Source organism: Puma concolor, chromosome A1 (assembly GCF_028749965.1).
Source record: "Puma concolor isolate L17-30 chromosome A1, mPumCon1.1.hap2, whole genome shotgun sequence".
Classification (NCBI taxonomy): Eukaryota; Metazoa; Chordata; class Mammalia; order Carnivora; family Felidae; genus Puma; species Puma concolor.
Window position 1 is genome coordinate 74,408,565 of NC_141667.1, and position 144,179 is coordinate 74,552,743.

The 144,179-nt window shown below is 35.6% G+C and overlaps 1 pseudogene; it reads left to right on the forward strand.

Annotated features, from left to right (window-relative positions):
- The first annotated feature begins 1,693 nt into the window (after positions 1–1,693).
- LOC147584239 (protein BTG4-like) lies at positions 1,694–116,723 on the forward strand (annotated as a pseudogene).
- Positions 116,724–144,179: the final 27,456 nt, after the last annotated feature.

The window sequence follows — 144,179 nt, forward strand, 5'->3', positions numbered from 1 at the left end:
AGAAACTCTGTAATTTGGTTTAATATATTTCTTAATCCTCTAATTTGTTCCTCCGGGATTTTATTATTTTTTTCTTAATCCAACCTCATCCTTTTATCTCATTTTTTTAAAATTTTATCATCTTACTTTGACTTTTAGCTTTAGTGAACTTATTTCTTATTGTTTCTCTTCAGTGTTTCATCTGTGGAAATTTACTTTTTTCTTTTTTTTTCCTCCATCATTGTGTACAGTAAAACCTTGGTTTGAGAGCATAATTCATTCGGGAAACATGATTGTAATCCAAAGCACTTGCATATCAAAGCGAATTTCCCCATAAGTAATAATGGAAACTCAGATTCACAGCCTAAATATTTCCACAACCTGAAAATTCCACAACCTAAAAATATTCATATAAAAAAGTTATAATACTATAACAGAAAATAATAAAGAAAATACAAAATATAAAGAAAAGTAAACAAATTAACCTGCACTTACCTTTGAAATCCTTCGTGGCTAGTATGAGGGAGACAAGAGAGAGGAAGGTTATTGTGTAGGATTACTTTCACTATCACTAACAGAATCACTGCTATCTATTTGCTCAATGGAATCTTCTGCCTTGGGGGCCATTGTATATGTTTGCATGGATGTTGACTACAGTACAGTATTAATAAACTCTTGTCATATACTGTATTTAATATACGGGCGATAAAGTAGTAGAGGGAAGGATCTCTACCTGCAGGCAGCCTGACCTAGAATGAAGCATAGCATTCCTAAGCTTACGTTTATATGGAAAAGCAAAGGACTGTCTGTAGGTGCTTTGAAGTATACTAGTGCCAGTGGTGGACACCTTCCAGCATTCTTAAAAATCACTGATTTCTGCCAAACACCACGGCCTGATACCAAGCATCTGAGAATGGGAGATAATCACACACAAGCCCACAGTGAGAGAGAGGGAGAGAGAGAGAGAAGAACCCTTGGCTCAGTTGTGATCATATGATGTTTGGCATCACATACTACCTGTATTGTAAGATATTGCTCATTTATCAAGTTAAAATTTATTAGAAATGTTTGCTTGTCTTGCAGAACACTTGCAGGACAAGTTACTCCCAACCCAAGGCTTTACCGTATTTTCTTTTGCACTTGGTCTGTCTTCTAATTTTTAAAACAGAAATTACTTAATTTTAAAATTTTATTTTCCCTTTAAAAATATTAACTCTCATATTTCCATTATGCTACATATTTTCTTTTTAATATTTTCAAAATTAATATGGTAAGCTTTGTTCAGATATTCAAATTAGTCTGATGTAATATGTATATATCCCATGTGATACACTTCCCAGTATAATTGACAACTCCTTACTCTCTGAATAACAGTTTAGGTACTGGGTGCTGTGTTATGTATATTCTTCCACTGTGAAGAAGCAAGACTAAAAAGAGGGAAAAAGATTGGCAGGTGTTGTGTGCAGCTCTTTCTTGCAGAACTGAATAATGCTGTAGTGGGCTGAATTATTCCCTTTCAAAACGTTCGTGTTGAAGTCTGAACCCCGTTGCTCAGAATGAGCAAGATGTGGAGGTAGGGTCTTTAAAGAGGGAATTAGCTAAAAATGAAGTCACAGGGGTGTGTGCCCTAACCCAAAATGACTGTTGTCCTTATAAGAAGAGAAGATTATGACACAGGCACTCAGAGAGGAAAGACTATGTGAAGACAGGAAAGATGGCCATCTACAAGCCAAGGAGTGAGGTCTTGGAAGAAACCAACCCTGAGACACCTGGATTTCAGACTTCTAGCCTACAGAACTGTAAGGAAATTTTCCATTGTTGAAGTCACCAGTCTGCGGCACTTTGTTTTGCCAGCCCCAGCAAACAAATACAAATGGTTTCTGCATTCTCCTCTGAGGTTGTATATGTGAAATATCCTGTGCATTGTTCAGTCAGCCACACTGGGTATATTATCTTCCTGTAAATGTGTATATTCTTGTGCTTTAGAAATCGATTCGATTCACTATGGACAAATTAAAAAGTGATTTTTTTCTTGCCTCTGATAAAAGGCTCATATCTTGTCATAGGAACATCTGATACAAACAATTTTTTGAATCTTTCTTGGCCTGCCAACTCTTCCATTCTGCATGCTTATCATTAAATTCCACAGTATGTGTTTTAATTTTCAGAATTTTGTGAATTACATTCTGTCTGATGTAGCTCTTTCCAGAATTAAATGTGTAGCCAAGCTGGAATTCTCTGTTCTCTCTCACATACATATTCTCTCTCTCTTTTCCTTCTTAAATTTCAAATTTAAACCACATTTCATTATTCATTGATTGCTGCCTTTAAATCTCTCTTCAAGTTGCTGTAACAAAATACTATACACTAGATAGCTCATAAACAACAAAAGTTTATTTCTCACAGCCTGGAAGCTGGGAAGTCTAAAATTGAGGAGCCAATGCAGTCATGTTTTGGTGAGCATTCTCTTCCTTGTTCATAGCTGGCACCTTCTTGCTTTTGTACTCACATGGAGGAAGGGTCTAAGAAGCTCTGTGGAACTTCATTTTTTTTTTTATTTTTATTTTTTAGAGAGAGAGGGAGCAAGCACATGAATGGGGCAGGGGTGGAAGGAGAGGGAGAGGGAGGGAGCAAGAGAGAAAATATCTTTTTTGTTAATTTCATATTTTATGTTTTTAAATTTACATCCAAATTAGCATATAGTGAAACAATGATTTCATGAGTAGATTCCTTAATGCCCCTTACCCATTTAGCCCATCCCCTTTCCCACAACCCCTCCAGCAACCCTCAGTTTGTTCTCCATATTTATGAGTCTCTTCTGTTTTGTCCCCCTCCCTGTTTTTATATTATTTTTGTTTCCCTTCCCTTATGTTCATCTGTTTTGTCTCTTAAAGTCCTCATATGAGTGAAGTCATATGATTTTTGTCTTTCTCTGACTGAATAATTTCACTTAGTGTAATACCCTCCAGTTCCACTCACATAGTTGCAAATGGCAAGATTTAATTCTTTTTGATTGCCGAGTAATACTCCATTGTATATATACACCATTTCTTCTTTATCCATTCATCCATCAATGGACATTTGGGCTTTTTCCATACTTTGGCTATTGTTGATAGTACTGCTATAAACATGGGGATTCATGTGTCCCTTCGAAACAGCACACCTGTATCACATGGATAAATGCCTAGTAGTGCAATGGCTGGGTCATAGGGTAGTTCAATTTTTAGTTTTTTTGAGGAACCTCCATACTGTTTTCCAGGGTGGCTGCATCAGCTTGCATTCCCACCAACAATGCAAAAGAGATCCTCTTTCTCCACATCCTCACCAACATCTGTTGTTGCCTACATTGTTAATGTTAGCCATTCTGACAGGTGTAAGGTGGTATGTCATTGTGGTTTTGATTTGTATTCCCTGACAATGAGTGATATTGAGCATTTTTGCATGTATCGATTGGCCATCTGGATGTCTTCCTTGGAGAAGTGTCTATTCATGTGTTTTTCCATTTCTTCACTGGATTATTTGTTTTTTGGGTATTGAGTTTGATAAGTTCTTTATAGATTTTGGATACTAACCCTTTATCTGATATGTCATTTGCAAATATCTTCTCCCATTCTGTCAGTTGCCTTTTAATTTTGCTGATTGATTCCTTCGCTGTGCAGAGCTTTTTATTTTGATGAGGTCCCAGTAGTTCATTTTTGCTTTTGTTTCCCTTGCTTCTGGAGATGTGTTGAGTAAGAAGTTGCTGCAGGCAAGATCAAAGAGGTTTTTGCCTGCTTTCTCCTCGAGGATTTTGATAGCTTTCTGTCTTACATTGTGGTTGTTCATTCATTTTGAGTTTATTTCTGTGTATGGTGTAAGAAAGTGGTCCAGGGTCATTCTTCTGCATGTTGCTGTCCACTTTTCCCAGCACCACTTGCTGAAGAGACTTCTTTATTCTATTGGATATTCTTTCCTGCTTTGTCAAAGGTTAGTTGGCCATACATTTGTGGGTCAATTTCTGGGTTCTCTATTCTGTTCCACTGATCTGAGTGTTTGTTCTTGTGCCAGACCCATACTGTCTTGATGATTATAGCTTTGTAGTATAGCTTGAAGTCTGGGATTGTGATGCCTCCTGCTTTGGTTTTCTTTTTCAAGATTGCTTTTTCTATTCAGAATATTTTCTGTTTCCATACAAATTTAGGATTGTTTGTTCTAGCTCTGTGAAGAATTCTGATGTTGTTTTGATAGGTATTGAATTGAATATGTAGATTACTTTGGGTAGTATTGATATTTTAACATTTTTTTTTCTTTCTATCCAGGAGCATGGAATCTTTTTCCTTTTTTTGTGTCTTCTTCAATTTCTTTCATAAGCTTTCTATAGTTTTCAGTGTATAGATTTTTCAACTCTTTGGTTATGTTTATTCCTAGGTATTTTATGGTTTTGGTGCAATTGGAAATGGGATCGATTCCTTGATTTCTTTTTCTGCTGCTTCATTCTTGGTGTATAGAAATGCAACCAATTTCTGTGCATTGATTTTATATTCTGCAATTTGCTGAATTCATGGATCAGTTCTTGTAGTTTTTTGGTGGAATCTTTTGGGTTTTCCTTATAGAGTATCATGTCATCAGCAAACAGTAAAAGTTTGATCTCCTCCTGGCCAAAATGGATGCCTTTTATTTCTTTGTGTTGTCTGATATTGGAGGTTAAGATTTCCATTACTATGTTGAATAACATTGGCAGTGTGGACATGCCTGTCTTGTTCCTGACCTTAGGGAGAAATTTCTCAGTCTTTCCCCATTGACAAGGATATTAGCAGTGGATCTTTCATATATGGCTTTTATGATATCAAGGTATGATCCTTCTATCCCTACTTTTTTGAGGGTTCTTATCAAGAAAGGATGCTGTATTTTGTCAAATGCTTTCTCTGCATCTGTTGAGAGGATCATGTGGTTCTTGTCCTTTCTTTTATTGATGTGATGAAACACATTGATTATTTTGCAGTTATTGAACCGACCCTTAAGCCCAGTATAAATCCCACTTGGTCGTGGTGAATAATGTTTTTAATGTATTGTTGGAGCCAGTTGGCTAATATCTTGCTGAGGATTTTGCATTCATGTTCATCAGGGTAATTGGTCTATAGTTCTCCTTTTTAGTGGGGTATAACTGAGCTGCAATCATGGATGGATGCAGTGGCGGCAAGGATGGATGAAGCAGAACAGAGAATCAGGGATATAGAAGACAAACTTATAGAGAATAATGAAGCAGAAAAAAAAAAGAGGGAGATTAAGGTAAAAGAGCATGATGTAAGAATTAGAGAAATCAATAACTCATTAAAAAGGAAGAACATCAGAATCCAAGGGGTCCCAGAAGAGGAAAAGAGTGAAATAGGGGTAGAAAGGTTATGTGAGTAAATCATAGCAGGAAACTTTCCTAACCCGGGGACAGACACAGACATCAAAATCCAGGAAACACAGAGACCTCTCATTAGATTCAACAAAAACCGACCAACAAGGCATATCCTAGTCAAATTCACAAAATACTCAGGCAAGGAGAGAATCATGAAAACAGCAATGAAAAAAAAAGTCTCTAATCTACCAGGGAAGACAGATCAGGTTTGCAGCAGACCTATCCACAGAAACTTGGCAGGCCAGAAAGGAGTGGCAGGATATATTATATGTGCTGAATCAGAAAAATATGCAGCCAAGAATTCTTTATCTAGCAAGGCTGTCATTCAAAATAGAAGGAGAGATAAAAAGTTTTCCAGACAAACAAAACATAAAGGAGTTTCTGACCACTAAACCATCCCTGCAAGAAATTTTAAGGGGGACTCTCTGAGGAGAGAAAAGATGCAAATATACATACATACATACATACATACATACATACATACATAAATAAATACCAAAAACAAAAAAGACCAGAAAGGACCAGAGGACACCACCAGAAATTCCAACTCTACAAGCATCATAATGGCAATGAATTCATATCTTATAATACTCAATATAAACGTCAATGGACTCAATGCTCCAATCAAAAGACATAGAGTAACAGAATGGATAAGAAAACAAGATCCATCTATATGCTGTTTACAAGAGACCCACTTTAGACCTAAAGACACCTTCAGAATGAAAATAAATGGATGGGGAACCATCTATCATGCTAATGGTCAACCAAAGAAAGCCATAGTAGCCATACTTATGTCAGACAATCTAGAATTTAAAATAAAGACTGTATCAAGAGATGCAGAGGGGCATTATATCATAATCAAGGGGTCTGTCCACCAAGAAGACCTAACAATTGTAAACATTTATGTGCCAAATGTGGGAAAACCCAAATATATAAATCAATTAATCACAAAGAAACTTATCGATAGTAATACCACAATAGTAGGAGACTTCAACACCCTACTCAGAGCAATGGACAGATCATCTAATCAAAAACTCAACAAGGAAACAATGACTTTGAATGACACACTGGACCAGATAGACTTAACAGATACATTCAGAACATTTCATCCTAAAGCAGCAGAATATACATTCTTCTCCAGTGCACATGGAGCATTCTCCAGAATAGACCATATACTGGGACACGAATAGCTCTAAGTACAAAAAGATCGAGATGACACCATGCATATTTTCAGACCACAACTCTATGAAACTTAAAATCAACCACAAGGAAAAATTTGGAAGTAACAAATATTTGGAGACTGAAGAACATCCTACTAAAGAATGAATGGGCTGACCAAGCAGTTAAAGAGGAAATTTAAAAGTATATGGAAATCAATGAAAATGATAACACCACAACCCAAAACCTCTGGGATGCACGGTCCTAAGAGGAAACTATATAGCAATCCAGGCCTTTCTAAAGAAGGAAGAAAGACCTCAGATACACAACCCAACCTTACGCCTTAAGGAGCTGGAAAAAGAACAGCAAATAAAACCCCAAACCAGCAGAAGACAGGAAATAGTAAAGATTAGAAAAGAAATTAATGCTATCAAAACCAAAAAAAAAAAACCAGTAGAACAGATCAATGAAACCAGAAGCTGGTTCTTTGAAAGAATTAACAAAATTGATAAACCACTAGCCAGTTTGATCAAGAAGAAAAAGGAAAGGACCCAAAAAGAGAGAGAATATCTTAAGCAGGCTGCATGCTCAATGTGGAGTTGGATGTGGGGCTCAATCCCATGACCCTGGGATCATGACCTGAGCCAAAATCAAGAGTCAGGCACTCAACCTACTGAGTTACCCACATGCCCCTGGAACTTCTTTTATGGGGACTAAAACCAACCCATGAGGTCTCCACCCTAATGGCCTAAGGCTTACCAAAAGCTCCACCTCCTGATATCATCATTAGGGATTATTAGGATTTCAACACATGAATTTGGAGCGCGGTGGGGGGGGGGGGCACAGACATTCAGACCACAGTAGTTATTATGCTTATATTTCAGATGGTAGAAGCAAGGATCATATTGTGGAATTCAACCAGAAATAAGTTATACATCACATTTAAAATATAACTTTATTGCATCAAAATATTTACATAAAATTATTAGTTACATTTGTTGCAGTTAATATCAAGTATTAGTTGACTTTAATCTTGCCCTCCCAGAAATTTGATATGAATGGGATATGATGGAGTAGCTACTGTCTCTTGAGTGAACTGATACTTATTTTTTTCTTTCTTTCCAGAAAATAGACTGGTTCAAATTCATTTAGTAACTTTAGAATTACAATTAAACTAATGGATTTAATAAATATTTTTCTATTGTCACTACTGATGGCAGTGTTTCTCCCCGGTGGAAGTCATTTTTTACAGTAAGGGCTGACCCAGTATCCTTTTTTCTTTATCACTTTCCACCTCCATAGCTTATTCAAAGTTACAGGCACTACTTCTTAGTTTCAGGCCAAAGCAGCTCCACCAAAATAGAGTATAGCCTGTTAAATTACTCTTTCTCAGTCGTTGCTTCTGCAGGCTTCCTGCTCTCCAAGTGTTTGCAATTTCACTGAAATGACTAGAAAACCCAGCCATGTGATCAGCATGGAATCTTTATAAAAGGAGCTTCAAACACCTCTCACATGGTCATCTTAACCATTAACAGGCAATATCCTCACTACATATCTTGCCACAGGTGGTACTCAGATGTTGGTAAAACATCATCTGAAAGAGAGTTCTGGAGTTGTGATGAAAGCAGGAAGTTTTGACCCTGTTTGTGTGACCAGGTAATTTTCTTTTTATTATTACTTAGAGGTAGAGTATTTGGAAGTATTTCAGTCAATAGAGCAAGTCTAGAATACTTGGGAGAAATTGTTCACACTTTTCCACAGATTATGTAGGAAATGAATGCATGCACTCATACTTCACTCAGTTCACATGATTTTATACTGGTACTCAAAGCGTAGAAACAGCTGTCATCAAAATTAATGACCACATTTTGTTGGTAACTTTGAACGTTGCAAAATTTGAAATGGGAATATTGGTAGAAACAATGATCATGATTCTTGGCAGTAATTCTAATTGCTGAAATTTAAAATGGACAAGTATCTGAACAGTGAGAGATCTTCATTGTAAAATTTATAATAAAATTTTTCCTTCTTCATTGTAAAATTTATGATAAAAATTTTCCTTATTAAGTAAATACAGTAATAGTAATATGAAAAGAAAAATGGAAAAAGGGAAATGTTTTTACTATGTTGTTTACTATAGACACTATGTTTATAAGTGTCTATAAATTAAAAAAATAACTTAATTGACAAAATGTTTTGTAAATAAACTAGAAATTCTGGTTAAAATACTTTTACCATTAATGGGAAGCAAAATGGCCTTAAAGTCAAACTGGAAAGATCAAAATATCCACTGCTTTGAAATAAAATATAAAAGCTTCTATCTTCAGCTTTGTATGTGTAAGTACAATTAGAAGTTAGAGAATAATTATCTGAATGAGGGTGCATGTGAATTGGCTTTTTTATGGTCAAAGAGAGAAACTGAAACTCCTGGTTCTTCTACCTGATTTGCTTTTAATTAATCAGTTGTGTAGTTTGTGGCAAATCGCATTACTATCTTGGTCACAGGTTACTAATCTTTAAAATGAAATTTTTTACCGTCTTTCAGTAAGCTTTATTTCAATTCTGTCATGAATTTCATTTACTGTTCTCTTTGGTTTACTTGTCCCCTGTCTTTAGCTGCATCATTCATGTATTCTGTACAATTAAAGGAACTTAGATAATACCTTTCCATGAGGAAGGATACTGCCTCGGGTAATGTAAAGAACTGGAGGATTTAAATCTCAGAGATGGAGGGGGGAAGAAAGTAGAAATAACTGAGCTTTGGGGATGCTCTTAGGACGTAAGTGCCTTTTAGTAGGGGCCATCCTAGGTAAAATTTTTATTCTATTGTAAAATAAAAAGCCTTTAAATTTTAGTTCCTTTTATTTATTTATTTTTGAGAGAGGGAGAGAGAGACAGAGTGTTAGTGGGGGAGGAGCAGAGAGGGGGAGACACAGAATCTGAGGCAAGCTCCAGGCTCTGAGCTGACTCAAACCCATAAACTGCGAGATCATGACCTGAGTGGAAGTTGGATGCTTCCACCTGAGTGGAAGTGGATGTAACTGAGCTACACAGGCACCCCAATAAAAAGCCTTTTAAAATACCATCTTTGTGTTCCTGGTGAAAAACTAATACCTATTCATTATAAGTCATTAAGTGAGGAAAAACTGAATACATATACTTTTATGTCTACTGAAAAAATAAGGCAGTTACCATTTTTAGTCCTTTCTATGTGCCAAGAAATATATTGAATGTTTTCATATAAATAATACAATTAAGGAAAGAACATTTTCCTTCTTTTGGCCATTTTTTTCCCAATTGATGACTTAGAAAATATTCAAAGAAAATTTTAAAATTGTAATTGTTGTAAAATACACCATAACATAAAATTTACTATCTTAATTATGTTAAGTCTACAGTTCAGCAGTGCAAAGTATATTCACATTGTTGTGCAACCAATCTCCAGAACTCTTTTCATCTTGTAAAATTAAAGCTTTATACCCATTAAACAACACTTTTCCCATTTCCCCCTAGCTACTGGAAATCAAAATTCATCTTTCTGTGTCTATACATTTGACTGCCATAGGTAGCTACATCTAGGTATCAAGGATACCTAGACTGAGATATCAAGGGGAATCATACAGTATTTTTTTGTGGGGCAATGGGCTTATTTTCATTTAGCATAATGTCTTCAAGGTTCATCCCTGTTGTAACATGTGTCAGAAAACCTATGGAAAATTTGTTTTCTTTTCGAATCTGATTAACATTCAGTAGTATGTATTTACCACATTTTGTTTATCCATTAATTCATAAATGGATACTTCAGTAGCTTCCACATTTTGGTGATTGTAAATAATACTGCTATGAGTATGGGTGCACAAATACCTCTTCAAGACCTGCTTTCAATTCTTTTGGGTGTCTGTCCAGAAATGGAATTCCGGGACCATATGGTAATTCTCTTTTAAGTTTTGGACGGAAGCACCATACTGTTTTCCATAATAGCTGCACCTTTTTTACATTCCCACCAACAGTGCATGGAGTTCTAATTTTCCCACATCCTTATCAACCCTTGTGATTTTCTGGGTTTTGTTGTTTGTTTCTGATGTTTAGCATAGTAACTATCTTAATGGGATAAGGTCGCATCTCATTGTGGTTTTGATTTGCATTTTCCTAACGACTTCAGCATTTCCTAATGTGCTGAACAGCTTTCTGTGTGCTTGTTAGCCATTTTTATCTTCTTTGCAGAAAGGTCTATTCAAGTCTTTTACCCATGTTCAGTCAGGTTTTTTGCTTTTGTTCTTGAATTGTAGGGGTTCTTTATATATTCTTTATAGTAATCTTATCTGATTTTTGATTTGCAAATATTTTCTCCCATTCCATAGATAGCTTTTTCACTCTGTTGACTGTGTCCTTTGATGGAGAGAAATTTTCAGTTTTAATATAGCTTAATTTTATCTATTTTTACTAAGCTAAGTCACTTAGTTTGTTACTTATTTGAGTTGTGCTAGGAGCACTAGACTTAGTGTGTAGGATGCTTGGTAGCACTTTAAGAGCAAAGACTGATTCCATGAGATGTTTTGTGTTATAAATATAACAGCTAATTTAAACAAGATATATCTAACACAGAAGCTCAAAGAAAGCTGGGGCCATTCTTAGATACAAATCATGAGTTTGCTGAATAAATTATTGAATAGCAGAAGGGTAAGACTATAAATAGGCAAAGATTACTTTGCCTATTTATCTGGTTCACTCCTATGATATTTACTTGTCACTTAATAGCTTGTAAGCTGGATTTGATTTTCCCAGCTGTGCACCAGGGCAGCAGGAAATCAGATCATTCAAATTTTCTTTTTTAGAGTAAATCTAAGTTTACACATTTACTCATTGAATCATTTGACTATTAAGAAATTTTGCTAACTTTGATTAATAAAAATTTAGTTGCTAAAAAATGATTCACTAAATGCTAAATGATATAGTATCTTTTAAAATATCTTATTCACTACACATTTAAATAAATTATAATTGCTTAAAGAACACCGATACCTTGTCTTTGTCAGAGTGGCTAGTCAACAGAGAGATCCTTGGGTTAAATGAAGACTAATATTCACATAAATGAAGTATAATTGGCAACAATTTTTCATCCTGCTAATTCCTTCCATAGCAATTTCAGATACTGAAATGTGACACTTTGGCTTTACAATGTTCAAGTTTTCTTTTAATATCTGTGACAATCACTAGTCTGACTTGTAATGACATCCTACAGACCTTTTAGTATGAGCTGTAAGTCATTTTGTGAAGCTCATTTACTCAAATGACCTCCTTTATATAAGACTTGGATTTTGTTCTCTTCTAACTATAATAAAATGAAATTTTATACTAAATAATATTTTAATAGTTCAACAGCATTTTAATTCTTTTATAAATCCACCTAGGGGAAATGTGACAATGTTGGAGATTCAAAGCAAAATATCAACAAACTATTGTGATTTGCAGTTGAGGAGGGAGAAAATGATTGAAATGACAAGAGAACCATTAGTTAGATCTAGTGTTTTTTTCCCATTAGGCTAGTACTAACACTAAGTAAACTGCTGATGAAGTGTTATTGTTTAGAATATAATTAATAAAGAATAGTCCTGTTCTCTATATCAATAAATCATGTTAACTGGCATAGCTTTGGGAGATGGAAAACAAACAACTCTTAAAAACAAACATAGTTTTAATGAGCTGTGTTGAATAAGGGCAATCAAATTTTCTGTCACATCTAATCCAACTCTACCTGTGTGTAAGGGATCTGAGCATAATTGATGAAAACTTGTAGTAAATCTTAAGACACAATTTCTTACAAATATGGAGATTTTTTTCACTTACATATGCTTTATGTATATTACCAAATAGCTGAAAAATATTAAATGTGTTGGTCTGGGCCCTCTGAGGCCCTAAGATGAGAATTAATGTTCAAGAAATTAATTAGGAAAAATTCTTCTGAGAGAAAATGGAAGAAGCCAGCTGAGGCTGAGAGAGTTGTCAGATGCCAAGTATGACCTAAGGTGGAAGGAAGAGAAGGATAGGAAGATTATGTGGAACCATTGGAGACCCTAGTGCAAAGCTGAGAAATACTCAGCAAGACTGTCAAAGAGAACTCAAGCCAAAACTGCACATCAGAGGATTCCTATGTCCTTCAGAAATGGGCCTGAATTAGTATTCTTGCCACCCTCAGTTACTGTTTTGGAGCAGTCCACAGGAAGCATAATCTTGATAGAAATAAAGCAATGGATTTCTGAGTGCAGCAGCTGGGTCCTTGAGTTAATTATGTTTTCTGCAGCAGGAGATCTGAGAGGCATCTTCATAGTAAACATTTAAAAATGGGGTATTGAGGGCCTCCTGTGGGTGGCTCAGTTGGTTAAGCATCCTGATTTTGGCTCAGGTCATGACCCTAGGGTCATGGGATTGAGCCCCTCATTGAGCTTCACATTGAGCATGGAGCCTGCTTAGGATTTTGTCTCTCTCTCCCTCTGCGTCTCTCCACCACTTGCATATACTCCCTCTCTTTCTAAAATAAAATTAAATTAAAACATGTTTAAAATTTAAAAATAGGGTATTGATTATATATGATCAATATCCATATGATAGACCAATTAGTAATATAAAAACTGGGTGAGTCGACCTGTATTATGGATAAAAAAACAATGTTTTTATTGGTGAGAGGAACAGATTTGAGAACAAGTTTGGAATGTTACTTCCTTTGAATAAAAGGAACACTCCCTCAAAAATATCTGTGCTAGGGGCGCCTGGGTGGCGCAGTCGGTTAAGCGTCCGACTTCAGCCAGGTCACGATCTCACGGTGCATGAGTTCGAGCCCCGCGTCAGGCTCTGGGCTGATGGCTCAGAGCCTGGAGCCTGTTTCTGATTCTGTGTCTCCCTCTCTCTCTGCCCCTCCCCCGTTCATGCTCTCTCTCTGTCCCAAAAATAAACGTTGAAAAAAAAATTAAAAAACAAAAAAAAAAATATCTGTGCTTACACTTGTATATACATGAATGGTATCTGCAGGAACAAATATAAAGTCAAGTACATTAGTATTTCTAGGAGAATGGGGGTGAGAATTGGGACATTTACATACTTGTGAGAATGCATGTTTTTAGTCTAATCTGGCTTCTTGCTGTCTTTAAAGAAGGCATACTGCTCTTAGGATTTACAACAACTAAATATAATTGACTTTAATCTTGTGATGTTTCTTAGATTTATTACTTATATAATGCTATATCATCATTTCTTGTTGCTTTCTTTTGTTAGTGTGAACAAATGTCATTTTAGGACCTTAATCCTAAACTTTCCTAGGGTCACTTATTTTATTTATGCATTTAGTTAATGGTTTGTCTTCCTTTCTTCAGGACTCATGAGAAAAAAAATGTATAAAAATGATAAATATTTTATCTCAACTAAGTTGCTCTGGTCTACCTCTGTCTTTTATGTCTCTTAAATATGAGACACTTGGGTATTTAAAATCCTGGACAATTTTCTCTTCCACTATTAGCAAATGAAACGTTTGGAACTCTTTTCTTTTGCTTTTCCTTCATATATACATTTTCTTATGTTTTCTAATATAAATAAGTACTTTGCTTCCAACACATTATTAGAATTTTCCTTACATTATTACTTTCCTATTTCAAAAATCTTTATGAACTACTTAATATTATACATCCCCATACTATCTCATTATTTAACAGTATATAACATTTTATTGTATTATCAATTGTAAGACCCACCATTACTTTAAGTACTCATCATAAAATTACAACAAAATACTCCCATTCACTAGGTTTGTTTTAATTTTGTAAACACTGATAAAACATTTTATAACTATTTATATAAAGATATTTATCATCTATCATATATATATATATATATATATATATATATATATATATATGTCAGTTTTTGTAAATGTAGTTTAAGGTATAACTATAAATTCTTCATTTTCTAAGTCAATTGCTGTGAATACTTTTTTAAATGTGTATTTATTTGTTTTTGAGAGAGGGAGAGCAAGTGAGTGGGGAGGGGCAGCAGAGAGAGGGGGACAAAGGATCTGAAGCAGGCTCTGTGTTGACAGCAACAAATCCAAGGTGAGGTGGGGCTCAAACTCACAAACCGTGACATCATGACCTGAGCTGGAGTCGAATACTCAACTGACTGAGCCACCTAGCCACCCCTGCTGTGAATACTCTTACCACAGAGTCATGTACTGTTTAAGTTTTCCACACACTGTCGTCATCCCATGTGGAACTAAGAGTTCTATTGATGCAGATATCTCAGAGAGGGGCCCATTGTACTTTGTTTAATGGCACTTGACTGTCAGAGCAAAAGTCTGTTTCGCTTCAGCCCCTTCATATTTTTCTAGTTGGACATTTGAAAAGGATTCAGTCAATCTCTCTGATTATACTTCAGCTGAGGGTGTTCAGGAGCCTTCATGCATTGTTATTGCACCCTTTTCCCAGAGAGTCCATGAATCTCATTGGGCCAGATATGACCCAGGGTCCACCTTGTTCTGATTCTCAACACAGAATTGCCAGACGTGGGATCACAGACTCTCATGTAATGGAAGAAAAGAATACTGCATCAGCTTTCTTCTTCAGGTTTCCAGTAGAGTCTGAGTTTTCACTTATGTGTTAGACCCAGAAGCTGATTGGCTCTGAAAAGGTAACTCAGACTTTGGAAGTGAAAATGAACCAAATGTAATAAAGTTGTCATCCTCCTGGAATCCTTTTTTTTTTTTTTTTTTTTTTTTTGGTATATTTACATGTTTATATTTTATATTTTATTCAGTTTATACATTTTTAGTTTACTTATATACCTTCTTTTTGTTGGTTTTAATTCATTATTTCCTTCTCTAGCTTTTATTCTTCTCGTAAGCAAGATTATTTTCATATTTTTATGAAATATAATAGATCATAATAAAATCCTTTTCATTTATTCAACTTCAGTATGCCTTATAAATACTATAGAGATTCCACTGACATTTACTGTCATCAGTGAGCTACTTTGTATCCTGATTTTGATGAACCCATCATTTTACTGAAGAGAGCGAGCAGAACTCTGAATGGAACTCACCCAAACTCCACCACTTTGATTGTTGTCTATGCTCTTGACAACACAAATTTAAAAATCCTTTAGAATAAATCTTTTAAAATGATTCTTCACACTTCTTTTAAATTTTTTTTTTCCAACGTTTTATTTATTTTTAGGACAGAGAGAGACAGAGCATGAACGGGGGAGGGGCAGAGAGAGAGGGAGACACAGAATTGGAAACAGGCTCCAGGCTCTGAGCCATCAGCCCAAGGCCTGACGCGGGGCTCGAACTCCCGGACCGCGAGATCGTGACCTGGCTGAAGTCGGACGCTTAACCGACTGCGCCACCCAGGCGCCCCAGATACTTCACACTTCTATGTGTCTTTACCACCTACAAATCACAATAACGAAACACATGCTACTTTCCATCTCTTCTTTCATTCCTTCCCCAATCAAAAAACTCGAAACATTCATCCATGCTTGTCTAGCACACAATTGATATCCAGTTTAGAAAAACACTTTTATTTTTGCAAGTAATAGAAGTTCTCTCGGCCTATTTGGCAAGGTAACAATTGAGTCTGTTTTCTAAACTATACCTGCACATGACTAACTTCTTTGAAATAAACCTCTTAGTTTCAACTCACTGATATTTTCCTTGCAGTGTATACATTTCTATGTAATTTGCTTCTCTCATTTCCAACTGTGCTATTGTGCTCCTAATTACCAATGTCAAAGTAACGTGAAAGACTGATTGGTTGATTGATTGATTTATAAATTCCTGACATTGGTTGTCAGGACATTTTTTCCTTTTGATTTTCTGTTTTCTTTATTTATCAAGAAGATATTTTTTAATCATTTCATACAGAGATTTTCATACTTTCTCCTTTATTACTTTGGAACTTTAAACTATAAACACATTGTTATTTCAAACTTATTAGCTCTAAATTTCTATGAAGAAAATCCCCTCTGCTTTTCTTTTTACCATGTGCTTTATAATCTCCTCATTTCTGTCTGTTTCATTATAATTTAAGTAAATTCAACCTCTGCCAAGTAAGAATATCTATTATATCCCCATCATAAAGTAAGATCTTGGAATGAGAAGTTCAATAAGTTATTTTTTATGCCCCTGGAGTAATCCCATCTATTAAAAGAGGAGATACATAAAACATTATAAAACTATATGATGTTCTTTAACTGGTACACTTACCAAATTTAGGGAGAACACCAAAGAAGATACAATAAATCTTTCAGGAGTGGATGGGGGAAACATAGGGAAGGAATTAAGAATACTGCAAACTTTGATATAGGCTAACAAAACAAAACAAAGGAACTATCTTCAAGTGTACAGCTGTTTTAGAGGCCTAATGACCCTTAAAGCCTTTAACTAAAAGGGAAGAGAAGGGAAAATGATAATAATAAAAAAGTCCAGAATGCCCATTCATGGGGTACTTGCATTTCCTAGTCTCAGAGGAAACATTAGAGTGATAAAAACATAATAAACATACTAAGTGTTTTCCTTTGAAGAAGTAGGACACTATTTACTTTGCCCATTTATGTTATCAGTTTTCAAAATGTTTTCTAAAAATTTTTGCAAAATTGTTATCAGAACTAATTTATGGACTCAAGGAGGAAACTGTTATCAATACTTGGTCTTATCTTTACCTCAATAGGTATTGTTTAAGTTGATATATTTATTTACTAAATACTGTTCCAAATAAAATATAGATGTTTAAATAATTCATATCTAGAACAAAAAGATTTCTCTACTTAAAATAAGCCAAAATATTTTGAAAATTCTGAAGAAATTTTCCGAAGTGCAGTTTTAAAAAATGGGTAGACAAAGATTATCTGGTTTAAAATCATGTCAGACTGGCAGGATCTTGCACACATTTTGAAAGATTTTCTGTTTCTGGGGCACCTGGGTGGCTCAGTCAGCTGAGCATCCGACTTCGGCTCAGGTCATGATCTTGTAGTTGACGAATTCGAGCCCCGCATCGGGCTCTGTGCTGACAGCCCAGAGCCTGGAGCCTGCTTCTGATTCTGTGTCTCCCTCTCTCTCTGCCTCTCCCCAGCTCATGCTCTGTCTCTCTCTGTCTCAAAAATAAAGATAAACATTTAAAAATAAATACAATAAAATAAAAAGATTTGCTGCTTCCTAATATTATATACCCCATAATCTAGCATCTCTTTTTATTATTTTACAGCTCCTTTGCCATCACAATAGAAATAGAATTTGATTAAAGAACTATTGATTGGGGTGCCTGGATGGCTCTAACTCAGGTAAGCATCTGACTCATGAATTCAGCTTAGAGTATGACTCCGGGGTCATGGGATCAAGCCCCTCATTTATTCTCTCTCTCTCTCTCTCTCTCTCTCATTCTTTCTGTCTCCCCCTCTGCTCCTCTTCTCCACTCATGTTCTCTCTCTCTCTCTAAAATAAAAAAATAAATATAAAAAAAGAATTATTGATACATGTGGAATCTTCCCAAAATGTATGGTACTTAAATTCTAGTAGATAGAAGAATCAGTAGGAGAGATTTTATGTTAATTTCTTAAATGTATCTCTGTGTACTCTTTGACTTGTAACCATTTGAATATCCTTCTAATGTTATCCTAGAAATATGTTTTTATTTATAATAATAAATAACAATTTTGAGTGCTTTAAATTATAGAAACACACTAGAAATGAGTCTTTGCATTTCATTGATATTGATTGCCCTATACAGGTAAAACATCAGTCTGTTAGTAGCTTACTACCTTAAGTTGTTTGGTTGAGGTAACAGCATATTCTAAATTACACTCTTTCCAAAAACATGCATTTTACTGATGATTCAGATTACTTAAAACCACACAAATTTAATTTTCTTTTATAATTCTAAGAAAATTAATATATTTACTGAAGATAAAGTATCCTGTACATATATACCGTTTCTTGAGTAGCTAGCAAAGGTAGTGCTATTGTGTCTGTAATTTGAACAATTTGGCTCCTATATCTGCTGTAACTCTCTTCGAGGTATATGGTGATGTCAGGGTGTAAAAAAGTGAGTGCATCTTAATATCTCTTCATTTCTATATCCTCAACAAGCTACCTGCCACCCACACTCATGTCTGCCTTTGATCAGAAGAGGCTTTAACTTTCCCTCTTCTGGTTCCTGCCTTGACTATCATTTCGTACACATGAAGCATGCATGAAAACCTAAAAAAGCAGCTCTTTATATAAAGTGTTTGATAATTTTATCTACACCATATGGGAGAAGAAAAGTTGAAAGAAAGACACACTGACCTATTTATATACAGACTCACACAAAACCGCACACTCACACATCCAACAGACTTTATTTTTCCCAATTTAGCTAATTTAGTTCTTCAATGTCTTGTGAAAGTTTGAGACCTTTCTGGCCAAATTACCAAGGATTCCCATATGTTCTGTATATAAGATTGGTTCACACCAAGACCACTCCATCTGGCCCTGAATTACATGTCTTTATACTCTAAAGGGGAATCTAAATTTTTCCCTATTTTGGATTATATCCTTATCTTCTTCAATTAATATGATATCCAATAATATTAGTGCTAATCACTCCTTTCCCTTTCCTAACCACATACTCCCTAGGGTGAATGGGCAGAGGGTAGAGATGAGTAATGTCAGGGGTTAGTCCTTCCCCAAGAGATTTAGGCATCTGTTTCTTCTTAAAATACCAGTATGCTCTTTACTCTTTAGTAATGTAATGTAACAATAATGAATTAAATAATTTTGCAACATATTGTGGTTTTATTTTTTAATTCTACTCTTTCCCATATGGAAAAATGAAAATTATAAGGAAATGACCAGGTTTCTGACTGTTTTGTGTTGATTATTGTTTTTGCTTTCTGTTTCAACAGTAACCTCAATAACTACACTTAAATATGTTGCCTGATATTACAGTTCAGTTTTTCTTCTTGTCTACACTTGATGTTTGCAAGCTCTGAGAACTGCTTTTATTAGTGTCTTACACTCTTTCTTTTTGGGCCTCATTATAAACTGGAATGTGACTGTTCACATTAAGGACCTTTGCTTAATTCTACCACAGCAGTGTTTTTGTTTGTTTTTAAGCTGTGTCTCAACTTATTAATACATACTTTGATTAAGTAAAATTAGCAGCATGATCAGTTGGTTTGCAATTCTCATACTGTATTCAATTTATTAAAACTAATACAAAAGAAAGCAAAACAAAAACATTCCACCAGTTTGCCTAACCCCTACTGCCGGCCTCTGGTAACCACTGGTCCACCAGTCTGTTCTCTATGTTTATGAGCCTGGGATTTTTTTGCTTTTATTTTTGTTTTAGATTCCACATTTAAGACAGATCATATCTGTCTTTCTGTGACTTATATCTCTTAGCATAATTCACTCAGGGTCCGCCCAAATTGTCACAAATTACAAGTTTTCAGCTTTATTATGACCAAATAATATTCCAGCGTGTGTGTGTGTGTGTGTGTGTGTGTGTGTGTGTGTGTGTGTGTATCTCCTGTTTCCTTTATTCATTCACCAATCAGCAGACACTTATGTGGTTTCCATATCTTGGCTATTATAAATAATACTGAAATTAACATGGGGTGCACATATCTTTTCAAATTAGTGTTTTTGTTTGCATCTGATAAATACTCAGTAGTGGAATTGCTGTATTGTATGGTAGTTCCATTTTTAAAGTTTTAAGAATATTCCACTGTTTTCCATAGTGGCTGCACTAATTTACACTCCCACGAAAATGTAAAAGGATTATCTTTTCTCCACATCCTTGTTAGCATGTCTTTGTCTTTTTGATAATAGTTATTCTAATAGGTGTGAGGTGATACTTCACTGTGGTTTTGATTCTAATAGGTGTGAGGTGATACCTCACTGTGGTTTTGATTTGTATTTCCCAGACACACAATTATTTTTGAGAGAGACGGAGAGAGACAGAGCATGAGCAGGAGAGGGGCAGAGAGAGAGGGAGACACAGCATTCAAAGCAGGCCCCAGGCTCTGAGCTGTCAGCACAGAGCCCATCATGGGGCTCAAACCCATGAGCTGTGAGATCATGACCTGAACTGAAGTTGGACACTTAACCAACTGAGCCACTCAGGTGCCCCTCATCTGCCCATTTTTAAAATCATATTGTTTGTTTTGTTTACCATTGAGTTGTATGAGTTTTTTGTATATATTTGATATATATTAGCCCCCAAGATAAATGAATTGAAATTATTTTCTCCCATTCAGTAAGCTGCCTTTTCATTTTGTTGATGGTTTCCTTTGCTGTACAGAAGCTTTTTATTTTTATTTATTTTAATTTTTTAAGTATGTTTATTTATTTTGAGATAAAGCACACAAGTGGGGGGAAGGGCATAGAGAAGGAGAGACAATCCCAAGCAGGCTCCATGCCATCACCATCAGCATAGAGCCCGACGTGAGGCTTGACCCCATGAACTGTGAGATCATGACCTGATCTAAGACCAAAAGTCATTTGCTTAACCAATTAAACCACCCAAATGCCCCCAGAAGCTTTTTAGATTGATGTAGTACCATGTGGTTATTTTTGCTTTTGTTTCTTTTGCTTCTGGTGTCAGATTAAAAAAATCATTACCAAGACCAACATCAAGGAGATTACCACCTGTGTTTTCTTCTGGATGTTTTATGGCTAAGGTCTTAGGTTCAAATATTTAATACATTTGAGTTAATTTTTACTTGTGATGTAAGATAGTGGACCAGTGTTTGTTTGTTTGTTTTTTTGTTTATTGCATGTGGCACTCCAGTTTTCCCAATGCTATTTATTTAAAACACTGTCTTTTCCCCCATTGTATATTTTTCATGTCTTTGTCATAAATTAATTCATCATATATGTGTGGATTTACTGCTGGACTGTCTATTCTGTTACTTTGATCTATGTGTCTGTTTTTATGCCAATACCATACTGTTTTTACTACTACAATTTTAGAATATGTTTTGAAATTAGGGATTTTGATGCCTCCAGTTTTGCTCTTTCTCAAGATTGCTTTGACCATTGTGAGTCTTTGTATTTTGTGGATTCATACAAATTTTAAAATTATTTGTTCTATTTCTGTGAAAAATATCATTGAAATTTTGATAGGGATTGCATTGAATCTTTATATTGGTTTGGATAGTATGGACATTTTCACCATACTAATTTTTCCAGTCCATGAGCATGGAGTATATTTTTATTTATTTCTGTCTTCAATGTCTCTTACTAATTTTTTTCTTTAGTTTTCAATATACAGATCTTTCATCTCCTTGGTTAAATTTATTGTTAGGTATTTTATTTTCATAGATGCAATTATAAATGGGGTTGTTTCCTTAATTTATTTTTCTGATATTTTGTTATTACTGTAAAAATGCAACAGATTTTTATGTACTGATTTTGTGTCTTTCAACTTTACTGAAATTGTGTGTTGGTGCTAGAGGTGTTTTTTGATGGAATCTTTACAGGTTTCTGTATAATGTTATATTAACTGAAAATAAGGAAAGTTTTAGTTCTTCCCATTTGGACAACTTGTAATTCATTTTCTTGCTAGTTTCTCTGGCTAGACTTCCAGTACCATGTTGAATAAAAATGGTAAGAATGGATATTATTATCCTGTTCCTGATCTTAGAGGAAAAGCTTTACACTTTTCACCATTGAGTGTGATAACAGCTGTAGGCTTGTCATATATGGCCATTGTTATGTTAAGTTTCCACTACACCTTCTTTGTTGAGGGTGTTGATAATAAATGGATGTTGAATTTTTCTCAAATTCTTTTTCTACATCTGTTCAAATGACCATATGATCTTTCCCCTTCATTTTGTTAATGTGGTGTGTCACATTAATTTGCAGCTGCTGCATCCCTGGAATAAATACACTTGATCATGGTGTATGATCTTTGTAAAGTATTGTTGAATTTGGTTTGCTAATGCAGGACTTGTAAAATGTGCTTGAAAGAGTTTCTCTGTATTCTCTTTTTTGGAATGATTGATATTAATTCTTGGAATGTTTGGTAGAATTCACCAGGGAAGCCATTAGATCCTAGACTTTTATTTGGATGAAAAAAAATCTTTTTTAATCTTTATTTATTTTTGAGAGAGAGAGAGAGAAAAAAAGACAGAGAGAGAATGTGAGTTGTTTAGGGGCAGAGAGAGAGGGAGGCACAGAATCTGAAACAGGCTCCAAGCTCCACGCTGTCAGCACAGAGCCCAACACGGGGCTCAAACTCATGAGCTGTGACATCATGACCCGAGCCTAAGTCAGTCACTCAATGGAATGAGCCACCTAGGTGCCCCTGAATGGAAATTTTTTTTTTCAACGTTTTTTTATTTATTTTTGGGACAGAGAGAGACAGAGCATGAACAGGGGAGGGGCAGAGAGAGAGGGAGACACAGAATCGGAAACAGGCTCCAGGCTCCGAGCCATCAGCCCAGAGCCTGACGCGGGGCTCGAACTCACGGACCGCGAGATTGTGACCTGGCTGAAGTCGGACGCTTAACTGACTGTGCCACCCAGGCGCCCCTGAATGGAAAATTTTTGATTACTGATTTAATCTTCTTGATAGTAATCAATCTATTCAGATTTCATCATGATTTAGTCTTGATAGATTGTATATTTCTAGGAAGTTATCCATTTCTTCCAGTTGTCTAATTTATTGGCATATAATTGTTCATAGTAATATCTTACAATCCTTTTTATTTCTGTGGTATCATTTGTAACATTTCCTCTTCCATTTTTTTTTGTTTATTTATTTTTGAGAGAGAGAGTCAGAGTGTGAGGGGAGGGGCAGAGAGAGTGGGAAACACAGAATTCGAAGCAGGCTTCAGGCTCTGAGCTGTCAGCACAGAGCTCAACATGGGTCTCGAGCTCACAAACTGTGAGATCATAACCTGAGGTGAAGTTGGAGGCTTAACCAACTAAGTTAAGTGCCCCACTTAAGTGTCCCTGGTGCCCCACTCCTCTTCCATTTGTGATTCCATTTAGTTTTTTGTCCACAGTCTTTATTTTGGTGGAACTAGGTAAAGATTTGTCCATTTTGTTTGTCTTTTCAAAGAACCAGCTATTACTTTATTGGTCTTTTCTCTCGTCTTTTTAATTTCTACTTCATTTATTTCTGCTTTAATATTTATTTATTTATTTATTTATTTATTTACTTATTTACTTATTTTTAATTTTTACTAACTTTGGGCTTTGTTTGCTCTTCTTTTTCTTTTTTTTTTTTTTTTTTTATTTTTTTTTTTCAACATTTATTTATTTTTGGGACAGAGAGAGACAGAGCATGAACGGGGGAGGGGCAGAGAGAGAGGGAGACACAGAATCGGAAACAGGCTCCAGGCTCTGAGCCATCAGCCCAGAGCCTGACGCGGGGCTCGAACTCACGGACCGTAAGATCGTGACCTGGCTGAAGTCGGACGCTCAACCAACTGCGCCACCCAGGCGCCCCTGCTCTTCTTTTTCTAGTTCCTTGAGGTATAAAGTTAGGTCGTTTACTTGAGATTTCTCTTCTTTTGATATAGGCATCTATCATGATAAACTTTTCTCTTAGAACTACTTTTGCTGTATCCCATAAATTTTGGTATGTTACATTTCTGTTTTGCTTGTCTCAAGGTATTTTTTTATTTCTCTTTTGATTTCTATTTTGACCCATTGGTTATTCAGTATCATGTTATTTAATCTCCACATATTTTTTAATTATCCAGTTTTCTTTTTACAATTAATTTCTAGTTTCATTGTGCTTATAAAAGATGCTTGATATAATTTCAGTCCTCTTAAATTTATAGAACTTGCTTTCTGGCCTGATATATGTTGGAAATGTTTCATGTTTCATGTAGCCTTGAGAAGAATGTGTATTATGTGCTTTTGGAATAATATTCTATATATATTTGTTAAGCCCATATGTTGTAACATGTAATTTAAGGCTGATGTTTTCTTATTGAATTTCTGTCTGGATGATCTTATCCATTGATATGATTAGGTATTATAATCCCCTACTATTGTATTGCCATCCCTTTCTTTAATAGGTCTGTTAATATTTGTTTTATTTATTTAGGTGCTTATACATTTGGTAAATAAATGTATATAAATGTTATGTCCTCTTGTTGGATTGACCTTTTATTACTATATAATGCCCTTGTTAGTCTCTTATTGCAGTTTTCTTTTAAAGCTTGTTTTGTCTGATATAGGTATAAGCTACTCCAGGTTTCATTTTGTTTCTGTTTGTATGAAACATTTTTTTCTATCCCTTCACTTTTAGCCTGTGTACATTCTTGCATCTAAAGAGTGTGTTTTAAAGGCAGCATATAAATAAGTCTCATTTTTTTATCCATTCAACCATTCTATGTCTTTTCATCAGAGAACTTAGCCCATATACGTTTAAAGTGATTATTGATAGGTATGTGCTTATTGCCATTTTGCTAAATGTTTGCTAGCCGTTTTTGTAATTCATCTATGTTCCTTTCTTCTTTTATTCTTGTCCTTGGTGGTTTGATGACTTCCTTTAGTGTTAAGTTTATATTCCTTTCTTTTTATCTTTTGTATATTTACTATAGATTTTGGTTTGTGGTTACCATGAGGCTCACATATAACAACTTACAACAGTCAATTTTAAGTTGATACCAGCTGTATAAGTAATAAATCCACTACCTTTACTATATATTTGCTTTTCTCGTGAGATTTATGCTTTTATACATGTTCTTGTTACTAATTAGCACCCTTTCATTCCAGCTTAAAGAAGTCCCTTTAAGGGGCGCCTGGGTGGCTCAGTCGGTTAAGTGTCCGACTTCAGCTCAGGTCACGATCTCGCGGTATGTGAGTTCGAGCCCCGCGTCGGGCTCTGTGCTGTCTGCTCAGAGCCTGGAGCCTGTTTCAGATTCTGTGTCTCCCTCTCTCTCTGACCCTCCCCCTTTCATGCTCTGTCTCTCTCTGTCTCCGAAATAAATAAATGTTAAAAAATAAAAATTAAAAAAAAAAAAAAAGAAGTCCCTTTAATATTTCTTCTAAGGGCAGTTTCTTTAGCAGTGATGAACTCCTTTAGAATTTGTTTATCTAGAGAATTCTCTACATCTCCTTCTATCCTGAATGCTAAGAGTGCCAGGTAAGAGAATGCTAAGAGATTCATGGTTGGAAATTTTTTTCTTTCAGCCCTGCCTATACTGTGCCACTCCCTCTAGGCTACAAAATTTGTGCTGACAAACTTTACATAACAAGTTGGTTTTTATCTTGCTGCTTTTAATTTTTTCTCCTTGTCTTTAACTATTAACATTTTAATAATAATGTGTCTTGATGATGTCCGTCCCTTTGGACTCCTCTTCCTTTGAACTTTCTTTAACTTATGGATCTAGATATCTGTTTCCTTCCCCAAGTTATGGAAGTCTTCAGCCATTATTTCTTCAAATAAAATTTATGTCCCTTTCTCTCTGTCTTCTTCTGGGAGTCCTTTAATGTGAATGTTAGTCTGTTTGATGTCCTAAAAGCCCCTTAAGCTATCTTTATTATTTTTTTCTTTTTACTGACCTGATTGGATGAATTCTGTTGTCTTGTCTTTCAGCTGACTGATCCTTTTTTTCTACTTTATTGAATCTGCTTTTGAACCCTTCTAGTGTTTTTTGTTTTTTTTTTTTTTTTTTTTCCAGTTCGGGTATTGCATTCTATTCAGTACATTCTTATATTTTACATTTCTTATTGAAGTCCTCACTGTGCACATCCATTCTTCTCCCTTCCTTAAAAAAATTTTATGGTTTATTTATTTTTTGAGAGACAGAGACAGAGTGTGAGTGGGGGGGGAGGGGCAGAGAGAGAAAGGGAGACACAGAATCAGAAGCAGGCTCCAGGCTCTGAGCTGTCAGCACAGAGCGGGACGTGGGGCTCAAACCCACAAGCTGTGAGATCATGATCTGAGCCGAAGCCAGACTCTTAACTGACTGAGCCACCCAGGCGCCCCTCTTCTCCCTACTTTAGTGAGAGTCTCTATAACAATTACTTAGAACTCTTTATCAGGTAAGTTACTTATCTCTGTTTCATTAAGGGTCTTTTCTTGAGGTTTTATCTTATTCTTTCATTTTGAACATATTCCTCTGGTTTTACATTTTGCTTTACTCTCTGTGCTTGGTTTCTATTCTGAAGATAAATCAGCCACCACTCCCAGTCTCGAAGGAGATGAACCTTTTCATTCAGCCCTGCCCCAGTTCTTGGTTGTCTCTCAAACCTCTGTGCTTGTTCACCAGCCTATTATATTTTCAGTGGCTTCCAGTATTTGAGGATGTGCCAAGATTTGTCAGTGTTCCAGAGGAAAGGATCTCAGCATCTCAATTCAGGCTGACTAGAAGCCAGATATTCAGGCAACAATTTTTAAAAGTATGCTAATATATACAGTCCTGTCTGACCACCTACATAAACCCTATTGGCCACCAGAACCAGGTGATCTAGAGATGTTCCCTGGTTGGTAATTACAAAATCATGGCTCCAGACAAGTGTATAAGCTCCTTTCTCAGAGATAATGGCAAACCTGAACAAGGCAGAGCAAAGGAGCCAAGATGGTGTCCATTGCCTGTTTTTTGAGAGCAGTTCCATTCGACTAAATATGTGCCAAACCTGAAACCTCCCCATCAGCTCAATCTCTAGGACAATAAATTGACCTTCTTCACAGAAAGACTAAGGGGGTGTGCCTCAGTCTGCTGTCTGTGCAGCACCCAGGAGGTAATATCCTACCAAGAACTGTCCCTCCTTTTCCTCTAGTCCTGTAGGACCCAGAAACACAAGCCCCTCTGACAACCAGAGCCAAGAAATCAAGGGGCACCCTCTGGGTATCAGCTGCAAAAACCAGGTACCAGACACATGTAGTGCTTCCCTCAAGAAGCATGACAGAGGATAAGCACAAAGCTAGCACTCACTCTCTGAGGTCTCTAGAAACGATTCCAGTCATTCCCTAGATGTGTGTTTAATGAGAAGTCTGTTCCTCAGGCCATAGCTATGATGGTCTAGCTAATAGGCTTCCTTCACAGAGAAACTGAGTTCCTGGAACTATTGTCCCTCAGAGCACCTTGAGGATGCTAGCTCTGTAACTTTCTTTTTGCATTTGCCAGTTATTCTTCATGTTTTAGAAAGGCTGCCATAAAATAGTCTTTATAAATACAATTAATGTCTTTTGCATAACTCAATCCATTTTGCATATGAAATTCTTCCCATGGTCTGAGAGTAGTTTTATGCTTTCTATGATCAGTTTTGAAGGCCTTAAAATCCCTTTTGTCAGATTTCTTAAAGATTGTCCTTTGTTGTATGTTTGTTTGTTTGTTTTTTTAGTTAGCAAAATTGACCTATGCTTTCTTTTTCTGTAAATATATTAAGTTCTCGAGATGACTTCACTTTTATCCTATTGATAACTGTTAGCAAATCTGTATTTTAGAGAAACTTTATATATTTCTCTGCTTCTCTTTATTTCATGGAGAGAAAAATTCCCAAATATTAAAATTTTTGATTTTATCAACTGTTAGTTTTCATCTATATTTTTCTTAGTAATTTCTTTCAACACGATTAGTATAATATATACATATTTTTAAAATCCCATATTAACTTTAAAAAAGGATAAATCCTATACATTTTTCTTATAAATGTGTATATTAATTTGTAACATAAAAGTAGGACATTCCTGAGTAGTCTTCTTAAGATAATTAACACCACTGCTTCTATTTAATACAAGAAAATGATACACATAACAGGTAAGATTTTGTAACCTACAAAGAAGTAAAACAATCTTTTCTCTTTTCTTATTTTAAAATCATTTTATTTTTATTCATTTTTATTCATTTTATTTGACAAAGAGAGAATGAGCAGGGGAAGGAGGCAGAAGTGGGGAGAGAGAGAGAATCTTAAGCAGGCTCCACTCTCTCAGCATGCAGCTGGACGTGGGGCTTGAGCCCAAGACCCTGGGATCATGACCTGAGTGGAAATCAAGAATTGTATGCTCAACCAACTGTGTCACCCAGGCGCCCCTAAAATCATCTTAAGAGTAGAAAACCATCAAACATTGCAATAATAATTTGGGGTAAATCAGATACATTTACATTATTATGTAGAATTCACGGGGGATGTGATATGGTTTTGAGTAAAATGTTATAGGATTCTTTTTTCTGCATGATGCCAATTAAATGCATTTGAAAATCATCAAAAAAAAAGGCTTTGTAAAACAGATTTGTACAAAAGAATGAAATACACTGAAAATATATACACCAGAAAATTATTTTATTTCTAAAGAATGAGATAGGATGATTACAGGACACGTCAATTTTATTTATAAAGTTATAGTTAATGGATAATCAGTTATTAATTGTATAGTTTTTTGAAATTATATACTTGTTAAAACTGAAATACACTAATAAATTTCTAGCATTTGATATGCTGTTATTATATTCTTTTCTTTGCATTTTTTAAATATCAAAAATAAATAAAAATAGCATAAATATAATATTTAAAAATGCATAATCCTTTTTGATGTACATAATCAATTCAAGTATTAATCTATGTGTAAACAAAAACAAAATTAAAGCTTATATTCATTTTAAATTAAAATTTGAAGATCCATTGAAATGAACTTTAAAAGAAAATATGTAGGTGTATAAAGTTTAAATTTGAAAGTATAAATATATATATTGACATGAATTATCTTCTACATTGAATAACATAGGCTATGCTGCATGTAAGAGAACAGTTGATAGGAAAGTATGAGATGAGGTTTTATTTTTTTTTAAGGAAGCCATATCCTTAAAATACATTTTTAGAAACAAATGAACTCAAAAGAAATAAAAATAATCAAACAAAAAGGCGAATTATTGCAAATGAAACAACATCTTAGTGTATTCCTATGCAGTGTATGGGAGGAATGTTTATGCATATGTGTCTTTTATAATTCTGAAATTTAATCCTACTCTTTTTTTAAAATATGAAATTTATTGTGAAATTGGTTTCCATACAACACCCAGTGCTCATCCCAACAGGTGCCCTCCTCAAGGCCCACTTTCCCCTTCCTCCTACCCCCCCATCAACCTTCAGTTTATTCTCAGTCTTTAAGAGTCTCTTATGGTTTGGCTCCCTCCCTCTCTAACTTTTTTTTTTTCCTTCCCCTCCCCCATGGTCTTCTGTTAAGTTTCTCAGGATCCACATAAGAGTGAAAACATATGGTATCTGTCTTTCTCTGTATGGCTTATTTCACTTAGCATAACACTCTCCACTTCCATCCACGTTGCTACAAAAGGCCATATTTCATCCTTTCTCAATGCCAAATTGTATTCCATTGCATATATACACCACAACTTCTTTATCCATTCATCAGTTGATGGATATTTAGCCTCTTTTCCATAATTTGGCTATTGTTGAAGGTGCTGCTATAAACACTGGGATACAAGTGCCTCTATGCATCAGCTCTCCTGTATCCCTTGGGTAAATTCCTAGCAGTGCTACTGCTGGGTCATAGGGTAGGTCTATTTTTAATTTTTTGAGGAACCTCCACACTGTTTTCCAGAGCAGCTGCACCAGTTTGCATTCCCACCAAGAGTGCAAGAGGGTTCCCGTTTCTCCACATTCTCTCCAGCATCTATAGTCTCCTGATTTGTTCCTTTTAGTCACTCTGACTGGCGTGAGGTGGTATCTCGGTGTGGTTTTGATTTGTATTTCCTTGATGAGGAATGACGTTGAGCATCTTTTCATGTGCCTGTTGGCCATCTGGATGTCTTTTTTAGAGAAGTGTCTATTCATGTTTTCTGCCCATTTCTTCACTGGATTATTTGTTTTTCTAGTGTGGAGTTTGGTGAGCTCTTTATAGATTTTGGATACTAGCCCTTTGTCCGATATGTCATTTGCAAATATCTTTTCCCATTCCCTTGGTTGCCTTTTAGTTTTGTTGGTTGTTTCCTTTGCTGTGCAGAAGCTTTTTATCTTCATGAGGTCCCAATAGTTCATTTTTGCTTTTAATTCCCTTGCCGTTGGGGATGTGTCAACTACGAAATTGCTGCAGCTGAGGTCAGAGAGGTTTTTCCCTGCTTTCTCCTCTAGGGTTTTGATGGTTTCCTGTCTCACATTCAGGTCCTTTATCCATTTTGAGTTTATTTTTGTGAATGGTGTGAGCAAGTGGTCTAGTTTCAATCTTCTTCATGTTGCTGTCCAGTTCTCCCAGCACCATTTGTTAAAGAGACTGTCTTTTTTCCATTGGATATTCTTTTCTGCTTTGTCAAAGATTTGTTGGCCATACTTTTGTGGGTCCATTTCTGGAGTCTTTATTGTATTCCATTGGTCTATGTGTCTGTTTTTGTGCCAATACAAAGATAAGAACCATATGATCCTGTCAATCCTACTCTTACAAATTATCAATTTCCTTTTTTCATGTTGCTGTAAAATATTACTTAACTTTTATTAAAATACATGAAATTGTGAATAGCTATTTGGAAACTTATAATTGTAGACAATTCTCCCTTTATATTTACTGGTATAATTGGGTTCTGGTTCCAGCATTGCATTTGTATATGGAAAATGCTGAATTACTGCTGCCATATTATATTGAAGTCCACAAATATATATCTTCCTTTTGTAGAACCAGACAATAACATGTTAGAGAAAAAAATCAGTGAAATTATCAACTTCCTTTATAGGTAGAAGACCATTAGTGGCTTTCAGCAGATGGTATTTCAACTTCATATTTTTACCATGCCTGTGTCAAAAGGCTTTTAAGGAAGGTCTCACAATGAATAGTAAAAAGCCAAACAAACAGTCCCAAGAGAAAAAGTGCTCATGCATTATATGTTTCTAATTCATCAGTGAAACTAAATCTGAAAATTTCATTTATTTTTTCAAATTTCTTAGAAAACTGAATAAAGGAAATAAATAATGCAGCATCTAGAATTTTTCATAATTGTAAATATCATGACACAGGGACAAACCTGAAGACCACTGAAATAAAATTATCAAAATGTACACAAAAAAACTTTTCTTAAAGAATTAAATGGATATTCCATATCTTTGCCATTTTTCATGATGAGGCTAATGGCAGAGTATTCTAAGAGATATAATTTGCTTTAATTTTATATAAATCTTTATAAAATTGGAAATAAATGAAATCTTTTATTTTGACAATAAAATACTTTTCTGCTAATTAAAGAAACTAATGATTCAGCTGTGCAAATGCCTAACTTGTCAAAATGAGGAATGATTTGTTTTCAGAGTCATAAGCAATGCTAACGTTACCTTAGTGCATCTATAAGGTAAATAAATATACACTAAAAACATTCAGGAAACATTTAAAGGTCCCTACAGATATTAAAGCTATAAAGAAAATATAATATGTAAAGTACATAAATGTGTTTACCTTGATTTTCTTTCTAAACTCAATCTTAGCTTCTGCACCAAAAATTCTCCTCTTTAATATAACCTCAAGTAGGATTTAAGTTCTGTTCTTATGTCCTACCTGAGGAAGGATGCCACTCTAGGGAGTTCACAAGACTGGTTAGCATTTACCATACTGTTACTTTGAAATATTTTTTTTCTGTCTGGTTTCAGTTTAAAGAAAGAATTGAGATAAACTATATAATTATGGTTTATTACCATTTACTTCTATAATCGAAAAATATGCATATCATGAGCAGAGTGTTTTAAACATATGTTTTATTATATTCAAATATAATCTCCAAGCTTCCCCATTTTACACATGGGAAAACAGAAACAGATTTCAGTGATTGGTCTAAGGTTGTGCAATAAATTGACAACGGTGTGCAAGTGAAAAATTATCCTTATGGTTGTGTAAAATGAGATACATTAGTAATGGAAGCAAAGGACACAGAAACAACTAAACGAGTATTTAACAGTGATAGTTGGGAGCTTGGAGGTTCTTATAAACAAGAGGAATTTGAAACTTGTTTTAAATGTATTTAATGTTTAGTGTGAATGGCATCCCAGTAATAGAAACATTCCAGGAACTAATTAAAAAATAAGCATAGAGTTTTAGACCCTGACTAGAGAAAAATTGTGATTGGCATGGACTTTCCTGTCAAAAAGGAGGTATAGAGAAAACACTCTGAAGGATTAAAATGAACACAAGATCGCAAAAATGTCTCAGAAAACATAGTCTAAAAGTCTTCTTTGGAACATAATTTATCCTATTTGAAGATTTTTTTCTCAATATATGAAGTTTATTTTCAAATTGGTTTCCATACAACACCCAGTGCTCATCACAAAAGGTGTCCTCATCAATACCCATCACCCACCTTCCTCTCCCTACCACCCCCCTCAACCCTCAGTTTGTTCTCAGTTTTTAAGAGTCTCTTATGCTTTGGCTCTCTTCCACTCTAACCTCTTTTTTTTTTCCATCCCCTCCCCCATGGGTTTCTGTTAAGTTTCTCAGGATCCACATAGGAGTGAAACCATATGTTATCTGTCTTTTTCTGTATGGCTTACTTCACTGAGCATCACACTCTCCAGTTCCATCCATGTTGCTACAAAGGACCATGTTTCATTCTTTCTCATTGCCACGTAGTACTCCATTGTGTATATAAGCCACATTTTTTTTTATCCATTCATCAGTTGATGGACATTTAGGGTCTTTCCATAATTTGGCTATTATTGAGAGTGCTGCTATAACCATTGGGGTACAAGTGCCCCTATGCATCAGTACTCCTGTATCCCTTGGATAAATTCCTAGCAGTGCTACTGCTGGGTCATAGGGTAGGTCTATTTTGATTTTCTGAGGAACCTCCACACTGTTTTCCAGAGTGGCTGCACCAATTTGCATTCCCACCAACAGTGCAAGAGGGTTCCCGTTTCTCCACATCCTCTCCAGCATCTATAGTCTCCTGATTTGTTCATTTTAGCCAGTCTGACTGGTGTGAGGTGGTATCTGAGTGTGGTTTTGATTTGTATTTCCTTGAAGAGGAGCAACGTTGAGCATCTTTTCATGTGCCTGTTGGCCGTCTGGATGTCTTCTTTAGAGAAGTGTCTATTCATGTTTTCTGCCCATTTCTTCACTGGGTTATTTGTTTTTCTGGTGTGGAGTTTGGTGAGCTCTTTATAGATTTTGGATACTAGCCCTTTGTCCGATATGTCATTTGCAAATATCTTTTCCCATTCCCTTGGTTGCCTTTTAGTTTTGTTGGTTGTTTCCTTTGCTGTGCAGAAGCTTTTTATCTTCATAAGATCCCAGTAATTCACTTTTGCTTTTAATTCCCTTGCCTTTTGGGATGTGTCGAGTAAGAGATTGCTACGGCTGAGGTCAGAGAGGTCTTTTCCTGCTTTCTCCTCTAAGGTTTTGATGGTTTCCTGTCTCACATTCAGGTCCTTTATCCATTTTGAGTTTATTTTTGTGAATGGTGTGAGAACGTGGTCTAGTTTCAATCTTCTGCATGTTGCTGTCCAGTTCTCCCAGCACCATTGGTTAAAGAGACTGTCTTTTTTCCATTCGATGTTCTTTCCTGCTTTGTCAAAGATGAGTTGGCCATACGTTTGTGGGTCTAGTTCTGGGGTTTCTATTCTATTCCATTGGTCTATGTGTCTGTTTTTGTGTCAATACCATGCTGTCTTGATGATGACAGCTTTGTAGTAGAGGCTAAAGTCTGGGATTGTGATGTCTCCTGCTTTGGTCTTCTTCTTCACAATTACTTTGCCTATTAGGGGCCTTTTGTGGTTCCATATGAATTTTAGGATTGCTTGTTCTAATTTCGAGAAGAATGCTGGTGCAATTTTGATTGGGATTGCATTGAATGTGTAGATAGCTTTGGGTAGTATTGACATTTTGGCAATATTTATTCTTCCAATCCATGAGCATGGAATGTTTTTACATTCCTTTATATCTTCTTCAATTTCCTTCCTAAGTTTTCTATAGTTTTCAGCATACAGATCTTTTACATCTTTGGTTAGATTTATTCCTAGGTATTTCATGCTTCTTGGTGCAATTGTGAATGGGATCAGTTTATTTGTCTTTCTGTTACTTCATTATTAGTGTATGAGAATGCAACTGATTTCTGTACATTGATTTTGTATCCTGCAGCTTTGCTAAATTCATGTATCAATTCTAGCAGACTTCTGGTAGAGTCTATCGGATTTTCCATGTATAATATCATGTCATCTGTAAAAAGTGAAAGCTTACCTTCATCTTTGCCAATTTTGATGCCTTTGATTTCCTTTTGTTGTCTGATTGCTGATGCTAGCACTTCCAACACTATGTTAAACAACAGCGGTGAGAGTGGGCATCCCTGTTGTGTTCCTGATCTCAGGGAAAAAGCTCTCAGTTTTTCCCATTGAGGATGATGTTAGCTGTGGGCTTTTCATAAATGGCTTTTATGATGTTTAAGTATGTTCCTTCTATCCCGACTTTCTTGAAGGCTTTTATTAAGAAAGTTGCTGAATTTTGTCAAAGGCCTTTTCTGCATCGATTGACAGGATCATATGCTTCTTATCTTTTCTTTTATTAATGTGATGTATCACATTGATTGATTTGTGAATGTTGAACCAGCGCTGCATCCCAGGAATGAATCCCACTTGATCATGGTGAATAATTCTTTTTATATGCTGTTGAATTCGATTTGCTAGTATCTTATTGAGAATTTTTGCATCCATATTCATCAGGGATATTGGCCTGTTGTTCTCTTTTTTTACTGGGTCTCTGTCTGGTTTAGGAGTCAAAGTAATACTGGTTTCATGGAATGAGTCTGGAAGTTTTCCTTCCCTTTCTATTTTTTGGAATAGCTTGAGAACGATAGGTATTATCTCTGCTTTAAATGTCTGGTAGAACTCCTCTGGGAAGCCATCTGGTCGTGGACTCATTTGTTGGGAGATTTTTGATGACTGATTCAATTTCTTCACTGGTTATGGGTCTGTTCAAGCTTTCTGTTTGCTCCTGATTGAGTTTTGGAAGTGTGTGGGTGTTTAGGAATTTGTCCATTTCTTCCAGGTTGTCCAGTTTGTTGGCATATAATTTTTCATAGTATTCCCTGATAAGTGCTTGTATTTCTGAGGGATTGGTTGTAATCATTCCATTTTCATTCATGATTTTATCTATTTGGGTCCTCTCCCTTTTCTTTTTGAGAAGCCTGGCTAGCGGTCTATCAATTTTGTTTATTTTTTCAAAAAACCAACTCTTGGTTTCATTGATCTGCTCTACAGTTTTTTTAGATTCTATATTGTTTATTCCTGGTCTGATCTTTATTATTTCTCTTCTTCTTCTGGGTTTAGGGTGTCTTTGCTGCTCCGCTTCTATTTCCTTTAGGTGTGCTGTTAGATTTTGTTTTTGGGATTTTTCTTGTTTCTTGAGATAGGCCTGGACTGCCTTCGCTGCATCCCAAAGCATTTGGATTGTTGTATTTTCATTTTCATTTGTTTCCATATATTTTTTTAATTTCTTCTCGAATTGCCTGGTTGACCCATTCATTCTTTAGTAGGGTGTTCTTTAACGTCCATGCTTTTGGAGGTTTTCTAGACTTTTTCCTGTGATTTATTTCAAGCTTCATAGCATTGTGGTCTGAAAGTATGCACGGTATGATTTCAATTCTTGTATACTTATGAAGGGCTGTTTTGTGACCCAGTATGTGATCTGTCTTGGAGAATGTTCCATGTGCACTCGAGAAGAAAGTATATTCTGTTGCTTTGGGATGCAGAGTTCTAAATATATCTGTCAAGTCCATCTGATCCCATGTATCATTCAGGGCCCTTGTTTCTTTATTGACCGTGTGTCTAGATGATCTATCCATTTCTATAAGTGGAGTGTCAAAGTCCCCTGCAATTACCACATTCTTATCAATAAGGTTGCTTATGTTTGTGAGTAATTGTTTTTTATATTTGGGGACTCCTGTATTCAGCACATAGACATTTATAATTGTTAGCTCTTCCTGATGGATAGACCCCGTGATTATTATATAATGCCCTTCTTCATCCTTGTTACAGCCTTTAATGTAAAGTCTAGTTTGTCTGATTTAAGTATGGCTACCCCAGGTTTCTTCTGGCTTCCAGTAGCATGATAAATAGTTCTCCATCCCCTCACTCTCAATCTGAAGGTGTCCTCTGGTCTAAAATGAGTCTCTTGTAGACAGCAAATAGATGGGTCTTGTTTGTTTATCCATTGTGATACCCTATGTCTTTTGGTTGGTGCATTTAGTCCATTTACATTCGGTGTTATTATAGAAAGATATGGGTTTAGAGTCATTGTGATGTCTGTAGATTTCATGCTTGTAGCGATGTCTCTGGTACTTTGTCTCACAGGATCCTCCTTAGGATCTCTTGTAAGGCTGGTTTAGTGGTGATGAATTCCTTCGGTTTTTGTTTGTTTGGGAAGACTTTTTTCTCTCCTTCTATTCTAAATGACAGACTTGCTGGATAAAGGATTCTGGCTGCATATTTTTTTTTGTTCATCACATTGAAGATCTCCTGCTATTCCTTTCTGGCCTACCAAGTTTCAGTAGAGAGATCGGTCATGAGTCTTATAGTTCTCCCTTTATATTTTAGAGCACATTTGTCCCTAGCTGCTTTCAGAATTTTCTCTTTATCCTTGTATTTTGCCAGTTGCACTATGAGATGTCGTGCTGATCAATTCAAGTTACATCTGAAGGGAGTTCTCTGTGCCTCTTGGATTTCAGTGCCTTTTTCCTTCCCCAGATCCGGGAAGTTCTCAGCTATGATTTCTTCAAGTACACCTTCAGCACCTTTCCCTCTCTCTTCCTCCTCTGGAATACCAATTATGCGTAGATTATTTCTCTTTAGTGCATCACTTAGTTCTCTAATTTTCCCCTCATACTCCTGGATTTTTTTATCTCTCTTTTTGTCAGCTTCTTCTTTTTCCATAATTTTATCTTCTAGTTCACCTATTCTCTCCTCTGCCTCTTCAATCCGAGCCATAGTTGTCTCCATTTTATTTTGCAACTCGTTGATAGCATTTTTTTAGCTCCTCCTGGCTGTTCCTTAGTCTCTTGATCTCTGTAGCAAGAAATTCTCTGCTGTCCTTTATACTGTTTTCAATCACAGCGATTAATTTTATGACTATTATTCTAAATTCACTTTCTGTTATATTGTTTAAATCATTTTTGATCAGTTCGTTAGCTGTTGTTATTTCCTGGATGTTTTTGTGAAGGGAATTCTTCAGTTTCTTCATTTTGGATAGTCCCTGGAGTGGTGCGGGACTGCGGGGCACTTTACCTGTGCTGTCTTGAATAACTTGTGTTGGTGGGCAGGGCCGCAGTCAGACCTGATGTCTGCCCCCAGCCCACCACTGGGGCCACAGTCAGACTGGTGTGTGACTTCTCTTCCCCTCTCCTAGAGGTGGGATTCACTCTGGGGTGGCGTGGCCCGTCTGGGCTACTTCCACACTGCCAGGCTTGTGGCGCTGGGATCTGTCGTATTACCTGGCGTGGTACAGCAAGGTGGACAGCGGCGGGAGGGGCAGGCTCAGCTTGCTTTTCCTCTGGAGATCTGCTTCGGGAGGGGCCCTGTGGCACCAGGAGGGAGTCAGACCTGCTGGAGGGATGGATCTGCAGAAGCACAGCTTTGGGTGTTTGCGTGGTGCAAGCAAGTTCCCTGGCAGGAACTGGTTCCCTTTGGGATTTTGGCTGGGGGATGGGCGAGGGATATGGTGCTGGCGAACGTCTTTGTTCCCCACCAAGCTGAGCTCTGTCGTCCAGGGCTCAACAACTCTCCGTTCCGTTGTCCTCAAGCCCTCTCGTTCTCCGAGCAGAGCTGTTAGCTTATAACCTTCCAGATGTCAAGTCCCGCTTGCTGTCAGAACAGACTCCGTCAGGCCCCTCCACTTTTGCAAGCCAGACTTGGGGGTCTGCTTGGCCGGCGGGCTGCCCCTCCACCTGCCTCCCTCCCGCGAGTCCGTGGAGTGCGCACCGCCTCTCTGCCCTTCCTACTCTCTTCCGTGGGTCTCTCATCTGTGCTTGGCTCCAGAGACTCCGTTCTGCTAGTCGTCTAGCTGTTCTCTCCGTTATTTAGGCAGGTGTAGGTGGAATCTAAGTGATCAGCAGGACGCGCAGTGAGCCCAGTGTCCTCCAATGCCACCATCTTCCCGAAGATTATTTTTTAGAGCATTAGTTCATGAATAAGATTTTTGTGTCTAACCCAATAGTCAATTCTGAAACTGGAAACTTCTCAGAATACTTAATAATATATATTTTTTCTATAATGTATTTTATTTCATAGTAAAATATTTATGTGAAATAATACAGAGCTCTTATATTAGCAATTATCAGGAGGTAAATAAAAATTGACAGAAAAGTGATTCATAGTTTGGAACACACATTTTTGTCCAAAGAAAACCAAAAGTTTATTTGTGAATCTTTAATATTAAAATATATGGCTGCTATGCCATTGAAAAAAATGCAACCACTTTGCTTAATGAGTCAACCATTCAGCTTTCCCAATTACCATTAGAAGGAGAAAAATATATCCTGACATACCAAATCTTAAGTCCTTAAATATCTTTCTATACTTTCTTAAGAAGTATTCAGCAATAACTGTTTTTCCATAGAATGGCCATACTTCATTTGCAAGAATGAAAGACTAAAATGGAATTTTATTCCAACATAGGTAAATGAATATGTGACACATTCGAAGTACATGCATTAGCATGTGGGTTTTATTAATTCCTAAGACAATTTGTTCCTTCTTAAATTATACATTTTTAGGAAATTATCAATTTTGTCATGCTGAAATACTGTTTCCTAAGACTAATACATATTACATTCTAGGTGGAATATGTGCATATTTTGAAAATATTATTTCCAAAATTAACTTTTGTGGACTAATATTTTACCCCAAAATGCACGCTCTGTTTTTGCTCATAATGTGGCAAAATTCTAATTGCCAAAACCAATGGTTAATCTGGTAAAAGCACAAACTTTTTAGAGATTAAGTCTTTTTAATGTTGTATTAGCAATGAAAAATAACATGGAAAACAAAAATGAATGAAAAAATAAGTAAATTGCTCTAATGATGTAAATAACTTCTCAGGGGAACTTATTTTTAGTGTTTTATTGTTTGTTTTTCTGTTGTTTAATTCTAAGGATACCTATTGGTAAATGCTTAAGTCTTCCATAGTACCTTTTTACTACTTTGACCCATTCATTATATTTTTTGCAGAAAATTTCCTTTTGCTATTATATTTAAGCTCTCTGTATAGTTTCATATTGGAATGCAAAACACATGCCGTTAGTAGTTTGTGTAAGAGTTTTATGATTGGGTAATGGATATGCTGACAATAAATATATATGATCATAGAGAGTCTTACAGTGCTGAACCTTCAAATATGGGATATTTTGTCCCTAGAATTGGACAACCCTTTTGTGGCTTGACTCCTTCTTGGATTCCCTGAGGTCTCAGTTTAAATACTGTCTTCTTATTTAAGGACTTTCTCAACTCTTGAGAATAAAGCCAGTTCACCTGTTCTGTTACTATTTTACTCTGCTGTTATTTTCCTTCTTAGAACTTACAACATATATACTCACTGCATGCTGAATAGCTCCTTTAGTACCATTCACAAGATTGTTTTATCATTGGACACCCAATGCCGACTACAATTCTCAATATATATTTTAATGAAAAAATTGATACATGAGCTTAAATTCTTCCTGACATTTATAGAAATATAATACTGTGTTTGAAAGGGATTTGTGCCAAAATCTATCTAACTACCTATGTGATAGTTGACTCTGCTCTAATACATCTCTAACAAGTACGCAGTCACCTAATCTCTGTTTGAACATTGCCTGTGATTGGACATGTATTGACCCTGGCTGCAGCCCAGTCCATTATTACACAGATTTCATAGTGCAGTCTTCCCTATTTCAAGCTTAATCTGTCTCCATTTAATGTCCACACATTTGCCTCAACTTTGTGGTTTTAGCTATAAAGGAAAAAGCATTCTGTGTTCCACATGAAAACTTTCAAATATTTGAAGACTTCTATCATATTTTCCCTGAGTATTATCATATCTAGGCATAAAATTTGCACTTCCTTCAACCATTTCTTTTCAGAATTTGGTCCATGATCTTCCATATCCAGAACACTTTTTAAAAATGAGTTCTACTTTGACTGAATTCCTATTTATGCTGTGGCCTCTTAAGATGACAATCACGTGTTGACTTAATAGTTGTAGAGTGCAGTGAGAAAAAAATGTTGTAGACACTAGTGATGTGCCAGACATATCCCGTCATCCCACTTAATTTAGTGGACTGTGGTTGAAATTTAATTTAGAGCTCTGGTTGAAAATCTCTGGCATCCTTTTCAATATCCCACACTAAATTAATGTAGCAAAGTCTCTCTGCTCTGCTTTCTCAAAGGCTCAAGGCCACCAACCTGCATGCTAGTGCAACCCAGAAGTTCAGAGGAGACAACCAATGGGGAGTGTGAGTTGATGGATAAATGCCCCATTCTCCTCTTTCTCTGGTGGAAGAATTATAAAGGTCCTCTAGTTCTCCATTATTATAACAAGTTCATTTTCAGAATTTGGTTGGTGGGTTTCCTATATCTTGTTCTCAATTTCCCTATTTTCTTACCCCTGGCTTCTTGGATGACCTGACAAATAAACAAGGGTGTTCAAATCTTTAATTCATTGTCTGCTTTCAAAAGCATCTGTACTAAGAGCTATGAAATTCTGAATAATTGTACTTGTGCCATTACAGCTTGATATATTCTGATATTTTTTATGAAAGTAGAAAAATATTGAAATACCATTGACTTACTCTATCTAAAAATATTTATTTTACATGTGCTCTATTAAGTTCTCATCCACTAAGCTTTTTCTCTAAATTTACTTATTTTTTTGCTTGCAAGAACGAATTTTTACATTTCTCTATTTCAAATATATTTTTGTTGGTTGAAGCCAATGCCAATAACATGTCAAGATGTTTTAAGGCATCCTTCTGCTGGCAAATATATGATATATTGTTCTGCACTTGTGTGCACTTCAAGTGCTCTAAGCATTGCGACTGTGGATTTTACCAAGTGATTAAAGAAGACATTAAGTAAATAATGAAGAGCAGAAAATTGTTTTCATCCCTCAGTTATGAAGTTCTAAATTTAATCCACTCACCATGCTTCCAATGTCTTTCTGGAATAATTTTTGACATCTGTTTATTTTCTTTTCTGTCAAAAGTCAAATAAAAAGTAGGGTGCCTGGGTGGCTCAGTCGGATTAAGCTTTGGATTCTTGTTTTCAGCTCAGATAACAATCTTACAGTTTGTGAGATCAAGCCCCACATCTCTGTCTGACACGGTGGAGCCTGCTTGGGATTCTCTCTCTCTCTCTCTCTCTCTCTCTCTCTCTTTCCCTCTCTCTCTCTCTCCCTCTCTCCCTCTCTCTCTGTCCCCACGCCCCCTCATATCCATGTTCTCACTCAAAATAAACATTAAAAAAAAATAAAAAGTATTAACATTATTACCTGATCTTTTATTTAAAATCAATATCATGATATAAAATTGGAAATTTTGTTATAGATCTTCGTTATATTTAAACTTACTTAAATTTTGCTGTAATTATTTCATTTATTCCTTATCAAACCATATGATACTTCATATTAAGAGAGGATGATAATGATTCTTTGATGGTCTAACCTAGTTAAGTATATATCCAAACCTATATACTAATCTACAGTAGAATGAAAATTGTTTCAACTCTTTCAAACCCCAAAACAATACTTTTATAATATACTTTTATCAGCATTATAATTATGCTTAGAATGATATTTTTATATTCAATGAATTTATTTTTTAGCATTCTATATTTGATTTTTCACTCTGATGATTTAGGGAAACTATGGATTACCTATTAAAACATACAGTTTAAAGGGGAAGGTATCACCAGGTAATAGCTTCCAACTTGGGGATTGTATAATCAAGATCCTCTCTGTAAAAAATATATATATATAATTTTTCAGCCACATACACAGAAAAAAATTACTTTGGGAAACAAATTTTAAAAGGAACTATTGTTTAAAAATACAATCCTTCCACTATTTGCTTAGGTCTAATTAAAAGGTCATTTATTCTGTTCCATATTGTACCGATATAACAAGGGAAAAGAATGAATATATCTGCTAACCTCTTTTCTCAAATTATTCCTATCGCTGAGAGTTACACTAGGGACCCTTTAGTCCTCCAGCCTAATAGCATTATTTTAATAATATGTTATACATATAGTACAATTTTACCTTGAAATGTTTTAGAATTCTTAGGTAGCCCCTGGGATTTATTTAAAAATAGATTATCAGGGTTAGCATTTTAAAAATATTACAGTGTATGTACATAAGAGTGTGTGTGTTTGTGTGTTTGGCTTTTGGTTTACAGTTTATTATTGTTGCTGTTGTTGCTGTTACTTGTTGGACTTCTGTTTCAAAACAGTTTGAAAAGAAAAAGTAGCTTTCCTCAGTTCTTTATTACTATGTAATGATATATATAAACCATTGTGTGAGCTCAGTTTTTACCTTCTCCTTTTTATATTCTATCCTAGAGATACTTGATATATTATCTAATAGGTAATAGGTCAGTTACCTAATATATTATCTAATAGGTAATTATCTAGTAGGTCAAATCAACATCTCTCTTCAATTATAGACATAGAAAGAGACTGCTTTCTTAAAATCCTAAACGGTGGGATTTCTCCTCAACTACAGACTTTTCTGTTGATTTCCAACTCAAGCCCAGAGAAGCTCCTGCTGCCATTTGGTACATCCCATTACCACTCTTGTAAACAAACTATTTAGGTTTTGCTTCCTAATTTTTTTTTAGAAAGAAACAGAGAGTGTGAGTGGGGGAGGGGCAGAAGAAGAGGAGGAGAGAGAGAATCCCAAGCCGGCCCAGCACTTTCAGCACAGAGCCCCATGCAGGGCATGATCCCATGAAGCATGAAATCATGACCTGAGCAGAAATCAAGAGTGAGATGCTTAACCCACTGAACCACCCAGGTGCCCCTCCATTCCCATACTTTTGAAAGCCTCTCTTCATACCTTAAGTTTTTGTGTTTCCACTTGTTTTTAAGAGTTTTGTGGAAGACAGGGTTTGTATGTTTCTCATTCCCCTTGTTGTTTTCTATTGATTTCTGCAAGGGAATTATGTTCTGCTGCTGCTATGTTCAAACTGGCAGGAATGCTCTAGTGACTTATGCATGTAGTAGATAATCTTACATTTAATTTTAGTGGTGTTTGAAAATAAATAATGGGGGTGCCTGGGTGGCGCAGTCGGTTAAGCGTCCGACTTCAGCCAGGTCACGATCTCGCGGTCCGTGAGTTCGAGCCCCGCGTCAGGCTCTGGGCTGATGGCTCGGACCCTGGAGCCTGTTTCCGATTCTGTGTCTCCCTCTCTCTCTGCCCCTCCCCCGTTCATGCTCTGTGTCTCTCTCTGTCCCAAAAATAAATAAACGTTGAAAAAAAAAATTAAAAAAAAAAAAAAAAGAAAATAAATAATGGAATTTGCATTATCCTAATGATGGAAATCTATGAAAGAAACTTCAAGTGAAACGTATCATATCAATTTTCTAATTTCAGTCTCCATATTTTGTAAAATTCTTTGATTTTTAAATCTAGTTTATTATTTTTCTATTTAAAAAAATGTAATGTTTATTTATTTTTGAGAGACAGACAGAGAGTGTGAGCCGGGGAAGGGCAGAGAGAGAGGGAGACACAAAATCTGAAGCAAGCTGCAGGCTCCACCCTTTCAGCACAGAGCTCGATGTGGGGTTCAAACTCATCAACTGTGAGATCATGACCTGAGCAGAAGTCAGACTCTCAACCAACTGAGCCACCCAGGCGCCACTAGTTTACTATTTTTTTTTAATGATTTATCTACTATCGTAAAAGTTTATGTTGACATTTCCCTTATGTTCTGCAGCCATACTGACAACAGCATCAGTTAGGTTCTATAGGATCTTTTGTTCCATATCACTGAAGTTAAAAACCCACTGCATAGTAAAGCCAACATTGATATTTCTTTTTTCATAATATGTGAAAAGCCCTTTTTTGAATATTGAAGATTTTGTTTATTTTAGGGGAGTTTTCACTATTATTTAATCAGCGAATGTCATTGATAATCAGAAAATAAGGAGAAACCTAATAGCAGTAATAAAAACAACTAATCAATATTAAAATCCATAATCTGACATCTCACAAACAAAAATCTTTAAAGTTAAAATTTTGTAAAGTGAAAAAAGGGTTTTAAGATAATCAAAGGGATAAATTACCCATTAATTTCCAAAAGAAACTGAAGTTTCTCATATCCGAATTACCATTTTGACAAAATCGTCTCTGCCTCCTCTCATGTTCAGCATTGCCTTACTTCTGCCTAACATGGTTTTTGCTAACAAAATTGGCATTGTGAACTTTTCCAGAGTCCTCTACCTATAAATGTGCTGTTCTTATTCTAATTTTGTTGTTGTTGTTGTTGCACTCTGTGTCAAATAATAAGATGTTGTTCTTTTCTACTCTTGGTATTTGTTTGTTTTTAAGTGCTGTTGCATTATTCTTTAAAACCTAGCTTATACATCTCTTCTTAAGACTTCACTGATACCTGCCTTTATGCTATGCTTTTGTTATTTTCTTCCTCTCTTTGTGAAATCATCATACTGCAATATGATTTATTTTACTTGTGTATGATCTTAAAATGATGGCATGTTACATTTTTGCATTCACAGATCTGAGAACAGTTTAGAATATAGAAGTCAATCAGTTAACATTTGGAAAATTGATCATGGGCTGAAAATTCCACTAACTGCTTACTAGTATGCTGTCTAAAACTGGCTTATCATCTACGATAAGCTATCTGTTGAGTATTCTTTAAGATGTTTCTAAAATAATTAATGTGCATCTTCTTCTGATTTTTGGGACACACAACCATATAAATCAAACATTTATAGTTTATTTTGATCTCATCATTATTTCTCAATAACTGGAAATTTGAATATGATATATATTCTCCCCTTCCCAAATTTTGGCTGAAATAATGAAAACAGAATCTCCTTATGGTACTTTATACATAATATCATATTATACAAATATATTAAAAGTAAATTATAAGTCAAAGGGAATTAGTTGAGTACTCGAAGCACTGCCATACATGTATTTTATTTCACTTAATTCTGTCTTATCCTCATTTAATTTCTGTTATATTAAAATATTTAATCATAAAACCAACACATGATAATTCTAAAAGTATAAGACAGCTATGAAGTAGAAATGGAAAGTAAATACCACAATAAATAACACTGTCCATGAGCAGTTACTCTTTGTGATTAGTGGACTTTCTACCAACTTTTTTCCTTGTTATATAAACAACAATTTAATATTTATAAAAGTAGGATCATATGATACTTAAAATGTTATAATGATTTTCCCTGTAATGTTACATAGGATGTATTTTTCATGCATTATGGACTGAATGTTTAGGTACCCCCCCCCCCTCAAAATTCATCTACTGAAGCTATAACCCCCAGTGTGGCTCTACTTAGAGAAGAAATCTCTAAGTAATTTTGGTTAAATGAGATCATAAGGATGGGACTCTGATCCCATAGGAATAGTATCCTTAACAGAAGACATACCAGAGAGCTTTCTCTCTCTCTCTCTCTTTCTCTCTCTCTCCCTCTGTCTGTATGTATAAATATATATAGAGATATCTATCTATCTATCTATCTATCTATCTATCTATATTTGTATCTATATACAAATGAACAAAGAAGAGGTCATGTGAGCACAAAACAGGATTGTGAGTACCTCTACAATCCAAGAGAGGAGGCCTCAGCCAACCTGTCTTTCTAGCACCAGGATTTTGTATTTCTCAGACTTCAGAACTGTGAGAAATAAATTTCTGTTGTGGAAGCCACCCAGCCTCTCGTATTTTGTTATGGCAGCCTGAAGCAGACTAAGAATCAGTTTATACAATATACTGTTAAACATAAGTTAGTTTTATGCTATTGCATTTCATAGTGTATTATATTTTAAATTATTATTACCTAGTACTAGATTTGTAGAATATTTTTGAATTTTCAGCATTTGAAAATTTTTACAGTTATGCCCTATATATAGCTGTTTCACCTCATCTTAAGATAGATTCCTAGAGAGGTAAATACTTGGTCAAAAAATATAAACATCTTAAAGAATTTGATACATACTGTGTTGGATGAAGATTCAAATCAAATATGGTTTCAAATATGACTTAATATTTTACTAGTTTAATACTCTGAGAAAACCACTGGCTGCTGTTGTAAACACTGTACAAAACAGTCTTCTCCAAAACAGTTTTACATTTTGAGTTGGCCCAGGCATGGATACAGCCATACTGTGGTTTGGGGTTGTGGTTTTTCGCATTTAAACAGTGGTTGAGAATTTCTTCACTGTTCACTTTGGCTTTTAGTAATTTGCCAATTATTGTTTTCATCAAATACTTTCAGTGTAAAGATATCAAAAAAGAACCAAGAAAATGGTCAAGGAAATAATGCCCATGATTTTATCCAACTCTGTTAAATAATTATCTGTGCCTCAGTCTTTCTCTTGGTTTTCTCAATATCCTTTGAACACATTAAAATTGTTTAGATGTCTGAAAGAGGCATTTTTAGGTCAGATCATTTGCTTCTCTTGGAACCAAAATGTATTTGAATTAAATAACTTTATATGTGGTTATAGTTATGTGTAAATTATATATGTAATATATATATTCGTATATGTGTTTATATGTAACTTATATGTGACACATAAATGTAATGTATATATAAATTGTTACAGCTAACTATAATTATATATTTAGTTTCTAATTATATTTTTATTATATTGTGCTCAGCCCAGACTTGTATTAAGACACATAAAATATAAAATTTTGGTTAGTGACGTGTAGAGGGATATTTATTACTCAAGTTATTCTAAAAACTAAATTGTTTAGGCTTAGTTACATATCTAAAACCCTAAAATTCATATTTAAAATACATATAAGTAGGCCTGAGGGAAGATGGCGGCGTAGGAGGACTCTGGGCTCACCGCGCGTCCTGCTGATCACTTAGATTCCACCTACACCTGCCTAAATAACCCAGAAAACCACCAGAGGATTAGCAGAACGGAGTCGCCGGAGCCAAGCGCAGACGAGAGGCCCACGGAAGAGGGTAGGAAGGGCGGCGAGGCAGTGCGCGCTCCACGGACTGGCGGGAGGGAGCCGGGGCGGCGGGGCGGCTCGCCGGCCAAGCAGAGCCCCCGAGTCTGGCTTGCAAAAAGCGGAGGGGCCTGACGGACTGTGTTCCTACAGCAAGCGCGACTTAGCGTCTGGGAGGTCATAAGTTAACAGCTCTGCTCAGAAAGCGGGAAGGCTGGAGGACAAAGGGAAGGAGAGCTGCTGAGCCCCCGGACGACAGAGCTCAGTTTGGTGGGGAACAAAGGCGCTCGCCAGCGCCATCTCCCCCGCCCATCCCCCAGCCAAAATCCCAAAGAGCACCAGTTCCTGCCAGGGAACTTGCTCGCTCCGTGCAAACACCCAACTCTGCGCTTCTGCGGAGCCAAACCTACAAACCTCCGGCAGCGGATCTGACTCCCTCCTGCTGCCACAGGGCCCCTCCTGAAGTGGATCACCTAAGGAGAAGCAAGCTAAGCCTGCCCCTCCTGCCCCTGTGCACCTTGCCTACCCACCCCAGCTAAGACGCCAGATCCCCAGCATCACAAGCCTGGCAGTGTGCAAGTAGCCCAGACGGGCCACCCCACCCCACAGTGAATCCCGCCCCTAGGAGAGGGGAAGAGAAGGCACGCACCAGTCTGACAGTGGCCCCAGCGGTGGGCTGGGGGCAGACATCAGGTCTGACTGCAGCTCCGCCCACCAACTCCAGTTATACACCACAGCACAGGGGAAGTGCCCTGCAGGTCCTCACCACACCAGGGACTACCCAAAATGACCAAGCGGAAGAATTCCCCTCAGAAGAATCTCCAGGAAATAACAACAGCTAATGAGCTGATCAAAAAGGATTTAAATAATATAACAGAAAGTGAATTTAGAATAATAGTCATAAAATTAATCGCTGGGCTTGAAAACAGTATAGCTGACAGCAGAGAATCTCTTGCTACAGAGATCAAGGGACTAAGGAACAGTCACGAGGAGCTGAAAAACGCTTTAAACGAAATGCATAACAAAATGGAAACCACCACGGCTCGGATTGAAGAGGCAGAGGAGAGAATAGGTGAACTAGAAGATAAAGTTATGGAAAAAGAGGAAGCTGAGAAAAAGAGAGATAAAAAAATCCAGGAGTATGAGGGGAAAATTAGAGAACTAAGTGATACAGTAAAAAGAAATAATATACGCATAATTGGTATCCCAGAGGAGGAAGAGAGAGGGAAAGGTGCTGAAGGGGTACTTGAAGAAATAATAGCGGAGAACTTCCCTGAAGTGGGGAAGGAAAAAGGCATTGAAATCCAAGAGGCACAGAGAACTCCCTTCAGACGTAACTTGAATCGATCTTCTGCACGACATATCATAGTGAAACTGGCAAAATACAAGGATAAAGAGAAAATTCTGAAAGCATCAAGGGGTAAACGTGCCCTCACATATAAAGGGAGACCTATAAGACTCGTGACCGATCTCTCTTTTGAAACTTGGCAGGCCAGAAAGAATTGGCACGAGATTTTCAGTGTGCTAGACAGAAAAAATATGCAGCCAAGAATCCTTTATCCAGCAAGTCTGTCATTTAGAATAGAAGGAGAGATAAAGGTCTTCCCAAACAAACAAAAACTGAAGGAATTTGTCACCACTAAACCAGCCCTCCAAGAGATCCTAAGGGGGACCCTGTGAGACAAAGTACCAGAGACATCACTACAAGCATAAAACATACAGACATCACAATGACTCTAAACCCGTATCTTTCTATAATAACACTGAATGTAAATGGATAAATGCGCCAACCAAAAGACATAGGGTATCAGAATGGATAAAAAAACAAGACCCATCTATTTGCTGTCTACAAGAGACTCATTTTAGACCTGAGGACACCTTTAGATTGAGAGTGAGGGGATGGAGATCTATTTATCATGCTACTGGAAGCCAAAAGAAAGCTGGAGTAGCCATCCTTATATCAGACAAACTAGACTTTAAATTAAAGGCTGTAACAAGAGATGAAGAAGGACATTATATAATAGTGACAGGGTCTATCCATCAGGAAGAGCTAACAATTATAAATGTCTATGCGCCGAATACCAGAGCGCCCAAATATATAAAACAATTACTCATAAACATAAGCAACCTTATTGAGAAGAATGTGGTCATTGCAGGGGACTTTAACACCCCACTTACAGAAATGGATAGATCATCTAGACACACGGTCAATAAAGAAACAAGGGCCCTGAATGAGACATTGGATCAGATGGACTTGACAGATATATTTAGAACTCTGCATCCCAAAGCAACAGAATATACTTTCTTCTCGAGTGCACATGGAACATTCTCCAAGATAGATCATATACTGGGTCACAAAACAGCCCTTCATAAGTTTACAAGAATTGAAATCATACCATGCATACTTTCAGACCACAATGCTATGAAGCTTGAAATCAACCACAGAAAAAAGTCTGGAAAACCTCCAAAAGCATGGAGGTTAAAGAACACCCTACTAACGAATGAGTGGGTCAACCAGGCAATTAGAGAAGAAATTAAAAAATATATGGAAACAAACGAAAATGAAAATACAACAATCGAAACGCTTTGGGACGCAGCGAAGGCAGTCCTGAGAGGAAAATACATTGCAATCCAGGCCTATCTCAAGAAACAAGAAAAATCCCAAATACAAAATCTAACAGCACACCTAAAGGAAATAGAAGCAGAACAGCAAAGGCAGCCTAAACCCAGCAGAAGAAGAGAAATAATAAAGATCAGAGCAGAAATAAACAATATAGAATCTAAAAAAACTGTAGAGCAGATCAATGAAACCAAGAGTTGGTTTTTTGAAAAAATAAACAAAATTGACAAACCTCTAGCCAGGCTTCTCAAAAAGAAAAGGGAGAGGACCCAAATAGATAAAATCATGAATGAAAATGGAATGATTACAACCAATCCCTCAGAGATACAAACAATTATCAGGGAATACTATGAAAAATTATATGCCAACAAATTGGACAACCTGGAAGAAATGGACAAATTCCTGAACACCCACACTCTTCCAAAACTCAATCAGGAGGAAATAGAAAGCTTGAACAGATCCATCACCAGCGAAGAAATTGAATCGGTTATCAAAAATCTCCCAACAAATAAGAGTCCAGGACCAGATGGCTTCCCAGGGGAGTTCTACCAGACGTTTAAAGCAGAGATAATACCTATCCTTCTCAAGCTATTCCAAGAAATAGAAAGGGAAGGAAAACTTCCAGACTCATTCTATGAAGCCAGTATTACGTTGATTCCTAAACCAGACAGAGACCCAGTAAAAAAATAGAACGACAGGCCAATATCCCTGATGAATATGGATGCCGAAATTCTCAATAAGATACTAGCAAATCGAATTCAACGGCATATAAAAAGAATTATTCACCATGATCAAGTGGGATTCATTCCTGGGATGCAGGGCTGGTTCAACATTCGCAAATCAATCAACGTGATACATCACATTAACAAAAAAAAAGAGAAGAACCATATGATCCTGTCAATCGATGCAGAAAAGGCCTTTGACAAAATCCAGCACCCTTTCTTAATAAAAACTCTTGAGAAAGTCGGGATAGAAGGAACATACTTAAAGATCATAAAAGCCATTTATGAAAAGCCCACAGCTAACATCATCCTCAATGGGGAAAAACTGAGAGCTTTTTCCCTGAGATCAGGAACACGACAGGGATGCCCACTCTCACCGCTCTTGTTTAACATAGTGCTGGAAGTTCTAGCATCAGCAATCAGACAACAAAAGGAAATCAAAGGCGTCAAAATTGGCAAAGATGAAGTCAAGCTTTCGCTCTTTGCAGATGACATGATATTATACATGGAAAATCCGATAGACTCCACCAAAAGTCTGCTAGAACTGATACATGAATTCAGCAAAGTTGCAGGATACAAAATCAATGTATAGAAATCAGTTGCATTCTTATACACTAACAATGAAGCAACAGAAAGACAAATAAAGAAACTGATCCCATTCACAATTGCACCAAGAAGCATAAAATACCTAGGAATAAATCTAACCAAAGATGTAAAGGATCTGTATGCTGAAAACTATAGAAAGCTTACGAAGGTAATTGAAGAAGATTTAAAGAAATGGAAAAACATTCCCTGCTCATGGATTGGAAGAATAAATATTGTCAAAATGTCAATACTACCCAAAGCTATCTACACATTCAATGCAATCCCAATCAAAATTGCACCAGCATTCTTCTCGAAACTAGAACAAGCAATCCTAAAATTCATATGGAACCACCAAAGGCCCCGAATAGCCAAAGTAATTTTGAAGAAGAAGACCAAAGCAGGAGGCATCACAATCCCAGACTTTAGCCTCTACTACAAAGCTGTCATCATCAAGACAGCATGGTATTGGCACAAAAACAGACACATAGACCAATGGAATAGAATAGAAACCCCAGAACTAGACCCACAAACGTATGGCCAACTCATCTTTGACAAAGCGGGAAAGAACATCCAATGGAAAAAAGACAGTCTCTTTAACAAATGGTGCTGGGAGAACTGGACAGCAACATGCAGAAGGTTGAAACTAGACCACTTTCTCACACCATTCACAAAAATAAACTCAAAATGGATAAAGGACCTGAATGTGAGACAGGAAACCATCAAAACCTTAGAGGAGAAAGCAGGAAAAGACCTCTCTGACCTCAGCCGTAGCAATCTCTTCCTTGACACATCCCCAAAGGCAAGGGAATTAAAAGCAAAAGTGAATTACTGGGACCTTATGAAGATAAAAAGCTTCTGCACAGCAAAGGAAACAACCAACAAAACTAAAAGGCAACCAACGGAATGGGAAAAGATATTTGCAAATGACATATCGGACAAAGGGCTAGTATCCAAAATCTATAAAGAGCTCACCAAACTCCACACCCGAAAAGCAAATAACCCAGTGAAGAAATGGGCAGAAAACATGAATAGACACTTCTCTAAAGAAGACATCCGGAAGGCCAACAGGCACATGAAAAGACGTTCAGCGTCGCTCCTTATCAGGGAAATACAAATCAAAACCACACTCAGGTATCACCTCACGCCAGTCAGAGTGGCCAAAATGAACAAATCAGGAGACTATAGATGCTGGAGAGGATGTGGAGAAACGGGAACCCTCTTGCACTGTTGGTGGGAATGAAAATTGGTGCAGCCGCTCTGGAAAGCAGTGTGGAGGTTCCTCAGAAAATTAAAAACAGACCTACCCTATGACCCAGCAATAGCACTGCTAGGAATTTATCCAAGGGACACAGGAGTACTGATGCATAGGGGCACTTGTACCCCAATGTTCATAGCAGCACTCTCAACAATAGCCAAATTATGGAAAGAGCCTAAATGTCCATCAACTGATGAATCGATAAAGAAATTGTGGTTTATATACACAATGGAGTACTACGTGGCAATGAGAAAAAATGAAATATGGCCTTTGTAGCAACGTGGATGGAACTGGAGAGTGTGATGCTAAGTGAAATAAGCCATACAGAGAAAGACAGATACCATATGGTTTCACTCTTATGTGGATCCTGAGAAACTTAAGAGAAACCCATGGGGGAGGGGAACAAAAAAAAAAAAAAAGAGGTTAGAGTGGGAGAGAGCCAAAGCATAAGAGACTGTTGAGAACTGAGAACAAACTAAGGGTTGATGGGGGGTGGGAGGGAGGAGAGGGTGGGTGATGGGTACTGAGGAGGGCACCTTTTGGGATGAGCCCTGGGTGTTGTATGGAAACCTATTTGACAATAAATTTCATATATAAATAAAAAATAAAAAAAAATAAAATAAAATACATATAAGTATGCTTTACAAGTTTTAGATTAATTGATATTGTGTACTAGTCATTTTCTAGATCTAACTGGTGCTAAAAAAAGGTATGCATGTCAGTGATATTAGAATAATTAACTTTCTCCACAGCGGGTAGTCCCTTCTGTATGATGAGAATGTCATGCTATTATCGGTTTTCCTGCTTACACAGAGGAAGAAGCTTTTTAAATAATATATATCACAGAAAAAAATTCTCATGTTTGATAGTCTGGCATAAAAAATAATCAAGGTTTAAGATATTTTCTTAAATCTTTAAGTAAAATTGAGACCTAGGAAAAGCACTATATTTTCCCTACGCCTTCATTGTGCCTAAAATCTTAATGGTTCTTATCAGGGCAATGGGGATGGGGTGCTGTGGTTATGTATCTGAGTTGGAGAAGCAGAGCTGGATATAACACTGTCTCCTAGTTCACACTTGATTGAATATTTCCATTGTTATAATTTCTCACTAAATTGCAGTAACCATTGACATTGTTAGCTGGGCACTCTGCAATGTTTATAAATTACAACATTATTATGAATTAATTTTTTGTGGAAGTTTAATTTTATGTCACAAAAAATTTGGTTTAAATGAGACTTTTAACATGAAGTTATTTGTTTTATTTTATATTTTGTTTAAAGAAAGAGTAAAGTACTTTAAAAATTATGTGGTTTTGAATTTATATTTAGAGTTTGAGGAGCTTACACACCCTGAAGCTAGGAAGGTTGGTACTACAGACCCAGAACATTTTTCCAGCACATATACATTGAAGGATGAAGGCATGTGTGGGATACATTTCATTCATTACTTCAGATCACACCTCTTGCTTGCTTTCTGAGACTGCCATCACAACAACTTACATATGTTTCCATTGTGGTCATGAAGCCAGGTTACTATTGCTGGCTCTGCTACTGACACAGAGGTTACCTATGATGACAGTTCCTAGCCATTACCTCACTTGTAAGCTTATATTGATAGTGCCTTGTTTCAGTTCTGTGTTCAGGGCACTCTTCTTCTAATCTAAGGCTTCCTGTTTGCCATTATTTTCCTAAAACATATGAGATCTGCTCAGACCCCAAGTATGTACCACCAGGAGAGTGGAAGGATTTGAAGCTCTTGAGGCAAACTATGGCCAATGGAAAAGAAATTCTATCAATCAATAATTTTCCCTCTTGTCACTTCCTCTATGATTTTAGTATATTCCATAATAACTTCATAAACTCTCCATAAAAGTTTCCACTGACACCTTAAGAGTCAGCCTGCCATGATGCTCTAGCCAGCTTGGTAAAATATACTTCCTTATACTTGTTCTCCCTCCCTCCCCACTCACTTTTCTTTTCCTATACTCTGCTTCCCTGGAAATTTACTTCCTAATAAACTGTTATGACATAAGCATTTCCTCGGGCACTGCTTTTTACTTTCTAAGAAACTTAAGCTAAGATAGGGAGATGAGAGGCAGAATGAAAAAAAAATGTAGGTACGATTTCTGATCAAACATATTAAAGGACAAGTTGTAGACCCTAGTAGCTTTTATGTATAGAAAATATATGAGATATTGGTGAGATTTATACAGATAAAATAATTCTGCCAATTTTAAGAATGTGTTTCTTATTTGTAGGTGTTGAGGGAAGGGAGAGTAAGTAATAGACTTTGCTACCAAAGCTACCAGATGTACCCTTTCCTATGAAATGTTACATGGATAGGTATTGAAAATTTACATTAATAGGTTTATAAAATGTTCCAGTCATTCACCTCCAATTATGAATTAATTCATTCACTTAACAAATATTTAATGAGTACCTGAGGTGGGCCTCATATGTATTGTATGTGTTCTAGCATGTATTCTAACTGTAACAAGAGAAGTAACTCTGTTTTCATTCAGTAAGTATCATAACAAAAGAATAAAACAAAACACGGAATCTGTAGATGGTGATAACTGACAAGAATAAAAATAAAGCAGGATAAGGGTGTTGAGAAGAAAAGAGAAAAGGTAGGCAGGGCCTTTGTAGTGAGATAATATTTGAGCAGAGAGACCTCAGGATGTCTCTGAGAGAATCTGACTGTTGGTAGCCAATAGGTCTGTCATTAGTGAAGACAATGATACAGGTGGGTAAAGAAGTTATATAATTATAATAAGTTATAATAAAAAGGAGAGGAAACTAGATAGAGGAGAGACTCTTCTCTACCTCTGACTATAATACTAATGTAGTTGTTTGTAGTTAATATTATTCTTGATAACCTTGAATAAAGACAGAAAATGAAAATTTATTGAGTGCTTATAAAACATGCCAGGCCCTCTTCTAAGCATTTGACATGTTTGGTCATTTAATCTGCACTGGAGCACTGTGTGTGGTAGGTGCTATTTTATCACCATTGTGCAAGTGAGAAAAATGAGGTTTTGAAACCTTAAGAAACTATTCTAAAACCATAGAGATAGCTGTTACAAAACAGAGCCAGAATTCCTGTTATGAAATAATTAAGTCACAGGGGCAAAAAATACAGCATAGTGACTAGAGTCAATGCTATTGTAATAATGTATGGTGACAGATGGTAACGACACTTATCCTGGTAAGCCTTGCATAATATATAGAATTGTCAATTCACTATGTTGTACATCTGAAACTAATATAACACTGTATAACAGCTATCCTTCAAAAGAAAAAATTCTAAGCAGACAATCCCTGGGCACAGAGCCCAAAACGTAACCACTGTCTTATGTTGTGTGTGTGTGTGTGTGTGTGTGTGTGTGTGTGTATACATATATATATATATATATATATATATATATGTATATATATACACACATACACGTACATGTACATACATATATATGTATATATATACACACACACAACATATATATATGTATTTATACATATATATGTATATATATACACATATATATATATGTATTTGGGCAACCTCTGGTTGAAGTCCTGTTATGATTTCAAAGGCAAAGAAAATAAGTAGAGAAAGAAATAATTGTCTCAATTTTCTTCTCGGGCTTTTTCTCAAAAAAACAAAATACATTCATATGTTATAGATTCAATAATACCAACGTTGACTGATCACCTGAATCAAAACCAGTGAGTTTTAAAAGTGTTGTGTTGGCTGCTTCAGATACTATGTCTCCCTCTCTCTTTGATCCTCCCTCTCTTCCTCTCTCTCTCTCTCTCTCTCTCTCTCTCTCTCTCAAAAATATGAATAAACATTAATTTAAAAAAAAAAAAAGGGGACACCTGGGTGGCTCAGTTGGTTAAGCATTCAACTTCGGCTAAAGTCATGATGATGCAGTTTATGAATTCCAGCCCCTTGTTGGGCTCTGTGCTGACAGCTCAGAGCCTGGAGCTTGCTTCAGATTCTGGGTCTCCTTCTCTTTCTGCCCCTCCCCCACTCAAGGTCTGTCTTTCTGTGTCTCTCTCTCTCTCAAATAATGGGTAAACATTAAAAAAATGTTAAATGTTGTGTTGGGTATTTAAATTTTAATTAGTGTATATAGTCCCTTTGCATTTCTGTTTTTGCATTAGCAGTCATCTAAAGGTGAGAGATATCTGGAAATGTTTTTCAGCCATCATTAAATAAAGCAAAATTTCATGAAGCAAACATTATCCAAGAAGTTTGATTAATATTCATGTTTATTTTGTTTAATTACAGAATACAAATTTCACAGTTTAGAATAATAATAGTTTGACAGCTAATTGTTCTAAATAAAAAATTTACATGGTTTTTAAAACCTTAATTCTCAAAAACAAAAATTTTTATATTTCAAAACCTGCCAGAATTATATCTTGGTGAATGTTAAGGACAACCTGTTTTTAGGTTTACATGAAATTTTGTGAAGTGAGCACATTCTTAAATTTTCTGAAAACATAATTGATTTGAATACTTAAAAGAGAATACTTATTTTTGCCCATTGTTAAACTGAATTGAGGCAGATATGCCTTGATTAACCTTCATGTGGCAGTTTCTTTTAGTTAGCAGGTCAACTACTTTTCTCATTAATGACATTTTAATTCAAATGAAATTTGAATTGAAAGCACTATTGAACATATATTTTGCATTAGGGAGAGAAAAAAAGAGTCCTCTCTGATATTCTCTTAATAATATTTTCTCTAGGCAAAGGGAGAATTTTTTTAGTTACTATTCTCTCTCTCACTCTCTTCCTCCCTCACCTCCCACAATCATGCTTCCCAGAATTGCCTGAGATTTCTTTAAATGAAATTGCAAAAATTGTATCTTATGATTAGGTAAGACAGTGCTGATTTTTGTTAAATTTGTTAAGTCCATAGGGTATAGAGAAAGGCAATAAGAATGAACTGGCAGTATTTCAGTGTTTCTGTTTTTTTTTTTTTTGTTTTTTTTTTTTTTCCTAAAGACTTAAATATGTTACTCCCCAGAAATTTGAAGGAAGTTTATTTATTTGTTCTAAAAGTGAAGACTTTATCTAAATTGAAAGTCTTAATCAAGTGAGCCTACAAATTACTGTAACTGAAAATCTTTAAAAATCTCTCTATCCATCTGGTAAAGTAATATCCCCGTTATTCAAGGGGCAGATTCTCAGCAACTAAAATATTTTCAAATCTAATTTTTGTTCTATTTTAGGACAATAGCCAGAAATACACAAAAACTCCTAGTGAAGCAAATTTATCTTCAGGTTTCCTTAGGAACCCTATGTAAAATGGGGCAGCCATTTTACAGACATTTGACATTCTTCATCCATTGGTAAGTAAGTCCACGTCACTAAAGTGAACTTGGTGAAATGAAACACTGCCGTTTATAATCCTAAACTGTAGTCAACCATAGAAATTTAAATTATGTGTAGAATACTAAATATTAATGTTTAGAAATGTTTACCAAAAAGTCATTTAAAATACAAATGTCCGTGGTCTTGAAAAATCAGTATTTTTTTCAGATGATGTTAGAAAGGTAAATACGTCTACATATTAGATGCTATATTCTAGATGGAATACTTACTAATGTTTGTGAGTTCATGTAATTTATATGGAATTTAGTGATATGAGTTGACTTTTCAATGTTCCATGAGTTACATGAAGAACAACTCTAGTTGTTAGTTTTTAACCAAAGCCTTCTTAAACTTGGTGAACATGCATTAATTTTTAGAATTCCCCCTTAGATATTAGGATATCTTATTTGGCTGACTAGAATATTGTATCTCAATTCAATATGATAATATACCTGGCCTTATAATACTTTGTTTAATTAAAATATTACTCTGGGACTGTTGTGGTTTTACCATAAATGAAATTATGGAAATGTAGTAATATGCAAGATCGTGTGTTTTAAAGTTTAGTCATTTGTGATGTAGAGACACACAAGTTGTCAGTAAGTTTCATGTGTATTTTCCTTTCCCAGAATCATGTGTGATTTATAATTCATAAAAATTGTTTTAAGGGGGAATAAGAATGCCTACGATGTGATCTCCATGTCTCTCTGGGATAGTTATAGGAGTACTGTACATTTTATTTACTAGGGCTGTATAGTAAGAAGGTACTTAGAAATCTCATCTCTCCTTGAAGCTGAAGGAATAATGTATGTGCATAAAACAATATTTACTACAGTGCTAGGAGGTATATAAATATTACTGCTAGGGTGGCTGATTAGGTTGTCTCAGTGCACTTTCTCTACTTCTATGTATTTGTGTTTGTTGCTATTTTTTACTTGCTTTATTTTGGCTTTCAATTCCATCTACTTCACAGGCTTTCCAAAATATGAACACTGTGCACTCTAGGTTAACTTAGTGACATGAAAGAGTTAAGCTGTTTGCTTCCATGTTTAAATTACTTCCAGAAAATAACTTCAGCTTTGGAGAGACTAAACCCAAATTTGGAGATACCAGAACCCAGGGTTGAGTTTTGAAGTCTTAAAAAGTAATGGGCAATTGGATATGACCTTGATAAAAATGAACAAAGAAGATTTCCCATTTCCAGTTCCCCTCACACTGTACTATTACTCTAGTTTGAAATGATAACTATTATAGAACTCATTCACCATGAATGGAAGAATTATCCCCTATTAAAATGTAAATGCCCCGGAAAAGACAGTACAAGAATCAATCAATCATTTATGCCTTAATGAGAAGTAGTCACTCAAACTCTCCCAACATTATAGTTATCTGAAATTGAACATTGATAGGATGGAGATGAGACATAAGCACTTTGGGAACCAAAAGTAGGAAGGAAATAAAATAAAAGGAAAAGGAGAGAGTGTCCAGAATAACAGCACTATTTACAGGGTTATAAAAAGGTTGACTCACAGGTGACAAACAATTATTGGCGGTAGTGTGTTTAGCTCAAGAAAAGACTGCTATTGTAAAGCCTTCATGTGGCACACTGCCCATAAGGGGAAAAAAATAGTCTCTTTGCTCTCTTCCTTACCTGAAGACTACCATTCATGCTGAAGTGTGCTGACATATCACCCCAGTATGCATAGGGATTTGTATCTATTCAGTCAGGTTGAGTGTACTTGATTTAAGAATACAAAAATAAACACGTGTCCTGTATTTATCAGAGATGCACGGGAAAAAATTTATAAAAATGGTCTTCACTTTTTAAAATTGTCCTGTGCGTGATTTAAATAAAAATATTTTTTAGATCATGTAAAATGTCTGTGATTAACAACTATTTAGTTTAAATACAATTTTTTTTTGAAAAAAATGTCTATTTAGCAAGGCAACATACCTTCCAATTCTTTTGTACTGATACTCTCGGTGCAAATTGAATACAGTAGTATGTTTTGCACAGCAATTAAATAGTTCATTAACCTATCATTGCCATCTTCATCACCAGCTTTGTGTGTGTGTGTGTGTGTGTGTGTGTGTGTGTGTGTGTGTGTGTGTGTATTCGTTCAGAATTAAACATGAGAGAGTCACACATGAGCAAACAAGTGGTTGGCTTCAAGGACAATTCTTGAAGGCCCTTTAAGAATAATTCTCTCTCCTCTCTCATGATAATTTGTTGAAAGGCAGACAAAGATGTCTATATTTTGTTTATTAAGCAGATATATCATGCATATAATATACGATATATTGTATCATAAAATATATTATACACTGTATGTATTATGTTATTATATGTGAACTTATATATGTTATACAAGAACACTTATATTATTGAATTGACACTAGCCATAACAAATTATAATAAAATGAGTATGTGTTATATTAGAATAGTTTAATCAGTTGACAAATCTCTTTTAGGTCTGAAGGTTCAATAACATGAATTTGATGTTATAATAATAAAGTTCATAATAAAATTCATCTAATTTAATTAAAGACAATTCAGTTTGTTTGCTTTTACCCAAAAATACTTTAAAAAGTTTATAACTAGTATGACACACTGTACCATGATGTATAATATTTGGCTTGTGTACCTGAACAATCAGGAATAAGATCTTATCTCTGTTATTAAGGTATTTTTAAAATTAAATGAAATTAAATTTTATATAATTTAATTTCATTTAATTTTAATTTTTTTAATTTAATTTTTTAATATGAAATTTATTGTCAAATTGGTTTCCATACAACAGCCAGTGCTCATCCCAAAAGGTGCCCTCCTCAATACGTATCACCCACCCTCCCCTCACTCCCACCCCCCATCAACCCTCAGTTTGTTCTCAGTTTTTAAGAGTCTCTTACACTTTGGCTCTCTCCCACTCAAACCTCTTTTTTTTTTCCTTCCCCTCCCCCATGGGTTTCTGTTAAGTTTCTCAGGATCCACATAAGAGTGAAACCATATGGTATCTGTCTTTCTCTGTATGGCTTATTTCACTTAGCATCACACTCTCCAGTTCCATCCACGTTGCTACAAAAGGCCATAGGTATTTTATGCTTCCTGGTGCAATTGTGAATGGGATCAGTTTCTTTATTTGTCTTTCTGTTGCTTCATTTTTATTGTATAAGAATGCAACTGATTTCTGTACATTGATTTTCTATCCTGCGACTTTGCTGAATTCATGTATCAGTTCTAGCAGACTTCTGATGGAGTCTATTGGGTTTTCCATGTATAATATCATGTCATCTGCAAAAATGAAATCTTGACTTCATCTTTGCCAATTTTGATGCCTTTGATTTCCTTTTGTTGTCTGATTGCTGATGCTAGAACTTCCAACAATATGTTAAACAACAGCGGTGAGAGTGGACATCCCTATCGTGTTCCAGATCTCAGGGGGAATGCTCTCAGTTTTTCGCCATTGAGGATGATATTAGCTGTGGGCTTTTCATAAATGGCTTTTATGATGTTTAAGTATGTTCCTTCTATCCCGACTTTCTCGAGGGTTTTTATTAAGAAAGCATGCTGAATTTTGTCAAATGCTTCTTCTGCATCAATTGACAGGATCATATGGTTCTTATCTTTTCTTTTATTAATGTGATGTCTCACATTGATTGATTTGCGAATGTGGAACCAACCCTGTAGCCCAGGAATGAATCCCACTTGATCATGGTGAATAATTCTTTTTATATGCTGTTGAATTCGATTTGCTAGTATCTTATTGAGAATTTTTGCATCCATATTCATCAGGGATATTGGCCTGTCGTTCTCTTTTTTTACTGGGTCTCTGTCTGGTTTAGGAATCAAAGTAATGCTGGCTTTATAGAATGAGTCTGGAAGTTTTCCTTCCCTTTCTATTTTTTGGAATAGCTTAAGATGGATAGGTATTATCTCTGCTTTAAATGTCTGGTAAAATTCCCCTGGGAAGCCATCTGGTCCTGGACTCTTATTTGTTGGGAGATTTTTGATTACTGATTCAATTTCTTCGCTGGTTGTGGGTCTGTTCAAGCTTTCTATTTCTTCCTGTTTGAGTTTTGGAAGCGTGTGTGTGCTTAGGAATTTGTCCATTTCTTTCAGTTTGTCCAGTTTGTTGCCATATAATTTTTCATAGTATTCCCTGATAATTGCTTGTATCTCTGAGGGATTGGTTGTAATCATTCCATTTTCATTCATGATTTTATCTATTTGGGTCCTCTCCCTTTTCTTTTTGAGAAGCCTGGCTAGAGGTTTGTCAATTTTGTTTATGAAAAAAAAAAAATCTCTGGGTTTCCTTGATCTGTTCTACAGTTTTTTTAGAATCTATATTGTTTATTTCTGCTCTGATCTTTATTATTTCTCTTCTTCTGCTGGGTTTGGGGTGTCTTTGCTGTTCTGCTTCTATTTCCTTTAGGTGTGCTGTTAGATTTTGTATTTGGGATTTTTCTTGTTTCTTGAGATAGGCCTGGATTGCAATATATTTTCCTCTCAGGACTGCCTTCGCTGCATCCCAAAGAGTTTGAATTGTATTTTCATTTTCGTTTGTTTCCATATATTTTTTAATTTCTTCTCTAATTGCCTGGTTGACCCACTCATTCTTTAGTAGGGTGTTCTCTAACCTCCACGCTTTTGGAGGTTTTCCAGACTTTTTCCTGTGGTTGATTTCAAGCTTCATAGCATTGTGGTCTGAAACTATGCATGGTATGATTTCAATTCTTGTATTCTTATGAAGGGCTGTTTTGTGTCCCAGTATGTGATCTATCTTGGAGAATGTTTCATGTGCACTTGAGAAGAAAGTATATTCTGTTGCTTTGGGATGCAGAGTTCTAAATATATCTGTCAAGTCCATCTGATCCAGTGTATTTCAGGTCCATTGTTTCTTTATTGATCCTGTATCAAATGATCTATCCATTGTTGTAAGTGGAGTGTCAAAGTCCCCTGCAATTACCACATTTTATCAATAAGGTTGCTTATGTTTGTAATTGTTTTATATATTTGGGGGCTCCCATATTCAGTTCATAGACATTTATAATTGTTAGTTCTTCCTGATGGATGGACCCTGTAATTATTATATAATGCCCTTCTTCATCTCTTGTTACAGCCTTTAATTTAAAGTCTAGTTTGTCTGATATAAGTATGGCTACTCCAGCTTTCTTTTGACTTCCAGTAGCATGATAGATAGTTCTCCATCCCCTTTCTTTCAATCTGAAGGTGTCCTCAGGTCTAAAATGAGTCTCCTGTGGACAGCAAATAGATGGGTCTTGTTTTTTTATCCATTATTATGCCCTGTGTCTTTTGATTGGAGCATTTAGTCCATTTACATTCAGTGTTATTTTTGAAAAATATGGGTTTAGAATCATTGTGATGTCTATAGGTTTCATGTTTGTAGTGATGTCTCTGGTAGTTTGTCTCAAAGGATCCCCCTTAGGATCTCTTGTAGGGCTGGTTTAGTGCTGATGAATTGCTTCAGTTTTTGTTTGTTTGGGAAGACCTTTATCTCTCCTTCTATTCTGAATGACAGACTTGCTGGATAAAGGTTTCTGGCTGCATATTTTTTCTGTTCATCACATTGAAGATTTCCTGCCAATCCTTTCTGGCCTGCCAAGTTTCAGTAGATAGGTCTGCTAACACCCTTATGCGTCTATCTTTGTATGTTAAGACCTGTTTATCCCTAGCAGCTTTAATAATTCTTTCTTTATCCTTGTATTTACCAGTTTCACTATGATATGGTGTGCAGAAGATCAATTCAGGTTATGTCTGAAGGGAGTTCTCTGTGCCTCTTGGATTTCAATGCCTGTTTCCTTCCCCAGATCAGGGAAGTTATCAACTACGATTGTTCAAGTACACCTCAGCCCCTTTTTCTCTCTCTCTTCCTCCTCTGGAATCCCTGTTATATGGATATTATTGTGTTTCATCGCATCACTTAGTTCTCTAATTCTCCCCTCATACGCCTGGATTTTTTTATCTCTCTTTTTCTCAGCTTCCTCTTTTTCCATAATTTTATCTTCTAATTCACCTATTCTCTCCTCTGCCTCTTCAACCCGAGCTGTGGTCGCCTCCATTTTATTTTGCACCTCATTTATCGCATTTTTTAGCTCCTCCTGACTGTTTCTTAGTCCCTTGATCTCTGTAGCAATAGATTCTCTGCTGTCCTCTATACTTTTTTCAAGCCCAGAGATTAATTTTATGACTATTAATTTAAATTCATTTTCTGTTATATTGTTAAATCGTTTTTGATCAATATGTTAGCTGTCGCTATTTCCTGTAGTTTCTTTTGAGGAGAAATCTTCCGTTTCATCATTTTGGGTAGTCCCTGAGGTGACTGCAAACTGCAGGCACTTCCCCTGTGCTGTCTGGAGTAACTTGTGTTGGTGGGTGGGGCCGCAGTCAGACCTGATGTCTGCCCCAAGCCCACTGCTGGGGCCACAGTCAGACTGGTGTGTACCTTCTCTTCCCCTCTCCCAAGGGCAGGACTCACTGTGGAGTATTGTGGCCCCTGTCTGGGCTACTTGCACACTGCCAGGCTTGTGGTGATGCTTCTATGGGATCTGGTGTATTAGCTGGTGTGGATCCACAAGGTGCACAGGGAAAGAGGGGCAGGCTCAGCTAGCTATGCCTTGGGTGGTCCACTGCAGGAAGGGCCCTGTGGCTCTGGGAGGGAGGCAGACCCCTCGGAGGGATGGATCCACAGAAGCACAGCGTTGGGTGTTTGCGTGGTACAAGCAAATTCCCTGACAGGAACTGGTTTCCTTTGGTATTTTGGCTGGGGGATGGGCGAGGGAGATGGCGCTTCCCAGTGCCTTTGTTCCCCGCCTAGCTTAGTTCTGTCCTCTGGGGCTCAACAACTCTCCCTCCCGCTGCTCTCTGAGCATAGCTGTTGACTTATAATATTCCAGATGTTAAGTCCTGCAGGCTGTCAGAACACACTCTGTCTGGGCTCTCTGTTTTTGCAAGCCAGACTTGGGGGCTCTGCCTTCCTGGGCAGGCTGTCTCTCCACCGCCCTGGCTTCCTCCCGCCAGTCCATGTAGCTCGCACCACCTCTCTGCCCTTCCTACCATCATCTGTGGACCTCTCATCTATGCTTGGCTCTGGAGATTCCGTTCTGGTAGTCTTCTGGCATTTTTCTGGGTTATTTAGGCCGATGTGGGTAGAATCTAAGTGATCAGCAGGACGCAGTGAACCCAGTGTCCTCCTATGCCACCATCTTCCCTGCTCCACCTATTAAAGTATTTTCAAATACATTTTTTGATTAGATATACTCATTTAACTCTACTAAGCAATATTCTTAAAGATATTTTTATGTTATGATTTTCTGACTAGCTGTTTGTTTACATTTTACATTACATTTACATTACATTACATTACTTACATTTTGTTTTTGACCTTTTAATTTATTTTTATTTAGCTCTTTCTTGGGGTAAAATTATAAGAAAAAAATATAAAATAAAAAAAGTATAATAAGACTTGTGGGTAAGTTAATTATATTTATCTCTTGGTGAAAAGTCTCTTATATCCTCATGTTATATTTTCAATAAGCAAGACACTTAAAAAAATTATTGGTTAGTTCTGTAATGTCAGACGCAATTTAAACTGAGAACATAGAAAAAGTAATATGCTAATTGTAAGTTCATATTTTCCATTTCTATTTTAATATGCCATCTGTTGTTTTACTTGTTTACTCAAGAACACATAAACAATACCATGCATTTATACTTATTAAAGAGGATATTTTATTTAGCTGGATATCTGAAGGATTTCACTCTAAGAAGTTCTTACTGATATAGTTTGGAGCTTTAATCTTCAGTAAAAATTGTCATATTTTTCATTACTAAAAAGAAAAATCAAAAGAAAACCTAAAGACAAATCACAACTGTCTAAATTTTATAGTATTTTTCTCTTTTCAACAGTCAGCATCAAAATTGTGAAGTAAATTGCTTTTGAATACTTCTGTACCAGATGTCAGCCATCTTGCTTATCACTGAACAAGCCACATTTGAACTAAACAGCTCAGTATCGCATTGAGGGATGTGGTTGCTGATTGAACACAGGTGTAATGGTTGATACACTGTCACACAGTCTGACGTTAACCTAAGATCTCTGTTGAAATAGTTATTACTGATGGCACGAAATGTAATTGCTAATTTTCTGCCTGAGTGGTTACATATTTTCTCTAAATCTTAAGAGTTATTCATCCTTTTCCCACTGCCCATTCCTCAGAGTTTAAGGCAGATGTGTCAGTGGTCCATGGACCAGTAATTGAACCTGTCACTTGCAATCTACTGATTTCATTCTTCAGAAATGTGACTACTGCTTTATTCACTCTCCTGCTTATTTTTCTCTAGGTATCAAATGTCTTACTTGAACCTAAGCTAACCAATATTCATTGTTTACCTTTAAGAGCCTCTTTGGTCACTGAGCAAAGGAATTGTGGGTGACTCAAATCTGATTACTTTTTAGTATTTCTGGTTTTAGATTCTTGGCTTTCAAATGAATTGGTTCTTTATAAGCCTAATTATAATAAATCAATCAACTGTACTGTGAGCATAAAAAGTGTAGAGGTATAGTGGAGAAAGGAGTGGGAGACTGGGATAGATTAGCTAATCCTATCTGAATGAATAGCTTCTTAGAATGACTTAGCATAACTTAAGCTGCTGTGTGCTAGAATTTTCCAGAACTTTACTGAGTGCTAATGCTTAGTGCCTGATGATCAGCCAGTGCTTAGTGGTTTTAACAATAAATATTCTGTCATAAATTCAGTTCCAATAAATTTTCTACTTTCATTTTGGTTTCTACTAAAACAATTCAGTTACATCATGGTCCATAGTAAAAGAAAAGGAGAGACAGTATATGTTGAATTTGTGCTTAGAGAATTTTCCATAAAGATTATTTGATGCCACAACTAAAGGAGAAATGGCATATTTTAAGTTATATTCCATTTTAGCTTTTCAAAATTGCATATTTATAAGATTTCTAAGTCAAAAACCATAATTAATTTGTGTGACTTAAGTTTTCTTTATATGTGACTTCTGAGGCATTTTAACCTGGCCTCCAAATATCCATTTTCAGGTAATAATAAAACAAAGCATGTACAATGAATGGGTAAACTTTGAAAAAGGATGGGCATTATGAAATTGAGTCTGAGGAATGGAATTTGGTTACAATGGAAATTAAGAAGTAGAAGTCATGAAGAGCTGGAAAAGATAAGTCACAGAGCAGGCAGGGATGAAATATAGTTTGGGGGAAAATGTTGTCTTGACCCGGTTTTTTGACCCTGGCTAGAGGCTAGTCAGTTCCCATTCTTGAGTAAGTAAGTCCTCACCCCAGCCCCTTTCCTTATCAGACACATACTCCGTGTTAATCATAATTGCCCTTAAGACCAAGTATCAGACAAAGAGGTAAAGCACCTTCTTAAACCCCAGACATTTAAACTAGCCATTCCACAGGAAACCTCCCCAAACCCATTAATCCCACCTGATTTGCCCCCAACAGCTCTAGCTTCCTTTTACTCTGTCCTCAAGTACAACCCTCTGTGTGATCCTGCCTGGCACCATCTCTGTTTTGGAGTTTTACCTTTCATCTATCTGAATGTCATTGTGATGTGCCCTGTCATCAAAAGAATCTTTAAATCTTATAAACTAAGGGATGTCTAGGAATAATATGAGAGATAATAGATATTAAAGGTCAAGATGTCAAGAATCCATCAGTTAGAAAAAGAGCAAAGGAAAATAGTTTGCAAAGTTTGATTTCAAGTGGAAGGTTATGGTCTTACTTAGGTAGGCCATGCCACAAGATGTTATTTCTATGCCTAGTAAAGTACCTTGTGATTCTCATTGTCAAACATTTTTCTGTCTCAATTTAGAAGCTGCCAACATAATCTACTCATTTGCTGAAGGCCAAATATAGGTATTGTTTCTTTTTCTTAAGAGCATACTTAATATACAATAAAGTCAGCATGTACAAAGTGTATCATTTGACTAGTTTTCACATTTGAATATATCTTCAAAAGCATCACCACAAACAAGATAATAAACACATACATCACTCAAAAGACTCCTCACTGCCCTTCATAATCTCTCTTTCTCATCCCTTCCCAACCATCTCTCCCAGCTCTCATCCCTGTCTCAAGGCAACTGATCTGCATCTGTCACTACAAACTGCTTTGCATTTTCTAGAATTTTATGTAAACGGAATCATACAGTATAAGCTCCTTTATGTCAGACTTCTCTCACACAACATTATTATTTCATAATTCACCCACATTGCACACATCAATGATTTGTATATTGCTTTAATGAGTCTTATCACACTATGTGAACATAGCACAATTTGTTTATCCATTCATCTGTTGGTGAATATTTGAGTTATTTAACGTTTTGGATTATTACCAAAAAAAAGCTGCTGTGAACACCTGTGTATCCAGTTTTGTATGAACATAAATTTTCATTTTTTCATTTTCTTGGGTAAATAGCTGAGAGTGAGAAAGTTAGATCATATGGAAGCTGCATGTTTTTCAATGTTTATTTATTTTTGAGAGACAGAGAGACAGAACATGGCGGGGAGCGGCGGAAGGGGCAGAGAAAAAGGGAGACACAGAATCTGAAGCAGGCTCCAGGCTCTGAGCTGTCAGCACAGAGCCCGACGTGGGGCTCAAACTCATGAGTCGTGAGACCTTGACCTGAGATGAAGTCAGACGCTTAACCGACTGAGCTGCCCAGGCACCCCTGAAAGCACCCCTGAATTTTTTTTTTTTGTATTTTTAAGAAGCTATCGAACTGTTTTCCAGAGTGGCTCTAATATTTTGCATTCCTACCATGAGTCTTATGAAAGGTCCTTTTCCTCCACATCCTTGCAAGCACTTGATATGGTCAGACTTTTTAATATAAGCCAATTTTATAGGTGATTGGTGGTATCTCATCATAGTTTTATTCTGCATTTTTCTAATGGCTAATGATGTTTAGATTTTTCATGTCCAGATTTGTGATCCATAAATATTCTTTGAAGTTATTAAATTATTTAACAACTGAATTAAATTATGCCCAATTTTGGTTGTTGAGTTGTTTGTTTTGTTATTATTGAATTTTGATTGTGTTGTATTTCAATATAAGTTCCTTATCAAGTATATCATTTTCAAGTAGTTTGTCCTTTCATTTTCTCAATAATGTCTACTGAAGAGCAGCAATTTTAAATATTAATAAAGTCTATGGCAATGTTCTTGATTCCCCTAATATTTCTACTTACAAGTTTATTTCAAAAATATTTACTTTTTACATTGGATAACCACTATCCCTCTCCTAGAAGCTCTCATCTCTTTTCTTTACAATCACAATAATCTCTTAAATCTATGCTTTCAAGTTTTACCCACCACCCTATCCACAGTACTTTATCTGGCACCTTTAAAAATACCTGATTAAAACGTTTCTGTAGTTTCCCACTGGGTTTGTTAAAGCAACAAGTCTTTTACATAGTCTGTAATGAATGTCCTTCATGGTCTGGCCCCTGTGTGATTCTCATACCTCACTTTATATATCACATTCTCTCCTGATCATTATAGTTCATCAATATCATCTTCCTTTCTATTCATCTTACAGGTCATTTTCTACATTAGGGCCTATGCCCATGCATTTTTTCTCTGCCTGGTTGTTTGTTTGACTATTTGACTTGTCTGCTATCCCTGACTATAGAATGGAACCTTCCAGGTGGCTTATGTTTAAATCCTATATCTTGTTATTCCTCCCTTCCTAATTTCAGGAATAGGGTAAAGCAAACATACCTAAACAGTTGCTGAATAAATATATAAATGAGTAAATACATTTTAATAATTCTATACATTCATTAATCCTGACTTGAATATAATATAATTTAATTTTCTGTTTATTATCAGTAATCACCTAGGATGAGGTTATCATTACCACCAATAATGGGTACTTATGGAATAGATGAGACAGTGAGAATTATCACAGTTTAAACTAGCAAAGATTGATGTAGAATATAGATGTCTAGACACATAAAGACTAGCGATAATGCAACTAAAATATGAATCAGATTCTGTTCCAAATTCTGTCTTCACTCTAGGCTATTTAGAGATTTCCTAAGACTTAACACTGATTTAAGCAAAAGGTGAATAGCCTAGTCAGTGTTCCTAGAGCAAACAGAAACACAAAAGCATCAAAAGAAAACTCTAAAATGGTTGTTGAAGGAATGCCATAACATGTAGTTTATGCCTGAATGCTGTAATGTGGTTAGATACATGTGCAGCAGCTTGTAGCCTTGTGTCTAAATTTTCTGATAGGTATTTGTCAATTCTTACCCTTGATTATCGAGTTGAAAATTTCTACGATAAGCTATGGAAAAACCAAGTTTTAAGATCTGAAAGACTCCTTTATACCCTTTTACTATGCTTTGTTCATTCTTTACTTTTAATGAGATATGCCACTAGCTGAAGGCAAAGAAACACCCTGTTTCTATGTAATAGAGGTTCTCAATATATTGTTTTCCTGCTAAATCATTTTTTTCAGAATGTTAATTAAGCTACAGGGTAAATTTTCCTCTAAAAGTGTATTTTTGCTAACTTTGCAACACACACTCTTATATTCATTAGTGTGATTATCCAGCATCCTCAGGGGTCCAGGTGATGCTATTCTATGACAAAGCATGGAGCTGATTAGGCATCAAGACATCCTTTTCTTCCCCCTACTCTCCTAAAATATCTCAATGATAGTAATGATCTGCTTACATTATTTTGGAATCCTGCTTTGAATTTACTACTCTGACTAAAGTAACAGTAAATATTCTAATGATATTAAAATTGTCTTATTAAAATGATAGGAGTTGCTAGGATATTTAGAGGCTCCTTCTATTCTACAAGGTACCTTGTTTCTTATGAGCAACCCTGAATATTTCTTGTTGTAGCAAGAATCCATATTTTATATAGATTTCAAAGCTTATATGAAAGGAAAAAGACAAGTATCAGTAATTGTTTATTTTATTTTGTCATTGTAAATTATTATTTTCCTGTTCACAGTGATGATGGGAAATGAACAACTATCCTTGGATATCACTTTCTATCCTATACTTTGAGTCCAAATATTAATAGGTCTTAAATGTACATGTGTGCATGCATAAAAGCATAAATTTCTCAATGTTAATTCAAAATTCATCCTTAATCGTAGTTGCTTCAACCAATATTGTGGTCTTTTTCATTGTAATTTAATAAACACACTATCAGATATTACAAAATGCTTGGGTGCTTTTCTTGAATTATCATTATATTAGTTTTAATTTATATGATAATTTTTGTATGTTCAAAACTTATACAATAATATATGCTGTTTACAACAATTCCAAACAGTGCAATGTGTATGAAGAAAAATATTCTTCCCTCCTTCATTAATTTTTCCAGCCATAGTGTTTAAATAATGCTATAAAGAATATGAGTTTTCATTCTTTTCCTAATGTTGTATAAATGTACAAGCCGTTAATTTAGCTTTCTATCTTCCTCTCTTTTAATTTTTAATAAACATCGAGATTACTTGCTACTTATTTTTCAATACTTCGTCTTGGATAATTTTTCAGCCAGTACATATAAATCTCACTTTTCTTTATTTCGCATAGTTTAGGAATCATGATTTAGTGAATCATTTCTTCACTTGTGGACTTTCAGGATGTTGTTAGTATTTTAATTTTGCAAATAGTGCTGCAATAAACTGACTTGTGAATGAAATTACCTAGTTAAAATGTTACAAAAATGTGAATTACACTTTTGCTATTGTCCTGAGACAAATAGGTTTTCTGAAGTCTAATGTAAAAACAAACGCAACTCTAGCACTGATTAGTCTTTCAAAATAAATCATAATTACACATAACTAAACTAACTTCATCAGGAATACATACCACTTTTTAGACAGTCATCTTTTTTTGCATGGCTTTTGTTGAGAGAAAATGAAAGCCAGGGGAAAAAAGTTTTTAAGACACAGATATTAGAAATATAAAATATCCCATCAATTAGTTGGCAGTTCTCTTCTAAAATAGAAATAAATCCTGTGGAAGTAAGTCGGTTTTATCCACGACAACTTTAAATATCTCCGAAAAATTAAATTCCTGTAGAAAATTGTTTTATAGTTGAATTGTTCATTTTATTATTTCTCATGTATCAGTCATCAGAGCTTACTTTGGATTAGTTTTGATTTAAGACTTTAGTTAATTTAATAATAATTCTATACAGAAACAATGTTTATTAACTAGGTAGTAGAGATGGTAAGTTCTCATTTTACCAGATGAGGGAAATTGAGGCTGTACATGATGAAATGAGTGTGCACGTATCAAGATTAGTTAGTCATAGAGCTCTGCCTTTAAAACAGGATTTTGGATTCCTTGCTCTTCTTTCCACTAAGTCATTTGGCTTTCAATGTTCTTTATCATAAGCAATGGTTGCTTAAATAACATTTTCTTTCATATGTGACATGCACATGGAAAACAAATCATCTAACCAACTAATGCCATCTTCCAATAAATACAGAAGCTATCCAAATGAGAGAGGTCAATATATTGTTTGAAACCAGAAGTTCATACAAGCTTATTTCTACCAAAAAACATACACCAAGATTACCTATTTAACCATCCACCATACTGAGTTCAGATTTTGGGGCCTTCACACTTCTGCATAATATTGACTCACTAAATAAATTAGGCAGTTCAGTGAAATGGATTATGCAACATATTCTCCATTTGTACTTCCTTCCTAATCTCCAATCCCCATTCTTGACAATATTCTGTTCTCTCAACTTGCATTAATTGGATTTCCTTGATCTTGGGCATTATGGTTTTCAGGAAAATAGGAATTGGAAAGAAAGTTGTTTGGATTCTTGTTTCTCCCTTTAGCTCCATCTCTCCATGTTTCCTCCCCAAATGCCTCACGACTAAAATTAGTAAAGGTTTGCTATTCCTAGCTCCATACCTTATTGGTTTCTCTTAATCCTGACTAGAACTCTAAATAGTCCCTTCATTAAACTCTCTCAGATTCTCCTTTTGAATGTATCATCTATTTTCTTTCAAACCTTGGCTGACATAAGATTATTAAGTTACTAGAAATACAGTGATTCTTCATTTTAGTTCCATGTATGTAAAAAGCTAATTTTTAGACCACTCAATCAATACAAATCAGGGATTGAAAGAGCTATGCTAAATATTTCCATAGTTTTTAAAAGCATCCTTATATTTCTTTTACCACTTTTGCTTTATATATTATTCCAAATATATGACAGGAACTATAGACTACAAGGAAATAGTGAAACACATTTCACTAGTTACCTACTTTAGAAGGTGGGTCTGTATGTATGCTGTTTAAACTAAACTCATGATTTATACAAGATTAAATTACTCAGAATACTACTGAAGTTTCTGTGTGCTTGTTAGGAGTTATTGCTGACATAATGATGACTGAAGAAGACATAAAAGTATCCTACTAACTATCTAGGACATATTTTTATCCAAGATGAGAAAACTAAAATCGAAACGAAGGTGAAGAAAAAGATTATAGAATCTGTGAGAAATGTTCTAACCTGGCATATCTAAGCTTTCACGTCTACCACTTCATATATCTTTAGAACATCCTTTTCATAATAACTCGGAAAGAGTAAAGGTAACACATCCAAATGGAACAATCTACATTAAAAGATGATTAATAGGCAAAAGTGATCCAAACAAGATGCACAGAGATTATAAATCCCCTTCCACACACAAATACACAGAAAATAACAAAGTATGGGGAAGGATCAAAAGAAAATACATAATATATACAACCATGACCAAAGATATTTCAAAATATATCTGTGTTCTAAACACATTAAACACAAATGGACTCTAAAAAAGTCAGTAATTCACAAGAAATCAAGAATTGAAGAATGGTAAGGTAAAGAGTTTAAAAGTTAAATTGAATATTATAATAAGCCCTTTTGTTTGGAAGCACGGGTATGTAAAATAAATCCTGTTGAAAATGAAATTAGTGACAAGCAGGCAGCTTGAGAAAAAAAATCAAGCAAATCAAGTATGAAGAAGCAAAGACAAGTAATTCTTTTTTTTAATCTTTATTTATTTTTGAGGGAGAGGGAGAGAGAGAGACAGAGTGTGAGCAGGGGAGGGACAGAGAGAGAGGGAGACAGAGAATCTGAAGCAGGCTCCAGGCTCTGAGCTGTCAGCACAGAGCCTGACGCAGGACTCGAACTCACAAAGGGTGATATCATACTTTTTAACTGTATAAAACTCTGAGTGGTTTAAATATTTTAAAATAATTATATGTAACTGTCATTAATTTGAAAATTGGGTCTCTGCCTGTGACCATGTTAAAGCAAATGATATCATATTTGTCCTCCCATTGGAAACAACTGTAAAAAATGGACAGAATATATAAGGGACCTTTATCTTTGGCACCATTCAAGTCCTCTGTCACCTGTAACAAAAAGCATCTTTCCTCCAGTTTTAATCACATTGTTCGTCATCTGCCTTAGACCTCACCAGCAACACTTTTAATATTTATATTTCTAGCAATCTTATATTCATTATGATGTATCTGTTAGGAGCGTCCTCTTTTTTTCTTTCTGAGACTTCACTATTAACATCTTATTAACATCCATATTTCTATAAACAGTCTTTTCAAGGCAATGTAGGCCTTTTCTATAATGCGCCTCAAAACTCTTCCAGTCACCACCATTACCTAAATCCAATACCACTTCCCATTTCTAGGTATTTGTTGTAATACCCTACTTCCCACTACCAAAACCTGTATTACTTTCTTAGGGATGCCATAACAAAGTACCATAAACAGAGTGGCCTAATAAAACAGGAGTATATTCTCTAACCCAATTCTAGAAACTAGAAGATATCAAGGAATTGTCAGGGCCATGCTCTCTTGAAGTCTCTCAGAAAAAATATGTTACATATCTTTCTCGTAGCTTCTGCTGTTGCCAGAAATCCTTGACATTTCTTGGCTTGTAACTGCCTAACTTCAGTCTGTGCCTCTGTTGTCACATGGCATTCTCTCTCTATGACTTCACATTGTCTGCTATAAAGGCCATCAATGATATTGGGCTAAGGGTCCACCCTACTCCAGTATAACCTTATTTTAACTGAATACATGTGCAATGACCCTATTTCAAATAAAGCCACTTCCTGATATACTAGACATGAAGATTTCAACATATCTTGTTTGAGAATACAACGAAAGCCTTAAAAAGTATTGATACACGTGACAACATGGATGAATTCCAAAACATGATATTAAGTGAAGAAAACCAGAATAAAAGTCATACGTATTTTATATTGTTAAATATCCAAAACAGATAAGTCTGTAGAGATAGCAGACTGGTGATTGGCACAGACTGGGAATAGCGAGTAATGGCTTAATGGGTATCAGTGCTTTTTTTAGGGTGTTGTAAATATTTTGGAACTTATATTAGTCTGCTCAGGATGCTTTAAAAGATGCCATAAACTGGGTGACTTAAACAACAGGACTGTATTTCTCACAATTCTGGAGACTACACATCAAAGATCAATTTGTCCACAGAGTTGGTCTAGTAAGAACATTCTCTTTGGCTTGCAGATGACGGCCTTATAGGTGTGCCCTCATATGACCTTTCTTTCTGTGCAAGCACACACCTGGTGTCTCTTCCTTTTCTTATAAGGACACCAGTCCTACTGGATTACTAAGCTATACCCTTATGACCACATTTAACCTTGATTACTTCCTTAAGCACTCTATCTCCAAATGTAGTTACAATGATATTAGAGCTCGAACATTTGAATTTGGGGAGCAATTCAGTCCATGACAAAAGTAGATAGAGGTGGTGGTTGCACACGTTGTGAATATATTATATGCCATTTTGTTGTTCACTGTAACATGCTCCATTTTAAAAATTAAAAAGCACATTTAAAACAAGTCCTCTTCCATGAAGAGTGAATATCTATAACTGTATTCACAAATGATGTTCCAAGTATAACAAGGATTTTCTTGTATACCTTCAACTTCATTAAAGTTAAATATAATGAATTTTATTCCTTAAAGTATTTAATAATAGCATGTAAATTGAATTTTATGTATCATACGAAGTTTCATTTTATTTTTTAAGTATTTTTAAAGTTTATTTGTTGTATGAGAGAGAGAGAATTAGTGGGGAGGGAGAGAGAGAATCCCAAGTAGGCTGTGCACTGTCAGCACAGAGACCAATGTGCAGCTTGAACTCATGAACTGGGAGATCATGACCTGAGGCAAAACCAAAAGTTGGACTTAACTGAGACACCAGGCGCCTCAGTGAAATTTTGTTTTAGAGACAATAAGAAAGCTTAACCTCAAATTAAAATATTGATATATAATTGGTAAATCTAATGTTTTCTTGTTTCAAAAACCATTTGAATTATTTGAATGTAATTAGATCCTAATTATATAGGTAGCAAACTACCATTACCACCTTGATTTCATCAATTATTTATATTTAAATATGCATCAATTGTTTATGTTACAGTAGGGTAAATTATAAAATTTCACACAACCCAAGTTGCTAGTTGTCTCTTAATATTTGGTGAAGTTTATGATCACTATTGGAAAATGAATCCAATTTTAAATAGCAATCATTTTTTTTTTAATTTTTTTTTTTTTCCAAACGTTTTTTATTTATTTTTGGGACAGAGAGAGACAGAGCATGAACGGGGGAGGGGCAGAGAGAGAGGGAGACACAGAATCGGAAACAGGCTCCAGGCTCTGAGCCATCAGCCCAGAGCCCGACGCGGGGCTCGAACTCACGGACCGCGAGATCGTGACCTGGCTGAAGTCGGACGCTTAACCGACTGCGCCACCCAGGCGCCCCAATAGCAATCATTTTTTACTCAGCCTTTAACTATTATTAAGTAGGGAGTGACAAATATAATTGATATCATGTAGGTAATTAACCATCTCTATCATTCAGGTGTGTTCCCTCTACCCTCTCTTATTTTCTATAAGAGTGGATCATGCATAGTTATTGTTCATAACTATTCTTATATTTGAATACTTATAAAACTCAAATACTATATAACTCAAAGGTAAAATAGGGCTAATATTCTTTCTGTTTAAATGAATTTTTTTTCCTAAATATAATTTATAGTCTAATGGTGATGAACATAATAAACTCTTTCCAAAATTGACAATCAAGCAAAATTGTTGAATTTATTAACAGCACTACTTAAAAAACTGTTATTGTTCCATTCCTAGAAATATTGAGGGCATGGCAAATTTCAGCCTCCTTTCTTTGCCCAGAACATTAATTCAAACTTATGAGAAGATGTGTAATTAACTGATTAACATTATAGAAAGCATCAAGTTTCTGGGTCATTGATGGGCACTGGACATTCCCATGGGAATTTTCAGTCTTCAAAAACAATTCTGGTTCGTTCATAACAACCAAAGATAAAATCAAGAGACACAGTCCCTGGATTCTAACCAGAGGCCTTTCTGTATGTGCTAAATCCCAGATGAGATGTGCAGCAGTTGGTCTGCCTTGAATGTGCCATTTCTAATACTTCCTTAAATGCCTGCAAGGTACAATCTCACTGTCAGTGCCCCAAACCAGTTCTGGCATACAGAAAACATCTAGTCTTAACGTGTGTAAAGGAATAAAAGACAGGAAAGAAGGAGGGGAAAGAAGGAGGGAAACAAGGGGGAAGCAAAAAGGGAAGAAGGAGGGAGAGGACAAGAAAAACAAAGGCAGGAAAGGTGACAACTGTCAGACCAGTCTGTTAGATTTACTCCTGGAGTTTCTGACTGGTCCTTTGTTATCTTTTAGTCTGTTTTCTCCCATACCTCAGCTGCTGAACTATGAAAACTGTTTCCATAATTAGGGTGGTACTTGCAGCAACAGAGAACAAATTAATCCTGCAACACTTATCTGATGTTTAAGGAAGTTTAGTTGGGGTAAGAAAAGAGGATAATAACTAAATCACTTTGACTCACATCACTACATATTTTGATTTAAAAAGTGGTAATTATCTGTTCAGTTCTTTTGCATGCATACACTCATTTTTTTTCACATTTCTTTATAATCTTAGCTAGGACATTTGTTTTAGTTTGTATTTTTGAGATTCTCAAAGTCCCACACTGGATCACAAACAAGATGAAGATCCAACCTCCATATGTGAGACCTCTAGACTCAACCTTAAGTAATACACACAGGTGTGGGTACCTGAGTCCATTTTCATAATTTTCCACTGAAGCAAGGAGCAAAGTACTTATCTGAAACAAGCAGAACTTCGTCAACAAAAAAGGCAGAGCAGTGTTGGGCAGCTACTCTGGGATTCACCCTGGACAGCATGTTTTATCTTGGCTTCCTTGCTTAATTTCATCCTTTTTGAATTTTCTCATAAAAAAAATATTTCACTGTACTTACAAAGAGAAGATCTGTGGTCACAGATCTTCCATGCTTTAAGAAATCATGGGGATTATCTGCTCCATAGTTTCACAAATCAAGTACTATGAAATTGTATTATTTGATATTGTTAAATTATATGAATCACAAACACAACTGTCAGACAATATCATAAGTGAGTATGTCTGGAGAAATACCATATAATCAAGATTACTGAGAAGTCTGGGGGACATGAAAGTTTATTCTCCTTATTCTCTGTATTCTCTTTCTAAAACAAGTGGCTAGTATTCAACCCTATGTGATTGTTGTCATGATGGATTTGTACTGAATATTGCCAGTCAACATTTTTTAAGAAAAAATGAATATTTTAAAAGTTTGTGGAATTTCATAATTCTCAAATATTAGCAAATCATTAGAAAGCACATCTCTGAGGCAGATCCCACCAATTGATTATCACGTTGTGATCTCTATTTATTAAATGCCCAAACAAAAAAATGATCCCACGATCAAATATACTCTGGAAATTTTAACATAGATAATATAAAAATGATTTCTTTGTTCTAAGACTTCTGAGTCTATAATATTTAAATGGAATTGTGAATGCTATAGAAGAATAAGATTTGTGGAAGAATTCAGGAGGCTAACATTTGTGAGCTTAGTTTAGAACCACCAAGTTTGTTCAACATTTACTGTTTGGCTACTATATTAAAACCATTCCTATTTTTCAATTTGACAGACATATTTTTAAAAGTTCCTGAGGAGCCTGCAGTCAAATAGAGGGAACATATTGTCTAATGGGAGACTTTTAATATAATGTAACAAATGTTACAGAAGAGGTATGTACCTTTCTAGGAAAATAGCGTATTATTTTTTTGAGTTTATTTTTTTATTTTGAGAGAGAGAGAGAGAGACAGAGGGAGAGAGAAAATCCTAAACAGGCTCTGCACCATGAGTGCATAGCCTGACATGGGGCTTGATCTCGTGAACTGTAAATTAATGACTTGAGCAGAAATAAAAAGGTGGATGCTTAACCAGCTGAGCCACTCAGGCAATCCATAAAATAACATATTATTTTCTGTAGCTGGCTACCTTCTTGTAAGTATTAATCTATAAGTACCTAATGGCCTAATCCTATTGAACATTCAACTTATATAAAGAATTCTCCATATTTTGTTTTCAAGCTCATCAAGTATTATTTTCATGAAGTTTCTTTTCCAAGAGAGATAACCAGATTAACCAGTTTACTTAGCAGTTATAAATTATAAATTAATAAGTGGATAAACTGATTTCAAACATTAGTTTTTTGTGACTGTGGTAGCATATGTTAGCATAGCTAATTCTAATCAAATCTGTAATAATGACAAAATTAAATTTATGGGGAAATTCTGGGAACCAAAGCCTAAATTTAACACTGATAATTGATCACAGTAAATACCACTTTATAGGAAGGTACCTGTCTACCTTGACACGCAACAATACCCAGATTTTTATGAGCTACTTGTATGAGTCACTTTTGAAATACATTTTACAACAATGTACTAGGAAAAAAGTACATGAATTCATAATAGTTATTTATCATCAGCATATAGGAAAATGTATAAATTCTTGTAAGATTTGTAGTGATACCACATGTTGGAACTTACAAATAATAAATTGAAAATGATTGGAAAGTGAAAAAAACACATAACACATTTTGTTATATTTTTAAAGTTTATTTATTTACTTTAAAAGAGAGAGAGAGCAAGAGAGAGCAAGGGAGAGGCAGAGAGAAGGAGATGGAAATCCCAAGCAGGCTACACATTATCAGCCTCAGCAAAACCCCAGCAGGGCTCAAATCACAAACCATGAGATCATGACCTATGCTGATATCAAGAGTTGGATTTTTTTTATTTTATTTATTTTTTTATTTTATTTTATTTATTTATTTTTCAATATATGAAATTTATTGTCAAATTGGTTTCCATACAACACCCAGTGCTCATCCCAAAAGGTGCCCACCTCAATACCCATCACCCACCCTCCCTTCCCTCCTACCCCCCATCAACCGTCAGGTTGTTCTCAGTTTTTAAGAGTCTCTTATGCTTTGGCTCTCTCCCACTCTAACCTCTTTTTTTTTTTTCCTCCCCTCCCCCATGGGTTTCTGTTAAGTTTCTCAGGATCCACATAAAAGTGAAACCATATGGTATCTGTCTTTCTCTGTATGACTTATTTCACTTAGCATAACACTCTCCACTTCCATCCACGTTGCTACAAAGGGCAATATTTCATTCTTTCTCATTGCCACGTAGTACTCCATTGTGTATATAAACCACAATTTCTTTATCCATTCATCAGTTGATGGAAATTTAGGCTCTTTCCATAATTTGGCTATTATTGAGAGTGCTGCTATAACCATTGGGGTACAAGTGCCCCTATGCATCAGTACTCCTGTATCCCTTGGGTAAATTCCTAGCAGTGCTACTGCTGGGTCATAGGGTAGGTCTATTTTTAATTTTTTGAGGAACCTCCACACTGTTTTCCAGAGTGGCTGCACCAATTTGCATTCCCACCAACAGTGCAAGAGGGTTCCCATTTCTCCACATCCTCTCCAGCATCTATAGTCTCCTGATTTGTTCATTTTGGCCACTCTGACTGGCATGAGGTGATATCTGAGTGTGGTTTTGATTTGTATTTCCATGATAAGGAGCGACGTTGAGCATCTTTTCATGTGCCTGTTGGCCATCTGGATGTCTTCTTTAGAGAAGTGTCTATTCATGTTTTCTGCCCATTTCTTCACTGGGTTATTTGTTTTTCTAGTGTGGAGTTTGGTGAGCTCTTTATAGATTTTGGATACTAGCCTTTTGTCCAATATGTCACTTGCAAATATCTTTTCCTATTCTGTTGGTTGCTTTTTAGTTTTGTTGGTTGTTTCCTTTGCTGTGAAGAAGCTTTTTCTCTTCATGAGGTCCCAGTAGTTCATTTTTGCTTTTAATTCCCTTGCCTTTGGGGATGTGTCAAGTAAGAAATTGCTATGGCTGAGGTCAGACAGGTCTTTTCCTGCTTTCTCCTCTAGGGTTTTGATGGTTTCCTGTCTCACATTCAGGTCCTTTATCCATTTTGAGTTTGTTTTTGTGAATGGTGTGAGAAAGTGGTCTAGTTTCAACCTTCTGCATGTTGCTGTCCAGTTCTCCCAGCACCATTTGTTAAAGAGACTGTCTTTTTTCCATTGGATGTTCTTTCCTGCTTTGTCAAAGATGAGTTGGCCATATGTTTGTGGGTCTAGTTCTGGGGTTTCTATTCTATTCCATTGTTCTATGTGTCTGTTTTTGTGCCAATACCATGCTGTCTTGATGATGACAGCTTTGTAGTAGAGGCTAAAATCTGGGATTGTGATGCCTCCTGCTTTGGTCTTCTTCAAAATTACTTTGGCTATTCGGGGCCTTTTGTGGTTCCATAGGAATTTTAGGATTGCTGGTTCTAGTTTCGAGAAGAATGCTGGTGCAATTTTGATTGGGATTGCATTGAATGTGTAGATAGCTTTGAGTAGTATTGACATTTTGATAATATTTATTCTTCCAACCCATGAGCATGGAATGTTTTTACATTTCTTTATATCTTCTTCTATTTCCTTCCTAAGCTTTCTATAGTTTTCAGCATACAGATCCTTTACATCTTTGGTTAGATTTATTCCTAGGTATTTTATGCTTCCTGGTGCAATTGTGAATGGGATCAGTTTCTTTACTTGTCTTTCTGTTGCTTCATTGTTAGTGTATAAGAATGCAACTGATTTCTGTACATTGATTTTGTATCCTGCAGCTTTGCTGAAATCATGTATCAGTTCTAGCAGACTTTTGGTGGAGTCTATGGGATTTTCCATGTATAGTATCATGTCATCTGCAAAAAGTGAAAGCTTAACTTCATCTTTGCCAATTTTGATGCCTTTGATTTCCTTTTGTTGTCTGATTGCTGATGCTAGCACTTCCAACTCTATGTTAAACAACAGCGGTGAGAGTGGACATCCCTGTCATGTTCCTGATCTTAGGGGGATAGCTCTCAGTTTTTCCCCATTGAGTATGATGTTAGCTGTGGGCTTTTCATAAATGGCTTTTATGATGTTTAAGTATGTTCCTTCTATCCTGACTTTCTCGAGGGCTTTTATTAAGAATGGATGCTGAATTTTGTTAAATGCTTTTTCTGCATCGATTGGCAGGATCATATGGTTCTTATCTTTTCTTTTCTTAATGTGATATATCACGTTGATTGATTTGCGAATGTGGAACCAGCCCTGTAGCCCAGGAATGAATCCCACTTGATCATGGTGAATAATTCTTTTTATATGCTGTTGAATTTGATTTGCTAATATCTTATTGAGAATTTTTGCATCCATATTCATCAGGCATATTGGTCTGTAAGTCTCTTTTTTGGCTGGGCCTCTGTCTGGTTTAGGAATCAAAGTAATGCTGGCTTCATAGAATGAGTCTGGAAGTTTTCCTTCCCTTTCTATTTTTGGGAACAGCTTGAGAAGGATAGGTATTATCTCTGCTTTAAATGTCTCGTAGAATTCCCCAGGGAAGCCATCTGGTCCTGGACTCTTATTTGTTGGGAGATTTTTGATGACTGATTCAATTTCTTTGCTGGTTATGGGTCTGTTCAAGCTTTCTATTTCTTCCTGTTTGAGTTTTGGAAGCGTGTGTGTGCTTAGGATTTGTCCATTTCTTCCAGGTTGTCCAGTTTGTTGGCATATAATTTTTCATAGTATTCCCTGATAATTGTTTGTATCTCTGAGGGATTGGTTGTAATCATTCCATTTTCATTCATGATTTTATCAATTTGGGTCATCTCCCTTGTCTTTTTGAGAAGCCTGGCTAGAGGTTTGTCAATTTTGTTTATTTTTTCAAAAAACCAACTCTTGGTTTCATTGATCTGCTCTACAGTTTTTTTAGATTCTATATTGTTTATTTCTGCTCTGATCTTTATTATTTCTCTTCTTCTGCTGGGTTTAGGCTGCCTTTGCTGTTCTGCTTCTATTTCCTTTAGGTGTGCTGTTAGATTTTGTATTTGGGATTTTTCTTGTTTCTTGAGATAGGCCTGGATTGCAATGTATTTTCCTCTCAGGACTGCCTTCACTGCATCCCAAAGCATTTGGATTGTTGTATTTTCATTTTCATTTGTTTCCATATATTTTTTTAATTTCTTCTCGAATTGCCTGGTTGACCCACTCATTCTTTAGTAGGGTGTTCTTTAACGTCCATGCTTTTGGAGGTTTTCCGGATTTTTTCCTGTGGTTGATTTCAAGCTTCATAGCATTGTGGTCTGAAAGTATGCATGGTATGATTTCAATTCTTGTATACTTATGAAGGGCTGTTTTGTGACCCAGTGTGTGATCTATCTTGGAGAATGTTCCATGTGCACTTGAGAAGAAAGTATATTCTGTTGCTTTGGGATGCAGAGTTCTAAATATGTCTGTGAAGTCCATCTGGTCCAATGTATCATTCAGGGCTCTTGTTTCTTTATTGACCATGTGTCTATATGATGTATCCATTTCTGTAAGTGGAGTGTTAAAGTCCCCTGCAATTACCACATTCTTATCAATAGGTTTGCTTATGTTTCTGACTAATTGTTTTATATATTTGGGGGCTCCCGTATTCAGTTCATAGACATTTATAATTGTTAGCTCTTCCTGATGGATAGACCCTGTGATTATTATATAATGCCCTTCTTCAACTCTTGTTACAGCCTTTATTTTAAAGTCTAGTTTGTCTAATATAAGTGTGGCTACTCCAGCTTTCTTTTGAATTCCAGTGCCATGATAAATAGTTCTCCATGCCCTCACTCTCAATCTGAAGGTGTCCTCAGGTCTAAAATGAGTCTCTTGTAGACAGCAAATAGATGGGTCTTGTTTTTTTATCCATTTTGATACCCTATGTCTTTTGGTTGGCATATTTAGTCCATTTACATTCAGTGTTATTATAGAAAGATATGGGTTTAGAATCATTGTGATGTCTGTAGGTTCATACTTGTAGCGATGTCTCTGGTAGTTTGTCTCACAGGATCCCCCTTAGGATCTCTTGTAGGGCTGGTTTAGTGGTGACAAATTCCTTCAGTTTTTGTTTGTTTGGGAAGACCTTTATCTCTCCTTCTATTCTAAATGACAGACTTACTGTATAAAGGATTCTCAGCTGCATATTTTTTTTCTGTTCCTCACATTGAAGATCTCCTGCCATTCCTTTTTGGCCTGCCAAGTTTCAGTAGAGAGATTAGTCACTAATCTTATCAGTCTCCCTTTATATATTAGAGCACGTTTATCTCTAGCTGCTTTCAGAATTTTCTCTTTATCCTTGTATTTTGCCAGTTTCACTATGATATGTCGTGCAGAAGATCAATTCAATTTACATCTGACGGGAGTTCTCTATGCCTCTCGGATTTCAATGCCTTTTTTCTTCCCCAGATCTGGGAAGTTCTCAGCTATGATTTCTTCAAGTACACCTTCAGCACCTTTCCCTCTCTCTTCCTCCTCTGGAATACCAATTATGCATAGATTATTTCTCTTTAGTGCATCATTTAGTTCTCTAATTTTCCCCTCATACTCCTGGATTTTTTTTTATCTCTCTTTTTGTCAGCTTCTTCTTTTTCCATAATTTTATCTTCTACTTCACCTATTCTCTCCTCTGCCTCTTCAATCCAAGCTGTGATTGTCTCCATTTTTTTTGCAGCTCATTGATAGCATTTTTTAGCTCCTCCTGGCTGTTCCTTAGTCCCTTGATCTCTGTAGCAAGAGATTCTCTGCTGTCCTTTATACTGTTTTCAAGCCCAGTGATTAATTTTATGACTATTATTCTAAATTCACTTTCTGTTATATTGTTTAAACCATTTTTTGTTTAAACCGTTATTTCCTGGACATTTTTTTGAAGGAAATTCTTCCGTTTCATCATTTTGGATAGTCCCTGGAGTGGTGCAGGACTGCGGGGCACTTCCCCTGTGCTGTCTCGAATAACTTGTGTTGGTGGGCAGGGCCGCAGTCAGACCTGATGTCTGCCCCCAGCCCACTACTGGGGCCACAGTCAGACTGATGTGTGCCTTCTCTTCCCCTCTCCTAGGGGCAGGATTCACTGTGGGGTGATGTGGCCCGTCTGGGCTACTTCCACACTGTCAGGCTTGTGGTGCTGGGGATCTGGCCTATTACCTGGGGTGGATCGGCCAGGTGCACAGGGGCCGGAAGGGCAGCTCAGCTCGCTTTTCCTTCAGTGATCCGCTTCGGGAGGGGCCCTGCAGCACGGAGAAGGAGTCAGACCCCAACACGCGCGCCCCCCGCCCAGGGATGGATACACAGAAGCACAGCGTTTGGTGTTTGCACAGTGCAAGCCAGTTCCCTGGCAGGAACAGGTTCCCTTTGGGATTTTGGCTGGGGGATGAGCGGGGGAGACAGCGCTGGTGAGTGCCTTTGTTCCCCGCCAAGCTGTGCTCTGTCGTCTGGGGCTCAACAACTCTCCCTGCTGTTGTCCTCCAGCCCTTCTGGCTCTCTGAGCAGAGCTGTTAATTCATAACCTTACAGATGTTATGTCCCGGTTGCTGTCTGAACACACTCCGACTGGCCCCTCCACTTTTGCCAGCCAGACTTGGGGGCTCTGCTTTGCTGTGGGCCGCCACTCCGCCCTGGCTCCCTCCCCCCAGCCTATGTAGGGGGCACTGCCTCTCAGCCCTTCCTACCCTCTTCCATGTGCCTCTCACCTGCACTTGGCTCCAGAGAATCTGCTCTGCTAGTCTTCTGGCGATTTTCTCAAGAGGTGGATTTTTAACCAACTGAGCACCCAGGTGCCCCCCCCCATTTTTTTAAGTTTATTTAACACATTTTATTTTATTGATCATTTAAGTAACTGTTTTTACACAAGACTAAGATGTTCTCAACAAAAATAAAAAAGAAAAATGTTTAACAGAAAATGCTTTATTGGTTTTCCAGGTTGGCTGTATGAAAGTGGAAATAATTTTATTTAAATATAAATATATTATATTACATAAATGTATTACAAATTATGTATATAATATACATATAATTTATATATAATTTATATATTAAATGTATAATATAGATATATATATGCCAAATTTCTTTTAACTATATTTTCCCAGGAAAAATTTCAGAAGTATTTAAGATGGGGGGTGCCTGAGTGGCTCAATCACTGTTGATTTCAGCTCAGTTCACGATCACAGTTTGTGGGCTTGAGCCCCACATCGGGCTCCATGCTGACAGTGCAGAGCCTGCTTGGGATTCTGTCTCTTCCTCTCTCTGCCCCTCCTCTGTGGGCTTGCTCTCTCTCTCTCTCTTTCTCTCTGTCTCTCCACCTCAAAAATAAATAAATAAAGCTTTAAAAAAGAAATATTGCAAATGGTTTTAAATATTATGACTGAATTAACAATGACTTTAAATGTTATGACTGAACATATTTTTGCATAAAGAGGTGTAGTGTGATTGATATAGAGAAATGAAAAATTACATATGTGTCTCCTGCAAGTCCACCTTTCAGTGTCATCCTTAATGAATTGCAAGTATTGCAGCTTAATCTTAATGTGTTTTGTGTGAGGTTATTAGATTTTATGGACTTCTAAATTTTCATTAATTTGATCAAATATATAACTAAAATATATTCATTTGCAAATAACTTGTTAAAATGGGTATTATATGGCAAGGTGGATATTAGAAATTAAGAAAGCAAAACAAAAAAATAAATTTAAGAGTAACAAATAAAGAAAAAAATAATAAAAATTAAAAAAAATAAAACTGATGCTTCTTCAATGAAGACACACAGAAATTCGATGAATAGTCTGTGGACCAGAAATTTTTCCACTATTATTCTAGAGTATATTAAAATATAAAAGTGGCAACAGGTTAGGTCTAAGGGAAGCAGTGACTCCTAGTTAAGGATCTTGTGAACCATGTTCAATGTTTGAGCAAATTGGGAGCTCTGGAAGTCTTTTAAGCAGGAAGAACTAAGAAGATCCCTACTTTCAGTGCATTGAATGAAATTGAAGATGCCAACTTGAGCCACATTGATCATATATTCAATTAGTTCACTAATTCAGTTCTGAAGCTCAGGAATTTTGTGAAGTACAATGTTATATTGCACTGGTGTGCAAACTACTACCTGTAAGGAAAATTTGGTCTGGCAATTGTTTTGTAAATAAACTTTCATTTGAACACAGCTCAGCCATTTGTTTATGTATTGTCCATGGCTGCTTTCATACTACAAGAGTAAAGCTGAGTAAGTGAGACAGAGATCAGATGGCTCACAAATGTAAAATATTTACTATCTGGCTCTTTATATAAGATGTTTGTTGACTCTTGCTATGGTTGATAACTACAGCCATATATATATAATTGATGAGGTTAATAGGGAGAATGTGTGAGATCTAAAAAGCACTTAGAATTGGTCTACAAAATGTTTCTAATTCAGTAGCAAAGAAAAAGGAAACTAGAAGATAGAATGAAAAAGGGGTCAGATATCTAGTAAGAAAATTAGGAGCATGTGGTATTATAGAAGGCAAGGTTCTATAGTGACTTATGGAAGAAGATTGGTCAATGATGCCAAACTCTGACAGAATTCAAATAAGGCATAAACTGAGAACTAGTATAAAGTGCCTGGTGTCTTGGATAAGAGTAATTTCTATGGACTAAGAACCTAAGAAGAGAGTAGTGTATGAAGAATAAAAGAAGGGTTGGAAAACAAAAGATAAAGCCTGTAAAAATATCTTTATTTGAGGACTATGTAGGATGAGAGAAAGTTTTTGTAGAATTTCTTTTTATGCCAGAAACTAATGACAAAAAAAAATACTATGAAAGAGAAGAGAGAGAGGAATTGAAGATTTAATAAAGTTTGATAAAGCCTTTCAAATATGTGAAGGAATAGTATCCAGACAAAATAAAGAAACACTACTTCTATTGTAACAGAAAGGAAAGAAATATTGGGTGGAAATGTAGGCTATGGTTTGTGCAAGGCATTTGATAGTATCTTCTCTGACACTTTTTTTCTCAGTATTAGAAGGAAGTGTTAAGAAGGAAATTTATCATTAAGATTGAGGAATGAGGTGGAAGGATTGAAATCTACAAGTGTGAGAAAATGTTTTCATATACTGATGCATAGAATGTGAACAAGAACAAACCATGAAAATAAAGACAAATTAATTAGCAGCCCTGAATACTCATTTAGAGTTGAAGATCCTGGATTCATAAAGACTTTGGTATACTTGCTTCTACAATTCCTTCATTAGCTTTCCACAACCTGGTTATAGGCATGGTTATGGCAGAGTTGGATTAATCTATTGTCATTTAGCCATGACTCAGATTAAATCTCCAATGTCACATGGTCTGGTTTGAAATAGATATAATTGGGGAAAATCTCAAACTTTTAAGTTAAAAGTCAAAAAGAAAGAAACAAGGCATATTTCTCCTGATCAACCCATCAACCAAAATGTTCTGGGACTAGTAACCAGACAGACTGAGCAGGAGTCACTCCCAAGTTTTCTCTCGTAATGATTTTACCACAAGCAGTCCTGACTATAACATTTGTTGGGGCTTGACCAAGAGTACTAATGGAGGCCTATATATATGTCAGATATTTAAAACTTTTAACTCAATCTAATAATTTTTTTAGTGAAATACATGCTATTCTATTACTGTGGCAAAATACTTTTTTAATAGCAAATTGAAAATTATGTGCAAAATATTGTATGTATGACTCAAGTCCCCAGGATGTCAAAGCTGTCTGATAAAGTCAATGAATATGAAAAAAATATATATTTTCTGATAAAATCCACATCTCAAGAGGGTCAAGATAAATCCTGTTTTCATCAGTAATTTTTCCTGATCTTAAATGATTTTTAAACATATTAACAAATTTTATTAGGGAAATCTTTCAAAGACTCTTGAGATTATTTCCAGTTTTTAAAAATGAAATCATACTATCTCCATGAAGAGTTATCTCTATTTTCTTCAGTTTTTATCTAGAATTCCATGGCTGCATATTTAATTTCTATTTATTTCTATATTCCATTTCTATATATTTATTTCTGTCATTTCAATGTGTAATTGTTTTCAATTATCATAAGGATTAGAAAATAAAATGTAACCAAATTAAATGTGCACAACCTTTGACTATATTTTTGATAATGCAAATTATGTAAATGTAAAAATTAAAAAAATAAAATTACTTTCACATATTTTCATGTAGTTCTTTTTTTCTAAATTATTCAAAATTATTTTGCTAAAAAGTGAGGCAGTTTTTTTAACAAATATAAAAAAAATTCAAATAAAGATGATTAGATATAGTTGAACTATTTAATTTTTGAAAATTGAATTACATTTTATTTCATATTTTTATTAAAATATAGCTGTTCACAATATACAATTTCTTATTCTTCTTGTTGATAATATAAAGAATCAGTATCATGCTTCATACATGTTTGACTAGACCTACACATAAACAAATCTTAGAAAAATATGAATTGCTTAACATTGCAAAATATTTATCACCTGTCATGTACAAGTGTTGCATATACTATCCAATTCATAAGTAACTGGAATCAAGAGAAGCAAGCAAATGAATATTCAACTGCAAAATAGTATTTCACTATACAAGAATCTATTGTTCTCAGGCTATCTGAAAGGAGGATTTGACAATGTAATTGACATATCTTTTATCTCAACTAAGCAATTCTGCTTCTCAAATATTCTCTATACTCTGGAAGAATACCCTGAATCAGCCTCCAACATTAGCATCACAATCACATTTAGACACTGTCTCCTTTTGTTCTGAAGATATAAAAAAGGAAATGAGAGAGATGTTTCCCTGGGCCTTGATGGTGAAAGAAGGTGTCATTTCTGTTCTGGGCTAAACACTGGAACCAGGATCCAAAGTGGAAGAGACACAAGTATGTTCTTTAATAAGCTCAGTGTGTGTGCACCTGCGTGCCGTGCTTATAAGCAGAAGAAAGAGAGGAGGCAGACAATTGAAGGCTATGCTTAAACCATGAAGATAACCTTGGGTTTATGGGCCAGGCAGTAGATGACAGAAAATTAGCCGCTCAGCACTTAGGATCTTGAGCCCAGTGAGAAGTTCTAGTTACTTCCTCTTGATGGCACAGCAGAAGGCAGCAGTTATGCTGTGGCCAACAGAGCCAACTGGCTTGCTCTCGGTGAATAAGTGCTGCAGGATGTGAGCCAGGTGAGCCAGGGTTCAGGACAACTAGAAATCAAGAGGGCACAGAACCCACACTGTTGATAGACTCGAGCTTGGCGGGTCTGGCATAGGCCTTAAGGCGCAAGTCCTATGCCCAGCACTGATTGCTCTTGCCCACATGCACAAAGTCCACGGCCTTCCACCTCCACAGGGGTGAAAGAGGTTGAGAGAGGAGCTGGAAGTCTTGGGAGCCACTCCGACGCCATTATATTCTGCCTGCAGTTGATGAGAAAATCAGTGAAGAAATGAAAATGATGATGAAAAAAGCAGAGACAGAAACTGTGGACTTTGACCTTCATGTCGGGAGAAGGAGAATCCCCAGCAAAAGCCATCTCCTTGTCTAAGTATTAAAAAGCAAGTTTCCTGGTCACTTTCAGACAGTCTTGCTCTTCCCACAACAGCCAAGTAGGACTTTATCCTGTAAGGGGCACAAGAAGAAACAAGAAGAGAACACATGTTAAAAGGCAAAGGAGACAAGAAGTTGAGTGTGATAGTGAGAGATTCAAAGAACTGTGGAGGGAGCTGATGGTAGGGTGAGTGGAGGCAGACCCAAAGCTTCAATAAAGTAGGTGGAGAAATGCATTTGGGGTTCCTGTGAGAGAGTTGAAGGACTAATGAACATGCAGGGTGAGAAATCTTGAGTATGTCAGCCGAAGAGCATGCTCTTTGTTTCTGTCAGTCCCTTTCTATCTTGAGTTCTTTCTTGACTCAAGTTATGGATAAGGCTAAGAGTTGGAGAGAGAAATGGATCAGGAGGCTGAAGATGTAGAGCAGTAACTTGTAACCGAATGGAAATGAATCTAGAGTAGGAGAGTGAGGCTAGAGGGTCTACATCCTGGGTAGTGACCAAGGATAGCAAGCTTATGATCTATGCTGACTTTAACTGACTACAAGTCTTTGGTAGTTTATGCTCAGTAGAACTTACATCTCAAAGACCAAAGGCAGAGGACTCAGGGCAATATAAACTGGGAGATACACAGGTTACATTGGAACCATCAATTCATTAATTAAAAATGCTCTTTGTAGGCCTAATTTGCAACATTGAGACCAGAAAATGCAATTTAAAAAAAAATCTCTATGGACACTACACCCTTGATAGCAAAGTACTCTCTTGTACATTGAGATTTGAAATTTTTTTCCTCTAGATTCTCTGTGCTTTAGGCCAAGATATTCCAACCAGACTTGAGACCCAAATTAGAGAAAATTACCAGGAGACACTGACTTACTTACATTTATTTTCCTAGGCAAATTCATTTTAATTCTACAACACTCAGATGTAACCAGGATTTATTCTGTTCTGTGTGCTTCTGGTGCTTTGAGGCAAAATGAAGCATTAAAAAAACAAAGTTTGCTAAAAAAATTTTTTTTTTCTGGTTAAGGCCATTAGATCATTGCCATGATTACTGAAGGATAGTAAAATTGAAGCTATGTTGTTTTGAGCCACATTATTTTAGTATAAATTTAGTATGCAACCTACTTATAGGCTTTAGATATATAGAATCTTTAAGAAAATTATATCTCTATGGTATTAATTTCAGCCTGATTTGCTCTTTCAAATGATGTTTTTAATGAAAATGAATCAAAGGGTCAGGTTGCCTGGAGTTTTTCTTAATCAGTGGCCATAGGGTCAGTAGTTACTTTTGTAATTGGTCATCAGCATCAAAATAAAATTCTATGAATATATTTAGAACAGCAAAAGAAAAGAGTAGTAAAACATGCTAACAGGGGGGGCGCCTGGGTGGCGCAGTCGGTTAAGCGTCCGACTTCAGCCAGGTCACGATCTCGCAGTCTGTGAGTTCGAGCCCCGCATCGGGCTCTGGGCTGATGGCTCAGAGCCTGGAGCCTGTTTCCGATTCTGTGTCTCCCTCTCTCTCTGCCCCTCCCCCGTTCATGCTCTGTCTCTCTCTGTCCCAAAAATAAATAAACGTTGAAAAAAAAAAAAAACATGCTAACAGGAGAATGGTTTATTATAATGCAAACCATTTATTTTATATTCAAACAGATAGCCTGTGTTCTTCCCAGTTTTGACCTGGGTGGGTAACTGCAATTTATGTTTATTTTAAGATCATTTTTTCTATGAAATTCTGATATTAATTGTATTATATATTTGGTGATGTATCTATATAATATTAACTCTTGTATTATTCATCATACTGGTGCCATATTAAGAAACAATGAGCTAATTGACAGCGCAGAACCAAGATAAAAAAATATTAGTAGAACTAATTTTTTATGATCCTGTTCTATTTTCCTATATTATACATCACTCTCTAGATTCTCTGTGGATCAACAGACATTATGTCCAATCACTTGAAATCATTCCATTTTGCAGGTCAGAGATGCAGAAGTACCCACAGACATCTTATCACTCATCTGAACAACACAAACACTGAAGAATAAGCAGTCAAATAATGTTTTAAAACATTCTGATTTTTAAAAACTTGATATTAGGACACAAAATGAATATTTAAAAATATGTGTTTTAAAAATAATTGTATGTTTGTATTTTAGACTATATCTATAATTCAGTGGTAAAATCCAGAAAAACTGTGAGTGGAAACACATTTTTTTCAAATGAACATAGACCTTCAGTCAAGAGGGCACCTGGATGGCTCAGTCTATTAAGTGTTTGACTTCAGCTCAGGTCATTATCTCACAGTTTGTGGGTTTAAGCCCCGTGTCAGTGTCTGTACTGACAGCTCAGAGCCTGGAGCCTGCTTTGGGTTCTGTGTTTCCCTCTCTTTCTGCCCTTCCCCCATTCATGCTCTGTCTTTCTCTCTCTCAAAAATAAACATTAAAAAGACAGGAAGTTATTATAAATGATATCTAAGTTAAAGTTTAAAAAAACTTTTTGTAAAACAAATGTGTAACACAGTAGGATAATATGATTCTTAAACACACACACACACACACACACACACACACACACACAACTAACTGATATGGTTTTGCTCTTTACTGCAATGGTTGGTTGTACTTTTCAGACTCATTCAGAGGAATTGAGTTTCTTAGTCCAAGATAGATGGATGGACAGAATTGATCTTCAAGAAATACCATGGCTAGTAGGTATTGCATTCTGGAAGTATTTCCATGAGTATTGTTAATAGTCACTACTCCAAATGCCCTGCGTGTCTCTCCCTTGCCGAGTTTTCCCAAGACTCACTGGAACTCCCCATATTCCATCAAATAGAGGAGTCTTACAGAGCTCTGGCACGGTGGACTACACAGGTTATGTGTCATATTGTGGTCTGCATTCCTCTGGTCAGTCTCAATTTCCTATTGTTATAAACATCCCCACCGTGAGATTGGGGACTGAATGGTGAGTGGTATGGTGTGTGTTGAAAAGGGATAAAGTGAATCTCTGGTTGGGAAATAATAGTTTAACTTTTCTGAGACTAAGATGAGAAGTTTGGATTTGGGAAATTTGAACCTTATTCTCGTGGCACAACTGTGTTTTGTTTAAGAAGTCTGGATATATGGCAAAATACTTCCCAGTCCAAACTTAGTTTGAGGGAATGGAGCTATGTTTCTTCAAAAGGGACCATGGAATCTTAGACAAGGAATCACAGTAGTTAACAAGAAAAACTATATACCAGAACGACATTCCCTATATTTTTTTTAGTCTTGACAAGTCTTTGGAATTCAAATATTAACTGATATTGAACATATTTCCACTGTGTGAGTGAGAAACCAGGGTAGATTTAATTTTATATGGGAAATACTATCCATTTTTTACATCAAGTGCTATTGGACAAATTTATATTTATTGGATTGTTCTGATTTAAAAAGTAGCATGTTTTTCACTAAAAATTTGTAAAACACCATAATTATGACTAGAACAACAACAACAACAAAATAGACTGCTGTGTTACTTTCTTGCAAGGAGTAAAGTGTTATTATTAACCCTTATTAGAATTCCCAGTTGCGCCCCCAATAAGACATGTGATTAGTTATTTAGTACACACCCACATCTGCCATTTAATTTTTCTAAATCTTCATTTTGATTCTTGGAGTGATCACATTTTTCTTTTCTTTGATATTTTACTTATAAGTAGAAGAGGATACTACTCATGTGTAATCAGTTGGCATTTCAATGTGAAGTGAATGTATACATGTGTGTATGTATATATTGTATATATGTATACATATATATGTATACATATATATGTATATGTATACATATATATGTATATATATGTGTGCATATATATAATGTATATACCTATATTGTATGAATTGATACATTCAAATTTCTGATACCTTGTTTTATGATTTTTCCTGTTCATATTTCCATTTTTTTCTCTATTTTTCTGTCTCATTCTCTCATATGTTTCCTCTCAACATTTTTAGGGATTAGGAAGTATAAATCCTGTGGATTTTTTTGTGTGAAATAATGCCTTAGCATATCTTTAGTTGTCAATATCGACAATAAAAGTGTGTCCAAACTACATGTATGCAAAGCCACCTTTATATTTTATTCCCTACCAATCTTATCTAATCAGTTTCTCAGTTTTATTTATATCATTAAATAAAATAAATAATATGTTATCACTAAAATTATTTAAATACATTCCCTTTGTAATTATATTTATAAAACATATTTTTTGTGTTTTTTGTACTTTATTAAAATTAATAGACTTTAATATTCATGATTATTTCACTGTTTCCGTAACTGTTATATATCATTAATTTCATTAACTTTTCTACACTTTTATATACTAAACTACATAAATACTTGTCCTTGTAAATTCAATAAATATAAAAACAAAATGTTCTATAAATTAAAATCACTCACAATGTTTTCACTGGAAAAGCAATGCTATTTTTTTGAGGGGTTACTAAATGTCAGGCACTGTTTTATTTACTTTTATTAACATTCATTAGCATACATAGTTGCAGATTTTTTCTTCTTATGATGAGAACTTTCCAGATCTACTCTCTTAGCTACTTTCATATATACAATACAGTGTTATTAACTATAACCACTATGCTGCACAATATAGTCACATGACTTATTTATGTTATAATTAGAAGTTTGTACTTTTTGATCCCTTACATCCATTGACCCAATCCCCACACTCTGCCTCTGGCAGTCAGCAATCTTCTGTTTGAAGTTTTATTTATTTTTATTTTATTTTTTAAAATTTATTGGTTTATTTTGAAAGAGAGAGCATGAGCGGGGAGGGGCAGAGAGAGAGGGAAAGAGAGGATCCCAAGCAGTCTCTGTGCTGGCAGCATAGAGCCTGATACAGGGCTGATGATAAGATCATGACCTGAGCCAAAACCAAGAATTGGATGCTAAACTGACTGAGCCACCCAGGAGCCCTCTTCTTTTTTCTTAAAGTTTTGTGTTTCTTTTCTGTTTGTATCTATGAGTTTGTTTTGTTTTTAAGATTCCACATGTAAGTGAGATTATATGGCATTTGTCTTTCTTTGTCTGAGTTATTTCACTTACTATAAGGCCCTCAAGGTCCATCCATGTTGTCACAGATGACAAGACATTATTTTTCTCTATGGCTGAATAATATTCCATTATACACACATGCAAACATAAACATACACATATTCTTTATCCATCCATCCATCAATGGAAACTTAGGCTGTTTCCATATCTTGGCAATTATAAATAATGCTGCAGTAAACAAAGGGCATTATTTTCAAAATAATACATTTTTTCTTCAGATTAATACTCTGAAGTGCAAACTGCTGGATCACATGATAATCTTATTTTTAATTTTTTGAGGAAACTTTATACTGTTTTCCTTAGTGGTTACACCAATTTACATTCCCACCAACAATGCACAAGGGTCCCTTTTCTCCACATCTTCTCCTATACTTGTTCTTTCTTGTCTTTTTGACAATAGCCATTCTAACAGGTAATATCTCATTGTGGTTTTGCATTTCCCTGGAAGTTAGTGATATTCAGCATTTTTTCTTATATCTGTTGGCCATCTGTATGTCTTCTTTTGGAAAATGTCTGTTCAGATCTTCTATTTGTAATCAGATTGTTTTTGTTTGTTTGTTAGTTTGTTTTGCTATCCGGTTGTATGAATTCTTTATATATTTTTGATACATATTAGCCCCTTATCAGATATATGATTTGCAAATATTTTCTTCCATTCAGTAGGCTGCCTTCTCATTTTGTTGATGGTTTAACTTTTTGGCTTGATGTAGCCTCACTTGTTTAATTTTGCTTTTGCTGCCTTGGCTTTTGGTGTCAGATTGAAAAAATCGCCACCAAAACTGATGTCAAGGAGATTATCCCCTAAGGTTTGTTTTGTTTGTTTGCTTGTGTGTTTTTCTTAGGAGTTTATGCTTTCAGGTCTTACATTCAAGTCTTTAATCCATTTTGAGTTCATTGTTGTGTATGACATAAGACAGTGGTCCAGTTTCCTTATTTTACAAGTAGCTGTCCAGTTTTCGCAACATATTTTATTGAAGAGAGTGTCTTTACCTATTCTTGGCTCCATACATAATGTGGCCATATATGTGTAGGTTTACTTCTGGGCTTTCTCTTCTGTTTTGTTGATCTATGTGTCTGTTTTACTGCCAATACCATACTTTTTTTGAGCAATGTTATCATTCTTGTGCTTAAATATTTTATTCAAAGGTTTGCATTTTAAAGAATTTAGTATCCCAACTGAAATACTGTTGTCTCTCTTCCTCCTCTTGTCCACACTGGAAGTTATTGAACCAAGAAAAGTATACCTAGATCAAGATTCTTGATATACCATTTCTGATTGCTTTTTAGAAGCTTATAATAGGTTAGAATCCTAGCATCCACATATAAGAGTATGTGTTTTATCATGCCTTCTCTAACAAAGAGTATTTTCCTAAGAACAACAACAGAGCATCCGTAAAAATATTTATCTTCATATTGTTTTATTTCTAAATGATTCTTATACTAGCAGGTTGAATATTTCATGTTTGTTAGCGATTTACATTTCTGTTCAGATTATCATCTAACCATGATCTTTGCCTGTTTTTCTATGTCAAAATCTTTTATTATTTTTAGTTTAAAAATACTAGTTAATGGGGTGCCTGGGTGGCTCAGTCGGTTAAGCATCCGACTTCGGCTCAGGTCATGATCTCACAGTTCGTGGGTTTCTTACATTCTACGAAGAATTTAAAATATAGATGGAAACAAAAATCCTTCTTTCTCCTTCTCCCTCCTTTCTTTAGAAGGTAGAAAGTCCACAAAAAATCAGGAAGGTATGTATTGAAATTCGTGGCTTTCAAAGGTATCTGAATTTCCATCACTTTATGTCCTGTAATAAGCATCTCAATAGGAAGTGAAAGAATCTATAACACACAATCTTACTTAAAATTTGATTTACTTAAACATGTGGGAAAGATATGTGAAAGGGAAACTCTGAACTATATTAGAGATTAAATATGATATCAAATGATGGAAAACTAAAAAAAAATTTAATGTATTTTCATCATTTAATTATTTTTCTGATGATTCAAACTGGATATATTTTAAAAACTTAAATCTTAATTACTAAGAAGTTTAATTAAAATATGAAGCTATACTTGTGAATTATTATTTTAAATAAAATGACTATAACAAAATACATTTAACTGCTCTTATTTCTGTAAAGCCAAAATTATTCAGTTCCACAAGTTACATATCTGTACATTGATACACTTTAAAATAATCAGTTAAATTAAACTAATTTACTGGGTTTATAATTTTGTAATTTAACTTGTAATAATACATTTATAACAAATATAAAGTTTTTCCCAAAACCATAAGTTTTTTTTTTAATTTTGTGAAGATACTACTTTGTGTTAAAATATGATGCTATCACATTTATTTTTAACTCACATTTTATGAATCTTAATATGTTTCCAAATTTCTCCATATATTGCATATAGCACTACTGAGAGGCAGTGATACACAGTGACTTCATTCATTCAATAAATATTTATTAGAAAGCTTTTATTGTATGTGATAGTATCTTTTTTTCAATTCTATGTATTGAAATAATGGTGGATCTTAAAATTCAATAATGTCAAATTTAAAATTTATGGTGTTAATGTACATTATCTATACGTATACATGGATACTAATTTCAATTATTATGAAAATTAATCTATGGCATTATGTTCATATTATAAGTAACTAAGATCCACTGAGGAAAATAGTACATTTATTATTTAAAACTCAGGAGACCCATCTCCAGACTTCCCACTCAGTTACTGTGAGCCCAGTTTCTTACTTATCATATAGACACTGTAGTTACTTAATCTTTGGAGCTACATTTTTTTCTCATTTAAAATATGGAAGTTCATGGGTGACTCAGTCAGTTAAGCATCCAACTCTTGGTTTCAGCTCAGGTCATGATCTCACAGTTCATGGGAGTGAGCCCTACAACAGGCTCGATCAACATAATATCCCTCTCCCTCTCTCTGCCCTCCTCTGTTCTCTCTCTCTCTCCCTCTCTCTGTCTCTCTCAAAATAAAGAAGTAAATGTTTAAAAAAAAATAGAATATGGAAGTTCAGATTAAGTGATCTCCATATTATCTGAACCTGATAGTTTTTGTCTGCATGAATCATTTGGAGTCAGAGTCAGCAGACCCACTGAAGGAGGAGAAAGAGGAGAGACAGTAGGAATCTGGTGAATATCTTATTCTTTTTTAGTGTATTTGATCATATAAAGGGAACATTTTTTAGTTTTAGTTTGAGATGAAAATCAATGTCTTCCACCTCTGCAGATGTTTACAGACACAAAAATCACAGAGCATAGATAAAATATGATTCTCTACCTGCCTTCTGAAGTAGGAAAGAGCAAAAAGGAGAAAAACAGGGATTCTTGGAGAAGGAAAAGCAAAGGCTATGTTTACCATTTCAAGCAGGACTATTTCTTCAGTGATTCAGAGAAATTCACCAGGAGTGTCTAAAAAAATGGACCTTCTGACTTTTCATTAGGTAATAGTCCACTTCTGCAGTTCACCACAGCTACTCATAATATACACACAATTTTACATGCTACATTTTAAAATGACTACTCAAGCTTTCTTTTATGTTAGGCTGAGGTCTTCAAGGCAATGAATTAGTTGCAAAAGTTTACACTCTTGTTTTTCCCTGTGAAGCTAGCGAATCATCTGAGGACTTTGGCTGGGTTGATGCTTTTAAGCATTAAAAAGATGAGACGGAAAAAGTAAAGTGACTTGGACAATATTGCAGAAATAATATCAGAACTTTATTTAAACCTAGGCCTTTCTAACCAAAGAACCTATATTCTTAACACCGTATTCACCTGGGTTCAGTGACAGGTATCCATCATAACAGCAATTAATTTTATCATTATTTTCATGATCATGATGATCATTAGATATGCCAGAAATGCCTAAGGTTGCATGAATCCCTGAGTCGTAGTAGTCTCTAACTCCTAGACCCCGTTCCCCACCTATCTCTATGCATTTATCTCTTACTTTACACTAGGATTTTCATTAATTCAATTACAGAAGAAAATACTCTTTTCATCCTTTGACTTATTCCCTGTAATTTCTATTTTTATTACTTTTTATTCTTAACATGGTAAATGTTATTTTTGCCCAACTAGTGACTTATCAAAAGCTTTACCCTTAGTACTTTCATTAAGACGTAGCCATAGGTTTATTTCTTGCTTTTTTGAGAAGTGAAATTTTATGTGTTTTCAGTCTTGTTAGTTTTTCTACTTAACGGAATTGTATAGCACTTATTGAGTAACAATTTGGTTTTTCTTTTAGATACATCACATTCTTACATGATTAAGACATGACCGTTTGTTAAGTTCTCATACTATTTTCTGGATCATATATATGTTATTAGTTTTAAAAATTTGTTTTTACATTTATTTATTTTTGAGAGACAGAGAGCACGTGCGAAGGGCAGAGAAAGCAGGAGACACAGAATTCGAAGCAGGCCCCAGGCTCTGAGCTGTCAGCACAGAGCCTGACGCGGGGCTCTAACTCACAAACTATGAGATCATGACCTGAGCCGAAGTCAGACGCTTAACCGACTGAGCCACCCAGGCACCCCATTATATATATGTTATTCTGAATAATTTAATTGACAGGTAAAATCACCTCCACCATGAACTCAAATTGTCTAAATTTGAATTTTTACTCTGGTTACGTATCAGGAAACTTACATCATCTGCTAACCATGTTTAAGGCCCTAGTTACCTCATCTATAAAATGGTGATAATAACAGGGTGCCTGGGTGGCTCCATCAATTAAGCGTCTGACTTCTGCTGAGGTCATGATCTCGTGGTTTTGTGAGTTCTAGCCCTGTGTTGGCCGCCCTGGAGCCTGCTTCAGATTGTGTGTCTCCCTCTCTTTCTCTGTGTCCCTCTCCTGCTCGCCTCTGTCTCTCTCTTTCAAAAATAAACATATAAATAAATAAATAAATAAATAAATAAATAAATAAAATTATAATATTGATAATAGTGATAACTCTTTTAACTGTGGCCTAAAGATAAACATGATAATGTCAAAAATGAATTTGGGGTCATTTTTGGCCGACGCATAATGTTTGGTAAATTTTGGCTTTTTATTAATAAATGATTAAAAAAATGGAGACATTTTATAATTAAATGAATGTTTATTTAATCTGTCATATGTGAGGGCAATTTCATAAAGTATTATTTAGTAGTGGGAAAATAAAGAATATCCTTTAGCTTTTATATGTGCCATGATGGCAGTGAGATATCTTTATAAGTGACTTTTTTCTTGCAGCAGTTTGGGTGAAGCTTTTCTTGACTCTAATTTGCTGTGAAAGATTCATGTGGTTTTTTAAAGTTCCTGTGAGCAACTTTGCAACTGAAATTGAAAATTCGACTGACCATATGTCATTTCAGATTTAGTTCCAGAGGACGATAAGATAATCAGGATGAATAAGGGGTTGGCTACTGAAATGACAATAAACAAATGTGAAAATGTAACAAAAGTAAAGAGCTGCATTAAAGTGCATGATTAGACTTTGCATCAAAATTTGAGCCTCTCCTGAAAAGAACACTAATTTCATTAGTTCACTTAGTTAACCTAAAGATATTTTTAGAGATAAAAATTTCAGGCTCCAAATTGACCTAAACATTTGTGGCAAAAAAGAGAACTCTGGCTCAAGGCAAGATTGTACCTTTAACCTCACCAACTTTTTTTGTATAGGGTACCATTGGTCTCAAACTATACATTGAAAAAATACTGATACAGTTTTTACTGCATCTAACACATTCTGCCTTGTATTATCAGTTATTTTTGTATGTGCATTATTTTTCCAGTTACCTAACATAGTATTTTAACTATATTAATTTTTATGTTGTAAATATTTTATGTTTTCCTGATGTGTATAAAATTGTGAAAATAGGAGTGAAATAATAAATAAGCTCTACTTTTGGAGGAAAAAGAATATGACTCAAAATAAATGTTATCATTGTTTGATAGAATATCTCTATATGCAAATTCCTATCTAAAACATTGGACTATTTAACCTATTTATATTTGTGTTTACATTGATCATCTCATAATACATTTTTCATTTAACATACATGTCCCAAAATTATGTTTTTTTCCCTTTCTTTGGAATCATTCAATTAGTTTCTGTTTCTGTTTCCCTCTATGTTTTTCAATTTGTTTTAGCAGTTAACTTAGAGATTATATATGCATACTTGCAATATGACAGTAATACAAATTTTGAGAGTAATAAAAATGTATTAATCTGTGTTTTTATCTGCTGAAGAAAGTACTTTATATTTTCTTTCAACACTTTAAAAATACCAAGCCACTGCAGTCTCTTCAGCAAGTGGTGCTGGGAAAAGTGGACAGCGACATGCAGAAGAATGAACCTTGACCACTTTCTTACACCATACACAAAAATAAACTCAAAATGGATGAAAGACCTCAATGTAAGACAGGAAGCCATCAAAATCCTTGAGTAGAAAGCAGGCAAAAACCTCTATGATCCTGGCCTCAGCAACTGCTTTCTCAACACACCTCTAGAGGCAAGGGAAACAAAAGCAAAAATGAACTACTGGGACCTCATCAAAATAAAAATCTTCACAGCGAAGGAAACAATCAGCAAAACTAAAAGGCAACTGACAGAATGGGAGAAGGTATTTGAAAACAACATATCAGATAAAGGGTTAGTTTCCAAAATCTATAAGGAACTTATCAAACTCAACACCAAAAGAACAAATAATCCAGTGAAGAAATGGGGCAAAAGACATGAATAGACACTTCTCCAAAGAAGACATCCAGATGGCCAACTGACACATGAAAAATGCTCAACATCACTCATCATCAGGGAAATACAAATCAAAACCACAATGAGATACCACCTTATACCTGTCAGAATGCTAACATTAACAAGTCAGGCAACAACAGATGTTGGCAAGGATGTGGAGAAAGAGCATTTCTTTTGCATTGTTGGTGGGAATGAAAGCTGGTGCAGCCACTCTGGAAAACAGTATGGAGGTTCCTCAGAAAATTAAAACTAGAACTATCCTATGACCCAGCAAGTGCACTACTAGGTATTTATCCAACGGATGCAGGTATGCTGTTTCAAAGGGGCACATGCAGTCCAATGTTTATAGCAGCACTATCAACAATAGCCAAAGTATGGAAAGAGCCCAAATGTCCATCGATGGATGATTGGATAAAGAAGATGTGGTATATATATACAATAGAGTATTACTCGTCAATAAAAAAGAATGAAATCTTGCCATTTGCAACTATGGGGATGGAACCTGAGGACATCACGCTAAGTGAAATTAGAGAAAGACAAGTATCATATGACTTCACTCATATGAGGACTTTAAGAGACTAAACAGATGAACATAAAGGAAGGGAAACAAAAATAATATAAAAACATGGAGGGGGACAAAACATAAGAGACTCTTAAATATGTAGAACAAACTGAGGGTTACTGGAGGGGTTGTGGGAGGGGGGATGGGCTAAATGGGTAAGGGGCATTAAGAATATACTCCTGAAGTCATTGTTGCACTATATGCTAACTAACTTGGTTGTAAATTAAAAAATAAAATAAAATTAGAGACTTTGTCTTAAAAAAAATACCAAGCCACTGTTTTTTGGCTTCTTCCATAGTGCTTCTCCAATGAATCCCTTTTCTGACTGCTTTCAAGACTTTCTGTTTGTCTTTGGTTTTGGGCAATTATTCAAAAGTGACAATGCATGATGTTACAAAGATGAATACATCCATTCCAAGTGAAAGTTGAAAAAAACAAAATTCAAGTTGAGTCCATGAATTTGAATGTAAAGGAATACAAAATGTTTGGTGATATTCTTTCATATCCCATATTATGACTATCTTTATAAAACTACCTGCATGTCAATCCTTTTGTGTCTACTAACAAAAAATACCCCCAGTTATCTAAAAGGATTATCCTTATCCAATTCTCCTCCAATTCTTATTACATAATGTTTGGAGCCAAAGTTTTCTATACTTCTATACTTCTAACAAAACAATATATTATAACAGATTGATTTTAGAAGTAGATATAATAATCTACCTATCTTCTAGTAAGTCAAGTATGAAAGGAGTTTACAAAAATGTGAAGCAATTAATTATAGCATGAATTATATTTCATTTTGGAAAAGATAATTATTTTTTGTAAATATATGTATGTTACACTAACAAAATGGATATATTATTGGTATTTTAAATATGAATTAAATGAATATTGAGAATATTTTTGTCTTATTTTCTAATACATTAAACACAAAGCATTTTGATGACTTCAGTATTTTAATAATGTAAAACATTCTTGTAAAAAAAATATGCTTTGGATGAGCCTACATGTGGTTGTCTTTATATTTATCTTGTTTGGGATCTAGAATTTCTTGAATATTGGATCCACACAGCTTCTTGGTATTGGGAAACTCCTCATATATTAACTCTTTTGGTATTGTGCTGAATTCCCTTTCATCTTTTTCTGTGATTCCAGTTAAACAAATGTTAGACCTTTAACTCTTTTCTACACATCTCCTGTTTCTTTTCTATATATTTTACTCCTTTCTGTCTCCGTGCTTCAGCTTGTATTTGTCTATTGACTTTCCTTCCATTCCAGTAATCCTATTATTGGTGGTCTATTCAATTTTTATATCACTCTATTGAGTTCTTAGTCGTAGGCATTGCATTGTCCACTTTTTGAACTTCCATTTGAATTATTTTATATACAGACTTTCCTCATTTTAGACAGTATTGGTAACTAGAAACTCTTGCATATTGGAGCTGTGTCTTTGCTTTGCACGGCTCTCTGGTTGCTGGAACCATGCAAAGCAAGAACATGGTCTCAACGTGCACATGTTTTAGCATCTACGGTGCCATGCCAAGTGAGGACTTAAAGTATTCAAATTATCTACTAATACTTCTTTACACTTCTTTATTTTCTTGAAGTATTAATTATGTTTATTTAGAATTCCTTCCTTATTAACTCTACTAATTACAAGAGTAATACTCAGAATGCTAGCATGTGATTAGATAAGGAGTTGTTTCATAATGTAAATTTACTACATCCCTCCTTAATTCAATTGATTTTATAAACATCATTTATATTTATATAAATATATTTATATTATTCTAGGTGTCTAAAGAAGGAAAAATACAGAATTAATAGCTATAATTTCTTCTGGAATAATTTTTAATAGAATAACTTAAATAATGTTAATTATGGAAAGGCTAAAGAGAACCTTCACTTTTAATTCAATGTACTTCTTTTTTTAAATTACAGAATACAGTTTGCCTCAGCAAAAATTATGTTCCTGAAAGGGGAAGATGTATGAAAACATTAAAAAAAAACCTTAAGTATAATACAAAGCTTGAGAAATGAGTATATATATATTATGAGGGTGAAGGGAAAAAAATATGGATTCCAACAGGTGTGATTCAAACATATAGTAATCATTAGAGTAGGCCTTGAATATATTGGATTCTGTATCACCCCTTCATTTTTCATATCCTACTTTCTATCCCCTTTCTATTTAAATCTTGTACCACTTCATATGATCATCAAAGCCCTGTTCTGAGTGAAGGTGGAAAGACAATAGGAACACTCAGACCACACAATGTTAGAACAACTGACATCTCAATCTCTGATTGAGATCATTCTCAAATAAGCCAATGTTACTTCTTCCAGTGAACGAATTATTCTATCTCCTACAGAATATAGAATTCAGCTACAAATCCTATTTTTCCTGAAAATAGTAAAGCTTTTAATGGTCTCTTTTCTGAAAATGGTGTTATTTGGCATCCTCATCCTAGCAAATTTATAGTCTAAGTTTGGTTTGTCATTCTGACTACTTTAAAATATTTTTCAATGTTTATTTGTTTTTGAGAGACAGAGACAGAGAGACAGAGCATGAGCAGGGGAGGAGCAGAGAGAGGGAGACACAGAAGCAGGCTCCTGGCTCTTAGCACCCCTTTCAATCTGACTACTTTAGATACAACATGGTAAAAATATATAAACATACACTGATGTTCAAGTACTTAATTCTCAAGCTATTTTCTTTATCATAGAAGCAGAATAGTAAGAGATAGAATAATATACAATAATGAACAGAAAGAGAGCAAATTTTGTGTTATTTTAATTTTCTGACATTTTTAATTTGAGTCAATTATAACTTCATATGAAGTTTCCAGGAACTGTATGTATTCCCTGGCTGAAAATCAGTACTCCAAAGAAACTCTTTCTTTTTAAAAAATTCTTACCATTAAAGAGCAATTGTGTATGATTGGTATCAACATGGGTTTTTTTTCCACATCTACAAAGCAACTACTGTCAACCTTTCAACATTTACTGAAAATAACCCTTCATCAGAGCTCCTAGATTCATACACAATACTATTTCACCATTAAGTTTGAAGACTTGATTCATGTGCCTGTGAAACTCTGAAATTTCCTACTATTTTCCAACCTTTTAGTGATTTAGGAGAAAGTGAAGAAAGTAGACTAGCAACTAAAAAGTCACACTCAAAATGAACACTTTTCTCTCTTTTTCTTTTAAGAGGTGAGGAGAATTCCACATTTAAAAAAAAAGTGAGAAGACTTTCTCCTTAGCTTCATAAAGGTAGCAGACAACCCATAGATTCTCCAATAAAAGCATTTTATAGGATTTCCAGGAAAAAGGGTATTGCTGGGATAATTTTAAAATGATTTTAAGAAAATGAAACTGTACAAGTATGTGTAGTTTTTCCTTCCCAGCTCTGTCTAGAATATTGCTCTTTAAGATATATTAAAGTGTGTTTGAAGATAGACTCATCTTTACCTTATGGTACATGCTTTTTGCATTTGCCCAACAAAGTTTGAACTCAGGTTTGATAAACCCTATTAAAATAGGTTGCATATATGTTCAACTGTGTGGAAAATAATATTGGGAAGAGGAGAGAAAAGTATATACAGCAAACAAGTCTCAACATTTAAGTCTTTAAAATTAAAAGAACTTTTTTTTTAAATGTGTATTTATTTTTGAGACAGAGAGAGACAGAGCATGAGCAGGGGAGGGGTAGAGACAGAGGAAGACATAGAATCTGAAACAGGCTCCAGGCTCTGAGCTGTCAGCATGGAGCCCTATGTGGGGCTTGAACTCATGAACCTGCGAGATCGTGGCCTGAGCTGAAATCAGACGCATAACCTACTGAGCCACCCAGGCGCCCCAAAAGATCTTTAAATGTAAAGGTCTACAAAGAAAAAAAAATCTTAATTCAAGTCTAACATCATTATTCACTAGCCTCTCTTAGTAAATTAAATTAAGATACTCTAAACTTATTTTCTAGAAATGGGAATTAATATAATACATTTATTCTAGGGATCTTTAATTAAATGGATCTACTTAGTGATAAAACCATATGAGAAATCACAGGTTTATATTTGAATTTGGCAAGTTAAAATCATATTCTTTGTTTCTGAGGAATTAATTTCTTAGATTGCAAAGACAATAGTATAGAATTCTCAAGTAATACGCCTGTTATATTATCAGTTGTAAGAGGTAAAATACCCATGACAGCTTTGGAGGAAACCCATGTTTTGCCCTGATCCCTCTACTGTCTCTATTCTAAGTTTGAAGAGAATGATTTCTTCTTGGTGACCTAATGTGATCTTTATTTTGTTCTATTTCTACAGCTCTGGTGTAGTTAACTGCTGTTGTGATATACAATGAATTATACTGATGTGAATACTTTTTTAAAAGATATAACACAATGGATATTATGCAAACATTAGTAAGTTAAATGTAAATTATGTTGTTAGAACCTACAGCCCTTCCTGAAGTCAAGGCTGCTCCCTTCCTGAGAAGCGAGGTTTCTTTACCAAGTTTTATTTTTTATTGGTCTCTGTTGTTCTTGATGAAGCAAAGCATTTGACCCCCTTGGAAAAATTCATTATGTTTGCAAGTAAGCACATTGTCAAGTAAACATTTACCATACCAAGTATTTGACTTTCTCTAAATCTTGTGATTTTCTCATAGAAATGTTTATAAATTTTCCTCAGGACTCCCCATACATTTTTCTCGTGTCATTACTCAGCTTAATTTTTAGTTTAAAATTGGTTTAAATTTTCCCCCCTTGGGGCGCCTGGGTGGCTCGGCCGGTTGAGTGACCAACTTCGGCTCAGGTCATGATCTCACGGTTTGTGAGTTCAAGCCCCACGTTAGGCTCTGTGCTGATGGCTCAGAGCCTGGAGCCTGCTTCTGATTCTGTGTCTCCCTCTCTTTCTGCCCCTCCCCCACTCATGCTCTGTCTCTCTGTGTCTCAGAAACAAATAAACATTAAAAAAAATGTCTTCTCCCTCATAAAGTGTCTGAGACAAAGACTTCCATTTGTTTAATAGCTGTCTCACAATATTTCTTAGGTTTGATCACGTGTGCATGTGTACAAGATCTTTGGATATATATAGAATAACATTTTGGCAAGACAATATGGAAAATACAATTTCCATTTTGTCACAAGATGTGGTTTCATCATATGGTATTACATTAAAAAACATAAAACATAATCTTTTCGATCTCAAAATGTATATATTTCAAACTGATAAACAAATTCAGTTCCTTTTTCATGTTCAGAAATGGTTTACAGGAAAGACACTTATTTTGTTAATACTGTATATTTCATGACCAAAATTTTATTCTATACATTTAAGACATACACCCAGAGCTTTATACTCCCAACAAATCTGGACCAGAAAATAGAAACACTTGATGCTAATTAACTATGTAAAGAGGATTAAAGTGCTAAGAAATAACCTTTGCCTTAATCAGTGGTAAATTTATTTAAAATGTTAAGAAAATGGAAGGAAGATGATAAAATCATTTTTGCTAAAAGGAGTATTAAGAAAAATGTTTTTGATTCTCTAAATTCTATAGGCAATACTCTCACTGGTGGTCATTTAATTATTGGAGAGGAAGCTGTGAAAATGGCCCCCAGCAGGAGTGCAGATTTATCATTATGCATATAGAGTAGAAAACTGAGCTTAGGCTTTTAAGATATACTCCTGCATGGGAAAAAAAAAAAAAAAAAAAAAAAAAAAAAACCAAAAAAAAACCCTGATAAGCTGTGTGAGTGTAGTTTAGATTACTCTGGTACATGGTCAAAAGCTAAGCAGAAACATTACTTATTGCCAGCACTAGAAACATGTGTTGTCCAGAGGAGAAGGAGGCAAACAGCTGTAGATACTGCCACGTGAAAGGAAATTTCTTGAGTATTTTTTTAAGTGATAAAAATCACATTGGATAATTCCCCATATTTATTGTTGAGAAGTCCAAAAGATTCATCGGTAAACACTCTTCATTTCCACAGGAACCTTACATTGCCACAGGGCATGTCACACTGACATATTGTTTCTGTGGAAGCCAGCAGCATAGACTGAGCTGACTACAGAAACAGCAAGTATTCGAGTATAACCTTAGTCCATCTGGACTTACGAGATAGTTTTAAGTTTCATTCCGCTGTTATTAGTATGATGACAACCATCCCAGTCTATTTTCAGAAGCTTGTCTGTCCAGTTTCTCATGAATTTTATCAGGGAAAAAGTGCTGATAGTGTTCGAAATTACCAAAGGATATTATTATGGAGAAGATTGTGGATACCAAAGGTGACAACTTTTACCATGCCTGTTGAGCTAAACTTTATTATCTTCTACCAGTGGAATGCAATGTGCTCCACCATGCACTGCAGCTCATTTACACATATTTATGTATTTTTCAAAAATATTCGTATTGCTCTTAGGATACTGCCACCTCCCCAAACCTCACAATGATTTAGTTTCCCGTACTTTCCCTATCATCTATCATGATTTTGACCACGAGTTTGATTAACACCAAAATCCTTGCACCTGATAATATCTCATGATCTAAGCATCACAAAAAATATTTCTGCACAGCAAAAAGAAAGAGTGGTTTTGTCTTAATCACTAAGCAATAGTTTAGAATTTATTCTTTGACATAGATTCAATAACTGAGTTTGAATTTTGAAAAACTAATTGAATATTAATGAGCTAGTTTTTTTCACATGTAAAATCAGAAATCTTTCTGTGTCAGTTAAAAGACTTTAACTGGTAGGACACCTGGGAGGCTCAGTCAATGGAGCATCCAACTCTTGACTTAGGCTCAGGTCATGATCACACAGTTCGTGAGTTCAAGCCCCTCACTAGGCTCTGTGCTGACAGATGGGAGCCTGTTTAGTATTCTCTGTATGCCTCTGTCTCTGCCCCTCCCTGCTTGTGTTTCTCTCTCTCTCTCTCTCCACTCCCCTGTCTCAAAATAAATAAGTAAATAAACAAACATTTAAAAAAGACTTTAACTGATGTTGAACTGGATGAAACTAAAGGAAACTTTCCTGGTAAGAGGATAAATAACTTGTTTCCAGAAAGAAATTGTCATGACCATGTAAATTAATAGCATCACTTTCTGACAATATTGCTCTACTTCACTTATTAACAATACAACCAACATCGATGCTCTGTTTTAACATATTTTGAAATAATTTAACAAAATTTTCTAAGGTTTAATACTTAGTCCTTAGAATGTCAAGATGTAATAAACGCACATTTAAAATTTTTATAGTTTGAAACTCATGCAGAAGTATCAAGCCACTTCTAGAATAGGGAAAAAATTCACTTTAGTATGATAAGTGCAATACTGTGATTTGAGGCTAAACTTGGATTATATGGGTAGGAAACATAATTACCTTAGTAATATTACTGTCTAAACTGTAAAACAAAAGCAAACACTGCAATGTTATAACATTCTACCAGCATTATATAAAATTTTGGTACTCATTTGTGATATTTTAGTAGACATTCTAATGTTCTGTTATTGAATTGCTTTAATAGCATCACAGTCTGTGTCCTATTACTGACTTCCATGAACAGCATGAAACAATTGGGTTTTCGTAATACAGTTGTAGAAGAAAGTGGTTTATCATATAAATTGGTATCCATAGGAGTAAATAATTCTGATGAGATTTGCCTCATTTATTTTAAGAAATAAAAAAGTAAAAAAAGTATCACTAGATTTCACAAAGCATAATTAAAATCCTAATTGAAAATGCTGTGTGCTACATGTGTACTGTCATCTCCCTTTTTTGAGTTCTGCCAGTATTTTAAATACATCTTGAAAGCACACTATAAGAGTAAGACAATGCCTTTGTGATTTATACCTAGTGTTATAGATTAAATGTTTGGAAAATTTCCCTCTTTGTATTATAAAAATGATTGATTGTCAGTGAATTTAGAGTTGGTTTATTATGAAAATTGATAAAGACATTAGCAAAAAAATTGACAGAGATATTAGAGTACATAATTAAGCTTTTCTACATGGTTTTATAGGTAGAATTAACTCTACCTATTAACTCTTTCTGGAACTATTCATCTTGTTAATCTTACAATACACACACTAGTTTCTGATTGTCTGAATTAATGCAACTTCATATGAACCAAAGATTAGCTTAAACAGTGAAATCATCATGCTTATTAAAGTTTTTGTTTTTAAACCTTAGTGTTCTGTCAGAAAAAATAAAGAAAATAAATCTAGCTATAATGGTTTTAGGCAAAGAAACTAAAACCAGTCAAAAGTGGTAAACTGTTTTAAAGTATATAAAAATACTCGGCACTTAATAAAAAAACATAATACTGCTAGTCCCTTTTTATAACCATATTCAATAATGTGACTTTAGACTCTACTTATTATAATGCTAGAGCAGAGCATTGCAATTTAATATTAGAATTATAAATCAAATGGAAATGTTTTGCCTATAGCCCAAAAAGAAAAACGGATTTGTTTGGCTTGTAAAAGAATCCCTTCAATTTGCTATCTACCAAATATGTGATATTTTATTACAAATGCCATCACAATACAGGGAACAGAAAGTTATCAGTCCAATACCTAAGGAGATATTTTATCCTTATTTAAAATAATTACATTAATCAGGACATACTTTACAAAATGTGTATTCATCTTTCAGGTTAACAATAAGGAATAGAAAAAAACTCAGAATATAAAGTACGTAAGTACTCACAAGGATCATCTATGACCTTATTACTGTTTTTCACCATATTTTATTTGTTTTATTTTGTTTTCATAACAAGATATGAAATGGTCATACATTTGTATTCTCTAAGCTGATGCTAAATCATATTTTTACCCTGAAAAACTTCATCACAAAACAATGGTTTTTGTTAGACCAGTTGTGGACTTGAAGTTTTGAGAAAACCTAGATGAATTTTTATGTGTGTATGTATGTGTGTACATATATATATATATATATATATCTTTTGTAATTTATAAATGACCCTTTGTATGTATCAAGTAGGGACCTGACATAAACCATATTACCAGTTGTTAGTATTTTAACATTCTGATATATTACTAAAATGACAAAAATACAGACAGAAATCTTAATGTTTTATCTTCAAAATGTTTCACTTTACCATTTGAATTCATTCTAAGATGGCTTATTTGAAAGCAAATATTAAAGCTCACTGGAGTATGGCTATTATCTTCAGCTGCTCTTCATCCCTTCCTTGCGTCCCCTGAAAGTAGGGATGTAGGAAATGAGCTGAATCTGATATAGTCCAGCTGAACCTGAATTTTCCTTTTCCAACTCTTTTGGAGAACAACAGCAGAGAGTTTTGGTTTTTTTTTCTTTAAACTTAATGACTTAAGACAACTTTGAAAAGCTAATAAATGATCAGGTAAAATGGGTTATTTTGAATAAACATGAAAGAAAGTACATCAAGACGACTCATCATAATTGATAGTTGAATAAATAACATATTCAAGACATTGTTTTTATTTATTTTTTTAAATTTATTTTTACTGTTCTTATTTATTTTTGAGACAGAGAAACAGAGCATGAGCAGGGGAGGGGCAGAGAGAGAGGGAGACACAGAATCTGAAGCAGGCTCCAGGCTCTGAGCTGTCAGCACAGAGCCTGATGTGGGGCTCAGACTCACAGAGTGTGAGATCATGACCTGAGCTGAAGTCGGACACTCAACCGACTGAGCCACCTAGGTGCCCCACAAGACATTGTTTTTAAGTGTTTATTTATTTTTCAAAGGGAGGGAGAGATGGAAGGAGGAAGGGGGGAGAGAGAGAGAGAGAGAGAGAGAGAGAGAGAGAGAGAGAGACAGTGAGAGAGAATCCCAAGCAGGCTCCTGTCAGCACAGAGCCTGACGTGGGGCTCAAACTCATGATCTCAGACCCTGAGATCGTGACCTGAACAGAAACCGAGGGTCAGATGCTCAACTGACTGAGCCCCCCAGGTGGGCTCATTTTTGTTAAAATCTTTTGTCAAATATCTCATTTTAAGATCTGATGAAAGATACCTCCAAGCCTCTTGAAGGTTTAACTTTCACTTTTTTAGTGAATAATCTTATACCTCTCCCTTTATAACATTCAAAATAAAATGCATTAAGTATACAGGGCACTATTTTTTACTTTATTTATCATAATATTTCTTTGAAATGTGATGATTGGTCTTATTCAAAGAAGAGAAATGGAGCTCTTTTTTGTGGTGCCTTGGAGGTGGATCAAGTGCTTCAAGGATAAAGCTGAATAACTTTTTTCCAGATACTTGCTGCCAGAAACTCATTGAAGTGTATGATAAGTGCAGACTTTGTGCCTTTTATGAGAAGTGTGTGGCCATGGAAGTTGCTGATGATACTCTAGGAGAAGAATGGACAGGTTATATGGTCGGAATCAGCAGTGCGAATGACAGACAAGCCTTCCCCATGAAGTAGGGTGTCTTCATCCATAGTTGTGTGCCTGGTGTTAGACAGGGAAATTCCTGTTACAGACCAAGGACCAGAGAACAAAACTCAGTAGTGTTTGGGTTTGCATTGTGGATGCTGTCTGAAAGATCTGATGTGAAAAAAGGGGAGAAGGATATGGTACTTACTGATACTCCTGTTGATTCCTCTCCTGTGGCCCAAAAGAGCTAGCACAATCCACAAGATTTTTAATCTTGTAAAGATTATGTTCACCAGTATGTTATGAAAAAGCCTATAAGCAAAGAAGGTAAGAAACCTATGACCAAAGTGCTTGTTAGTACATGTGTCTTTCAATAAATATGGACATGTTACTCTGAAGAAATAGCATACTAAGGAAAATAAGAAAAAAGCTGTAGAATATGATAAACTTGTGGCCAAGAAAATGAAAGGGTCACAGAAAAACGCCAAGAATAGATTGCTGAAAGACAGAGGCTGCCTTCTCTGGGAATTTTTACCTTTAAGACTGAATCTAGTCAAAAATGAGATTTTCTAAGAGTAACAAATAAGATGAAATAGCAAAAAATAAAGTAAGGTAAAATAAGGTAAATGGCAATTAAAGCTATTCTATATATGGTAAACAGAATAATATCACTTATCCCAAAGATCTCTCCAGGACCTGTGAATATATTTAGTTTCATGACAAAAGGGACTTAAGATTGCAGATAGAATTAAAGTTGCTACTCAGCTGACCTTAATATAGGTAGATTACCCAGGGTAATCCAATGAATCTAATTGAATTGCAAGAGTACCCATAAGTAGGAGCGGGAGGGAGAAGGGGGAGACAAAGGAAGACGTGATTACTTTAGAGGAGCGTAGAGACGTGTGACATTGCTGTTACTGAAGATGGGGGGAAGGCGGCTGTGAATGTGGGCACCATCTAGAAGCTAGAAAGGGCAAGGTAACAGATGATGTCCTGGAGAGCCCAGAGACAAGTGCACCACTGCTGACATCTCTACTTTCTTTTGGTTGAGTGAGACCCCAGTTGGACTTCTGAACTACAGACTGTAAGTTCAGTACTTTTTTGTTGTTTTAAACTACTAAGTTTGGGGAAATTTGTTAAAGCATCAATAGGTAAGTAGTGAAACATATCCTACTTGTTTGTATCCTAGAAAAAAATGGACAAAACACGGTAAAACTATATATATATATATATATATATATATATGTATATATGTAGTTATATATAATGTGAATTGACAAAAACCTTAGTTGAGTCAATGTGACGATACTGTTGACAATTTAAAATATGCCCTTTGTGTCCCTCATTCAGTTTCTGAGGGTTTATCCCAAAGTTACATTTATACATACAGAAAATGATATATATACAAAAATACTAATTTGAGAATTTTTTAACTAAAAATATTTGAAAGAAGTAAATATAAATCAAGAGAAAATAGCTTTATGTGCCTTGGTGTTTGTGAATATAGTGCTTTTGTAGACTCTCCAATAGTTACAGTTTCAAAGAAAGTATCTTGGCACTTGAAGATAGGTGAGGGTTAATTACTTTGAAAAGCATACATTTTTGAAAAACTTGTGTATTGTAACATGTGTATTAACTTATTAGAAAAGCGTTTTTAAAAATAATAGTGTAAATTTCAGGGCTAATGGATGGTGATTGTTTTTCAAGGGATACAGAAGTATGGGTGACAGTCAAAAACTTCATAGTTGGCCTTCCAACTGTGGCCTATGTTTTGTTGAAGATAAAGTTAGGTTTTGCCTACATACTATTAAATTTTACTTAAATCATAAGAGATGAAATTGTAACAACAGCTTTCTTTGTCACCAGATTAGTGGGAAGACAAACAAACATGAGAAATGGAGTAAATAGCAAATAGATTTTGCAGAACAGCTGATGATGATCTTGTTTGAAGCATAAGAAACCACTGGCACTCTGATTGCCCTTCCAATGGGCAAGTCTACAGGTGTATCAGGATAAACAATAATTAGAACAGAAGTCCCATCCTAGAAAAAGGGCTTGTACTGAAAGTGAATTTGAATTTTTCACTTGGGAATTCCAAAGTCACTAGATTAGTGGGGTGGGGCATGAGAAGTTAGTAAATAGCAAATAGACTTTGCAGAACAGCTGATGATGATGTTGTTTGAAACATACAGAAACCACTGGTACTCTTCCCTTAAAATGGACAAGTCCCAGGTGTATCAGGATAAGCAATGATTAGAACAGAAGTCCCATCCTAAAAAGGGCTTGTTCTGAATGTAAATTTCAGTAAATTTGCATTTTTCACTTGGGAGTTCCAAAGGAAATGACTATATGGGTAGATCTCTTTGACTTGTGCTGTAAGTATGGTGAGAAAAATCCTCTATTTTGGGAATGGAATCTCTCCCAACAAAATAGTTATGATGTTAACAGAGCTACTACATTAGACTACTTTGGCACTTAGCCCAATGAAGAAAGTTGTAACAAAGAACCTCAAGTAATGCCTAAGTCAGCAATCATTTAACTCCGCTATTTATCAGGGTGAAAACTTCAAACAGCCAAGTTAATCTTGGTTCCAAATTGCCCACAAAAATATTGTGGTGGGTAGCTGTATGGGGCTCCTAAAAGAAGAAATCTAAGGGTCCTAGACCTGTGTCTATACACAGGGTAGACAGGGACTGGTGGGTCTAGACAAATTGATAATATACAGTGGCTGGGCACTTGGTGGGGTAGACCTTGGAGGAACAGCTTTATTTTCTCTAAAATGAAAATGAGTCTAAGTTTGAGAGGCCCAGGAAACAGAAAATAAATCACAGTAGTGAGTAGGGTGCAAGACGGTGAATCATCTCCTAAAGATCAAAAATATGTTCTTAGTTATACTTGGAAATTATATGTAATTTTATATGAAATTTTATTTAATACTAATGAACATACCCAATAAGTTAATAAAATGAAGATACTCACCTGTTATAAGATTCTGCGAATTATGAAATGTGTCGGTTTAAATGTAGTTTATTTTTTTAAGGTGTAATACACAATAAAGTGCTTCAAAATGTTTAGAAAATGCATAAACATCTCTTTACACTCCAATTAGGAAGGATTGAGACTCATGAATATAAATAAATCTATGTTAAAATAGTTTTAAAGCCTTTAAAATTCTTGCCATATGATTACAAATGCGGTGATTAAATACTGTTCTGAAAAAATACAACAATCTATATAAAATTTTATGTATTATATATGAACTTATCTATAAGCTTGATTCTAGTAAAATTTAGCTCTTAAAAATTAAAGGGGAAATTTGTTAAAGCACTAAAATTTCCGCATAAAGAGTTAGAGTTATGAGAGCTGACCCCCTTCAGCCTCTATGCTTTCAGAGAAAGCAATTTTAAGTGTGTCACAAGGTCAACTGTGGACTATGAAGTAGTAAATCCACATTTTTTCCAGTTTAGTTTCATTGTAGAATTACATGCTTTCATTGGAGAAAAGGAGATGAAAAGGAGAAATAGCATCTGCTCAGCTTTAGGCCCTGATAAAGGGAAATTAGTTCCATCAATATATGTAAATGCCAGTTTCCTACCCCGGACCTAAATCTTTGAGCAAGAAGGAGGTATAAATATCAACTGGGACAAACTTGTTTTTGCATTATAGGTTTTGCATCATTCTTAATGGTTTACTCACAACCAACCAACTACAGACAAAACTGGAACTTGAATACATGTTTTTTTTTAATTTCCTAATAGACTAAGCATCTCTTTTTTGCATCTTAGCATCAAATTTGCTTGAATATGTTGGTATTCTATTACACATTTCTGATAGTCTACCAATTTCAGAACCTCAGATAAAAAGAATGGACGTCTAACCTAAGTCCTCACTGGAGAAATTTTCTTTGGCGAAATTTTACCTCTGTGTTGACTTAGTGAAATAGTAGTCTATTTGAACTTAATCATGTTAACAGTATCTTGAAGGAACTTCTCATGAGTACAGGTTCTGAAATTGCTATACTTTCTTACTAGTACTGAAGTAAATAACCAAGTTTATTTTGCCTGAGGTCACCCAAAAACATGAGGCCTCTGAGAAGGTAATTTTGGGGAGTAAGGAGTAGTTCTTAGGAATCATTTAAAAGGAAAATCATAAAATTATGAGGTAGGGTGGTGGTTGGGGGCAGTACTATGACAGATGAGCAGTGAGTGGATAAACAGATGGGAAATGAGTGAATGAAAAGACTGACAGAATGTTGTTGGCACTTACCTCAGCTTGAACCACAAATTATTAATAAAATATGAGGAATTTTATTTTATCATGGATTAAATATTCTTGTATCATAATAAATGATAAACCCCAAAGATTGACTCTACAAACCACAACCATTTTCAATATTTGAGATGACCTTAAAATTTTGATCAGGACAGACAATAATTGGAATACCTTATGGAACCTTCTAAAAGAGACCTTATTTTATCTGCTTGAAGGTCTGTCTTTTCTAGAGGAAAAGCAGTAATCTTCTTGTAAGAATGTACTCTTCCTCTGCTGATATTAAAGGCAAGGCAAAATGCAGAATCAGGAGAATGCTAACATAAGGAATTACAGGAATTTGATTTTTATCAAATATAAGGGAATATGTGTATATATGCTCTTAAGGTTGCTCACAGAAAACTAACATATCTTTAGTTCTAGCTGGTGGTTTTGTTGTTTTGTTTTTGAGGTTCTTCTACTGATTTGATTAAACTTGGAAGCACAGTATCAGATGTTATCCTGGTAGTTTGTTGGGTTGGCAAGAACAAAGGTAGTCTAGAATTGGTCCATTTAATAAAAAATGAATTGATGTAAAGCATTTTGCTCAATGTGGAATGTAGAAGTCAGTAAGTTTGGGGAACAGAAATTACTATAGCCTTTCAAATGTCCCGGAAGAAATTCTCCTCAACTTTGCTGTAAGAAATAGATGAGTGTGATAAAGGCCTAAATAATGTAATGTAAATATAACAACTGAAATTGAAATACACAGTATTCAAGTCAATACAACATAGATGATTGTAGAGTCTCAATTTAGTATGTTTAATATTGTACATATATAACAGGCTGGTTATCTTGTACACGAATCAATTTCTCCACCCCTTTCTATTTTAAGGAAATGTCTGTATCATTCATATGGTTATCATTTATATATTTTTTATAATTTCTATTTTTCTGACCTAACTGTATATACCACAATACTACAGGATAGTTTGTATGTGTGTAAGCTTTGAATAAGTGGAATTGCACAGCATGTATTATTTTGCATCTAGCTTCTTTAACTCAAATTTAGATTATTGATACCTGTTTTTTAACATGTAGCTTGAAAACTTCCCTTAGTGCATGATACTCTATTGTAAGAGTGGAAACAGGGAGCTCCTGGCCACTTGCAAACTCGCGTATGGCTCCCCGGGAAGACGCCAGGGGTGTGGCTCTGTCTCGCGCCTGGAGCCTCACGTTCGGCTATCAGCTGCCATAGGTCAGGTGGCACAATGAACGTGCTGGAATACGAGGAAATTAACCCTACAAGTTAACCAGGACATCAATTAATGCCTATTGAATTGAAAAAAGAGGGGAGAGGGAAGATGGCAGCGTAGGAGGACGCTGGGCTCACCACACGGCCTGCTGATCACTTAGATTCCACCTACACCTGCCTAAATAACCCAGAGAGGGGACAGCGGAAGATGGCGGCGTAGGAGGACGCTGGGCTCACCGCGCGTCCTGCTGATCACTTAGATTCCACCTACACCTGCCTAAATAACCCAGAAAACCACCAGAGGATTAGCAGAACGGAGTCGCCGGAGCCAAGCGCAGACGAGAGGCCCACGGAAGAGGGTAGGAAGGGCGGCGAGGCGGTGCGCGCTCCACGGACTGGCGGGAGGGAGCCGGGGCGGAGGGGCGGCTCGCCGGCCAAGCAGAGCCCCCTAGTCTGGCTTGCAAAAAGCGGAGGGGCCTGACGGACTGTGTTCCCACAGCAAGCGCGACTTAGCGTCTGGGAGTTCATAAGTTAACAGCTCTGCTCAGAAAGCGGGAAGGCTGGAGGACAAAGGGAGGGAGAGCTGTTGAGCCCCCTGACGACAGAGCTCAGTTTGGTGGGGAACAAAGGCACTCGCCAGCGCCATCTCCCCCGCCCATCTCCCAGCCAAAATCCCAAAGAGAACCAGTTCCTGCCAGGGAACTTGCTCGCTCCACACAAACACCCAACTCTGCGCTTCTGCGGAGCCAAACCTCCGGCAGCGGATCTGACTCCCTCCTGCTGCCACAGGGCCCCTCCTGAAGTGGAACACCTAAGGAGAAGCAAGCTAAGCCTGCCCCTCCTGCCCCTGTGCACCTTGCCTACCCACCCCAGCTAAGATGCCAGATCCCCAGCATCACAAGCCTGGCAGTGTGCAAGTAGCCCAGACAGGCCACCCCACCCCACAATGAATCCTGCCCCTAGGAGAGGGGAAGAGAAGGCACACACCAGTCTGACTGTGAACACAGCGGTGGGCTGGGGGCAGACATCAGGTCTGACTGCGGCTCCGCCCACCAACTCCAGCTATACACCACAGCACAGAGGAAGTGCCCTGCAGGTCCTCACCATGCCAGGGACTATCCAAAATGCCCAAGCAGAAGAATTCCCCTCAGAAGAATCTCCAGGAAATAACAACAGCTAATGAGCTGATCAAAAAGGATTTAAATAATATAACAGACAGTGAATTTAGAATAATAGTCATAAAATTAATCGCTGGGCTTGAAAACAGTATAGCTGACAGCAGAGAATCTCTTGCTACAGAGATCAAGGGACTAAGGAACAGTCACGAGGAGCTGAAAAACGTTTTAAACGAAATGCATAACAAAATGGAAACCACCACGGCTCGGATTGAAGAGGCAGAGGAGAGAATAGGTGAACTAGAAGATAAAGTTATGGAAAAAGAGGAAGCTGAGAAAAAGAGAGATAAAAAAATCCAGGAGTATGAGGGGAAAATTAGAGAACTAAGTGATACACTAAAAAGAAATAATATACGCATCATTGGTATCCCAGAGGAGGAAGAGAGAGGGAAAGGAGCTGAAGGGGTACTTGAAGAAATCATAGCTGAGAACTTCCCTGAAGTGGGGAAGGAAAAAGGCATTGAAATCCAAGAGGCACAGAGAACTCCCTTCAGATGTAACTTGAATCGATCTTCTGCACGACATATCATAGTGAAACTGGCAAAATACAAGGATAAAGAGAAAATTCTGAAAGCAGCAAGGGGTAAACGTGCCCTCACATATAAAGGGAGACCTATAAGACTCGTGACTGATCTCTCTTTTGAAACTTGGCAGGCCAGAAAGAATTGGCACGAGATTTTCAGAGTGCTAGACAGAAAAAATATGCAGCCGAGAATCCTTTATCCAGCAAGTCTGTCATTTAGAATAGAAGGAGAGATAAAGGTCTTCCCAAACAAACAAAAACTGAAGGAATTTGTCACCACTAAACCAGCCCTCCAAGAGATCCTAAGGGGGACCCTGTGAGACAAAGTACCAGAGACATCACTACAAGCATAAAACATACAGACATCACAAGGACTCTAAACCCATATCTTTCTATAATAACACTGAATGTAAATGGATTAAATACGCCAACCAGAAGACACAGGGTATCAGAATGGATAAAAAAACAAGACCCATCTATTTGCTGTCTACAAGAGACTCATTTTAGACCTGAGGACACCTTTAGATTGAGAGTGAGGGGATGGAGAACTATTTATCATGCGACTGGAAGCCAAAAGAAAGCTGGAGTAGCCATACTTCTATCAGACAAACTAGACTTTAAATTAAAGGCTGTAACAAGAGATGAAGAAGGACATTATATAATAGTGACAGGGTCTATCCATCAGGAAGAGCTAACAATTATAAATGTCTATGCGCCGAATACCGGAGCGCCTAAATATATAAAACAATTACTCATAAACATAAGCAACCTTATTGATAAGAATGTGGTGATTGCAGGGGACTTTAACACCCCACTTACAGAAATGGATGGATCATCTAGACACACGGTCAATAAAGAAACAAGGGCCCTGAATGAGACATTGGATCAGATGGACTTGACAGATATATTTAGAACTCTGCATCCCAAAGCAACAGAATATACTTTCTTCTCGAGTGCACATGGAACATTCTCCAAGATAGATCATATACTGGGTCACAAAACAGCCCTTCATAAGTTTACAAGAATTGAAATCATACCATGCATACTTTCAGACCACAATGCTATGAAGCTTGAAATCAACCACAGAAAAAAGTCTGGAAAACCTCCAAAAGCATGGAGGTTAAAGAACACCCTACTAACGAATGAGTGGGTCAACCAGGCAATTAGAGAAGAAATTAAAAAATATATGGAAACAAACGAAAATGAAAATACAACAATCCAAACGCTTTGGGACGCAGCGAAGGCAGTCCTGAGAGGAAAATACATTGCAATCCAGGCCTATCTCAAGAAACAAGAAAAATCCCAAATACAAAATCTAACAGCACACCTAAAGGAAATAGAAGCAGAACAGCAAAGGCAGCCTAAACCCAGCAGAAGAAGAGAAATAATAAAGATCAGAGCAGAAATAAACAATATCGAATCTAAAAAAAACTGTAGAGCAGATCAACGAAACCAAGAGTTGGTTTTTTGAAAAAATAAACAAAATTGACAAACCTCTAGCCAGGCTTCTCAAAAAGAAAAGGGAGATGACCCAAATAGATAAAATCATGAATGAAAATGGAATTATTACAACCAATCCCTCAGAGATACAAACAATTATCAGGGAATACTATGAAAAATTATATGCCAACAAACTGGACAACCTGGAAGAAATGGACAAATTCCTGAACACCCACACTCTTCCAAAACTCAATCAGGAGGAAATAGAAAGCTTGAACAGACCCATCACCAGCGAAGAAATTGAATCGGTTATCAAAAATCTCCCAACAAATAAGAGTCCAGGACCAGATGGCTTCCCAGGGGAGTTCTACCAGACATTTAAAGCAGAGATAATACCTATCCTTCTCAAGCTATTCCAAGAAATAGAAAGGGAAGGAAAACTTCCAGACTCATTCTATGAAGCCAGTATTACTTTGATTCCTAAACCAGACAGAGACCCAGTAAAAAAAGAGAACTACAGGCCAATATCCCTGATGAATATGGATGCAAAAATTCTCAATAAGATACTAGCAAATCGAATTTAACGGCATATAAAAAGAATGATTCACCATGATCAAGTGGGATTCTTTCCTGGGATGCAGGGCTGGTTCAACATTCACAAATCAATCAACGTGATACATCACATTAACAAAAAAAAAGAGAAAAACCATATGATCCTGTCAATCGATGCAGAAAAGGCCTTTGACAAAATCCAGCACCCTTTCTTAATAAAAACCCTTGAGAAAGTCGGGATAGAAGGAACATACTTAAAGATCATAAAAGCCATTTATGAAAAGCCCACAGCTAACATCATCCTCAACGGGGAAAAACTGAGAGCTTTTTCCCTGAGATCAGGAACACGACAGGGATGCCCACTCTCACCGCTGTTGTTTAACATAGTGCTGGAAGTTCTAGCGTCAGCAATCAGACAACAGAAGGAAATCAAAGGCATCCAAATTGGCAAAGATGAAGTCAAGCTTTCGCTTTTTGCAGATGACATGATAGTATACATGGAAAATCCGATAGACTCCACCAAAAGTCTGCTAGAACTGATACGTGAATTCAGCAAAGTTGCAGGATACAAAATCAATGTACAGAAATCAGTTGCATTCTTATACACTAACAATGAAGCAACAGAAAGACAAATAAAGAAACTGATCCCATTCACAATTGCACCAAGAAGCATAAAATACCTAGGAATAAATCTAACCAAAGATGTAAAGGATCTGTATGCTGAAAACTATAGAAAGCTTATGAAGGTAATTGAAGAAGATTTAAAGAAATGGAAAGACATTCCCTGCTCATGGATTGGAAGAATAAATATTGTCAAAATGTCAATACTACCCAAAGCTATCTACACATTCAATGCAATCCCAATCAAAATTGCACCAGCATTCTTCTCGAAACTAGAACAAGCAATCCTAAAATTCATATGGAACCACCAAAGGCCCCGAATAGCCAAAGTAATTTTGAAGAAGAAGACCAAAGCAGGAGGCATCACAATCCCAGACTTTAGCCTCTACTACAAAGCTGTCATCATCAAGACAGCATGGTATTGGCACAAAAACAGACACACAGACCAATGGAATAGAATAGAAACCCCAGAACTAGACCCACAAACATATGGCCAACTCATCTTTGACAAAGCAGGAAAGAACATCCAATGGAAAAAAGACAGTCTCTTTAACAAATGGTGCTGGGAGAACTGGACAGCAACATGCAGAAGGTTGAAACTAGACCACTTTCTCACACCATTCACAAAAACAAACTCAAAATGGATAAAGGACCTGAATGTGAGACAGGAAACCATCCAAACCTTAGAGGAGAAAGCAGGAAAAGACCTGTCTGACCTCAGCCGTAGCAATTTCTTACTTGACACATCCCCAAAGGCAAGGGAATTAAAAGCAAAAGTGAATTACTGGGACCTTATGAAGATAAAAAGCTTCTGCACAGCCAAGGAAACAACCAACAAAACTAAAAGGCAACCAATGGAATGGGAAAAGATATTTGCAAATGACATATCGGACAAAGGGCTAGTATCCAAAATCTATAAAGAGCTCACCAAACTCCACACCCGAAAAGCAAATAACCCAGTGAAGAAATGGGCAGAAAACATGAATAGACACTTCTCTGAAGAAGACATCCGGATGGCCAACAGGCACATGAAAAGATGTTCAGCGTCGCTCCTTATCAGGGAAATACAAATCAAAACCACACTCAGGTATCACCTCACGCCAGTCAGAGTGGCCAAAATGAACAAATCAGGAGACTATAGATGCTGGAGAGGATGTGGAGAAACGGGAACCCTCTTGCACTGTTGGTGGGAATGCAAATTGGTGCAGCCGCTCTGGAAAGCAGTGTGGTGGTTCCTCAGAAAATTAAAAATAGACCTACCCTATGACCCGGCAATAGCACTGCTAGGAATTTATCCAAGGGACACAGGAGTACTGATGCATAGGGGCACTTGTACCCCAATGTTCATAGCAGCACTCTCAACAATAGCCAAATTATGGAAAGAGCCTAAATGTCCCTCAACTAATGAATGGATAAAGAAATTGTGGTTTATATACACAATGGAATACTACGTGGCAATGAGAAAAAATGAAATATGGCCTTTTGTAGCAACGTGGATGGAACTGGAGAGTGTGATGCTAAGTGAAATAAGCCATACAGAGAAAGACAGATACCATATGGTTTCACTCTTAAGTGGATCCTGAGAAACTTAACAGGAACCCATGGGGGAGGGGAAGGAAAAAAAAAAAAAAAAAAGAGGTTAGAGTGGGAGAGAGCCAAAGCATAAGAGACTGTTGAGAACTGAGAACAAACTAAGGGTTGATGGGGGGTGGGAGGGAGGAGAGGGTGGGTGATGGGTATTGAGGAGGGCACCTTTTGGGATGAGCACTGGGTGTTGTATGGAAACCAATTTGACAATAAATTTCATATATAAAAAAAAAAGTGGAAACAATATTACTGTTGACTATTCGGGTTGTTTCAATGTTTGGGTTAATATAAATGATGTGACTGCAGCAATAATTTAGACAGTTCCTCTATTCCTCGCCTGCACCGAGTATCCTCAGACTTTGGAATTTTAGCATTCTTAATAGATGTGAAGCTGTATTTCATTTGTAAATGAACTAGCATTTCCCCATTTACTGAGGGATAGGTTTATGTGGACATGTTATTACAACGTTAACTGACTTTGTTATTGCTAAGTGTTATGGATACCAGCATGGTATCACATCTGTTGGTTGCAAATATCTTCCCCTACTCCAAGGTGAATATATTTAGTCAATTAGTCTTACTTGGTGGTGAATGGAATTTGTTAATTTGAATAATGTCACATTTCTTCTCTTTTTCCCTAACCTGATAGGAATTGTGATACGAAGCCTGATAGCCTGTTTAACAATCTGTTTCTATTCCAAGTTCATGAACAGAATCTCATCTACTTCTAGAAGTTTGATAGATAAGTTTATCTTACAAATCTAGTTCTATGTTCTATTTGGGATTGGACTTTTGTGCATGGTGTAGGTGGTAGATGATATATAGTATATAGGTAGTACACTTTTCTCCCCCCATATGAACCTCTGAATGATTAGCATTTATTTAAATGACAATGGAGAAGGCCACTTTGACACCCCCCCCCCCCCCCCCCCGTGAAGGCCAGTATATGCAGAAATGTACTTTGGTGATTTTAGTTTGTTCCATTGGTCTACGTGTCAGTGTCCATATCCATGTTAATATCCTGCCTCCTTGACTTAATTTCTGTAGATATAATGATCTATACTGTTGGGTTTAAAAGAATACACCCATGTTTCTATTCAAGAGTGTTTTGGCTATTTTTGGTTCTTTGTTAATTTATATAATTGGAAAGGATGAGCTTGTCAGTGTACATGCAAATACACATGTACAAAACAATGAATTTGGATTTTCAATAAATTGTATCGGACCTATATTAAATGTATAATGCTTCCCATCTCTTTATTCCTGACTTTCCTAATACAGGAAAATGTTGAGCCTCTTAAGTTAGTTGTGTCTTTCTCAGTTTACCACAGTAGTGTTCTAGATGTTGTTAAAAGCAATATAAAGTTTTTGTATATTTATTCCTAAGTATTGGGCATTTTTATACAGGTTTTTGTAAGTTATATTCAGTGACTATATATTTCCAGTGTACATTTGGTGTTTTTTAGATTATGACCATTTTATTTTAAGATTTATATGGAAACTTAAGCAAATGTAATGAAATGACGTATTACACACATTGAGTTTTCCTGAAAGACTGCATGATAAATCTTTCCATTGATTTAGGTATTTAAAAATATTCTTAGCAATGTCTTAGAGATTTTAGGGACTAGGTTACCCATATTGTCTAACAAATTTATTGTGTACTATATCATATTTACCGATGCTATTTTAAACCCTTTTTTAATTTTCAGCTTTTAACTTTTGAGCATGTAAAATGGAATTAGCCTTTCTATAATTTTTTTTAATGTTTACTTATTTGTGAGAGAGAGAGAGAGCACATGAGCAGGGAAGGGGCAGAGAGAGAGGGAGACACAGAATCTGAAGCAAGCTCCAGGCTCTGAGCTGTCAGCACAGAGCCCAACACTGGGCTTGAACTCAAAAACCGCCAGACCATGACCCGAGCTGAAGTCAGACACTTAACCAACTGAGCCACACAGGTGCCCTTGGAATTAGCATTTCTACGTTGATTTTATCCTGCAATATTGTTGAATCAACTCTTTTAAAATTTGGTAGATTCTTTAGAATTATCTATGTAGGTAATTATGTTTTCCGATAAAAAAAGACAGTGTTACTTCTTCTTTTATAATTTGTACTTATTTTTCTCCCCAAATTGCACTATTTGAGACCTCTGGTTGATATGGTGAGTAGAAGAAATGAAGGTGGATGCTTTTGCGTTTTTCAGGGTCTTTGGGTGAAAGCAGTGATTTATCATTAAGTTTGATATCAGGTACTATAGATTTTTGCAAAGCCTAGTATGTTTACTGTCAGACCCCTTTACAGAAAGGAGTTTGAGTCCTAGTTTATACGATAATCTATAGATTTCATAAGTAATATGGACAAGTTATGTATATATTGTCACACGTATTGTTATACTAGAAAATACCATTTGTTTGCTAAGAGGTCAATATTCTTACAAGGAGATTTGAGTAGGTTGCCTTCTTTTTTTTTAAATTTATTTTGCATGAGCACTAAAAGGGAGGGGCAGAGAGAAAGGCAAAGAGAGAGAATCCCAAGAACCTCTGCATTGTTAGTGTGGAGACCGAGGTAGGGTTCGAACTCTTCAACTGTGAGATCATGATCCGAGCTGAAACCGAGTCGGAAGCTCAACTGATTGAGACACCCAGGCACCCCTGAGTAGCTTACCTTCTTTATTTCTTGGGAACAGAATCTCTGGACCATAATCAGAGGCAATGGATAGATTACAAATTTGTGTAGTAACTACATCTTTTCTGTAAACGTGACTATACTAATTTATTAATTAGAATAATTTATTTATGGATTATATTAACTTACATAAGCATACAAATGATGAGTATTTCTAACTCTTGTATTTTGTTTCCATTTCTCACCTTATTGTACTGCTTAGGACCTCCAGTAGAGCATTGAATAGAAGTGTAGTAAAAGAAAAATTTTATTCGCCAAAAAACAGCCCAAAGGGTTCATTAATTTTTAGTGAAAGAAACAAATATTTGTGTTGTCTCATAAATCTAGAAAATCGGACTGGAAATGTCTTAGATTTATCATATTTGGTTTAATTTGTTATTCTGCATTTAAAATACTAGGAGGGAAAATTAGGACATGCTTTACAGCCTTTCTCTTTTTAATGAGTTATTATTGAGTTATTATGTATAATATTATAGTTAAGAAAGTCAACTTAAATACTGTTAGCATTTTACAAAATTCATTAGGATTCTATTTAAATGATGGTCTCTGCAAATAAAAATGGTCTGACATGAGGCACCTGGGTGACTCAGTCAGTTAAGCATCTGACTTCAGCTCAGGTCATGATTTCACAGCTGGTGAGTTCGAGCCCTGTGTCGGTCTCTGTGGTGACAGCTCAGTGCCTGCAGCCTGCTTTGGATTCTGTGTCTCCCTTTCTCTCGCCCCTCCCCTGCTCACATTCTGTCTCTCTCTCTTTCTGTCAAAAATAAACATTTAAAAATGGTCTGACTTTATAGATTACAAAATTTATACTTTTTGACCATTTCTTTTTTCTCCTTTCCTCTTTCTTTTTGGCTTTATTGCATTCCTTAGAATCGTGAGAAAAATACTAGATAGAAGTGTTAGGGGTTGAAACCTTTGTTCCCAATTTCAGTGGTATGGAAATGTAGTTACAATTTTAATATTAAGATTGGGTTTTAGTCCTTTATTAATACTGGTAATTTCTGCTACATGGATTTTTCTTACCCTTGGCTTTTTTTCCCACATTCTTTTACTCTGTACATATTCATGACTTTATAGTTCAGGGTTGATAATATTGTACACTGGGTATCACTTTATATTCATATTTGGGCGCTATGTCTTTAACTGAAATGTTTATACCTCTTAATTTTCATGCAGTTTATAAAAGTTATGTTTATATCACTCTTTATTTTCTATTTGTCTCATTGAGTTATGAAATACACCTTTGTATATGTGTATACATGTGGTTGCTCTAGGGTTCTCATGATACAACTTCAAATTTTAATAATCTACCTTAAAATATTGTTCCACCTCATATATACATTAGTAAATTACCACTAAATCATTACTTCATTTCTTCATGTATTGGTGCAGATGCCATATTTTCACTTCATATTTGCATACTTAGGAATCCCACCTTTCAAGTAGATTGTATAAAAACCAGCTTGATCATTACAGTTTATTTTAATGCTCTTTTTGTGTGGTTCTATGCTTACCTTTATTCTAGAGCTAATGGAATTATAATTATAAAGCAGAATATTTAGTTTTCTGCTCATTATATTGTTCATTCATCACTTGGGCAGGTAAAAACTAATAATTCCCAGCCCTATTTTAACTCTTGTAATTATTAAACCTAAAATTACCAAGTAATGACTTCGTTTTCTCAACTTTGTCTTATCTACCCTTAGTTGGTTTCACCCTATGTTGCAGATTCGTATTCAGCTAAAGACTGTCTATTTCTTTATGTAGTTCCCTCAACTTGGTTATTTTTCCATGAGTTCTACCCATTTTGACTTTTTTCCCCTGAAATCCATTTTCTGTATTTTCTTTCAAGACAGATCTGTGATCTGTTGTGGATTTCCTTCTATTGGGCCCTGAGAATTGTTGCATGTTTAAAAAGTCCATATAATGCTAGGACTCAACAAATTGGTCTCTTTTCTCAGGCATCCGTTGTATGTTACCTATTGTCTAAGTAAAAAATTATTTTGTGTTCTATATTCTCTCCATATTTCTATTGGTTTATGGTGGGAGGGTAATAGCGGATCATTCCATTTCTTCATTGTTAGAAATGTAAATCTCATGCACTGCTGAAAATTGTGTTACATAGGTTCCAAGATGTCTCAGTCTCCTCAGGCTGCCATAACAAAACACCACAGAATAGGTAGCTTTAAAAAAATTTGACGATTTCCAGGGAAGATGATGGAGTGGGAGGATCCTAAACTCACCTCATCTGACAGATACAGCTAGATAACATTCATATAAGTGTCAATAACCCTGAAAACGACTAGAAGACAAGCACAACAGACTTTCCATAGCTAAATGTAGGGAAAGGGCCACATAGAAAATGGTAAAGAGGGCGGAGATGCAATTAGGAGCAAAGCTGACCTGTGAGGCTCTCCGTGTGGGAGGGAGGGCCACTGTAGGCATAGAGAAGGAAAGCAGCAAACCCCACACCACATCAGGAATGAGAAACCTGTCCTGGGAAGAGGAATCTCTAAAACATACGGTTTTTAAAAACAGAGGGGCTAAACTTGTCCAGTTCTTAAATCAGTGGGGCTTAACACGTGGAACTCTAAAAAGCAGAAGCTAGGCTCTGGCATAGCTATAGGGCAAGAGGAAACTGAGTCCTTACCTTTATAGAGATAGTGCAACCAACAGCCCCACTGACATACAGCTTAGAAGCAACAGTTTGAAAAATACTGGGGTATACAGGAGGGAGAGAGATCTGTTTACTGACTTATAATCTGTGCCTGAAAGGCAGAGACCTTTGGGAGACTTCACCAAGAATGAAAGAGCTGTGGCACAATTTCCCTCCTCTGCTTACCAGCTTAGATACACAGACACCTGTAGGAACTAGTGCAGCAAACTCTCTCCTCCTAACTTGGTAACAGCACACTCCACCCCTGTGCTGTTCTGCGGACTTGACCTTTCCAACCTGGCCTTGGCAGGAGTCCATCCAGACCAGCACTGCAAGTATGGCATCATGCAAGCAGCCCTAACAGGGGCCAGCACCACTCCAAAGTGATTCTGGTCTGGAAAGTGAGGAAGATAACCACACATACCAGACTGTGGCCCTGTTGGTGGGCTGCGGGCAGATACCCTGTCTGACTGTAGGCTGTACCCACTAACAAAAGCCTCCAGGACATAACCCAGGGAGGTAGGCCTGGAGTTCTGTGTGACCTCAGCTCTGGAAAATGCTTGGTCTGACCCAACTCCAGCCCAAGGCAGCCCCAGACCAGCCCATTAACAACACAAGGACCAAAACCTGCCCACAACAGGCAGAGAGAGTCCTTGTAGACAACTGGAGTGAAGGCAAAGGTGTCTGAGCCACAAAAGTAGGGCATAGGCAACACACCTAGGAGATAGCCCTGAAGTGCCAGGAGAACAGGGGACATTAAAGTATGGGAGACAACAGAATTTCTTCTCGATAAGTCACCTGTTTGTAAGGGCAGGATATAACTGGCTTTCCTAACATATAGAAACAGACACCGAAAATTAGACAAAATAAGGCACAGGAATATGCCCCAAATGAACCGGGCAAAATCACAGAAGAGTTCTAAACAAAACAGACAATAAGCCTGATAGAGAATTTAAAGTAATGGTCGTAAAGATACTCACTGGACGTGGGAGTCTCATTGAGCGACTCTACTCTTTTCTCAACAAAAAGCTAGGACACCTAAAGAACAGATCAGAGGGGAAGAAAATAACTGAAATTAAAAATATACTAGAGGGAATAAATAGAGGAAGCAGAAGAATGGATCAGCAACCCAGAGCACAGAATAATGGTAAGCTATCAAGCTGAACAGGAAAAAGAAAAACAAATTAACAATGGAGATTTATATTCTCACAATTTTGTGTGGAAGTCCAATATCAAGGTGCCAGTGGGCTTAGCTTTGGTGAGGGCTGCCTCCTCAATGTCCTCACATGGCTTTTTCTCTATGTACCTCCAAGCACTCTTTCTCTTAGAAGGCCCCCACTCTTCTGAGTTCAATTAACTTTAATTACCTCTTTGAGAGCCCTATCTAAGTACGGTCAGATTTGGGTATTAGAACTTCAACATAAGACTTGGGCGTGGACACATTTCAGGCCATAACACAAACATAGAAGAATATTGTAATTATATTTTCCATGTAGTTAAATAGTAATTTATATAATTATGATAGCAAATTTTGAACTTTTTCAGGAATTTTCTCATACCTCAGTGTATGGTCCTTTTCTCATCTCTTCTGACTGGGCACAAAAAATTTTATTCAGCAGATAAGTTTAATTTTTTAACTTCATGAGAGTCAGGAGAGGCTAAAGTTACCAAAGCACAAATAGCCCAGAAGATGAGTCAAGTATCCAAAATTTCTATCTTCTTCCTGATCTTTGTGTGGTAGTTCTTCACTAATGTTGTTAGGTTTCTGATTCCTTAAAATGTAAGTCTCCTACCTTTTCTAATTGTCCTCAGTGGAACAATTGGTCCAAATGACCTGGTGATCCTTTATAAAAGCATTAAAAAATCTTAATAAGGCTTTTTTTCTTGATTGTGGAGCCTTATGAAATGAAATTGAAATGGAGTCTCACCTTAATTCCTATAAAAGGAAGCAGAAATGCATAATATCCTCTATGATTTGCCCTGAAATATGTGTCTAATTATTTGAGTAACTCTGCATTACGGAATGAGGAATGTTCAAAATATTCAAGGGCTTTAGTCTCTATGAAGTAACATTGACTTCTAAAAAAAAATGCATAATACTCCAGTCATTTTAATTCATCAGTTTGAAGACCTAAGAGATAGGTACTTCAATGAATCTTGCCTTCTGTTTGCCCCTAGTTTTCTGTTGTAACCTTGAATTTATCTTTTTCTCCTCTTCTTCATGCTTACATCATTTCTATTCCATAAACTGTTGATTCACAAAAAAAATTATGGTGCTATAAAACACCATATGTAAAACATTTTATTATACTCATGGATTTTTTTAAAGCTCTGCATTTACATACAGCATGAAGAATAGCTTTTCTACATTGTTTGGCAATTCAACTGGCAATAATCAATAGCCAGCATTTTGTACTCATATCAGGCTGCTAAAAATGTTCTTGTATGAAAATTGGGCTCTCATTTATCCCAGAGAAGGTGGGGCAAATATGTATTAACAAATGATAGCCATGAAAAGTTATGGCCTTTGTGATCATGCAGTGATATTCAGAAGGCTAATCTAGTGATGTGTTTACTCAAACCCTTTCCTTTAAATTCTATTTAACTCTTATGTTTTCAAGTTTTATTTCACACATTTGTTGTATTTTCTCTTAAGGGAAAGAGAAAGAGTTTATCCTATAAACCCTATCACACTGTATTGTGAAAAAGGAATATCACTGATGGTCCACTGGTTCTGTTATTTCACTATTGCCAGGAAGACACTCAACTGACTATTTTGAAACTAATTTGAACATTCTTAATGTTGTTTTGAAAATTGAATGCTAAATATCTTAAACTCTTAGAGTAACTTAATTGCTATGCAAAGAAGGATTTTGTTATTACAGAACATTTGATAGTTTACCAGGAGTTTATATTACTTTGTTATAATTTATCTGAATGCATTAAGATTTGTTGGTGTGTTTTTGTTTTAATGATAAGTGTATGTATCAGTCAATCTAAATTTTTCTGAGAAAAATTATTTGCCATATTCAGTGACAAATATTTGTGTTTCTTTTTTGCATTTTGAAACACAAAACAATTTTTTTTTATAAACCTGTTTCTGCTCATGGATACTGTATTCTATATTTTGCACAAGCAAGCTTTTGCTAGATTTTTAAACTTTCATAGGCAAATTTCATTTTTGTTTCAAATTAAATGATTAAAATAGATTAAAATTATTAAAAAGAAAAAATAAAGGATTAAAATGTTAATCTACCTATAATATAAATCTAGGTACTTTTCAGAGAATAGGACTTCATATTTTCTATGTTACACTTCTCAAAATGTCAAGTTCCTGGGTCAAGATAACTCTTCAAAAATACTGGAGGAACCATAAGGTTTCCATTAGAAGTTGATTCACAATACAACTGAGAAAAACCATATCCTTGCTGAGGATTCTTCTGATATGACCGAGTAGATAGAAGAAATTTGATGAAGATCTGTAGGTTTGATTACCTGCAATGAGAGAGTATTTCACTTTGTATCTGTTAACACACATACAAGTTTGCCATTGTTGAAAACTTTAATTATGTTTTCAGTTTCTGATGTTATATTCACCTTATAAACTTCTATACACTTAATAATTTGTCTACAATTTGATATAGGTAGTAATATAGAGTAATTCTAATTAGTTAACATATTTAAAGCCTTATTGGCACCCATTTTATGTTTCCAGAAGCTACCACGGGATTACCTAAATTCTTGTCTTAAGGTTTCCAAAACTGTAGTAAAAGTACCTAGAAAGTGGCCAGTCCAAGATTTAGGCACATCTTTCCTACTATTCAGTTCATCTCCTTTTTCACAAGAGATCTCTTTTGGATCATTCATAGCCTGAACTAGTAAAGTGGCCTAGGAAAGGCCAACTTTCTTAGCTCTCAGTTATTCTCTTAACAGTTGCTTTCATGTCAGAGGAAATATGAAATGAAACAAAACCCAAAAAGGAATTCTGGGTTGGGTGTTAAACATAAGGAAGAGGGGCGCCTGGGTGGCGCAGTCGGTTAAGCGTCCGACTTCAACCAGGTCACGATCTCACGGTCCGTGAGTTCGAGCCCCGCGTCGGGCTCTGGGCTGATGGCTCAGAGCCTGGAGCCTGTTTCCGATTCTGTGTCTCCCTCTCTCTCTGCCCCTCGCCCGTTCATGCTCTGTCTCTCTCTGTCCCAAAAGTAAATAAATAAAAAAAGTTGAAAAAAAAATTAAAAAAAAAAATAAATAAAAAAAAAAAAACATAAGGAAGAACGCAATATGAATGTCTTACTAGGGACTTTAATTAGTGAAAATAGGGGGTTTTACATATCTACCCGCATTCAGTGGAGAGGTCAACTTGTTGGCAGTGAGGCCACAGCAAAGTTCCACAATTTTATTTTGGTTTTATGTGTTAATCCTTGTGAATACTTAACATTCCTTAAAACCTAGAGTCCGTGCATGGTGGATATCCTTAGATGCAAAACTTGGGCATTCATGGTTCCCTAAATATGTCAATTGTTTATTTCATTTATGTGTTAAACTGTTAACTGTTTACATTTATCTGTGAAACATACACCTGACATGTATGTCTAGACAGTTTTTATTTTCTACTTTCTAAGAGGTGTCATTAAGTGGACACTGAATAGATTCTCTCAACCTCAATTTTTTTTTTTGACAGACTAGATGAACTGAAGTTACATCTACATTAGTATTATTATAAATCCAGTGGGGAAAGAGGATTCTGAAACATAAAGTGTTAGAGGAAAGGTAAAAGAGATCCAATTAGTCATTCCCTGAATCCAAAATAACAGGTTTAATAGAAAGGTTTATAAGGAACAAATCCAAATGATTATCAGTTGTTAACTTTTACAAAGAAACTGAAGGATTGACAATCAAGGGTTTATGGCAGTTTTTGGTTTTGATTTTCATCTTTGTTCTCTGAATACTTTTATACTGAAAATATGTTTATGTATTCCTCCCAAGTTTAAAAAAATTAAAACATAGCATATAAATATCTAGGAAGATAACAGCAATCATAACCCTGAAAAGGATGGTGATAATGGCGTTGCACATTCTCATAGATACTTTAGTGTTTAATTTTCTAGAATTTAGTGTTTAATTAGCTAGAATGTGTTCATGTTTGCAGCACTTAATTTTTAATACTTACAACTTGGCAGCTTGAGTTTTTTTCTTCTCTTCTTGTGTTTTTTTGTTTTTGTTTTTTTTCTGATGGAATTACTCAATTCTATATCAGACAAGCCTTCCACTGTTAACCTATTTGACAAATTAGTGATGCTAATTGATTTGAAGATGTGAACCATATTTTTAGAGTATGGGAGAAAATAATTCAGTAAGCTATTAACCTGTAAAACTGTGGTCAACACATCCACCTTACGTGTACAATATCCATGTCCTTACTTAATCCATTCATATATTGCTTCGTATTCTTCCTGAAAACTACCAATAAATTAGAGTTTTATTCATCAGACTTATTTTTTAAAGATTTATTTATTTATATTTGAGAGAGAGGACATGAGCAGGGAAGGGCAGACATGCAGAAGGAGACAGAGAAACCCAAGCAGGTTCTGTGCTGACATCACAGGTCTTGAATCCATGAACTGAGAGATCATGACCTGAGCTGAGATTAAGAGTCAAATGCTTAACCGACTGAACCACCCAGGCACCCCTAGACTTATGTTTTAATGAGGAAATGTTGGTAGCTGTCAGGATATTTAGTATCAAAAGTTTGTTTATAGACCTTATATAGGCCTCAAAATACCTTTTGCTAAGATAATACGTTTTTAGCATTTAAGGCACAAGATTAGCAGATAAACATAGCTTAATGTACATTTATACATTAGGAGATGATAGCTGTGTGCAACTTTCCACCTTTCTCAGGTACAGTTAGGAATTCTCACACCTAAAGTATATCTCAGGAACTAATATAAAGAAGAGTTCATCTTTCTTTTTTTTTTTTTTTTTAATGTTTATCTATTTTTGAGACAGAGAGAGACAGAGCATGAATGGGGGAGGGGCAGAGAGAGAGGGAGACACAGAAACGGAAGCAGCCTCCAGGCTCTGAGCCATCAGCCCACAGCCTAACGTGGGGCTCGAACTCACGAACGGTGAGATTGTGACCTGAGCTGAAGTCGGACGCTCAACCGACTGAGCCACCCAGGCGCCCCTCATCTTTCTTAATTATAGTTAAAATTTAACAATATATTTTTGTATTTGCCTTCTGAAAACACATTTTGAGTGTAAACATAGTCATAATTTTTGTTTTAAGAATTTTGTACTTGCTAGTTCTGCTCAAAAAAATATATCTGCACATATGATTTCATTGATAAGCCATTCTTCTTTTACAGATCTCAGCTAAATTATCAACTCTTGAAAGAATTGTTCTCTTGAAAAACTACATGAAACATCCCTGTCTTAAAACTCTCACCACTGTTGTGTTGTCTCCTTGATATCTTTGTTTGCCTGAATATTGTTAATCTTTTAAAATAGCATACAGGCACCATAGTAAAAGAATAAGCAGTTTTTTTCCACCTCCAGTATCTAAAACTATATCTAATATCAAGTAGCTATCCTATAAATATTTTTTTTTTAAATTTTTTTTTCAACGTTTTTTATTTATTTTTGGGACAGAGATAGACAGAGCATGAACGGGGGAGGGGCAGAGAGAGAGGGAGACACAGAATCGGAAGCAGGCTGCAGGCTCCGAGCCATCAGCCCAGAGCCTGACGCGGGGCTCGAACACACGGACTGCGAGATCGTGACCTGGCTGAAGTCGGACGCTTAACCGACTGCGCCACCCAGGCGCCCCTCCTATAAATATTTTTGAGTAAATGTATGTAATTTTTAAAAATTTTTTAAATGTTTATTTATTTTTGAGAGAGAGAATGAACGAACGAGCTGGGGAAGGGGCAGAGAAAGGGACACATAAAATCCGAAGCAGGATCCAGGTTCTGAGCTGTCAGCACAGAGCCCGAAGCGGGGCTCGAACTCAAAGCCGGGAGATCATGACCTGAGCCAAAGTCGACACTTAACCCACTGAGCCACCCACATGCCCTAATATATATTTAAATTATTGAATAAATAATGGAAAATAGGTAGCAAATGTAATCACTTTATTGGTGTATTCTACCCTCATCTCATCTTGACAGTACTTGATCAGTAAGCATTTTTGTAATGCCAACAGAGATGATCCATACTATGACCATCACTGAGAGTTTTCTCAGTTGTATCGTTGACAAATGCTTGCTTTCACAATCTTTGAAGTGTTGCTGGTCTGTGTTTTACTGAAATTATGCTAATCTAACTCCTGTCCTGGTCTATTACCCTTCTGGGAGGAAATTTTCTGTATCCACTTCCTCCACACTGATTAAACATTGAAAACAGGTAAGAAAATTTCAACATCTCAAACATCCGCCATTTATTTTAAGCAATGAAACTTGAAGCTTATCAACTCTAGATTCTCAACAGTTGTTCAGTTCTGAACACAATTATTTATGACATGGTTCTTGATACTCCACACTGAGCAAAGATTTGGTGCCAGCACATTTTGTAAACATTTATTTTCATGAGGTACTTCCCATCAAGATTGCAAAACAAATAAACGCCATGAAGCACTTACTCTTATTAAAATAAATTTAGGTAAATAGATATGGGTGCATATGCAGATATAGATGCAGAAAAAGATAAAGACAGGATACTGATTTCTAATAAATATGAAATAGCTGGTCTCGAAAACAATACTTCTATACAAGGAACAGAAATTAAAATATAAACAATGGTGAAAACATGGATTGCTGTGTTCTACATGTGAAAGTAGCAGCTGAACATTAACTTCCTTACAAATAAAGGAAACTAGAAATACTGCACATGAGATAGGAAGCTAAAGCAAGTATTGATGCTTAAACTCTGTGCATTAGTCTGTATCAATACATGGAAAACTATTGATTTTTCCCTTTTAAAAATTTAAGATGATTATAGATCCACATACAGTTGTAAGAAATAAAACAGACATCCCATGCATTCTTTGTCCCACTGATAACATTTAGCAAAACCATCATACGGGTGTTAATATAGTTAGAATTCCAAATATTTCCATCACTCTTCCAGAGATCCCACATGTTGCTCTTTGACCGTTGCATCAGGCAACCACTGATTCATTCTCCATCTCTACAATTTGGTCATTTTAGCAATGTTAGAAAAATGAAATCTTATGCTTATAACCTTCCAGGATATTCTATAATTCAATCATTCTCTGTGGATTGAGTCCCCAATGTGTTACACATGTCAACCCATTCCTTTTTATTGCTCTGAAATATTTCCTGATATGGATGTACCAGTTGCTTAGCCATTCGTTTATCTTTTGAAAGGTGTCTGTGTTTCCAGCTTTTGGACATTATAAATCTGCTAAAAACATTTGGGTACAGGTTTTAGTGCTAATATAATCTTCATTTTGGGGGGATAAATACCCAAGAGTGTAATTACTAGTTTATGGTTATTATATATTTAGATTTCAGAAACAAACTCTTTTCCAGAGCTGATCTACTATTTTACCTTTCTAACAGCAGCGTAAGAGTTTTGTTCTTCTCAACACCCTTGCCGGTATTTGGTGTTGACACTTAAAAACAATTTTTTTTTTGAGACATTTAGATAGGTGTGTGCTGATACCTCACTGCAGTATTAATTTGCATCTCTCTAATGACTATAATGTTGGACATCTTTACATGTTTATGCCATCTGTGTATACTCTTTGAAAAGTTTATGTATTTTGCCCATTTACTAATTGGATGTTTTGTTCTTTTATTATTGAGGTTGGCAATATATTACTGATCTAGTCTAGATACTACTCTTTGTCAAATAGGCAATTTGAAATGTTTTCTCCCACTTGGTAGCTCCATTTTTTTTTCTCCTCCATCTTCTTAACGGTTTTTCACAGAGTAAAAGTTTTTAATTCTTTAAATCCACGATTTCAGTCTTCCTTTTATATATTGTACTTTGGTGCCAAGTCTAAGAAATCCTGCCCATTCCTAAATTTAAAATATTTTTATTCTTTGTTTTTCCTAAAATTGTGTAGTCTTATGTTTGAGATTTTACTCTATGATCAATTTGGAATAATACTTTTAAGGTGTAAAACTTAAGTCAAAGTTCATTTCTATTTAACTTATGATGGTCCAGTTGCACACCTTTTTTTTTTTTTTTAAGCATTATTCTTCTGTTGACTTACTTTTGTATTGTTGGACATTTTTGTTTCAGTTTATTTTCAGGCTCTTTGTTCAATTAATCTGCATGCCTATGCCTCCACCGTTACCATACAAGATTGATTATTGTCGCCACTAAACTCTTGAATTTGTATAGACTTCTATGAGCTATTCTAGTTCTATTTGCTATTCCATATAATTTTAGAATAAATTTATATCTATAAAAAATTGTGATTTAGAGAATAATTAGGTTAAAATGTTTTGGAGAGAATTGACATTTTTAGGGTTTTTTTCATGTTTTTATTTTATTTTTGAGAGAGACTGACAGATTGTGAGCCGGGGGAGGGGCAGACAGAGAGGGAGACACAGAATCTGATGAAGTCGGCGCCAGGCTCTGAGCTGTCAGCAAGAACCAAATGTGGGGCTCAGACTCACAGACTGTGAGATCATGACCTCTGCTGAAGCGGTGGCTCAACCTGCTAAGCCACCCAGGGGCCCCAAAAATTGACATTTTAATTGAATTTTCCTGTCCATGAGGATAGTGTGCCTCTTTATGTAAATCTTTGGAGTTCTTCATCAGTGTTGTGATTTTTTAGCACACAAGTTCTATACATGTTTTGTTAGATTTACACCAGTGCATTTCACTTTCTTAAGCAGCTGAAAATGGCATTATGTGTTTAATTTTGGTGTACTTGTGGTAATTGCTAATACATCAAATTGCAGTTATTTTGTTTGTCATGTCTCTTGTGACCTAAATGAACTTGCCAATTAATTGTGTGAGCATTAAACTCCTTGAGATACCCTAAACAATTATGTCATCTGTAAATAGGGATTTTTTTTCTAATCCATACACCTAGTGTCTTTATTTTTCCCTTTTAGACTGACTAGAAATTCTAGCACAATGTTGAATAAGAGTGCTAACAGTGGAATTCTTAAAGTATTAGGTTACAGTGATTTTTCTTTTTCTTTCACTGATTTTTCAAATATTTCACCAGTCTTAGATTTATAGAATAAGCCTCACTTGGTCATGTTGTACAATACTTTTTATATTTTGCTGAATTTTATTTAAAAATATCTTTCAGGATTTTTGTGTCTGTATTCATGATGGATATTGACCTTAGTACCTTTTTATTGTCTTCGGTTTGGAATCAGAAAAATAAAAGGTTCTTAAAATACTGGAAGTGTTCTTCTTCTCTTTTTTGGAAGATACTATATAGAATTGGTGTTAATTTTTTAAAGATTTGAAAAAATCTTTAGTGAAATGATACGTGAGAATTTGGGGGAGCTTTTAAATTATGAATTCAAATGCATAAAATTATAGGCTAATCCCATTAATTTATATTAGATATTTTGTGGAAGTTTTCCATTTTTAAAGAACTGGAACATTTAATCTACATTGTCAAATTTAGGTAGAGTTGTTCATCGTATTCTCTTATTATACTTTTGATGTCTGTACAGTGTGTATATCTGCTCTCAGACCTGATGTTGGTAGTTTGTATCTTTGTCACACTTGCTCAAAGTTTATCAATTGTATTCTTTCAAACAGATTTTTGATTCACTGGTAATCTAAATTTTCTCTTTTAAGTTCAACTTATTTCTGCTATCTTTATTCTTTCCTTCATGCTCTTTGCCTATTTTGCTCTTGTTATTCTAGATTCTTGGTGTGGAACCTGAGACTAATACTATGAGTTTTCTTCTAGCTGAATGTTTGCTTTTATATATGATCAAAAGATGGAATAAAATAGAAGGAAGAATGGGAACCAATTCATGTGAGGAAAATAAGTAGTTTATAGTAGATATAACTCACGTGCACATTTTCTATCTGAAACTTCAAAAAAATAGTGGTAAAATAGGCTGTTTGCAAGAGACACACTTTAAAACTAAGGATATTTAACTTTGAAAGTAAAAGAATAGAAAATAGATAACATGCAAAATTAAAGGTGGTGTATATATATATATGTATATATATGTGTGTATATATATACATAAATATACCAACTTTAATATATATATAATATATATTATATATATACATATATAATAAATACATATACATATAATATATATTATATATTATATATATTTATATATATACATACAATAATTATATACATACATATAATTATATATGTATATATAATTGTATAATAATATGTATAATTATATACATACATATATAATTATATATGTATGTATATATGTATATACATACATATAATTATATATATACATATATATATATATATATATATATATATATATATATATATATATATATAATGTGGACAGTATATATCCTTGATAAGATATGGTGAGAATGGCATTTTACATGAGTGGTCTACTGACCAGAAGATAAAATCTCATTCATGAGGAAAGCATCATACAAATTTAAATGGAGGAACACCTAAAAAATAATAACACAGTATACCTCAAAACTATCAGGGTCATCAAAAACCACGAAAGCCTGAGAAACTGTCACAGCCATGAGGGACCTAAGAAGATATAAAGGCTGAATGTAACTTGGTTCCTAAATGGGATCATGAAAGAAGAAAAAGGACACAAGGTATAACTAAGAAAATGTGAATAAAGTATGGATATTAGTGAGCCAGTACTAATATCTTATTATTAATTATACCCAAACTACCATACTAATACCAGATGTTAATAATAGGTGGAACTTTCTGTAGTGTTCATGGGACTTCTGTATGTTATTTTTGCAACTTTACTGTAAATATAAAACTAACATTAGAAGTTTATTTTTAAACTCAAATTCAGCATCTGTTTCTAAAGTAAGACTAAGCAAACTCATTATCATATGTTTATATGAATCGTCCTACTTGGTGCATAACTATAAGGTTTAAGAGCTAAAGAGAAAGAATGAGAGAATACAAAAGAGAAGGAAGCATGCTTATAATCAGTAATACAGGATAATCAGAATAATAAAAATTATTATGACAATAAATATGCATACAACATGGTCCACAAGTGTATATGGAATATATCTGCCAACAAATTGAGGATATTTAATTTCTTACAAATAAAAGCTCTAAAGTTTTGGTGGACAAAACATTTAAATTTGAAGATAAAATTTTCATTTTCTTTTGTATTATCAGTATCATAACGTTATACTTCATTGTCAGAGATATTTGGGAATTTCACCTTTACCCATTTCAGTTGTAGAAAATCATATTTGTTTTAACATAAAAATAATACTAAAGTATCTTGGAATTTTAATTTGGTCATGTCATTCAATAACAAGAACATCACTTAATTCAGGCCTGCATAGTTCAATAACTTGTGTGAGTGACTTACATGTTATGCAGCATTTCAAGACTATGAATGGCGACAATCTGTGGAGGCAGAGTTAGCATATGTTCTGGATCTAATGTTGAAGACGCTTTATTTCTTTTCCACTGTTTGGCCAATTTTGCAGAATGTAATCATTGTATACATTATGCAGATAATTCTGTTTGCTTTGCTATAGAGGTATACACTAACGTTAATATATTGCTTATCAAATAATTGATATATTGCTTATCAAAGTGACAAGATAACATGGTCCTTTCTTATCAAAGTGATAACTGATCAACTAGTAAAGCACGTTTTTCCCCAACACTATTCTCTATGAATTAAATATGTATATGTAAAAAAGTGTTTATTAAAAAAGTGAGTGAACTAGTGTCTAGTCACTAGAGATGATGATCACCCAATCCTGGATGGGTAACTTGAATTGTGGTCCAAATAAAGAAGTTCAAGCAAAAAAGCCTCAAAGAGAATTTCCTTCAACTTAGGAAAATTCTGCAAGTTACACATCCATTATCTGTTTTTTTAAATGACATTTTTAAATACAAAAATATAATAAATCATGTGTTTTTTATTCCTGCTTTGATGGCAAAAATATGTACATGTTTCTTTTTAGAATTAAGGCAGTTTTTTTTAATTGTTTTACAAATAAACATTTTATTTTATTTATTTATTTTTTTATTTATATATGAAATTTATTGTCAAATTGGTTTCCATACAACACCCAGTGCTCATCCCAAAAGGTGCCCTCCTCAATACCCATCACCCACCCTCTCCTCCCTCCCACCCCCCATCAACCCTTAGTTTGTTCTCAGTTCTCAACAGTCTCTTATGATTTGGCTCTCTCCCACTCTAACCTCTTTTTTTTTTTTTTTTTTTCCTTCCCCTCCCCCATGGGTTCCTGTTAAGTT